We start from the raw sequence: 120,872 nt of genomic DNA, 5'->3' as shown, positions 1-120,872 counted from the left end.
GAATCCTAATTCCTAGTATATACAAAAATGTCTGCAATTAAATGAGTTGTGGAGAGCCCCCGAAAAGGACTTATAGTATTTATCTCAAACAAATGCTTGTTATTAGTTAATGTTTGCGGCGGTGTGTCACGAGGCTCAGTCACAACTAAAGGCAAGTTTGGCCAAAAGAAACTATGATTAATCAAATGCTAAAAAAAAAATAAAACTATCTCAATCAAATGAGAGTCGAATAATTATACCTTCACACCTCATTTTTAGGTGTGGGGATGTGGAAGAAGAGAGAAATAGAAAAAAATGAGAGAGAAAATAAAAGATTTGATAGGTGATTTGATTGATTAAGGAGAGAAAAATAAATAGAAAATAAAGGTAGAAAAGTGGTGGAGGTATGTCAAAACTCAATGAGAGCCACTTAAGTTCGAAGACATTGGTTGATTAATCTACCAAAATCATATGAGTGAAATCTTTGATGATAACTCAATGCGTTGACTAGTTACACGGTAACAATAAGAGTGTTTTTGATTCTCATTTCTCACTCATGAAAACTTACCGGGATGTCATCTATTCAATATTTCTTCAAGAAAAACACACTTAATATTTGAGTTTGTATAAGTTGGACTCCCAAAAAAAGATACATCTTGTTGTGGTGAATAGTATTAATCAAATTTGATAAGCAATCCTCAACTGAGTAGTTCTCATACATATATAGCCTCAAAATGTCTTTTGGTATGAGATCGGTTTCGTCATGTGTTTATTCGCCTAGAAGCTTTGTCAAGGGCCGCTCTTGTTTGTGTCTTCTCATTACACTGACGATCATTCACCCCCCCCCCCCCTTGACCCCAGGTGTCACACTTATTGCCTCGTGAGGATGAAGGGGGAAGAAGAGGATATATGGCGCCAACATGAAGAAGGGCGGAAGAATAGAACGAGGGACTAGGGTTACATAAATCAGATTAGTAAAAGGATGTGAGGGGAGGAGGAAAGGAGGCGAGGGATTGGAAGCTACACACTCTTCAAACTTAGAGGGGTTATGGTTAGGAAAGTTATATTAGTAAAATATGGGGATTGGATTAGGATTAGTTAGGTTAATTTAGGGATGAAGAGTTTTAATTATGTGATGCACGTAAACTCACGTGTAGATAGTTGAAAACTTTAAACTCAAAGCAGAAAGAAAACATATTAAAACTATACTCTCTTAAAAGAAAAACTTAAACCATTTTAATAATATACTCTCTTTTTTTAAGAAAAACTATACTCTTTTCTTGTAATTTTTAGATAGTTGTATTTAATAATACAAATTCTAAATTCGACAATGATAGAATGTTATTATGAGCTCTCAAGTCCTAACTCCAATGGTAACCATCGACATGAATTCTCCAATCCTAACTTAAAGATGTTAGGACACCAGTAACCAATTAGTACAAACCATCATGTCGAGTGATGAACGGTGTATGACACAAGTCGGCCATATATACATAAACATACTAAACCATATACCAAAACAACTTGTATGTTTTACTCTTGTGTAAAAGCAGAATATAAATCTAGAGAGAGAAAGAGAGATAGTAAAAATAGGACACTATTCCAATCTTCTACTCCAATAAAATCCAAATATATTCATTTTAACAAATCAATACAAATCATGCTACAAGCATAGGTAACAAAATGAAGTAAATGCTTACATGCCCTAGTATAGGACTATAGGGCCTTATTATCATGCACTTCTCTGAACAATTAACATTACTCACATCCACCAACATTGCCAAGTGCTATCACAATTCACAACACCAACCAACATTCTTTTGAGTCTCCTCAATTTCAACAATGGTCACAGCCTTTCCCCTCTCTGGAAGAAACTGTTATTTCGAATGCTCGATGTGGTTCTCAACTTCTTCTTAGTAACCTGAATAAATTTTGAAAACCTCTCCGTTTCATTTTCTTCTTTACTGCTCCTGCCACTAGCCTCCTCAACTTGTGCAGGTGCAGAGTTGCTCTGCTCCCAAACATTGTTGGCCATGGTTGTGCTTCTGATTTTTTTCTTAGCGCGTCGAATGTAATCGTTGAAAGTGTCATCATTGTCAAGTGGGGCATTACCAAGACAATGTTTTCCCCTCAAAGGAACTGGGTTGGATATGGCTTTGTCTATGTATTCATCTGATCTGAATGCAGAAAGTTTTGTTCCATGGCCTTGTTCTCTATGCAAAACCATCATCCCTGAGGCAGAGGATTTCCCCTGCCCTTGGACATGTTGTTCAGCTGAAGTTGATGCTTTGCCATGTACCTTTGAATTTGATGATGAGCTTCTGTTTCCCATGGATTTTGACTTGAAAAGTAGTGTGTTTTTGCAAGAAGTAGTGAATTTGAATTGGTGATGAAGGTGTAGGTTCTTTGGGGGATTACTGTTTAAACTCACAAGATTAAGGGTTGAGTGGAACTTAATTGCAAGTTGCTAGAGGTGCATAGGCTTATTTTATAGTGTTTAGGCTTAATTGCACTTTTGGTCCCCCAACTTTGGCCTTCTTGTGAAAATCGTCCCCAAACTTCAAAATTAGCAAAAAACGTCCCTAACGTTTACACCCGGTTGCAAAATAGGTTTTCCGTCTAACTTCCGTCAAAAATCTAACAGATTGCTGACGTGGTATTATTTAATAATATTTTAATTGAAAAATATTAATAATTTAATTAAGAAATATAATTTTTTATTTTTGGGACTAGTGACGGAGATAATCCGTCACAATTCAACCTCAACCCCCTACCGCTCCCTCTCATCCAACTCCAACCGCAACCTAACATTCATCTTCTTGGTTTGGTGCATAAATGCTTTCTGCAATTCTCCTTCCATTGCAGAATGTTGCTTTCTGCAATCATTAAAAAAATAAAAAATACAAGAAGTCAAGAACAGAGGAGGATGGAGATAAGCTAGGGCAGGTTCATGAACAACAGGTAGGTCCTGGGAAAAAAAGACAAGAAATAATTTCCTTCTTACCCATCTCTCTCTCTCTCTCATCTTCTAACTTTGGGGTTTAGATCCGATTTTTGCTTGTCCCTCACAACACCTAAACCAGAACAGATAAGGATGAAGGAGGTAAGGCAAGCCATCCAAATCCAATCCCATCGGACCAGATCTTCCTCTGGGTTTCTTCATCTCAGAATCAGACCGTGTTTCTTCATCTGGTTTCTTCTCCATTGTGGCCTCATCCTCCACTACCAAGCCAAGGGGCCGCCGTCACCACCCACTCCATATCCTCCTTCCCGACCTAAATCACGCGTTACCATCATCGTTTCCCTTGATCTGTGCGCCGCCGCCACCTCCTCTAGGTCTGCGTCGTCGTCGTCGTCGTCTCTCTCTCTCTCTCTCTCTCTCTCTCTCTCTCTCTCTCTCTCTCTCTCTCTCTCTCTCTCTCTCTTTGTTTCTGGAGCTTCTCAATCACATGCGCCGCTCCTCGCGATCGTTTCTCGGACCACCGCGGTCAGCGCCACTGTTATCGCAGTGGTCAGAGTGGTTGGGGAGGGAGCCAGAGGTGGCGGCGTTCCTCAGATTGGTTCTGGTCTGTTAGGGTTTTGGGAGAGGATGGAGAGAGAGGATTATGGCTTAATATTTTAATATTTTAATTTTTTGGTACATGGCTAAATATTTTAATTAAAGAATATTAATAAATTATTTTTTCAGTTAAAATTAATTTAGAAATGTCATGTCACCATTTTCAGTTAGATTTTGGACGGAAGTTGGACAAAAAACCAATTTTGCAACCGGGTGTAAATGTTAGGGACGTTTTTTTGCTAATTTTGAAGTTTGGGGACGATTTTCACAAGAAGGCCAAAGTTGGGGGACCAAAAGTGCAATTAAGCCTAGTGTTTATTAGGGGTGGAAATGGAAAAAAGATTAGGAAACTACAAAAAAGATACAAAACGTGTTTTGAAATTGTGATCCTTGTAGGAACTAGTTACATTGGTGGAAGCTATCTGTTTAAGATTCCTGACAGAAACATGCGAGGGAGCACTTTCTAGATTTTCTACTAACCTATTGAAGGTGTTGATTTAATTAGACTCAAAATAGAAATGTACAATTTTTACATATTATTATGGTTTTGGGGTAGCCAAACTTGGTGGCTGTTTATAGTACTTAAAGAAAAAGCACACAGAAATATACAAGGATTTTTCAAAGTATCGGATTCTAAAAAAGACTTGTAGAATTGAACAAATCAAAACAAAGTTCAGTTGCATATGATCAATCAAATGATACTTTTGCAAATGTTAAAGGCAAGTTTAGCCAAAACAAACTATGATCAATCAAATGATACTTTTGCAATTGTTAAAAAAGAAAAGAAAAGAAAAAACTCAAATGATGAACCAAATGAGAGCCACTTAAGTTCGAAGACATTGGACAATTAATCTTGCAAGATGATATGAGTGAAATCTTTGATGATAAGTCGGTCACACGGTAACAATAAGAGTCTTTTCAGCTGGTTTTATTCTCACATACACGCTCTTTGAGAAAACTTATCGGGAGATCATTCATCTAATATTTCTCCAAGGCAAGCACATTTAGCATTTGAATTTATATGAGTTGGGCTCCCGAAAAAAAAATATGCACTTTGTTGTTGTGAATAACACAAATCAAATCTTTTAAGTCTTCCTCAACTGTATAACCTCAAACCTATATAGCCTTAGAATGCCTCTCATTCTGGTGCGAGATCAGTTCAATCATGTGTCTAGAAGCCTTGCCAAAAGTTGTTCATTGTTCGTGTCTTCTCATTGCACCAGATCACTCCCCACCCTCTACGACCTTGGGTGTCACACTTAGCGCCTCATTGGGATAAAGGGGGTGAACACAAAGATGAGGGAGAAGGGGAAGAATGGGGCGAACGTACGTGAAGAAGGGGGCAAGAATATAATGAAATTAGGTGAGATGAGTAATGATATATACACACCTCATTCTTTAAACACTTCATTTCCACCTCTTTTTATTACTATCTCTCTCCTCTTATTATCTATCACATCTCATACTTTCTCTCTCTTACTTTTCTTTTTCTTCCTATCTCTCTCTTCCTCCACCTCTTTCCACCTCATTTTAGAGGTGTGAAAGAATAATTATCCCTTCACTGGACAATCAACACGCAAGCAACTTAGATTTAGATGAGGATTAAAGTCAGATATTTCTTTAATCATGCGGACCAAAATGCAATTTTACTCTGAAAAATGACTAAAATAGAAACTTTCTACATTTACAAGGACCAAAATGGTATTTAGCAACTCTTAAAATATTTCCACTATAATATATTGATACTTTTATTTTTAATTATTTAAATAATTTCATGTGTAAATATATATAGCTTTTTTTTTTGGTAAGTAAGAAAAAATATATAGCTTTTTTTTAAAAGCAACGTAAACATATATAGCTATGTAAAAGTGAAATATATCACACCGGAATGAAAAACATATAGATATATGTGTTAATAATATGATAAATTTAAATGTACACATTAAAAATATAACACGAGAATAAACATTTTCACATGAAAATCCTTTACCATTTCAATTGGTAGAAGAAAAAGTTTTTTTTTAATTTTTACATAATTGTATTTAATAATAGAAACCGTATACTCAGCGATGGTTGGACGTGATTGTGAGCTCTCGAGTCCAAACTCACCGTACCGCTGGTAACCATCGACATAAATTCTACAATCCTATCTTTAAGATGAGATGATAGGATAGCAACAACCAATTAGTACAAATCATCATGTTGAGTGATGACCGATGTATGACACAAGTCGGCCATATATATAAGCAGAATATAAATCAAATATCAAATATATATATAATAAAAATAGGATACAATCCTAATATATTCCTTTTAACAAAACAATAGAAATCAATCATGCTTAGGTAACAAAGTGACGAAATTAAAGTAAATGCTGACATGCCCTGGTATAAGGCCTTATTATCATGCACTTCTCTCAACAATGAAGATTAGTGATTAGTCACAACCACCAATAGCAAAGTGCTGTGAGAACACCAATTCACATTCTTTCGAGACTATCCCAGGTTCAACTATGGTCACAGTCTTTCCCCTCTGTGGAAGAAACTGTTGTTTCGAATGCTCGATGTGGTCCTCAACTTTTTCTTAGTAATCTGAATAAAATTTGAAAACTTCTCGCTTTCATTTTCTTCTTTACTGCTGGTGCCATTAGCCTCCTCAACTTGTGCAGGTGCAGAGCTGCTCTGCTCCCAAACATTGTTAGACATGGTAGTGCTTCTGATTTTTTTCTTAGCACGCAGAATGTAATCGTTGAAAGTGTGATCATTGTCAAGTGGGGCATTACCAAGACCATGTTTTCCCCTCAAAGGAACTGGGTTGGATATGGGTATGTCTATGTATTCATCTGATCTGAATGCAGAAACTTTGGTTCCATGGCCTTGTTCTCTATGCAAAACCATCATCCCTGAGTCAGAGGATTTCCCCTGCCTTTGGACATGTTGTTCAGTTGAAGTAACCTTTGATGCCTTGCCATGCACCTTTGAACTTGATGATGAGTTTCTATTCCCCATAGTTAATTGGCTTGGAAGTTGAAGTAGTATTTTTTGCAAGAAGTAGTGAATTTGAACTGGTGATGATGGAAGGTGTAGGTTCTTGGGGGAGGAACAAGATTAAGGTTTAGTGGGACTTAATTGCAAGTTGCTAGAGGTGCATGTAAGCTTGTTTTATAGTGTTTGTTAGGGGTCTAAATGGAAAAGATTAGGAAACTAGAAAAAAGAAACGTAACGTGTTTTGAAATTGTGATCCTTGTAGCCTGTAGGAACCAATTTACTATCTGTTTAAGATTCTTGACAGAAACATGTGAGGGAGCTTTTTCAAGATTTTCCATGTAATGTGTGTTGATTGGATTAGACTCGATCGGAATAGGAAAGTACAACTATTACATATTATTATTATGGTTTTGGGTAGCCAAATTTGGTGGCTGTTTATAGTACTTAAAGAAAAAGCACACAGAAATATACAAGGATTTTTCAAAGTATCAGATTCTAAAAAAGACTTGTAGAATTGAAGAAATCAAATAAAGCTCAGCTGCACTGCAATGCTACTTTTAAGAACCTGCAATTATTTGTCTCAAGTGCTTGTTATTGATTTCACACATGACCACCAATGTTATCATTGTCAAGTCAATTAATGTTGTTTAACTTCAATTTTATCAAATGTACTTATTTTAATATTAAAGGGTTAAAAATAAGGATGCTCATCTAGAAATTGTGTGGAATGGTTTCAACTTGTCATGTCTCTTCAAGGGGGAAAAGTAAGTCATAGTTCTCAATGAATATATGATCAAACATTACAGTTTTCTTCCCTTTGTTCTCACGCCAAAAGATTCCCTCTTATACCATCTATTCTATTCCATTCTTCCACCGTTGATCAACCAGTTTTTTTCTAGTCAAATTTAAAAGACCAGAGTTTTAGACAGCATGGCCATTTTGATAATTATTACACCTAAGATTCTATTATAAAGAGAGAATTATGACTATGCATAGTGCTTTGCTAGCGGAAACATGTTAATGTTGGGTTCAGTTTTGTAAATGATCATAACAATTTTATAACTATTACCCCTAAGATTCTCTTTTTGTAACATGTTGGTTTCGTTTTATGAATTAACCTCTCAAATTTCATCTTTGTTCTTGAGGTGTTAAGGAATCCGGAACTACAGTAGCAACAACTTCTTGTCAGAAAATTGCCTCGTTGTCAGTAACATATATAGCCCCACATCGTCTAGAATTGTACTTATAAGTTGGTTTATATAACCAGCGCATGACATGTTTGGTCACGACCTTACTTGAACAGGTCTGTTCTATAGGCTCGTACAACTGTATCCTTGAGTTCTAAGGAGACAGGCTTTTGTTGCATGGGTCTCATCTTGGGCTGTAGAGGATCGTTCTTGGTTAGCCTTGGCTGACTGAGATGGTCTCATGGCAGTCTGACAGACTAATTAATTTTTTTTAATGATATTTTATATTTAATGGAAAATAAACTTCCTAATTTTTTTGTCATTCTACAATTTTGCAAATAAAACACATTCAACTATAAGTGTACAAATGAATTTCAAAAAATAAAAACTTTACAAATGGCAAAAACATGTATACCTTCTCTAGCAATCTTTTTTTTTTCATGCATCGAAAACTACAAGAAAAGACAAACTAAACAACAATAAAGGAGTCTCTCAACATGAGAGTCTTCAATTCAAACGAAGGAACGTCTAAGGCAGAAAAACTCGAATTTGCTGTCAAAGCCTATCCTAGCAAGGTTCAGCAGGATTGTTACATTCATGTGGGATTCTTCTCAAAACAATATTTAAGTCCTTAGCCATCAGCTCTTTTATCTTCCTAATGACCCGGGGTGCCTGATCCATATCCAGTTCATACACAGCCTCTCAATTAGTGTCGACTCACACATGAGGTTTCGCTCTCCCCTATCCCAAGCCATGGTCAACCCGTACTGCTTCGCCATTGCCTCCACCAAGAAAGGGCTCCCGCCAAGCTTTGCACCCGTAAAGCCCGCCACCCAGCTCTCACGATCATCCCTGAAAAGCACTCCTCCACCCATGCAGTTTTCCAAATCCCAAAACTCTCATCAATATTAAGTTTCAGTTGACCAGGTAGAGGAGGAATCCAATAGTTACTCAAAAGGAACTCACCACCTTCTTATGAAGCAATTTGTTTATTAAAAACATTTATGCCTCAGAGCCTACTAAAAATTTGTTTATTTCCTACACATTTATTTTTAGAATTTTCTTATGAATTTTCCTACAATTTGTAAGTTTTTTATATAAATTATAATTCTACAGGGAAATTACAAGAAATATTAATTTTTCTTGGAAACTTTTTCAGGAAACAAATTTGCAACATATATTTGTAGAAAAAAAATTCCTGTGAATTTTTCTTCAAATTTATTGTATGTGGATTTTTCTACAGTTTTTTTATGAACTTTCTTACAAATTAATTAAAATATTCTTTCAACTCATTGAGATTCATTTAGGAATTCAAATTGATGAATCTCTTCTGTTTATTCTCAGCTTAACACACAAAAAAGCAACAATACATGAATCTCTCACTCAGCTCTTGTAGAATGTTTTCACAATCTGCAACCGGAATTAGTTATGTTTTTTTTTCCCTTGTAATGAGAGTGAGAAGTTGATCTCTCTGGTGCTTCTTGATTCATTGAGGCTTGAAAGCTCGAAATTAATCTCTATGGTGCTTCTTGCTTCCGTGAGGTTGAAAATCTATATAGAATCCTAATTTGATTTTTGATACACTAAAGTTGATCTATGTGCTGTTTTTTTATTCCATTACATTTCAACCTGCTTATTCTCTCTTGACATGATCCTAAGAGTGGGTTAAGCTGGATTTTTTCTTTGATTCAATTCCCTCGATTTTTCCTCATATGAAAATAATTCATTGTTACATTTTTGAATATCTGTCGTAGCCCATACATAATTCGTATCAAATTCTTGTTGAATATATTGTGCAACATATGAATCCTCTTCAAAGAAAATAGAAATTGTTTCCACCTTCTTTTTCAGTATTCCATCTTTTTCAGGTTTCTTGCATTTTTTCTTTCACTATGCTCTTTCAATCTCTTGAAGTTCATAGAGTCTTGGATTGGAGGCTTCCTGCCCTACATTTCTCACAAATTTCTTTAGTGCATAATAGTCAATGTCTTGGTTAAAAAATGATGATGATGGTCATGCACAAAACACTTGTACATCACCTAATGTGGGACTAAAAAGTGTTGATCAAATTTTGACTTTCATGTAAAATTTCAATTTTTCTCGTCAACTTTGACATGATTTTTTTTACTACGTAAACATTGAAATTTGGTCACTCTTTCACAAGAATTGTTGGTGGCAACAATTATCATTCAATTGCCACCGACCTCATGTAAAACTAACATCCCCAACTTTGCATATAAGTCATAGAATATACCTCTCGGAACATATTGTAGCAACATCTTGGTTCTGTCTTGTAATGGCAGAAGCCTCGTCTGGTAAACATGAAGGGGAAGAAACCACAAAATAAAAGCTTGATGAAGCTTACCTCAAAGATTGGAAGATGAAGTTTGATGTTTAAAGCACGATGAAGGTGATGAAGGTGAGGATGAAGAGCTTCAAGCTTGAGGCTTGTGAATTGAGGTGTGAGTGAGAGTGAGAAAGAAAGTGAGTGGGGTGAGGTGCGTGGTATGGGAGGGGTTATTTTGAATGAAAAGTATTTGAAAATTGAGTTTGGTGAAAAATTGGGTGAGTCAGGTGAGGAATCGAACACCCTTTGATCAAACTTTGAAAAAATGGATAAAGAAGAACTAAAATCTCATATCAGATCGACACAATTACCCACTAGTTTCAAGTTTAACTCTCACATCTTTATAAGTTGAGGCCTAAGGGTTCGAATTTCCCTACACATAGTAAAATTCTATCTAGTGAGCAACTCTCATCTAACGGATCTTCTGACACTCACTCCTACTTAGGACTGAGTCTCTAAGTGGCATCCTATCATGCCACTAACACCATGACCATAGTTTAGGAATGTTTCTTCTCCATTCTACCATTTTTTGTAAAAAAAATCTAAAATACTAACAAATTGTACTTCTTTTATTTTTTTCCCTACTTAAAATACGTTGCCATGTTTTATTTCTCTCTCATCATGTAAAGAGAGACAAACAAGGAGGAGAAAAAATTGGGCCGCACGGGTCAATGTTGGGCTTCCAATCTAAAACCCTCAATTTCCAATCCAATCAACTCACTCTCTCTTCCCCTAAAACCCTCGTCTCTGCAATTTCAACTTTCTCTTCTTCTTCTTCTTCTTCTTCCTCCACTCTCTGCAATTTCAATCTAGGTCTTCACTCTTCACTTCAGAAATGGCCACAACGCTCGCTCTCAGAAACTCCTCTTCTACCTGTAGGAGACACCTCTCCTATCTCCCATTCTCCTCTCACATCCTCCACTCCTCTCTCTCCTCTTCCCCTCTCTTCAATGACACTCCCTCCTCGTTCTCATCACCTTCTTCCTCCAACCCGTGGTGGAGATCCATGGCCACTTTCACCCGAACGTAACCCTCTCTCTATAACTCTTCGATTTTCTGAATCGCCAGATTTTTTTTGTGATATTTTTTTTTTTGGTTACAGGAAGCCTCATGTTAATGTGGGAACTATTGGGCACGTTGATCACGGGAAGACAACGCTAACTGCCGCAATCACCAAGGTTTACTGCAATTTCAACTCAAAAAATGAACCAGATTTTGAGGCTTTAGGTTATTTTATTTGACATTATTTGTATTTGTACAGGTGCTTGCTGATGAAGGGAAAGCGAAAGCTATTGCCTTTGATGAAATTGACAAGGCCCCTGAAGAGAAGAAGAGAGGAATTACCATTGCTACTGTGAGTACTTGTTTTGCGCTTTTTATTCATTTAATTTGGCATTTCAATGAATTGTGATTTTTTTGTTTTGTTTCTATGTATCGCTGCTTTGTTTGAGAAATGGACTATTTGTCTTGATGATTGGATTTTCAGGCACATGTTGAGTATGAGACTGTGAAACGGCATTATGCACATGTGGACTGCCCTGGACATGCTGATTATGTTAAGGTAAGCTGAAAATTTGGTCTCATTTCCCTAAAAATAGAAAGTTGCTTGTAATTTCTAATTATCTTGCAACAGCTGAGTGGTTAAGTTTAAGAAGTGACTATTGAATTATTAGACCTAGGATTGTTGATGGGTTTAGGTGGTAGAATGAGATTAGGTTAATTTAACTGACAGTTCTCATTTTTGAATGTACATTATTTATTTGTTGAATGTGGAATTCATCATTTTGGGTGCTTGAATATCTTCATCTTCTATTCACAAATGGGATGGAAAAAGCATAATATGTCTTCTGATTACCAAAATGCTTTATTTTAAAAAATGACAATGAAAAAAAATTACACGAAAAACTTGCCACTGTGTAGCTGTATTTCTCAGATAACTTCTATGTCTTCTGAAATTAGTGCATTTAGCATTCCAGCATGGCTTGATGTACCTACAGGTTGTTTGTCTAATGGTTTCTTCACTGTAAATGACAAATTCTTCTTATTCATCTGCTACACTGTTGCATTGGTTATGTTTCTGCAACTGTGCTTGTTTAGTTATACACAATTACACATACCTAATAAATGTTTGTTTCACAGAATATGATTACAGGAGCTGCCCAAATGGATGGTGGTATACTAGTTGTATCTGCACCTGATGGACCGATGCCTCAAACCAAGGAGCACATTCTTCTTGCTCGCCAAGTAGGTATTTTATTAAGTTGGTTTGTAAGTAATTGAAGCATATGTTTAGGTCTCCAGTTGCTTCCTTGCTTCTAGGTTAATGAACTTGTTATCTTTAAATGAATTGTGCAGGTTGGTGTGCCATCTCTTGTGTGCTTCTTAAATAAAGTTGATGCTGTCGATGATCCAGAATTGTTAGAACTTGTAGAAATGGAGCTCCGCGGTAGGGTGTTTCTCAAAGACTTCACCTTCCTTCCTAATTCATACTTTCTAAAAGAATGCATCTGCATTAGTTCCTGTAGTCCCCATCATGTTTAAAACTTCAAGGTGTATTTATGTTCATTATGTATTCGGCAGAGCTTCTGAGCTTCTACAAGTTTCCTGGGGATGAAATCCCTATCATTAGAGGTTCAGCGTTGTCCGCTTTACAGGGTACAAATGACGAGATTGGTAAAAAGGCTATTCTAAAATTAATGGATGCTGTAGATGAATACATTCCTGACCCTGTGCGCCAGCTCGACAGACCTTTTCTAATGCCAATTGAAGATGTATTCTCCATTCAGGTAAATGGGCATGGACTTCTTCTGTTTGTTTTTTTTTTTTTTGAAGAATGCCTACTCATTGAAGTGAAGATGAGTTTGTTAATTTTTTAGTCATATGTTACAGAACCTTGCGTTGACACTGGCATTTATCTAGTTTCAATCACTTGATACTTTAAAAAAACTAAAAAAGTGTTTCCTCTTTTTTTTTTCGCTTCTATTTTTTTTAACTTGTGTATAAAAAATTATGTTCTTCAATGCTGTTATGAGTCCACAAAATCTGCATTGATTTCCTCTGGTTTATAGGAAAGAAACATCATAGTTAAAAGCAATGCTATCCAGAATGACACTTTGGCTGCTTAATATTTGTAATTTGTGTTAAAGGGACGAGGAACAGTAGCTACTGGCCGTGTTGAACAAGGGGTAATCAAAGTTGGTGATGAAGTTGAGGTTTTGGGTCTCATGCAGGTATGCTAGTTCAGTCATTTTCTGGTTTTAGGCTGCCACCTGATTCTCATCATTCCTGGGAATTAGTCTATTGTTCTGTTTCAGAAGTATCGATGAATTCTTTGCATTGTAATAATGGTTATTCCTGACACTGAGCTTTCCTTGGTAGGGTGGTCCTCTAAAAACAACAGTAACTGGAGTGGAGATGTTCAAGAAGATTTTGGATCAAGGACAAGTAAGTTAGTATCTTCACCTATAAGGGCTATTCGTATAGTATTATGAACTAACGATTTCAAAATCTTATGCTATTTGATTGAAGTATGTGAATGGTTTTTATATCCGACACATCCTCTCATCCAAGAGCTTGTTGGGTTTAAAGAGTGAACAATGTACAGATTCTTCTTGTATTGAAATTTAACTTTTTATTTTAGAAGAATGAGGTTGAAAAGGATCTAATGCTAGACCACTTGGTCATGGATACAATGCCATAAACTAATTATGTCTAAAGGTTAAGCTACTAGAGTAGAACATATGAATGGTTTTATGAGCCCGTTTGTATGTGGACCAAAGAGCACTTTTAAGAGCTTATTTAGTGTTTTTTATAGTAGATACTAGATAAGCTCCAATAAGCCTGTCTCCAAACAGCTTCATAATCTAACACTGCATATGCTAAACTAATGTGGATTTTTACATTTCTTAGGCCGGTGATAATGTTGGTCTTCTTCTCCGTGGTCTGAAACGTGAAGATATTCAACGTGGTCAGGTTAGTTGCAGTGATGAAGCTTTTTCTTATTTTTTAGACCTTGTTGCAATTTGCGAGGGAACTGTATCTTATCTGTATTTGTTTCCATAAGAATTGTCGAGTTTAGATTCAAACTACGAGGGTTGAGAAACAACTTTCCTAACACTACGTTGTATTGAAAAGGTCATTGCTAAGCCTGGTTCTGTAAAAACATACAAGAAGTTTGAGGCAGAGATTTATGTGCTCACAAAGGACGAGGGAGGGCGACACACTGCTTTTTTCTCTAACTATAAGCCTCAGTTTTACTTGAGGACTGCTGATATCACTGGATCAGTAGAGTTGCCTGAAAATGTTAAAATGGTTATGCCTGGAGACAACGTTACTGCCACATTTGATTTGATTTCACCAGTTCCACTTGAACCAGGTCAGTATGTCTCAATTTAATGAAAAAAATTGTTTCTACATGATTTTCAACCACCATTCATATGTCATCCATACACTGCAATGTTATCCTCACCATATGCTGTATATTTTGTACACTTCATGCTGGAGTGTCAAAACTGGAAAGTTTAGTTTATGGCTTGCTATTGATTTTACAGGACAACGATTTGCCTTGAGAGAGGGTGGGAGAACAGTTGGTGCCGGTGTGGTGTCAAAAGTAGTGAGCTAATATGCGCCTATTGTCATTCAACTTTTAATCTACACATTTGCAAAAACACAAACTGTGGTGATCAATTAATATATTCAGCGGTTGTTGAGTAAATTTTAGGAGAAGCTCATCTTCATTGTTCATTTTGTAGTTCATAATTTGTCAACATGCTCTTGATAGCTGCAGACTGTTTCTGCTTTATGAAAAATAATGTTAATCATCTATATATGCTTAACCGTCAAGTCCTAGATGTTGGGTTTTTACAAATCTTTCACACTTTTTTGTTTAATATTACCCTTTTGTTTTAAGCTCTATTGTTGTTTACTTCTTTTATATTGTTCTCAGATACTGATAAATTGAGACATGATTTTGTAACGTGTATTTATGAGATAATGGCTGATTGTCTCACTGTCCCATAGCATGAAACTAGTCAGACTGAATTCTAGTGCGCACGTATGTATACCATCTATACTGTTAACCATTTTACTTGAATTGGTTATACTAAAATGAATCGTGGTTGTGAATGTAATTGAGTTAAAATCAACTATATGAGATTTGTTCTCACTGGATGCGATTTATTTACATGGATCATGCTATTACCAATATTGCTTAAACAAATCATTAACCTTCAGAACTCTTAAAAATTATCGTATGTGTTTTCATTAGTCTCATTTTACATTTAAGACTATCATCTATATATTTGAGTAACCTTTCCATTTGGTGCTTCTATGGGTTTTAGCATTATAAGTTCAAAACTCCTATGACCTCATTGTTTATATTAAGAACCGTGGCCCTTGTCTTGACAAATGAAAATCCTATCAATTTTACACGTGAAGTCATCTAAGACAAACATAGTAAATTGTCAACAAGGAGAGTCTAACCATCCTATGTGGAGAGTCATTCATGCTCTCCTTGTTGGCTATGGCTTCATTGGCTATATTAATGGCAATGGTCCTTAACTTATTTTTTCAAGTTTTATTTTTTCTTTACATCGGAAATATTTTACATCCTTTAGGGATCAATCCCAACCAGGACTTTCCCCTCCCCAACCTATTTGCTCCATAATTCGTACCACTTAGCTAGCCAGGACTTTGATGACTTTACTGCTAACATACAAGTTTAACATATCATTATTTTAATTTAAATTTTAAAAGTTAATTAATTACATCCTTAAATTAATTTATTTTGTCCCTCAAGTTGTAAGACAGTAAGAGCTAAAAGACAGTAGGTAGGGTGAGGGAAGTCCAAAGATCAATCACTGAAGGGTGCAATTTATCTTTTCAATGTAAAAAAAATTAATTCATTGTTTTTTTTTAAGAGTAATTCATTGTTGAGAAAACATTTTCTACTTAAAAAAATAAAATGACAATGGAGTGGTAGAATGAGGGGAAATTCAAGATCAAAGTAAATAGGAAGGAAACTTAGTCAAAGCTGATATTAATAGTGAGTATTAATAATATTTTTTTTGGATAAAATATTAATAATATTCTATATATATCTTTTTTTTTGAACGTATATTCTACTATTAAAGAAGTATAAAATTGATTGAAGTAAATGCACATCGATATCTAAATATAAATCTAAATCTAAATACAATATAAAAGAGAAACTATAAGAAGGAAAGAATTGACACTTGGCAAGCATTGAGGGACCTTTCAACCATTTTTCCAAGAATTAAATAAATCAAAAAGAAAATGTTATTACTACTTTAGGAAACTTGGGAATGGCTCACTTGATAATTACAACTTTAGTTAAGGGTAAGCATGTAATAGCCCACTTATTTTATTTTTATTTTGAGTTTTTAAATTCAGTATTATATATCTTCACCCTCCTAAGCTCACGCGCAATATTTTTTGACCAATCATGGTAATTGTTTTCCACTGAATATGTATAACCTTTTTCTCTATATAAGAACTTGATGTTGCATGTTCCCGTTCATTTATCCATGGCAATTATAGTAGGAGTGGAAAATTCAATTGAGAGTGCCCCGACTTAGACGCTGCCGTTGTTCTTTATTTTGTGTCTATTGATTTCTTCTTGCTTCCATTCATGCGTTCTTTCTTGATTTTGATTATTTGGTTGCAGGACTTCTCATTCTCAAGGAATCCAGCAGGGATCAATAACTTTTTTTACTGTCAGCATTGAAGTTGTAAGTATATGTTCTCAGGATATGAATAATTTCATGTGTTTTTTTAATTCTAACTAGATTCAGAGGTTTTTTTCTACCTCTTGCTTTAAAGCTGCTTGGGTGATGACTTAGTAATTAAGTTGCTGTTGGGTTTTTTTGGCGCTGTTGATGTTACAGGGACCAATTTTAGGCCAAATGACCATGCTACTTGGGTGCTAATTTACTGCTCAAGTTGCAAGATCAAAAGCTACATGTAGCACTCTTATTTTATGAAGCACTCCTGAGTAGTATTAGTAATTAATGGATGTAGTATTTTCGGTTTAAAATAGATTAACGAAATGTCTTAACATTTGCTCAAGCCTAATTCTTTAGGAGATATTTCGCTTATACATGTAGTATCTTTCCTCACTGCTGTTGCTTTATTTAGTTCTTATTTCTTAATGTTTGGCTTAATAATATTGTTTAGCATATTTAGTTTCTTCATTTATGTCCAAGATTATGAAGCAAATCCTCCCAAACTTATGAAGTACTGAATTTTATCCAAGTTTCAGCAAGAAAGCTGATTTTGAAATATGGGTTGGAAGATGATGCCATTGAATTTATTGGTTCTGCCTTGGCAATTCATTTTTATGTTAGTTTTGTGTATATGCCTAACAATTTTCAAATTATCCTGACAAGGATGCATCAAATATATCTGATTTTCACTATCAATGTTTGTACTTTGTATGATCATGATATGTAAAATGTTTTGAACTCCTACAGAAATTTGAAGGTGTTGTACTTTATTTGCATTATAGGATTTCCTTTGGATTGATCATCTACAAGAAGTTAGCGGTTAATTGTCTTCTCTTTTGCTTTCAGATTTTGTTGTTGAAAATCTTCCCCTATATTGCAGTATTTCCTTTGGATTAATCATGTGCAAGAAGTAAGTTGTTCAATTGATTACACTAATCTTGATTGTCTGTGACTCCGAATGCAGAGACTGCGGGAAGCAGTTCTATTTGGGAAGTGAAAGCTTAATTTAGATGGCATTGTTTAATTAATTTATTGGTTGGAAGCTACTTCTTTTTTGTTTGTTTGATAACTTTTCCCTGTGTGTTTTGAGGGGATGAATTGGGCTAATATGAGTTCTTAATTCCAACCTGCATGCTTGGAAGGAATTATTATTTTTTCTTGATTTTGTGAAATTGACCTAGATGAAGAGAACATCACTTGAATTGAACCGAGGGTGTCGATGCTACTGATTAGGCAAGTAGCTGAGGTTTTGTTGGAGCATTTTCAAAAGCATATTTTGTTGTCTCATGTTCACTGCTTTGTTTAATGAACACTCTAAGTGAATTTTCCTTTCCTTAGATATTAGGAAGATTTGTCTAAACTGCGCTGCAATGTTCATGAGTGTATTTTTGTTTGTTTTAGAGTTCCTTCTGTTTTCATCTTTATTTTTAAGAATTTTTATTGGAGAAACTATTACTGGGTGTGGAGATGTAAGGTTTTAGGAATTTCTCTTTATTTTGGTGGTTATCTTAATTAGTATTTCTCTTTCATATACTTTCACAATTTCGAATTGGTTTTGTTTGGGCTGATGCAGGTGTTTGTGCTAATGTTGTGTTTGAACTTTGAATGCCAGGAGAAAAAAAGTATGAGTTTGGAGAGATTAAAGCTTGGTTTATTTTTCTGTTGACAACTGCAAGTTGATGTTGAAGGGTCGGAACTGAAATTGTTTTGTTGCCTTTAGAGGATTAGTTGCAAGTAGAGACATTTTCATGTGATGTAGATCAGGCAATTCATTTCGGCAGAACAAAACATTTTACGGATTCACTTTTTAGACTTCTCTTTACTTTATTGGGGCAAAGATTTCGTGTTGTTTGATTCATTGTAAACACTCTTCCTCACCCTGATCTATTTTGTGTACGTTTTAAACATTTGTTATAAGTTCTTGATGTCCCTTATTCGAGAGGGCTTATGTGTACAAGGTAATTTCATTTATGGTTTTGTTTGTTTTTTTAGTATGTAAAGTTTGCAAGTGATAATTGAAGGAGTCAATAATTGGCTGGTATGCTCTGTTTGGATGGGGAGGTGAAATTAAGGGGAATGATTATAAGTGGGAAGAATGTAAGTGAGAAGAATATAAGTGGAAAATGAAGTGATTTTTAGGTTGTTTGGATTGAGATAAAAGTAATGGAAAATAGATGGAAACCGTACAAGAAGATAAATGAAAGTTATTTAATATTACTAATCTACCCTTATATGTTGAAACTAGATTATAATAGAAGATATCTACTAAATATTATAATAGAAGATATCCACTTTATTTTATTTTTAAAATTAAAACTAAATATTGGAGTATAATAGAAGATATCCACTATTTAAATATTAAATTTCTATCATTATCTTGGATTTCCTTCACAAGTTTTGTACTTATGAATTGGCCAGCATACTCTAATTAAATTTTCAACATTCAACTTACGCTATTATGGTGCATTTATATCTTTTGGGGAGCCAAGATATGATATTTTATGAACTTCAAACTTTCTAAGCCATTTATGATTAATTTGATTCTGATCAAGGAATGGAACCTGTGCGTCTTCTCCATATGGTCCCAGGTGAAATTTTTGAATATATAGTGTGATGACGGACATTGATGCATTAAGCTATAAGCTTTCTGATGATTGACAAATATTGATTTTAGTATGTCAATTTTGTTTTGAATTGTTGTATTGGTATATGCATAAATAATAAGAGTAAAATCCACCGTGCACGGGTAACAACATTCTACTTGAAAACACTTTCATGTTAAAGTTAATATAAAATTTAATTTCGAATAATTTTTTTGCTGCATCGAAAAATTATTTTCTAATAATTTAAGTGTACTTTTAGGAGTGATTATATATATATATATATATGTGTGTATTTTGGTTTCACTTTGTAAGTCCCGAACCTAATAGATTAAAATATATGTATTTACATCTTCAAGACAAAATTCATTTATAAGACAAGGTATTTTTGTAACCAAGATTAGAAGACATTAATGCATATACGATCTATATTGTTTATATTTAAATTACAAGGTTAATGATTTCTCATACATTTTGAAAGAAAATACTTTCACATAAAAATTAATATATATATATATATATTTCATAATTTTTTAAATAATTTTAGGAGTAAATATATATAAAAGTTGTGTGAAATTTTGCGGGTTGTGTGATAGTCGTTGTGGTTTTGATTTGTTGAATGCTCTTTTTTTTTAGTCTCTTAATTATAGCAGCTAAAAAATTTGCAAATATTAATTTTAGTATATCAATTTTGTTTTGAATCATTGTATTGGTATATGCTTAAATAAAAATAGTAAAATCCACCGTGCACAGGTAAGATCATTCTACTTGAAATCACTTTCATGTTATAGGTTGATTTTCGAATAATTTTTTTGCTGCATCGAAAAGTTATTTTTGAATAATTTAAGTACACTGTTAATAATTTTATGAGAAATTTAGGAGCAGTTATATATATCTATGTATTTTGGTTTCCCTTTGTAAGTTCCGAACCTAATAGATTGAAATATATGTATTTTCATTTTCTAGGCAAACTTCATTTATACGTCCCATGTGCAGAATTAATGATTTTGACTAACTAATTTCTTTTTTTTTCCAAAATCTTTATATTATTTAAATCGGTGTATGAGTATAAAATATTATATGTGTCGGAATGTATGTTTTTTGAATATCTACATCTTTATTATGATTGTTCTTTCATTCTTTATATCTTAAATTGTTTATAATCAAAATCAAAATATTTATTAATGTGTCAAATATAATAATAAACTTCGCCGTGCAACGCACGGGTAAAAACACTAGTGTTGATAGATTTTATCAGTCTTCAACTATAAATAACACATGAAGTTTAGGGTTCAAAACATCAATCCTTCTTTCTCCAACAATTTGCGTTTTTGGATGCTGAGAATTGTTTTCTATTTCATGTTGCAATGGCAAGATTTCTGACCTCAATCCAATCTGTTGCTGAGAATACTGGTTTGGGTTAATTGATTATATATTTTTTTTTGTTTTAGTAGGTCCAAGTCCATTAGATGTTTTTATCAATTAAAGAGGGCAGAGGTGGAAGAAGAGCAGTTGGAAGGATTAAGTAAGGATAAGTGGGGTTTGTACCGTGTATAAAGAGGATATAGTTATCCAAATAACCTACTAAGAAGGTGGAGTTTGTCTATGGAATATAATATGGTTGTTGTTTATCATCTTCTTTCTAATCCATGTGTTCCATGATGGTTTAGCCTATGGTAGGTTTACTTAATTTATTGTAATTGTCTTTTGTATGAGATGTGAATGTGAATTGATCTTTGTTGGTCTTGAGAGCTTGATTTTAATTTTTTTTTGTACCGATCACTGAATTTTTTTTTCAGATCAAATATGTTCTCATTTTTACAGGACTTTTATATTCAGAGAAAGAAGTGAATTTAATTTTACTGCTTCAAGATGATTGATGGATTTGGGGTCATGTGAGTTTAGAAGAAGTTTCATTCTTCGAAAAAGAAGCTTCAAGGGCTTGCCATCTGAAAGTTTACTGCTGATTTGGTCTTTATGGTAAGAATAGTTACTGCCATGAGTGAGGCTGCAGCCATTCCTCTTGATAAGGGAATTCTTTTTGTGAAATAAAGCCAGTAATGTTTTGTGAAGTTGCTCATCTTGGAGGAGGCACAAACTGTTGTCTCTTGAATTTAAGAAGAGAAGCATGTGCAAGTGAAGGCGGTTTCAAGCTCATAAGATAAAGTTGTGTTCTTGAATGGAAAAGAGTTTTTTAAAGAAGGTTTGAAATAGGTGCGCTGACATGTTTCTTCTTTGTTGAACATACCATGAAGCAGCTAATACTTGATTCGCTGGCTCGCTGCCTTGATTTTTGAGATGTAGATTGCTGCTTCATATATCTCTTCTCAATTGCATGACAGGTTTACTATTTTTAGTGGCTTTTGCTATCACCTTTGGGGGGCATAATTTTCTTTTGAGAATTGTCTACTTGAAAGTGACACAGATAATGCTTTATATTGTTGTTTGGTACTTCCACATTACTTTGAAAATTGTTCCATTCAAATCATATATAATTTTATAAGTAAAATTCAAATGTAACAATAAAACCTAAAACTGGAAATAGAAATTAGAGAAAAGTATCGAAAGTGTTTTTAGGATAAAACTTATATATATCGTAAAGAATTTTTATAATTACTCATTACTATTTTCAAAAAAATTAAAATAGTTTTAGAATGAAATATATTAAAAGTAACATAAATTAGAAGGTAAAACTAGAGCTTCTACGGGGTACTAAAAGATTTTTTTTCTTCATAACTTTAAAACTTAGATTCTTTTGATTGGAATAAATTTACATGTATATTTTTTTATGAATAAATTAACTCCTATTGGGAAGATTAATTTATGTTGTTGCTCGGTACTTCCATATTACTTTGAAAATAGTTATATTTGAATCATATATAAAAAATAGAAAAATAAAAAACAATTATCAAAGTAATATGATTGCCAAATTAGGGATTCCATGCCACGGGGAAGAACATTAATACTAAAATATTTCTGAGTTAAAATAAAAATAAAAAACATTATCAATATTATAGATTTTTTAAATAAGTTTAGAAGTTAATATGTATAAAAATATGCAATTTTGATATTAAAAATTTGTCACACGGGGGAGTGGAATAAATTAACAAATAATATGGTCTATATTTATTTGTGTAAGCTACTTAAAGCTCATATAGGATGAAGATTTTACATGGAAATAGTTTCAAATTGAAATTAATAGAAAATATGTTTTAATTTAATTTTAGTACTTTTCCCAAACTTTTTAAATAATTTAACAGTAGATTTAGAAAAGAATTATAATTTGATTTTGAATATAAGGTTCCCACGGGGAATTAGAGAAGAATAAACATATTTAGTATATATTTATTAATTATATAGTAAAAATCTCCTACATGAGGAACAATTTGCATGAAAATGCTTTCAAGTTTATACTAATAGAGAATGTTTTAATATAATTTTATTAATTTTTCATTTATTTTAAAATAATTTAAGAGTAGGTATACAAAAGCATTATAATTTAATTGTGAATATAGGGCTCCCACGGGGAATTAGAGTAGAATAAACATAATTAGTCTATATTTATTAATTACATAGTAAAAAGCTCCTACATGAAGAACATTTTGCATGAAAATACTTTAAATTGAAACTAATAGAATATGTTATAGTAAAATTTTAGTACTTTTTCCATACTTTTAATTTAATAGTGAAAATGAGGATCTCACAGGGAAGGGCATTTAAATTAAAATATTTCCAAGTTAAAATAAATAAAATAAAATTTTAAGAAGTAAATACATATAAATATATAGTCACACGGGGATTGAAAATATATATTCTATATTTATTGGTGTTTAGGTTACATAGTAAAAAGTTGATACGATGAGGAACATTTTGCATGAAAATACTTTCAATTTGAAACTGATAAAAAATGTTTTAATATAATTTTTATACTTTTTTCTAGACTTTTTAAATATTTTTAGGAGTAGATATACAGAAGTACTACAATTTGATTTTGAAAATAGAATACGATGGGGAAGAACGTTTACATTAAAATATTTCTAATTAAAAATAACAAAAGCAAATTTTATTATAATTTTAAGGATTGAGAGAGAGAGAGAGAGAGAGAGAGAGAGAGAGAGAGAGAGAGAGAGAGAGAGAGAGAGAGAGAGAGAGAGAGAGAGAGAGAGAGAGAGAGAGAGAGAGAGAGAGCAATTCCCAAATTACATGAAAGCTTCTCCATATTTTTCCGTATATCCTCATTCCAAAGCCTATGTTTCAAATGATTCGAATGAGCTATCTGTTGCATTTTTTATAATTTTTTTAAATGTTTGTATACTACTTATTTAGGGATTATAAAATCAAAATTATATAGTGTAAAAAAAATGTAATTTAATGTGATCCATTTTTTCTAAATCACATTTTCCATATGTTATAATTTGGGTATAATTATTTGGAGGTAAGAAAAACGAAATAAAAAACAAAAATCATGTAATTTATTATATTCTTACATCATAAACACATTCATCAAATATAAAATTTATTTTATATTTATTTTTCATTTATATAAAAAAAATTAATCCATATATTAAAAACAGTTTTTAATATTCGGGAAATATGCCCCCGTGCAACGACACGAGTAAATTTAATATGTTATCCATATTTTCTATCATCTTATTTGGAGATATGAAAAATGAAAATAAAAGGATAAAAACAAATATCATACAAATTATTGTATTTTTATATCATAAAAAAATTAAAAACACAATGAATTATATTTAGATTTTTTGTTCATTCATACAAAATAAATAATTCTATATATTAAAAGCAAATTATTATACACTTGGAAATATGTCCCCCGTGCATCGGCACGGGTATACATACTAGTACAATATAAAAGAGAACCTATAAGAAGGAAACTTTTGACACTTGGCATCCATTGCGGTGAGTTTCAGCCTATTTTCCAAGATTAAAAAAATTTAAAAAGAAAATATTATTACCACTTTTGGAAACTTGACAATGGCTCAAAGGCTATTTCATGTATTGTTGAAGGGTAAGCATGTAATAAGCCATGTAAATGATTATATTTTTTATTTTTTAAATCTGGAATAAATCTAGCATTAATCAAAATGCTCAGATTTTTATCCCACTACCTAATTCTAAACCAATCAGGTTTTAGCATATTAATAAATTTTAAAAATCTGATCATGTATAATTGTGCTCTTTAATAGATTTGAGATGCATTCACCTTCCCTACGTGATTTCCTGTGGTTGTTTTTATATCTTCAATTTTTAAAATTCTTTACTATATTTTTTTACATGTATTGCCTACTTATTGTCCAATTATAAAGTGGAAAATTTAATGAAAATCAAGAATCAGTTACTAGCCGTCCACATTGAGCCTACAACCCATTATTGGAAATCATTTATTCTTATACACTCCCAATACTTAATAAATAATTAGAATTCAAATTTTGAAGATATTCTCAACACCATTTACTCATATAAATAGCTACACATTTTCTCCGATAAACACCACTTATTGTTTTCTCTGCAACTTTTCTCACGTTCTGATTTTCTCTGCATATTTTCTCAACGTTTAAAGGTTACCATCTTGCAATGGCTCCTGTGTACGATAAGATCGCCAATCTGAATCCAATTAGAGTTTGCTAGAGTTATAAGGTTATGGAGTGTTCGTGGAGGAGGCAGGTTACTAGAATTGATGAGTTTGATGGATGATGAGGTATTATTTAGAGATTTTACAGTTTTATAATTTATAGAAATTGACATGTATCATGCTGATTACTAATCACCTTTTTTTCAAAATTATAGGGTTCCAGAATCCAAGCTATTGTGCTCTATATAACACTGTTTGATATTATTTTGCAGCATTTGAATTAATATTTTTCATTTTATAGATATCGTATCAGGATAAAAGTAATAGACGAAACTGACTCCACAGTTTTTGTTATATTCGATCGCCCCGCATCAAATCTCCTGGGACGGACGGACATGTTCTGAATTAATCGCAAGCTGTGAGAAGATAACTGTCATGTCTTTTGATGTTTGACGAATTGAAATTAACATGCTAAAATTTGTGGCCCTTTGATGATTTTCATTATATTTTTGCAGACTGTTGCTGGTATTACATGTCCTGAAGAAATTATGAATCTTTTAGACAGGAAATTTCTTTTTAAAGTTGATATCATGAAGGACACTGACGGTTACTTTGAGCCCTCTTATACTGTTAAGAGGGCCACTGATGATATTAAAATCCTTGCTAAGTTCATAGCTGCTGCTCCACTGAAAGAAAATGATACTTCTGATGTATCTGCAAGTCTTTCTAAGTATTCATCTGGTTCTAATTAAGAATGTTTTTATGGTGCAGCCATTGGTAAATTACTAGAACTTAAAATTCTATTCTTTATTATTTGATAAATTGAAAGGTGGTGACACTCATATTTTGGATTTATTTAGGATCTGAATAGCCAATTTTCAGAAACTGAATGTGAGAGTTCAAAGGATAATACAAAGGATGTTGCTCCAACCACTGGTGAAGTTGTGATCGAAAGTCCTGCAGAAGTCCTGTCGCCAACCTTAGAGGAAAATGTAATTGACCTTGATTCTGATGCAGCTGGTGTTGTCAATGGTGGTACAATTTCTACACCACACAAGAGGCTTTCCGATGAATTCCAGATAGAAGGTAATGGTGGAAGTAGCACCACTACTGTGAAGATGATTAAGAAGATTATGGAGAGAGAATGCTTTGATCTCTGTTTCATATATTGATTTGAAATTTTAATGTAATTTACTGCTACAACATTTCAAGCTTCATCTCTGACATGTTTATCTTGGTAAAAAAAAGCTAAATTAAGAGGTGAATTTAGTATAGGACTATTTCTAATCATGAGTTTTCAAGTGGTTACTTATTTTCCTATTCATCAAAGTGAAAGAAAATTTGTGTTATGAGAAAATTTTCCTTTTGGATAGCTTATTTTTCTATTCAATTATTCATCCCAATGAAAAATGCAGGTATTTTTCTTCTGCTGAAAAGTTACATATTTTTTTTTGAGAAGTTGACCAATAAATTTGGAGACGCATTACAACTTCATTATAAAAAAACAGGGCTCCCATGGGGAAAAACATTAACATTGAGATATTTCGAAGTTAAAAATGATAAATAATAAATTTTTAAGTTACTTCATGAGTTTTAACAAATTTCTTTTCAATGTTTATTAATTAGATTACAGTAGAAATTTAAATTGCTTGCAGGGAATGGTGCAGAAGTTAACGTGGATGGCACTGGAAAATATGGCTTGAAGAGAGAGAATTGAGAAACAAAGACAAATAGAAATGTAGCTTTTAAAAAAAAAGTGTTTAATTACTGATTACTCAAGTGTTGACATTTTTAAATATAAGAAGTGGGGGAGTTTTTGTCTAATAGAAAAAATGTTAAGTGTTAACTTACTCCTTCATAAAATTAAGTGGGAATAAGTTAGCAAATCTCAAATATAAAAAAATTGCCACAGAGAATGAAATAAATTAACATAGATGGTCTATATTAATTGCATATTAAAAAACTCATGCGGGGAGGAATATTTGACATGAAAATGCTTTTAAATTGAAACTAATGGAAGTTAAAAACAAAATAGAAACTAATGGAGAATATGTTTAAATATAATATTAGTACATTTTTCATATTTTTTAAATAATTTAAGAGTAGATATACGAAAGCATTATAATTTGATTGTGAATATAGGGCTCCTACGGGGAGTTATAAAAAAATAAACATATTTAGTCTATCTTTATTAATTATATAGTATATACTACATGAGGAATGTTTTGCATGAAAATACTTTTAAGTTGAAACTAATAGAAAATGTTTTAATATAATTTTAATAATTTTCCCATACATTTTAAATAATTTAAGAGTAGATATACATAAGCATTATAATTTGATTGTGAATATAGGGCTCCCAAGGGGATTAGATAAGAATTAACATATTTTGTCTATATTTATTAATTATATAGTACAAACAAAGCTCCTACATGATGAACATTTTGCATGAAAATACTTTAAATTAAAACTAATATAAAATATTTTAATAAAATTTTATTACTTTTTCCATACTTTTAAGTAATTTTAAGAGTAGATATACATACTCATTTTAATTTGATTGTGAAAATATAGATTTCACGGGGTCTTACTATTGAAATATTTTCAAGTTGAAAATAACACATAGTATAATTTTATAATTTCTTTCATATGTTTAAATGTATGTATATATATATAGGAAATTTTGACGACAATTGGAATAAATGAACATATATAGCTTATATTTTTTTATGCTTAAGTTTTTCGATGAGAAAGCAAAATAAATTATTGAGTCGCTAAATTCAAGGTTTCTAAGCATCCAATCAGCATAACAATCTCACAATTCAAGGAGGGAAGGAGAGAGAGAGAGAGAGAGAGAGAGAGAGAGAGAGAGAGAGAGAGAGAGAGAGAGAGAGAGAGAGAGAGAGAGAGAGAGAGAGAGAGAGAGAGAGAGAATTATAAGTTCAAAAACACTGAAATTGGTACACCTAAAAGTTCATGTGGTTTTCTTTATTTATTGATCTATTGATCTATATTTGTTTTACAGGCAATATGATAGTCTATTGATCTTTATTTGGCGTGAATCAGGCTAGAAGATCTACTTGCTTACATTGTTAGGCAAACAACAGCCAAGTTACGAGAAATGAGGTTTTGCTGGTGCAAATAATTGCGGGTAGAAACGACTCTAAAGGAGGAAGATTTTCAATTAAATTATATAAATGAAATATTATTTGTATATGAGCGTATTGATACATTAATCAGCTGGTAAAATATTTATGCTAACCGAAATACTAATAAATATTTATGCTAACTGAAATACATTGTTGGAGTCATGAACGAATTAATTCCGTGAAAAAATTCTCCAACCAGAAGTCAATTATTGAAAATTTGCAGTTGTGTTTTTTTATTTTTTTGGTGGTTAACAATTAGATAGATTTGATTTAAAATCCAGCAATTTTGTATGCTTCACTGGAATGTGATGTTTTTCCACCAGAGATATCTATTGCGATTTTTAGTTAAATGTTCTTGCTTTTTGATAAATATATTATAGTATTTTATATAAGAGAATTATTATTGCATCCTTTAATTTTTTTTATCCATCCGTATTTATTTAGAGTTTAGGAAATCAAAATTATTCATCTTATTTGGAAAAATGAAAAACGAAAATAAAAGGATAAAAAAAAATCTTACAAATTATTGTATTATTATATCATAAACAAATTAAAAAAAATTATTATTAGATTTTTTGTCATTCATATAAAATATATAATTCTATATATTAAAAGAAATTTATTATATACTTGGAAATATGTCACCGTGCCGATGCACGGGTATACATCTATATATATTATAAAGCAAAATCACTCAAAGAAAAAACCTACCACGTGGCATCGCTACAAGAATTCTGCTATAAGAGTGATTTTAGGAGCTTTTATGCCACGTGTCCTTCTATTAAGCAGCGGTTAACTTTTTGGACCATAATGCTACTAGAAAAATAACTTTTAACTCACTTAGTAAATAACTTCTCACCAATTAGAAAATCAACTACCTAATTTCTACCTCCATTATTCACGTGAAATTCATTTTTGATTTCCAAAATGCTTTTAGAAAACAAACCAACTTTCTGAACTCCCACCATGTCTATTTCTATGATAACCATCCACCCGTCTATTTCCTAAGTGAACTTCCTTTTGTTTTTCCAAAGTTCATGCTTTTAAAAAAAAAACAACCATTTACCTCCGAACTCCCACCACGTCCATTTACATTTTATAACCACCCATATTGTATACCATGTATAAAATCACGTCTATTTCCTACTAAACTTCTTTTTTTTTTCCTTCCAAAGTTCATGGTTTAAAAAAAACCAACTTTCACGTTGGTTTACCTCCAAACTCCCACCATCATTTACATTTGATAACCACCCACCATGTATACCATGTATAAAAAATCAACCGCCAAAAAAAGATAAACTACCTTGAGAAACACTTCTATAAATTCCTCATGTGATTTCATAATTCATTCATCACTTTTCCATCTAAAAGTTGTCATGGCTCTTAGTCTAACTGTTGACGATGTTTCTTCCATTTCAAAGGAAAAGGATGTGTGGGGAGTTATTGTGAAGGTGGTGCGGAAGTGGATGACTCCAAGTTTCGATCGTTCAAAACTTCCTAATTCGATGGAGTTGGTTTTAATGGATGCAAAGGTTCGTCTTCTTAGTTGTTTTAAAAATATATATCTATTTGACTCGATGTTAGTTTAAAATTTTAAGTTTTTTCCGTTCACTTACATGTTCTTAATCTACAGGGTGATAGGATCCATGGCACAGTGCAAAGGACTCATGTTTATAAGTTTAATCATTTGTTAGTTGATGGTCGAGTATACATGTTGTCACATTTCAGTGTTGGCGATAGCGCTCTGGATTTTCGTACAACGACACATGCTCACAGGATAATCTTTGGTTTTGATTCGGTTGTTCAAACCCTAACCGACGATCCCATCACTAAGAGTCCTTATTCATTTGTTTCGGTTTCTGATCTCATGTTCAATCATCCAGATCAGACACTGTTAGTCGGTGAGATTTCAAACTAAAACTGTATACATCCGTAAAATTATTTGTGATCTATCATATTTTGTTTGTCTCGCAGATGTGATAGGGATCCTTACCGGCCATAGCGGCGAGCAGGAATTTGAAAAAAATCATCAAGTGAGAAAGAGGATTACCATAGAGATTGAACAAGAAGGGTAATTATTAGTATTTTGAACAAAAACGCAAAATCTATTAAAATTTTGAATTCATTAACGAATTATTGTGAGTAATAATTTTAATCATAATTTTGTTGAAAACAGAGTGAAAGTTGAGTGTGCATTTTTTGGAAGCTACGTCCAAGAGCTACTCTCTGCTTTATCTTCACGCGATCTGAGCGGCGTTGTGGTTTTAATCCAGTTTGCAAAAATCGAGCCTTTTAAAGGTATGTTCGGGAAAAAAAAATTGTTTATATATGGTGTGTTCAATGTTTCTTTTTATAAACATATTAAAATAATTGTGTAGGTCAACAAAGCCTGCAAAATGCATATGTTACAACACGGATCCTCTTTAATCCTGAGATTCCTGAAGCTACTGCTGTGAGGGACAAGTACGACCATATACATTACTTATGCTCATTTGCATATTAACTTTTTAATTTTATGGCTTCATTACAATTGACATAATTATTGATGCAATAGGTTTTTCGAGATGAATGAACCTAGATCTCAGATGCTTACTCAGCTGTCCGACTCTTCAAAACCTTCACTCGGTGAAGAGTTCTTAAAACTCTCAGATATGAAAACTTTCGAGCAAATTAGATTCATGGATGAGGTCTATCAATATTTCTTTTCTAAAAAAATAATTTTTTATTTATGTTTTTTTTCTTTTGTTGTTTTTAAATGTATTTAAGTAACCCGATCATTTTATATAGAAGTCATGCTGTGTTGTGTTAGGGACCATCATACAGATACCTGAGGGGAATAATTGGTGATACAATGCTTGCAAGTGCAACAAAAAAGTTATTTGGGATGAGAAAATGTATTTTTGTGATAACTGTAACCGTCATTATTTTTCCATGATCCCTAGGTATTGAACTACCTATTCCATTTTGTGAAGAAAATTAAATTTCTTGACCATTTAATTTTCCTTTTTTTTTTTGGTGATACTATAGGTTCCGTTTGCAAGTCAAAGTAAAGCAGGGTAATGACATTGCTACATTGGTCATATTTGACAAAGAAGCGAGTGTTCTTCTTGAAACTACTTGTGCTGACTTGGTTGATTCGTCAACAAAGGTATGTGTTTATGAGATCAAAGTGCAATTTTATCAAAAAATGTAATACTACTGGTACTCTCTTTTTTCGCATGTCTTAGTGCTTAAATGTTTAATTGGTGACAGAATCCTGCTGGCTCTGGCTCAACAACTCCTGTTGAATTACTTAAGTTGTTGGAAAAGAACTTTCTCTTTAGGATTGAAGTTAACAACACTTCAAGCTACAGGTGTGAGTCATCATATCGTGTCAACAAAACTTGTGGAGATCCCGGCTCCAGGTTTGAGCCATCATATCGTGTCAAGAAAATATGTGCAGATCCCGACTTAATTGCTCATTTCAAGGAAACTCTCCCTCCTCCTAATGTAACTAGGCTCATTGCGAATCATTTTTTCCTATATTTGTTGAGTTTATTTATTGAAAATGTGTTGTTCACATATTATTGTTATCTTTTGTTTGCTTATAGGACGACACTCCTCCATTACTATTGCTAGAAACACCTACATCTGATGAGAGTGTTGAAAACGCAAGTCCCAGTTTGGCCAAGGTTACATCTACTATCTATTTTACTTAGTATAAATTTTTATTTTTAATAACTATGTTGTTATCTAAGTTTTTACTACATAACAGGATCTTAATGAAGAGTTTGTTGCTGCTGCGAGTGGCGATGTTGTTGATCCTAACATAGAAAAAGAAGAAGTTCCCCAATGCAAGTAGAGCACTTACTCGGAGAATGAAGGAGTTGGTTCAACTAATAACAAGAAGAAGCTGATCAAGAAGATTAATAAGGAGAAAAATTGACAAATCATATTTTGGATGTTAATTTTATGTATTGAACTTTTCATGTTCCTTTTTTAGGCATTATGTTTGTTTCTTAAGTATTTCATGTTTTCATGTATTTGGCTTAGTCGCTATGTTTGTTGTTTAAGTATTTGGCTTATGTTTTTTATGAAGAACTTGATATATTATTTTAATTTAAGATGTTTAAATTTTCGTGCAAATTTAAAGGATCATTTGACCATTTCATTTCAGTTTTTGGTTTAAAAATGAAGCTTTCACATTTCTATCTAAATAAATCAAATTAAAATTAGGAATTGTAGTTAAAAATTGAAAAATCAATGTTTTATCTAAGTAAAGAAATTTAAACTTGGTCATCCAATCATAGGGAATGCGAAATAATTAAAATAACTCGACCAGAAACTAGAAGCATAAAATGGAGGTGCAATGAATTCAAAAGTGTGTTGAGTGATTTCCTTATTCTTTAAAAAAAAAACTGCCGAAACAAATAATACATGAATTAAAAATTTAGAGAAATACATTAATAATTATTTTAAGAAGAGACTACATGAATGTCATTCATGTTATCATTCAATGATCCAAAAATCCTTATCATTTATAAAAGGTTTAAGTTAGCAATATACACTACTCATTACTCATGATTTAAACCTCACCGTCATTATTTTCTTTGATAAATATTTTTTATTAAAATAATATTTTATATTAATTTTATTAATAATAACCACCCCAATAACCCACAACACACATTTCAAACCAAAAAACCACAACCCCACTAACCTCATAAATTGTTTTTTTATAAACCCCCCACAAATTAATATATATTCGAATTATTATTTTTTTTAATAAAAAATGTATTTTTTTTATCGAAATAAATATTAGATATTAATGTTGTTAAAATAACCACCACACTAACCCACTAACACATATTAGATATTAATGGTGTTCTCTCTGCTGATTTGACTTTGATGCATTAATGAAAGTTCATTTTCCCGTAAAAAAAACACATATTCGACCAAATAACCACCACTCCACTAACCTTACAACTTAAAATTCTATGTGAATTCTATTTTTTTTAATAAAATTTATTTTTAAACAAAATAAATGGTATATTTTAATATTGTTAAAATAAACACCCCAATAACTAGCAACACACATTTTGGACTAAATAACTGACACTCACTAACCTCACATCTCTCTTCCCTTGCTGATATTCATCCCACCACGTTGAATATAATGTTTCACTATGGATCCCATGAAACACTACCAAAATGATTGATAAAAAAAATCGGATAGAATATTAAGATAAAACACTAATAAATTTTTAATAAAAATTGAATAACCACCCCACTAATCCACAACACACATTTTTAACCAAATAACCACCACCTCACTAACCTCACAACTTAATATTCTATTAGAATATTTTTAATCAATAATAAATATGACTCCTCATTTTTTTAAAAAAAATACACTACACTCTGACAACACATTTTTTTTTTTTTTTGGTTACATGGAGGGCTATGCCCGGAAAAGAAAAGAAACTATACTAAGATAGTGCGAGGGAAAGTGATTCCCATCCGATCAAAAAACAAAAGATTCAAGCAGCTAGGAGGAGGGGTCTCAGAGCAGTGCAACCCCAAACTGAGGACATGAGATTCATTTGCCAGACAATCTGCAACTTGGTTCGCCTCACGTAGGATATGAACACAAACAACATTCCAATCTCGAGCCAGGAAGACACGAATCTGATTCACAAGGGACGCGTACGGGTGAAGGATAGCACAACCCTCATTTATCAGATTCACAGCAACAAGAGAGTCACTCTCAACCATGATCCTACGCCAACCCCTATCCCAGGCAAGAGTCACCATGGTAAAGATCGCCCAGAGCTCAGTCCAAAGAACGTTAGAAGAGCCCAGATTTCTGCTAAAACCAAACACCCAGTTGCCGTGGTGGTCGCGACACACACCTCCACAACCCGCCGAATTGGTTGGACCACGAACAGAGCCATCAGTATTGCATTTTAGCCAAGCATCCGGCGGGGGCTTCCAACCAATCTGAATCATCTCATAACGACGAGCACTAGCCGCGACTGGATCTTGGAGAACACGCAAGCTATGAGCGTAGTCCAGCTTTGTTTTCATGGCCATAGGTATCATGCACCTTAAATCAAACGGAGTTCCCTGGAAGACAAAATTAGCACGCGACTTCCAGATGGCCCAAAGAAGGAGAGCGAACTCTGGAGGGCCACTCCTGCCCATCGAGTGCAGACAATTCGATTGCAGGTTCCTCATTACCCAAACTTTCAGGTCACCGGCGAAGAACTCACTCATATGCTGCTGATCAATCAAATGCAACCATAGCGGTTTCACCTTAGAGCAATCCCGGAATAGATGAAGAGGAGTTTCATCAGCTTCATCACAAAGCGGGCACGTTGGTGTGGTCGTCAGGTTCGATTGCCAGCGTCTGTAGTTAACCCAAAGCCCATTATGAAGAAGTCTCCACACAAAGTTGCAGACCTTGAATGGGCCCTTCAAACCCCACACATAATTCCACTCCCTCGACTGGGTGCTCACTTGCGAGGTGCTCAAGGCATCATAAGCTGATTTTGATGAGAAGCTACCATCACTCGTAAGGCCCCAAATAACTCTGTCCCTCCCAATGTTTGGCGCCGGCGGTGGCATAGTGAGGATTTCAGAAACAACATGAGCAGGGAGATAGTCAGCAAAATCAGATAGTTTCCAGGCTCCACGCTGTTGATCAAAATAATCTGCCACACTTCTTACTGTATCAATAAAAGGGATTGGAGAAGTCATTACGCTATCAAGAATAGTCCCTGAATGGAGCCACACATCAGACCAGAAATTTATGCTGCTCCCATCCCCAATCCTCCAACGAAGGTGCTGACCAAGATCATCCCACGTACCTCTGATCGCTCTCCAGACATGAGATTCAGAGTGTCGACGTTGGACCACAGGGATTGCTTGGCTCCCGCACGCATACTTCTCGCGGATTACTCTAGCCCAAAGTGCATTTGGGTTCGCGACCAAGCCCCAACCCAACTTCATAACCAAGGCTCGATTAAAGTCATGCATTCGGCGAAAACCTAAGCCACCCTCATGCCTTGGACGACAGAATTTGGACCAAGCAACTGGGTGGGCTGCTCGAGTTCTATCAGAAGTACCCCACACGAAATCTCTTTGAATCTTCTCAAGTTTATTGCAGACCTCTTTGGGGAGGAGGCTAGTCTGCATGCAATAAGTTGGGAGAGCACTGATGACAGACTTAGCAAGGGTTGTCCTTCCCGCAAAGTTCAACACATGAGATCTCCAATTGGAAAGTCGCTGCTGAGTTCGATCTAGGATGTATTGATAGGACCTCGCAGTGACTCGTTGATGAGCAAGGGGAACACCAAGGTAACGACCAAGATCATCAGTTAACTGTATCCCCGCCACTTGAGCCAGCTGCCTAGAGATATTGGAGTTGACATTTGGAGAGACCATCAACCTAGTTTTTGGCAAGCTCACCTTCATACCAGAAGCTTGGCAAAAATCTTCAAGACAAGCCATTGTGGTATCCATTTGAGAGACTGAAGCTTCTCCAAATAACAGGAGGTCATCTGCAAAAAATAGATGAGATAGCGAAGGTCCATTGCGAGAAAGCTTAATAGGTTTCCAATCTCCACGATCAAGCTCATCCTTGATTCTATGAGACAAGCGCTCCATGCATAGCACAAAAAGATAGGGGGAGAGGGGATCGCCCTGGCGAAGTCCCCGTTGAGGCTTGAAAGATGGGGAACGATCACCATTGAAACACACCTGAAATTGGCAAGAGGTTACACAAACCATAATGAGAGAGCACAAATGGTCATCCAAGCCAATCATTTGCAAAGTCTCAAGGAGGAATGACCATTTTAGCCGGTCATACGCCTTCTCAAGGTCCACTTTGATTGCCATCCAACCATCTTTTCTTTTCAAGGTCCTCATAGAATGAAAGACTTCTTGCGCGATCACAATATTATCTGAGCTGTGGCGTCCCGGTACAAAGCTACACTGAGTGGGAGAGACAAGCTCCATCATCACACGTCGAAGCCTATTTGTGATGACTTTGGTGATGGACTTATAGACCACGTTGCAGAGAGATATGGGCCTATACTGGGTGATCCGCTCAGGTGCATCAACCTTCGGGATGAGAACCAAAAGAGTGTCATTCACCTGTTCAATGAAAGAAGGGTTAGTAAAAACATCTGTAACAAATTTTACCACAGATTTGCCCACAACCGGCCACTGGGATTGGAAGAAAATCGGTTGGAGGCCATCAGGCCCTGGGGCCTTAAGAGGACCCATCTCAAAAATCGCATCCTTCACCTCATTCTCTATGAAAGGAGCCTGGAGCTTGACAAGCTTGCCATGGTCAAGAACAGGAAAGGTGTTCGAGCAAAGGAGAGGCGCAATCACTCCATCATCCACATAGCTATGCTGGAAAAAATTCACAGTGAAGGACAAGAGAGCATCATAATCAGTGATAAGCATCCCATTATCATCTAGGAGAGCCTCAATCTTGTTCCTTTTGCGCCTGATGATGGTTGCAGTATGGAAAAAATTAGTGTTACGGTCCCCATATTTCAACCACATACATCTTGACTTTTGAGCCCACAACAGTTCTTCTTGGATCAAAACAGTATTATAATCCTTCCACAGCTGGCGTTGGAGATTATCAAGCCCTCTGTCAAAGGTCATATTGAGTCTACGGTTAATGCCCTCTAGCCGCTTCATCAATCTCCTTTTCCGGTGAAAGATATTTCCAAAAACCTCATCATTCCAGGTAGTCACCTCCCGCCTAAAGATAGTCGAGGAGGTGATCCAATCCGTTTGCTGGATCCAGCTACTCTCAACCACCTTATGGAAATCCTCATGAGTGAGCCAGCTGGCAAGAAAACGGAAAGGACGAGCATACTGACGCTGCTCAACTATGCCATGCAAACCAAGAAGGAGAGGCTTATGGTCGGACTTCAGTTGTGGGAGATGAAGAATGACTGACTCTGGAAAGCTAAGGAGCCACTGGGGATTACACACCCCTCTATCAATACGCTCCTTCACGCCCCTACCTTCCCAAGTGAACGGCGGTCCCTTGAAGCCCATATCGGAGAGGCCACAAGACATCAAACAATCATGAAACCGTTGCATTGAACTGTAATTCAGGTCCGCACCACCTGCTTTGTCCATAGCTGTCAAATAAGCATTAAAATCTCCTATGACGAGCCAAGGGTCAGCAACGTTAGGTCTAACTCCCGGAAGGCTATGCCACAGGTCAGCACGCAAAGCTGCTTGTGGACTGCCATAGACGAAGGTCACAAAGGATTCTTGAGTTCTCCCCACTTCCTTCAACCTTGTGTGGACAAATTGTCTATGGGAACTAAGGACTTGAATATCAAGAACAGAGGTATCCCACAAAACCCAAATTCCACCAGAAAACCCAGATGCGTCCTCAACATGGTAGCCTTGGAAACCCAGCTTGTGGATGATAGATAAAGCTCTCCCACCACTTACCCTGGGTTCAAACAGTGCAATGCAAGAAACATTATGTCTCCTTATTAAATCCTTAACAAGTAAAGGTACGCCCTTTGCCGCAGCACCTCGAATGTTCCAACTCATCAGGTTTATCATCATAACAAACAATTTTGATGGGGGAAAAAGGGGATCTAGCAACATTACGTTGGCCTTCTGTTTGGAGTAGGAGAGCGGCTTCTTTCCCTTCCCGCGTCAACGACATCATGGTGATTCTCATCTGACCCATCATGGGTTTGTCTCTTTGATTTGTGTTGTTTTTTTGCTTTCCCACGGGGGGCTACAAGGTTGTGTGGGTCATGAGGGAGAGTGGGGCCTGGAGAAGCCGCACTCGGTTTAACACGTGCCAATTTCTTAGCTGACGTAACCGAGTGGGACCCACCTGTACCAACACCACCAAAATTTCCTGGAGATACCTGCTTCCCCTCACCTTGCGAGGCACGTTTCAAATTTTGAATTGGAGTAGAATCAACATCAATCATTGGAGATACCAATTCTAACACATGTGGGGCCGACTGCTCAATGATGGGCTCATCATTAACTTGAGATTCCCCACCAACACTAATCCCATCGTTGGTTTTGTCATCACCAACCAAAATATTTTTAATAATCCTTGTCTCTTCCTCAAAATTAGGTAACGGCTTCCCCCCCACTTTAATAGGAATTAAAGTTGGCTCCTTTGACATAACAGAGTCATTAATGGCAATAATTTCATAATCACCTTGATTTCCTATGGGAATATTCCCACTGCCTCTAGCTGCATACGAATTTTCTCCCGCGAGAGCATTAAAGCGTGACCCATGATTTATGCTTCCAGATTCAATTTTCTTAAAACCGCCACCCTGATTTCGCGCTGCCGTTTTGCCTTTCCGGGGATTGCGTTTGACCAGCATCCAATCCCCGAAAGGCTCCGCCTCCTTCGCCGTCTGTTTCCTTGCCTGCACCGCCGTTTGCCCAGATGCCTGAGGAACCTCGCCACCACCGGAGGGATTAATTAACATGGGACAGGAGTCCATGCGGTGCCCAAACCGGCCACAGTGGAAGCAAATTTGGTTTAATCCTTCATACTCAACCTTGTAATTATCCCCATTCATTTCAAACTGAGCTACTAGAGCCTTCCTGAGATCCACCTCCACACAGATTCTGGCGAACCTCCCCCGGTCAGTACCAAAAGGTGCTAGGCCTTCCCTTTCCATCCGCAGCGCTTCCTGCCTCATCTTCAGAGTGTGCTCATCAATGCGCACCATACGCCCTAAGTGCTCACCTATTCTCCATAGGAAGTGATTCTCATAGAGCTCAATTGCTAGTTGAGGGATTCTCACCCACACTGCTACCTTTCCAATTTCTCCCTCGGAAGGAATGAACTTGGGTTTCCACTGCTGGATCACCAGGCAGTGTCCTAGGATGACCCAAGGTCCCCCATCAAACACATGCTGGTAGTCCTTGGAAGCGCTAAACCGAACGATGAAAAAATCATGGTCCAGGTCTATCACCTCCATTTCACCGGTTGGCTGCCAGAGACGTGCCAATCTGCCTCGAAGGAAGTTGAGGCCCACACGTTTTCCCAAGAGTTTCACGATAATGGCCTTTCTCCACGGTTTGTAGGCTTCCCTCATCTCTTTTTTCGTCACTGGGATCACCGGGCAAAGAGGATCTATTTCTCGCGCTTCTTCTTCCATCTCATCATCATCTTCGTCTGCATCCGATCCAGAGTTATCGAGGACATCTTCCTCATCATCTTGATCCCTCCCATTGATACCAGAGCATATGTCTCTGTAAGAGAGGGGTTTCCTTGGAACAGTATTTTCTTTCGCCTTGAAAGTACTCCGACGGACGAGGTCGCTCTCCTCCGGTGACACACCGCCATCCTGAGCACCCAAAGCAGGAGCAGAGGACCCTTTCGCAGCCATCGCACTTCAAATTTGATTAAAAAATCAACAGAATTATTGACAACACATTTTTTCAACAGTTACAACTTTGTATTGCACAATTTAATTTTTTTATCTAAATTTTTTAACATATTTTCTATGTTACTTGAAATTTTTCTTTGTACATTCCTTCATCTACCGATCTCATAAGAGAACTAATGTTTCATTACTAATAACATGCATATAATTCTAGGTCTTCGAATAGAGGATGATGCTCTCATGAACCTCTGCTTAATTGAAATTGAGCTCCACTACAATGGGAGGTCACTTAAAGAATTTCCATGTATGTCGTATCCTAGATATTCTGAAACTACAATTTGAAAACAAGTTTGTTGCTGACGAGTTGAATTACTGTAAACAATAAATGCGCAATACACATGAAGCACTGTTAAAGTCTTTGACTACTGAGCAATCTAAAGTGTATGAACAAATGAGTTCAGTTTTGTCCGACGATGGAGGGTTTTATTTTCTATATGGATTTGGAGGTTCGGGGAAAACATTTGTGTGGAATACATTGTCTTCAGGTTTTAGATCACAATGACTCATTGTTTTGAACATGGCATCAAGTGGTATTGCTTCTTTGTTGTTGCCTGGATGGAGGACTGCTCATTCAAGGTTTTCTATTCCTATATCACTTAATGATATATCAACCTGTAATATCAAACAAGGATCTCAAAAGGCTGAATTACTTCAAAAGGCAAGTTTGATCATATGAGATGAAGCACCAATGTTGAACAAACATTGTTTTGAAGCATTAGATAGAACTTTGAATGACTTCATGAAAACCCGTTTGAACTTTGGTTATGATAAACCATTCGGTGGTAAAATTTTGAACTTTGAATGACCTCAAGGTCAATCGTTATCTCATGTTGGCTTATATCTGCCTAGACCAGATTTCGCTCATGGTCATCTCTATGTTGCTCTTTCAAGAGTGAAGTCAAGAAAAATGCTGAAATTATTAATTTTAGATGATGAAGGAAACCTCTCAAACACAACAAAGAATGTTTTATACGAAGAAGTGCTTGACAACATCTAAAAGGTTCGTTTTCTAATGATCTAAGTTATTTTTTATAACATTATGAATTTAATCTTAAAATTAGTTATTATTTTGTAACAGAAAAGTCAAAAATCAATTTTTACATGTTCATCATTTTACATAGTGGAACCAACATTTAATATGAATTAACTAAAAAAATTGTATTGAAAGTAGCCAATGTTATATTTGAAAGAATTTTTTTTTTTTAATGTTCATTGAAACTAAGTTTTGTTTATTACCATATAAACCTAATTTAATCTACACAAATCTATGTATTTGCAGTTTCATGGTTTGAGAAGACTTGAATTCCCTAGATAGTCAACTTTGAAGATTTTTATGAAGACATTCATCTACTCATTAGACTAATTTATATATTTTAAATAGTAGCTGACTCCAATACTATATCGTTCGTTAATTGGTGTTGTTTGTTTGTTTACCTGTACTTAAATCTTCAATTTATAACATTTTTGTCATCGTTGTATTTCAATCACGAAAATCATATCTTTGTTTTTTTGTGAAACTATTGTTTCTTTTATATCAATCATGATAGGTAAAATCTGAAAATAAAAATCCGCCGTGCAACGCACGGGTGAAACACACCGGTAATAGTATAAATATGAAACCTGATATTCTCCTTGGAGTCAAACAAAATGTCACAACCAGAGATGAAGCCGCCGCCGCCGCCGGTGTTTGATCGGATCAGCGCCTTACCTGACGAGATGCTAATACACATACTCTCATTTCTGCCGACCAAATTCGCATTCACCACCACCGTTCTCTCCAAGCGGTGGACTTCACACTGCCACTCCCTCACCGCCCTCAACTTCGACGATGAAGGCACACAAGACAAAGACGACTACCTTCGTTTCTTTCGCATGGTCGACACAGTTCTGCTCTCCCCGCGCGTCTAGCACCAGCCCATCGAAACACTTTGCCTCATGTTTCGCTCTAAACTCTGCCTCCTTCACGGCTTCAAAGTGGACAAGTGGGGGTTGAAGCCGCGAAACGCCGTGGCGTCGAGAATCTCCACCTGTCCTCACCCACATGGCTCGTGTCCTCTTAGCCCAGCATCTTCACCTCACGAAGTTGTTGTTTTGAAGCTCAGTGGATTGTTTTACGTTCAGAACTTTGAGTCGGTTGATCATCCTCAGTGTCTCTCTCAGTGTGTACGAGAAAGGTTCTATCTGGGTGTCCCAACCTTGTGGATTTGTATGCTAGAGTTAGAATTTTAGAGGAGATTACACTTATGCTACACCATATAAAACAAAGAAAGCATGTATCAAGCATGTATCAATGCATTGATGTTCCTGCCGTCTATAATGTCAAGTTTCTATAGAGCGGGTGGATACATCAACCCCTACTACACAAGAATGCCCGTGTTTCGAAACTTAATCAGCATTGAGCTATGTTTTTATATCTTCCATGGCTGGGATAGGGTAGTGGAAGTGCTCTCTCATTGTCCCAAGCTTCAAGCTCTTGTCATTGAATTTGAAAAGCGTGCTAAATTTGGCAAAGAAAAATGGGCATATACAGAACCTGTTCCAGAATGTGTTTCGTTACATCTCAGAACATGCTCTATTCGAAACTACATGTATCATGATTTTGAATTTGCAGCATATATAATGCAGAATGCGAGGCATTTGCAAGTGATGAGCCTCCACAGGGGCCCCATCATGAAGGAATCTATGAAGGACCAATATTTCAAACAGTTATCCAGGTGTCCGAGGATCTCTCCAACATGTAAATTGTTTTGGATTCAGAGGAAATAAGCCAAGAAGAACATGAAAGGCTAAGTACCACTCAAGGTATATTCTGAGCAGAACAGTGTGCTGTTCTAATAGAGGTCAGTCATAGTGAAGGGAGTTAGAAGGCTTGACCGCATTCTTAGGTATTTAAGTTTTATTTATAATGGTAAAAATAGTCATTTGGATGGTTTAACTATTTAAGTATTGTGCCATATCGCCGTAGGTTTTTGTTTTAGATTCCTTTAGTTGATGACATTTTTGTAGCACTACCTAAGTACTAATTTCAACTTGGTATTAATTTTAACAGTAAAAGTAACAAAAAAAAATCAGTTCATTAATTCCATGACAAAATTGTACTATAAACTAACACCAAGCAATGCTGCCTGGGTTAAATTGAAACTAGGAAATCAACAAAAGTTCTGTTCATCAACTTGGTGCCCTGAAGATTTTATGGTGGAACTTTTCTGAAACTTTGCTTCATCAAAAACCATGTCTCTACACAACCAACCAACCAGATATAACATGATCATACCCAGTTAGCTACATAGCATTAACACTTCTGAAAGATACAAACTTGGAGATGTTACTCAGGCAAGTCTCAGCACCGCCACCGCTAGCAACGCTGCAGCGCTGAAGTAAATATCTCTGATGCTCCTATCCAGTTTCTGAATCATGTCCTCATCTTTAAAACTCAACTTACCTGCATTTTTGCTGATGCTGGTAATTGTGGCCCTGAGCTTAACTACAGCCCAAGAAAGCCAAACCAACCCAAATCCTAACCCAGTGCTGAACACGTTAGATGCACAGAGATGAACCCTTCCACAAGCTAGCTCACAGAATACAGATAGGAGGACAGCGAGGCCAGTCCCGGCGATGGCAGCGGAAAACTGTGTCAGGAGCTCAGAAAGCTCAGGGCCACATTTCTTCAGCAAAGGGATTGCTGTTTTCCGGCGTTGTTTCTTGTCAAACATCATGGACAGAAGAATCTCACATGCTTGTGAATAGTTCTTCTTGTAGAGATCCCTCCCTCTGCTGATTTTCTTGTTCTTTTTTTGTGATGGTTTGAGTTTGACTTTATCAGGACTGCTAAACAAAAGAAAAAGGTTAATTTTATGCATATCTTGAGCAAGATATTACTATAGACATTGCATATTCAGTAGGCTAGACTATCCAGTATCCACAACAACAGGGCAGATAGATATATTCAGCCTAAATGAAGTCAATAAATGCAGCCGAACAGTTGAACATGATATCTCCATTACTCCATATGATTCATCATATCGAAAGTCTTTCTTTTTTTTGAAAGAAATCATCATATCAAATGTTTATCCATAGCTACCATTTCGCATTGGCCTGAGTATGCCAAAAATTAGTTCAGATGGACTCTTCTCATAGGTCATGAGCTCAAGTGTAGACGAAATAAATTGCAAGAGAAAAATGGTGTTGACGTTTGCAAATATTAACCAACCACATGAAGTGTGTGTTCAGAGTGTGTTGCTAGAATTTCTCAACTTTGCAGTTTGCAATATGGTGATGGTTATGTTTGATCTCTCATCAAATGAAAAGATCCGTACAAAAAGACTCCCTTTCAAAAAAACTTTGAACTACAGAAACAGGCTAAAGCTTAACGATTTAGATGCTAAACGTAGGAGAAGTTGAAGATGAACATCTTTTTTTTCATTTTCAAACATCAGAGCAAAACTGAGCCAGAAAACAGGGCAACAATCAAGGAAAGTATTCTTGCGCTCCTTCTTGAAGGAGCAGTTAAGGTAGATTGGAAATTTGAGGTGGAGGAATGACTTTTGCTCCCTGCTTCATTGATATTCACCCTGTCCATAAAAAATCTCATCAAATGTCAGTTTCTTGATACAGAACAAACAATAGACTGTTAAATCTGGAGACTAAAACGTGATGGTGATATCTATTTACTGAAGAACATGATGGTAATATCACAAATTTAGTGAAAAATCAATTGAAGCAAGAAATCACCATGTGAACATCCACAAGTTACAACCACCATGCATAATGACACAATTTAATAAATTTCATTGCACCAAAAATCTTAAAATGAAAACATATACATAAACTCCACAAACAGGAAGAAAATGATAATGGAGGTTTATTGTCCTGTAATCAAGGTTAAAATATTAGAAGGTCCTTATACATTACACTCATCTGTTCTAGGATTTGATTTATTTAGTGTTTCTAAGCTATATAAAGGAGCTTAATGGATGTAATAGGCGATAAATTCAAATGAGTTTTCTATTTTCTCTAGTATTTACTCTAGGATTCTTTACCCTATCTATATGATCCACAATGTTCATGCTTAACCATGCAAAGACTCTGTTATCTAGACACCATGTAAAAGGATAATTCTTTGACATTATAGTAGAGAAGAGACATGATTCACAAACATATTCTGACAAATCTCTTCATTAGATTTTGAAAGTTAATAAATACACAGTGGTTAATGTTAACCAAGGATCAACAGAGTTTACGAAGAAAATTAGATGATCATTTTGTTCTAATTTGAAAAGGTGAATTTTAGTAATCAAAAAGTCTTTTAGATGTCTGGAGTCTGGACAGTAAAAATTTCATTCAACTGGTTGGAGTTTAAGCAGGTAAACATATTTACCTAATGAAGTGAGGGACAAGCACCGAGTGTTTTTCGCCCTTATGTAAGGTTTTTGTCAAGTATGACTCAGCAACTACAGAAAGAAGATCTTTCATCTCAATCCCAGTACCCATAAACGTGATTTGACCATCTGGAAGAACTGTAATCTTTGAACTAAGGGCTGGATCCTGAGCAAAATACAGCAAAGACTTCTGGATGTCGAATTTGCTATATGGGTAGATAAAAGATGCCAATGGTTGCTGAGGATCATCCATGCCTGACAACTGTAATCTCATCAAGTCCGATAATAATGATAAATTTGCTCCACCAATCCCAGTTTCAGCAGTCCCAGACATTAGGAAGTTTAAAACTTGATCATGCTTAGTGCATTTTTCAACAATACCAAAGCCAAAAAGTAATGCTTCAGAGCAAGGGGCTGCATCAAAAGATAGATAATGTTACTCAGAAGTCAGGATAAGAAAATAACATAAGAACAGGATTTAGCAAATACAAATCCTTTTAGGCATTCATCTTCAAAGTAAATGCGTGAGCAAGAGAGAAATTTTTGTCTGTGTGTCATTATTTGTGATTAATTTCCATTCCCTATTTCTGCTAGCTGAATGTGCTAAATTACCACATGACTATTCAATGAGAAAATAAGATTAAATTAAAAAATCCATCAAATAAATTTCAGTCTTCGGCTCTCTGGTTTAATCCATCAATGGAGCAGATTAGTACTAATAAATACATAACATCCCTTTACTGATTACAAGAAATGTTCTACATTCTACTAAAACATTAAACATGGGAATGGCCAAACAACTGTCTAGCCGTATCGAAAAATTCAACCACAAAATGATTAATGGATCAAACATACCTTGGACATCAAGAAGCACAGGCCTTTGAGTTGAGAAGTCAGCATTGACAAACTGATTGCAATCAAAGCAATCACTTCGGATTTTCGTTAACTCCTCACATAGATTTGGCTTAAGACAAGGAGATTGATATCTGATCATGTCTGGTTTAGCTACTGGAGAAGGCAATAATGTTTGACAACCCTGTCTTGAAAAAAAAATATGAAAATAAAAATTTATGCATACAAATTTGTCCACAATAAGACTGTCATAGTAACTACCTAGACAATAAGTAAGTAGCAGAACCAGCTAAACTAATGTTAAGAATGTTAATAAAAACAGTAACGCCATGACTTCATGATGAGTGTTACTATGCCTAATAATCATTTATTTAGACATTTTATAATTGTGTAAATTTAGCAATGAAAAATTAAATCATCCCCTGCTTACCCATTTCCAAAGATGGAGGAATTTGGAAGAGAGAGTTGTTGTTACCTTCATATAGCTGCCAGGCAAGCCCAGTTCTTGATGTAAGAGAAGACCTGAAGGGTAACCATGAGAAGCCATCAAAGACAGTTTCTGCAGCATTTTTGGACAGAAAAACTGGCTGAAGAAACCAGTTTTCACCACCCCATCCAGTTATCGCTCATGGGGACCAAGGATTTTGCATAATTGAGATTTGGGACAAATGAAAAGATTTTTGTGATCCGTTTGTTATGTTAACCAGGAAACAAAACATAGAGATCGATCACATGTTTAATCTAGAATCTTCCGAAATGCTAGAATCAATGGCAGGCGCGAGCGTGAAAGTCCACGTTGGAGTCCCATAAAATACAAATGGAGTTTGTCTGATGTTTCACGTTCTAGCTTTTCCGTTTTCACCTTCATTATTACTCTATCTTTTTTTTTTACGGAAAATGCATTATTACTCATCTTAATTATAAGTTCATCTACATATCTACATGTAATGATATTAACTTTATACAAATTTTTTCGTTCAAAAAAAAACTTTATGCAAATTTTACACATTTACCTTTTTAAACTAATATATTAAGTTTTGGAAAAAAATAATTATTAATAGTAATTATAATTATAGAATTTCAATAAATATAAATATAAGGGGTATACTCGGAAAATGATAAGAAATCTTTTTAAATTATTTTTTTACATGTGAAAATAAAAATATTTCTAGGGTCTAGTATTTAGTCTTATATAAAAAGACATTAAGATACACTTTTTTACTCTATAAAGGTGTATTTTAATGTTTTTTTAATTCAATAAATCCAAGTAAGTTCCACCGAATTGAAAGAGTATTTCAAAAAAGAATTAAAAGAAATTCATATAATATATGATCCCCACGTGAAGAGAATGTTATAAAAAAAAAGTTGCTAGCTTTCTCATGTCAAATTTCTTATTTATAGTGCAACTCCTCCTATTGGTGGGTGTTTCAACTAGAGTTCAAATGACACTTTTAATGACTGACACCAATAGTTACCTGTATTATATACTTTTTGTTATTATTGACTTAATCACAGTTTTAATCCCCTAATATAGTGATTGCTTGGTTTTAGTCCCTTACTCTTTTAGCAATTTTAGTCCTCCTTTAAAATTAAGCATATGACTTCTCATCCAAAACTTAACGTTTCAACTGAGGTGGTGGCGCTCATTTACTTTTTTTTTTTTCAACCGCACCAAAGCATTATAGGTAATTTTTTCCCGGATGTTAATTGATAATTCTTATTCTCAAATGCGTAAAACCTCCTCAACATTGAACTAATACCTTTTTGGATAAAATTAAAAATTAAAAATATATACTCAAATTTAATTTTTACAATATCTAAGAAAGTGAGCCTTGATCGTGTGGATTTTTATACATTACTCAGGAGATTGTATATCTTGTCATTTTCTTCATTATTATATAGTACTAGTACTTTTTACCCGTGCGATGCACAGGGATATTTACTTTTGTTTTTTTATGCGAATTTTTTACATTTTGTGATTTTTTTTAAGGATATTTTATAGATTAAAAGGAACAATATTTAATTTATATATAAGAAATCTTAAATTTGTAAGTTTAATTTTGTAATGAATGTTTGTTTTTATTTTTTTGAGTTGTCATATTGTTATCTTTGTTGTTGTTTTCCTAAATGCTCGATTGATGGTTTTTTTATATCTATTGAATAGTTTATTACAGTGAGTTGAAATAACTTGTATGTGCCAAAAATAAACGCTGAATTATTTTATTTATTTTTTTACAATTGAAATAATTACATTGAGAATAAAACTGAGAATGTATCGTTCCACATTTCCTGTAAAAAAATTTCATCATATGGCATTGCGAAAGACTTCTTTATAAACTACATTTAAAGTACTATGAAAATTGTTACAATCACTATCGGAAATGAAATTTTTTAATAAAGTAACCAACCACATTATTTATACTTTTTTATTTTTATAAAGTAAAAAACAAAACTCATAAAGTAATTTGGATGAGAGAGAAATAATTAATATTTTAAGCTAAGAACTTAAAAAGTAAAACTCTTTATATAAGATCTGAGTTCTTATTTTTAAGAACTAAGAGCTTCATGTCAGCACCTCCAATAATAAAGTTATTAGTTCTTAACTCAAAAATAAGAACTAATAACCTTGCATTGGAGAGGCTCTAATAATAACCTCCTCTCAAAAAAAAATAACCTCCTCTGTTATAAGGTGTCATAATAATAGTTGTAACCGTCATGACAGATTTTAATATGGTAATCAAAGTCATAATTCCATTATTTCACATTCGGACATAAATTGGGGTAAAGTTAATTTAATTTCTCTTTTTAATTAAAATTCTATAACTGCTAAATTACTAATAAAAACTTTTAAAATTTGGTCAAATTTAACTGAAATGAATGGATAATATAATCACTAAATTGCACTATTTTAATTTCTATGCAAACTATTGAAATTCATAATTTTCTTTTGAAACCGTAAATTATTGAAATTCTAAAAACCAACAGTATATCATTAAAGACAATTTTAATAGTTAAACTCTTTTTTTATAGACCTCTGTTAGTTCTTAGAAATGTTAATAAATTAGTCCTCTTTCGATCCCTAGACCCTTCACCCATTTCACCCAAACCCGTATGTCACATAGCTCTTACCACTTGAGCTAACTTCGAGAATCAATAATCAATTTTAATTCAGTCCTTCTCTATATTCTCTTTTAAACTACTGCATTCCAATTATTCTCTAGCTTGGATCAGTTGGATGCTTTAGATTTGTCTATGTTATAGTATAGATGATATCTACTCTTTTAAACTACTACATTCCAGTCATTCTCTAGCTTTGATGCTTTAGATTTGTCTATGCTATAGACGATATCTACTTGCCAGTCTTGTGCAGTGTCTACTTAGATATGTTCCAAGCTTAGTATCTCACTTTGATTCCAAAAAAAGAAACGTTTCAAGCTTTTTTGCAAGAGTAATAACTAATAACTGAACTTCAATTTCAAAAATATAAATGAAATTCGATATGATGATTATCCAATAAGTTTTATACTTCGGATGCTAAAATGTATTTTTTTTTCCCGTGTTATATCTTCATATCTTTGCAATAAACCACTCAACTTGTCATAGACTGATTTTATTTCATCGCTCTACACCATTTCAAAATTACACCAAGTTTCAATTTCAATACACCATTTCAAAATTCCACTCAACTTGTCATAATGCCCTTAAAAATCGAAGATATATATCATCCCTTATTAGTACAAATGGGAACTCAGAATCCTAAGCCCACAAAAGAAAGAAACTTAGAAAGAAAGAAAGTTGAAAAAACATGAAAACTTGATACACTTTATATATTCTTTCTATATCTAGATACACTTACCAACTTTGTGAAGTTTGTTGCACTTGCAATCCATGCAAGATTTCCAGCATTGGAAGCTCAGGAACATGGGCAACATCAACAAACCCAGCCTCCTCAGACCTTTTAGCAGCACCCTCAGCTTGTAAACACAGGAATTTTAAAAGAAGAGATGTAATTATATATACCTGCATAACAACAGTGTCAAAGAAGCATGTTTTTGGAACATAATCAGTAGACCCAACTGCTTGACCATTAGAGATAGATAAAGCAGTTAAGAAGCTAACCTTTCCAAATCAGTAACCTATTAATCAGAGAAGCTATGAGATAACAATTATTGATTACCTTCATAGAAGCCATCATCTTGCAAGGGGGTCACATACAAATGAGAAAAATGACACAGATATTCACATGGGGAGAAATACAATTAGAGAGTTAGAGCTCTTAAAAAAAGAAGGCAATATGAATGATAAAAAAGCAGCATACACTGAATATATAATGAAAACAAAAGTTAACCACATGTATGCAAGTAAGAATTTCAGAAAATAACAATTCACCTCTCCAAATTAGTAACCTATTCAAAAACTATGGTCTTTCCATTTCTCTAGGTACCCTATACAAATAAGTATACCACTGTTTACAAAATAAATCACAAACCATGACAGCTTTCTAAAGTCCTTACCTTCAAGGGACTCAATTTATGTTTCAAGATTTGGATTAGATTGGCTTAATAGAGCAAAAAGAAACAAACATGTTTCCATTCAAACTTCACCTGAAAAGCCCCAAGGTGGTCAGTTACACGAAATACAGGCATGCTCATATTGATCTGCATTATACATGATAAAGATAAAGACATAATAAGAATAACCATTATAACCCAAACCCCAAAACATTACAAATAAGAGGAAATAATGAAACAGAACAACCATCATAAGAAGAAATGAAGTAAACAATACATGCAAAGTAGAAAACAGAACAACCATGATAATGAGAACAAAATTAGCAAACTAATAAAAGAGCTTTTCCAATATCTGGTTTTCCAACGTTGTGGTGAGTTATTAAACGGGTCAGGACTGGGGGGGTTTGTGCTAGAAAGAAGAGCTGAGAGGGAGAAGGTGGGCTATAGAAGCTTGTTTTCCCCTCAGAAGTACCTTCGGGGTTACGATAATTGCTAGGAGGAAAATTGAAATAAATCTTGCAGCTTCAATTTGATATGTGCTCCCCTTGATCGATTTGTCTTTCAGAAACACTTCAATGGAAAACATCTACCAAATCAATACAACTGGAATTTAATAGTAAAATTAATCAATTTATGTCCAAAGATACATTGAAATAGCATAAAAACAGTAAGAAATAAATACATCTTTGCTCTCCTCCTTTGTACATGAATCACCTCTGGTCGATGATGAAAAGCATGAATCTCTGGTAAACAGTTCCTACACCACAAAGCATAAATCAAAATTAGAGCCTATATCATATGGAAGTAAACAAAGAAAAGAACCAAGAGAAGAAGAAACATTAAGGCTCTCTAAATGACATATAGGTAGCATTGTCGTACTTGTTCTGAAGCCTTTGATTGTCACACTCCTTAATTGCTTTGTTAATCTCCTAGTTGACCTATGAGCACAAAATCTGAGCGAAAAAAAAAAACACAAAACAACTCAACACAGAGAAAGCATGAAATTTATTACCTTGGCCAAGAGAAAGAGAAGATGATGCCGTAAATAACATAGTAAGGAGTAAGGATGATTAAGAAGAACAAATGAAAGGTAAAAAGAAGGTTAAACTAAAAGGAAACGGGAAAAGCTTGTAATTTGTTTACATGTGCCTTCTCAATTTCAAATCAGCTTAGAAGTCCTCTATGTCCTAACGCATCCATCCTCCTGAGTAACCATCTATATATCAGTTTGTAACCATGATGAGAACCAACAACAGAAAATTAAATCAATTCTCATAAATTATCCTCCCTTTATTCCACATTCTATCTGATTCTCGTGTCACAAACTTTTCAAACCACACCAAATAGTGGATAAAGACTCCTTTCGATTTTACACCTTGATAAAAAAAAAAAATAGAGTGAAACTCTAAACTGTAAAGGAAAGCACAGGTAACGAAACTGCCTTTGTATATGCAAATCGATTTTCATTCAGAATAGAAATACTGGACAAATAGCATATCACAATAATCTAATAAAATTAAGAAAACTTGGAAAAGGGGTTTGGTATGGAGGTTTAGTTGGGTGCATGAGTTGTTGGTAACAGGACAGTTATCAGGTTTTGATGGGGGAGCTTTGTTTGCATGGGCGGTTGCTTGGGGTTTGCAATGTGATGTGGTTTTTTTTCAAGACCATTGCTTGTTTTTTTGAATTGTGTGGATATACCCAAATATAACTTGAGCACAATTATGTTTTTTTCTCTTATGTTATAAAAAGATTGATCCATGGGCGTGGAATATCTGCAAGCCTTTTCAAGGCAATTTGACCTCAGATACATGCACCCTGTCTAAAACATGTACATATGTGACTTAGGTTTAAATTGTGTATAATCAAAACAATTATTGGTGACACAAAATGCAAGATCACCATGTCAAAAGTTAACATAGAATTTAAGTTAAAAGGGGAAATCTGTGACAATTTATTACTAAGGAAAGGATTAAAGATCTTACTGATTTTTCAGGGTCAATATCTGCCATGTTGAAATCCTTTTCAAACTATTCTTGAAAGAATTTTCATATAAACGACCTTGGAAGCACAATATCAGGACCAACCCTGCAAATGTAATCTTTTATGTGAAATCATCAAAATTAGTGTTTCACATGACTGCAAAATCAGATGCAAAAATGCATTTAAAAGAGAGTTCTTACCATTAATCTAGATAATGATGAGTGGGACTTGCCTGTTGAAGAAACAGGAAGAGAAGATGTGAGATAAAACAATATGTCAAAGTCAGAACATGCAACAACGAGGAAAGATCGCATAAAACAGAAAATTACCCATATCAGACAGCCGTTTTCGAGTATGAGCACATGGGGAGCGGCTGACATCAGAGCTTGTTGTTGTGGTCGCAGAGCTTCATCAGATAAGGTCGCAGTCGCTGGTTCTACATCGTCTCGATCTTTTTGTCTCCATCTCGTACTCGCTTTTTCCATTTTTGCTGGTGTGTGTGCGGCCCCTATTTGTCTAATGAAAAACCGAGCAATTAGTGAATTACAGAGGAAGTGAAGGGAAAACAAAACGGAAGGTTGTGGGAATGGGAAAAAACCAAAACGAAACGTAAGAAAGAAAGGGGAAAGGGCTGAAGGAAAATGTGATTGAGGATGTACGGCTGTGATTGATTCTTCATGAAATAATGTATTCTATTACTAAAATATCCATACTAAAAATTAGATTATAGTGCATTGAATGATTGAATTACAAAATTGCCCTCAAGACTGCAAAAACTCTCCTTTATATAGTTTATAGATAGATAGATAGATATTCTGCTTTAAAAAAAGAAAAAAAGAAAGTGAAGACCTACTGAATGGAAACTTACTAGTAGTTTTTATTTTATTTTAAATAAAGACTTTGTACATTACATAATAATTTGACTATGTCACAAAAAAAAAAATTGACTAACATATCTTCTATCCTTTACAAGTCAAACAGGACAATGAGACAATCCAAACCCAAGTTTACTTGAAGTCTTGAACACGTGGTGGTGGTTCATGGTTGAGAGTTAATTCAATTACGCCTACGCCATGGACAAGGTGATCGGAGAATCCACACCACCACCAATCCCTGAAACCGTGAAGGTTTCTCAGGAATTCCAGATCACGAGTTACTCATCGCTGAACGGGATTGGGAGCGGAAAGTACTTGGCATCCGACCGGTTTGCGGTGGACGGGCACGATTTCGCCGTCTACTTCTACCCGGACGGCAAGAACGCCGACGACGGCGGCGCCTACGTGTCAATCTTCATCGTGCTGGTTAGCGAAGCAAGCAAGAACGTGAAGGCTCTGTTCGAGTTGGGAGTTTTGGATCAGAGTGGAAACCAGAAGCATATAGTGCATAGCCATTTTCACACCATGCCGGAATGTGGACCCTACATGTTGACGTGTAGTGGCAGCATGTGGTAAGTTTGCCTACTTTTTTTACTAAATTGCTCCCGAGTGTGGTAAAAGTTAAATATCTACTTGAAAGGCTTAGGATCAAACTTTCGATGTACTAATTTAAACAATCACTTTTTAATTCGACTCATTGTATTTAATCGTCATTGCCGATAAAATCATCTCAAGACTCGGATATCACATTCGGTAGGTAGATTTTTTTTCGGCTTAATTGCACTTTTGGTCCCCCAACTATTGCCTTCCTGCGAAAATCGTCCCCAAACTTCAAAATTAGCAAAACACGTCCTCCAACTATACACCCGGTTGCAAAATTGGTTTTCCGTTAACTTCCGTAAAAAAACTAACAGAATATTCCGTTAAAAATGAATTAAAAAATAAAAGAAAAATTCTTCTTCTTCCTGTTCCAGCATCACCTTCTTCTTTCTGTTCCAACTTCTTCAATTGGGCCATGCTCTCTTCTTCTTCGTTACACCGCCAAGCTCCTGTTATGCCGGTGATGGCGGCGTTTTCCAAGCTCCTGTTTCGCCGCCATCACTGACCGCTTTCCACCATCAACTCGCCTTCTTCCTTCGATTTCGATCTGAGCTCGCCTTCTCCTTATGGAAGTTGGGGTTTTCGTTCGGTATGGATTTGGGGTTTTTGAGATTCAAACCTCACCCTCATCACCTGCAAAATCTCATATCTGAATCGTTGGGCTGGTAGCGAGATTGGTGCCTTTGTGAGGGGTGGGTTTCAGGGGTGGGTTGCGGGTGAGGTTTCAGGGGTGGGTTGCGGGTGACAGTGGGGATGGGGTTGGGTTGCAGGTGAGGTGCGGTGGGTTGCGATGGGTTTTGGGTGGGGATGGGTTTCATGGGTAGGTTGCAGGTGAAAGAGGGGACGACAGAGACAGAGGGAGGAAAAGGGACAAGGATGGGATAGAATCGATGGTGATTTTTTATTTTATTTTCCAGCAATCTGTTAAGTTTTGGACGGAAGTTAACGGAAAACCAATTTTGCAACCGGGTGTATAGTTGGAGGACGTGTTTTGCTAATTTTGAAGTTTGGGGACGATTTTCTTAGGAAGGCAATAGTTGGGGGACCAAAAGTGCAATTAAGTCATTTTTTTTTCCAATGAATCTTTCTCAACTCAGCTACCTATGGTTGTGCTAGCCCTTCTTCAGTCATGGTGTTAATATTAAGAAGAAATATTGATTTTTGCACATATGTATAGTATTAGACATATACCAGCGGGTTGACTCATGTACATGTTTGATTGTCTTTAAGCAATGTCTCGATGTTGAGTCTTATTGATAGAAAAAATATTGTTGGGGGAGTTAGCCCACTGCGACGTGGATGTTCTTGGTTCGAATATGATTGTTTCCTTTGAAGGATACTTGTAAGCGTAAAAAAAAATATATATCATACTTATTTTGGACGGCTAGAAATGCATTTTCACTTTTTTTAAGAACTTTGCAAGTTGTGACGGTCAAAAATCGCGACATACTTGGTATGTCGATACTTGGTATGTCGATTGTATGTCTATGCATATGTACATATATCGTGATATATAATTTTGATAGTATTGTTTGTGTTATTAGCACATCAAAATTAAACACTCTGTATGTTCTTGTATGCAGGGGCGGAGGCAGGGAGTGGCCTGCCTGTGCCATGGCTACACCCAAGATTTTGTAAATCTCTTATAAAAAAATTAGCTTTTGTATTGTTGAAAACCCACAACTGTTTCTTCTTCTTTGTTGTTCTATTTTCGTTCTTGGCCCCGGTGAGATCAAATTGCTGGCTCCGCCACTGCTGTTAGTTGCAATAAACTGGTCCTCAATGTGGACTAAAATCCACTTTTTACCCCATTTGAAACAAGTGTCTAGTCTCTTTACATTACATGACTTGTGCTGAAAGATTCTTAGTATGTAATGCTTGTCAGAATGTAATTGAATAATCAGTTTGGTGAATTCTATTGACAAATGTTTGACATTTTTCAGGGGTTACAAGCGGTTTCTTAAGAAAACAGATCTGGAGACTTTAGGATACCTCAAAGATGATTGCCTCATTGTGAATTGTAGCGTTGGTGTTGTAAGGAGTGAGGACACGCACCGAGGGACCTGAATGATTTGCAAACTCCTCAGTTGATGAATTGTATATTACCTACAGCAATTTGCATTTGAACTTAATCTTTATATCTACATAGAACTTGTAAGTTGATTTTATCTAGACACATGGAAGCATTGTGAGATATGGTCGGCTTTTCGAATTATAATGAATTTGTACTGCAGATCTTATCATATAAATTGGTATTGAATATTTGAATCTGTATCATATGTCACAAAAACAGAACAAGAGCTATAATTAAAACTTCATATAGTGGATTACCAAGCATGGCTCTTTCTTGTGCCATCATCCTTGTTGCTCTCACTGCTATACTATCTTCTTAACCTTGGCTGTGGAAGAAGATTTCATAGTTTGTGATTACAATGGATGGACAGCTTGGTTTGATTATAAAGCTTGGGCTACAAACAAGGTCTTTCGTGTAGGCGACACACTTAGTAAGCTCGTTCAGTTCAATTCGTTTTCTCCCTTGATCAACAAGTACTACTTAACCATGTTTAATTTGTCTATATATATATATATATATATTTATAATTTTATATGTATAAACTTCAACTCAATTGATTAATTTGCAGCATTCAAATACCCTGCTTGGAAGGACAACGTGATCAGAGTGAATGGAAGTGACTTCATAAACTGCTCTGCAAATCTGGCCAAAAGCTTGTCATCACTGTGCTTCCACCACAAGGAATAGGGTCATGATCTCCAACACCTTCACCCTTTGCTTCACCTTCACCTTCACCTTCACTGTCAGCAATACCCGCTGAAGTAGTACTCACACCTGCACCTGCACCTGCACCATGGTCTGCTAGTGGATGGCAGCCAAAGAAGCTGTTCAAAACATTTCACTAAAATTCAATAGCTGTCTGGGATTGGATCTTAATTAGTTGATGTGTGCTGTTTCCATCACTAAAATTCAATAATTTTCCCCTTGACTTTTGTTTGTGTTGGTGAATGTATTCTTTTTCTTTCTTCTAATGCTCCTAAGCTCCAAATTGATCCCTTTTTTCAATCCCTTCCACATAAATCATCTTGTAAAACTGTTGATATTAGTTACCGACAAACATGTGCCCATCGAAAACCTTGTTACCAACATTATAGATGGTCTTTGGCCGCTGTAATGACGAGAGAAAGATTCAATATTTCACTTGATATTATCACATGACATGATAGGATTCTAATACGTAAATAGCTTTATATGCTTGTAAAAACTCTCTTTATTTTGAAAGCCACGTGTAAAAACTCTCTTATTTAGTTGCAACACTAAAACCTAATTTTATACCATATTTTATTTTTATTCCTAAAATAAAAATAAAAATTATACTTCTTCTATATGCAATATTGAAGATATGATTTTGTGCTATTTAGCCAAATATAATTACTGATTTACTACCTTCCTAATAGAAATTTCTTATGTTTGTTTTAAATTTAGACAAAATTAAGTTTGATAAAGTTAAATTTAAAGAATGAATTTGACTCGAGATGAACAAAAAAGATTTTTTTGGTTCAGGTAAACAAGTTGAATTAGATTCCGAAGAGTGCCCAACCTTTTCAATTTGAGTATTGAGTTCATGGTTTGCAAACCACAATATACGCGAGCTGATATGCTCCAATGATCCATTACTTACTTCAAAAACTTCTTCCCCCTAGGACATTTCCCTCAATCCTTAAACCTAAGCTCCTCACACCATCACACATTCCTCCTTTTATCAACCATCTGACCACCTCTGCAAGTCGTATGTCATCCATCGCCATTCAACCCTCTGACTTTGCCTTTTGTAGTTTCATTGACCCATTTGGGAACACTACTTGCCCTTGTTCCGCGAGATTTCAGTAGCCCATTGCTCTAGTTTTGGAACGACATTCTATCATGGAGACACACATAAGTACATAGACGAGATCTATGAACGACACAAGATCCATCAAACTCTTTCTATCCGGAATGACCACACTAAATCTAGCGACAACATGATGTATGAACTATGCTTCTTTAATTACGAAATGCAACAATCATGGCCAACTAGTTAGCAATTGTCTGGAGCATTGGATGAACATCCAATTTTGAGGCGACACTCGATAGACATAAGTATTAGTGACAATTTTTAAGCCCCAATAATATTTACAGTAGTTAAGAACCGTCACTAATATGTATGTCGTTGAATGTCGGTTAACACCGTATGTCTATCTATCATTTTTCATTTCTATATTACATATTTTTTTCAAATGTCTTTTGAAGTAGATTTAATGGTTCTAATTTTTCTACTGTCTACTAATACAAACATCATTTTCTTTATTGAACAAGGTTAGTCTTGTATTTGGTTTATATAACCTTTATACCCTCAGTAATTAATTTTGGCTTAATAATTAAAAAGTACATCATTTATCTAAACATGACAAACATCATTTTCTTTATTGAACAAGGTTAGTCTTGTTACGTTCAAAAAAAAAAGGTTAGTCTTGTTTTTGAATTATGATACCCTTTATACCCTCTGTAATTATTTTTGGCTTATAAATAGTACTACTATCATTTATCTAAATATACTTTTTAAAATTTACAAACACACTTTTACTTGAAATAAAACAAACAGCCCTTATTTGACTATTTATTTATACACGTCTTTCTAAACGTAAATGAAAGCGAGAAGATCGAGATAGGTAGGTGCCCCTCTCAACAATAATTCCATTTTCTTATTTCTCCGAAAATCATAAATAAACTCTTATTTAAACCCTCTCCTTCTCCATCATCTCATTCATCCCAAGCCTTTATCCGTCATTTCATTCATTCTCTCTCTCTCTCTCTCTCTGAGAAATCGAAATTCGAAACCCTAGAAATTCATCATCCAGAATCTGAACAATTCCCAAATCGAACCTCTAGATTCTCTCATCAAACCCCACTTCGCTCACCTCAATTTCACCCATCGATCCCGATCCTGATACGGTGGCTCGCGCATGGGTAAGATTCTCCGAGAAACCGCGAGGCCATCTTCCTCCAGTTCCGCCCACCCATCATCCTCTTCCGATCCGGCGACGACCTCGTCGACGTCGATAACCGAGACGGTGAGAGGCTCCCACCAGTTCAAGATCACCGGGTACTCGCTCTCCAAGGGAATCGGGATCGGGAAGTACATAGCTTCCGATATTTTCACGGTGGGTGGGTACGATTGGGCGATTTATTTCTACCCTGATGGGAAGAGCCCTGAGGACAATGCCTCCTATGTTTCCCTCTTCATCGCGCTTGCCAGCGACGGCACCGACGTTAGGGCGCTTTTCGAGTTGACCCTTTTGGATCAGAGTGGCAACGAGAGGCATAAGGTGCATAGCCATTTCGAGAGGACTCTTGAAAGCGGGCCTTACACCTTGAAATACCGCGGTAGTATGTGGTAGGTTCTGTTCAGAATTTTTATTTTTATTTTCTTTTCGTCATGCCCTTGTTTTGTTTTTCAGTTTTTCAGCTTGCTTGTTCTTGATTTCGTTGAATTTGGTCTAAAAAAATTAATTTTTAGCTTGGGTGTATTTTGTTAAGTTTAGAATTCGAAATGTTAGCTTGTGGGTAATACTTGTGTCTTGAAGCAGCTATCATGGTTCACCCTTGTAGTTTGCATGTAGAATTTAAGTATTTAGAGTTTAAAATGTGTGTTGGATATGGCTGTTGTATGCCAAGTTGTGGGATAATTTCCTTGTGCAGTGAAATGGTAGGTTTGATGAGGTGCCCTGTTATTTTACTATTTGTCTGATTGAGTAGGAATGATTCAAGGGTGAAATCTTTCGTCTTTTGATCCATCGAATTTGGTTATGGTTGGGGATGTTGTGGTTAAGGGATGATGGGAATGATAATTTGAGAGAGGGGTGGTGGATGGGGAAGGGTTAATGATATTTGATTAGTATCTTTTGAGAGAATTGTTTCTTGAGATATGTGTGAGCGGTCTTGCTTGTACAATTTGTGCACACACTCACAACTGCTTGTCAGAAATGAATCCTTACAGTTTGGTAAATGCTTGATTGTTTGACACTGGGTTTTGCAGGGGTTACAAGCGGTTTTTTAAGAGAACAGCTCTAGAGACATCGGACTACCTTAAAGATGATTGCCTTAATGTGAATTGTAGTGTTGGTGTTGTGAGGTCTTTTACGGAAGGCCCTAAAATCTATTCCATAGCAATACCGCCTTCTAACTTTGGTCAGCAATTTGGGCAATTGCTGGAAAGTAGTAAAGGAAGTGATGTTAGTTTTGAAGTGAATGAGGAAATGTTTGATGCTCATAAATTGGTGCTAGCAGCTCGATCACCTGTTTTCAGAGCCCAGCTTTTTGGTCCTATGAAAGATCACAATACCCACTGTATTAAAGTTGAAGACATGGAGGCTCCAGTTTTTAAGGTTTGATTTAATGTTCTTTGTACTTCGTATTATTCATGTGATATTTGTTTGTAATGTGGTCTCTGAATATATGGTTTTGGTTTTTATTTTAGTCCATATACTAACCAGACACACTGTGCTTCATGATTTTTATTTTTATTTGCATTCCCCCCCCCCCCCCTTGGCTTTTCCTTATAAATCCATCGTTAAGCCTATGTCTTACTTAATACATACCCACTCCTACAATCTGGTTCATAAATTAGTCTGGTGTGTTGTTCTGAAATGGGTATGCAAAAAAAAATTGCATGATGGTCTCGTCTCAATCTCTGACTCTTTTGTGGCTTCTCCCTTTGTGAGTAGAACACACATTTCATTCTAATGCACCGTTTTTCTTATGAAAGGTCATAGTTCATTTGTAAATTAAAAAATTCTATGGTATACACCTCCCCAGATGATGTATTAGGAACCCATGAGTCAGAATTGGCCGAATCTATTGTTATTGAATGTGAGGTGTGATCAGAATAGGAGACAATCTCCTCCAAGAGTTTCCCCTTTACAATTGACACTTCACTGAGATGACATGTATCTTTCAAAAATACCCAGGGTAAAAAAGAAGCAAGGGAGACTGAGGTTCTCATATTTTTTTATGGGCTTGATTTCGTTCTTATTTTGTAGGTTCTCCTTCCATAAGTTTCACCAGCTGGTTCTGATTATTTAATTGATAAAGCTGTAAATATAATATCATCTTGTTGAGTTTGAAACACGAATTCAGGCATTAAAGTAAATTTTGTATTTATCATATTAATGTATGAGCTTGCATCTATATTTGGCTGATCAACATGGCCTTTTTGTCACGGGAAGAAGTTATTTGGCTGATCTTCGTCTTTGAGGTTATAAACATCATCTGATGTATCATGTAACATAATATCCTAATTAATCTTAAATATGTGGATAAAATTGTTTGGTAATGACAATAGAATTGGAAAATTTCCTTCATTGATTTCTTGTGGAGGAAATTTCATTGTTTTTCTTTTTTGTGAATACATTGTTTGAATTACTCCATTTGGTTTCTATTTAGTTGCTACACGCAGGACTTCTGTTTTGTCTAACATGAGACAAATTAGATAGAGCAATGTGCTTATGACTAACAGCTGTGCCTTTCTGTTTTTTCTATATTTTGCAGGCATTGCTTCATTTTATATACTGGGACTCCCTACCTGACATGCAGGAGCTTACTGGGTTGAATACCAAATGGGCAACGACCTTGATGGCTCAGCATCTTCTAGCAGCAGCTGATCGCTATGGCTTAGAGAGACTTAGACTGATGTGTGAAGCAAGTCTCTGTGAAGATGTTGCAATAAATACTGTGGCTACAACTTTAGCCTTGGCAGAGCAGCACCATTGTTTCAAGCTTAAAGCAGTCTGTCTCAAGTTCATTGCTAGCTCCGAAAATCTCAGAGGTTTGTTTTTTTCCCTGAACTTCTACTCCCTACAAGTTAGTGCTATATTTGGAGTAATTGTGACACTAGAATGTCTGAAAACCTGTAGTTAACTATAATTCAAGTTAAATTTGTTACTGAGTGTTGACAATGAAGCTTGTCTGTCAGCCTGTCCCTGTTACATCATCCAGTCTGAACTTAAAAAAATGCTATGCTGTGAAGTGGTTTTGCTTTAATGCCACCATCTTTTCCTTACTCTTCTATATACCACTAATCTCATGCAATTATCCCAAGTTGACCTTGAACCAGTATCCCCTTATTAATACTTTTATTGTACCTCTTAGGGAGGGGTTTCTGCCTCTCTACTTCCTTATGCCTCTTCTAAAACAGTATTGTTATCAGAAATGAAAACAAATATGAGTGCTTAGATTATGGAACAATTAGTGTATAGTGTATACATTCGAGGATATCAGTCTAACTTCCGGGTGAAATATTTGATATTCACATGGCATAGGATAGTTACTGATGGCTATTACCAAAACTCTGTTGTAAATTTATCTGGACTAATTTGGCTTATTGATATTGGTGCCATTTTTCATTTTCATAGAGAAATATAATTATCAACTGAACTATTTCTATCCTTTGATTCTTCAGCTGTGATGCAAACTGATGGATTTGAGTACTTGAAGGAAAGCTGTCCCTCTGTGCTGACTGAGCTGTTGGAGTACGTGGCTAGATTTACTGAGCATTCGGACTTTATGTGCAAACATAGGAATGAAGCAAATCTTGATGGCAGCGACATTAATGGGAGGCGGGTGAAGCAAAGACTTTAGTGTGAACAGCTTTCTGTTTAACCCTCTTCCCCGAGAGCAGCCATAGTTAGCGGGAGATGATAGTCTTTTATAGGATTAGGGGCAATTGTTAATCTTCTTGGCTTATTCATGTGTAACTGTGTAAGAGGTGTAAATGTAATTTGTGCTGGTGCTGTTATGTTTGATTGACGTAGGTTTCTGTAATATCTGAAGTATTTCGTGGAATAACATTTGTCTGAAAATCACTGCTCCTTTGTTTCTGGATTCTTTTACTTTAATATTCTATTCTGTATGGTTCTTCAATCTAGTTCTCATTGCTGTTCTTCTTTTTCATTTTACTGTAAGAGGGGTGAGAAGGTGATGGAGGAAGATACTCAATATAGTGATTCTAAGAACAATGAACGAGCAGTTGGGAAGATAACCTTGTTGGTGAGAAGAATAAGGATACACTTCTTAATTTTCATTTTTCAATTCAATGAATTTAAAAATCAATTTATGATGTAAGATTATAGGGGAGGTTTGTGTAAAAAGTAAAAACCCTCAGTTGAGGGGGGATTTGTTTGCAGTTGTACAGTTTTAACCGGTCTAATGACTTATAATAGCCAATGACTTTTTGTGACTCTTGATTTCCTATCAAATCCTAGAATTCACCTTGTTCTCTTTCCTTGTTTTTATGTATGTTTAGGGGAAATTTGCAATCGCCTCCCCTGAAGTTTTACATTATTGCATTGATCTTTCTTCTAGTTTGCAGAGTGCACTGACCTTCGCTTCTTCATATCTCATTTTGAATAATAGAGGGAGGTCAGTGCAATAATAATAAACCTCGGGGGAGGTTAGAATAATGGTGGTTAGTGTTTTGTTAAATTATAGAGGGGAGGTTAGTGCAATAATGATAAACCTCAAGGGAGGTAAGTGTAATTTTTCCTTATATTCATTACTTAATTAGTCCTCATGATACATCGGGTATGTTTTGAACTTTCGGGATGAGGTTGATTTATAGAATGGACTAAGTTTATATATCAATGTTCAGAAGATTAATTTTTTTTGAATAAAGTGGTATCTATTTCATTCTATTCTGCCCTTATTTTCCTTACCCTAAGATATGAGGAAATGGGATGAAATCATTTACAATTATAAAAATACGGTTTCATCTTTATTATTTTTTATCTTCTCCAACAGTTAGTCACTGACCTGAGCTTTTCTTCACATTGCTCATACTGCCCCAAGTGCCCCAACCCTTTTGTAACATTTTGAATGTTCAATGCAATCACCAAGACTTCACATTTTCTGTTGCGTTCCTACATTTGCAACCAATAAATCGTCATACACTTTTCAGTTAAATAAAATATTCTGAAATTTAATTAATTCTAGCCATTATCACAAAAATCAATGGTTTATAATTGTGCAAGAGCGATCGTAGAAAAACTCTGATAAGTTCAAAGCAACAATATATTTTAAAGATCCATTATATATATATATATATAGTTTTTTTTTTCTTGGAAAACAATCATGAATGGTTTAACAAAAAAAAGTTATTGGTTTTCCAAGTTTTACAAAAAAAAAATGCTACTGAGTTTGATTCAGGGGCAATTTCGGCAAAAGAATACATTTAAAAAATAAACATAATTTAAAAATATTATTTTTTGGGTGTGCAGGGTTAAATTCATTCTTGAACCCTCGTTTGTTTCCCACCACTACTCTTCTTCTCTTTCGTTTCGCTCTCACTCCCTCTTCCTTCTTCGTCTTGCAATCATGGTGAGAATTTCTTCTTCTTCTTCTTCAGTTTTCTTTGGTGTCATCGTTTCGTTGATGGTTGATTTGGTTTTTGTGTGCAGTTGTTCTTCTCGTACTTCAAGGATTTGGTGGGTAGAGAAGTCACGGTGGAGCTCAAGAACGATTTGGCCATCAGAGGAACCTTGCATTCCGTTGACCAGTACCTCAACATCAAGCTCGAAAACACTCGCGTTGTTGATCAAGACAAGTACCCTCACATGGTAAAACCCCTCTCTCGCTCTTTCTTTCTAGGGTTTACAATTTACTACTTTTTCAATTGATTTTCTGGTGTCCGATTTTGTAGGGTTCATGAGGTTTCAAATTTTAATAATTTCCTAGCACCCTTTGAAATTCTATTGTTTTTACAAGTGTAAAGCACAAATCTTGTAGTCATTGGGTATAGAATTACATAGGAGGGAAAGAGGATTGTGAATTTTGTTAGAAACCTAGAGGGATTTTTTGGTGCTGCTTCATCCGCAAGAAGCTGAGAGTAACTAAAACTATTTGGTTAGGGTATTTGTTTACAGTAGTAAGGTACCGTGCTGATTGTGATCACTATTTATGCTGGATTTTTAGCCTTGACCTGCCCATAGCTCTATTAAATTTGTATTGCCAATTTGCTACTATTTCAGTATCTTAACACTTTTAAGCAATGACTTTTTGGGAACATCGAAGATGTTATTGAAATTTTACGTATGGTCTGCATATGTTTGTGTGTAATTGAGAGAGGGAGGATGTGCAGGTTTCTCTTTAACCACATCACGGTTAGGATTATGCTTCCACTCAGCAAGAAACAGTTAAGAAAAACTAAAGAAGAGACAGAGAAATGTGGTTTATATGATTTGATTGTAGGTATGCTTGTTTTGACTTTTGTCCAACTCGATCAAATGTTTGATGGAAGGAATTTTTTTTCCTGCGTTTTAGCCAACTATTGGGATAAGTGCCCTTTTGATTTACAACCATTATATTTGCATGGGATGTTGTGCCACCATGTACGAAATATCAACTGAACAGGCACTGTGATTGTTTGATAAATTAACCCAGGTTTCTGGATTTTATTTGTTTAATCTGTATGACTGTATTTTTTATATTTATCATAGCCCAAAGGATGTTGAAAAATTGTCTTTAGCATTCTTAATAGGAAAATTATTTGATTATAGACTTCTCTGGGTCGTTTTTTGGGTCAATATCAGGTTCCTCATTTTCATGGTTCCTCACTATGCATAGGATTTTGTCTTTTTGTCACCCTTTGTCTACATGCCTGATTGTTCATGTTTCATATGGAATTAATGTACATTGAAGCTGTGTGCGGGTATGTTTGCGTCTGATAAGTTGCTTTCATTACTTAAATTCTAAGCTAAATGTTGGCTTAAAGGATAAGTTATTCTAGGAGGTGATGGTTTTTTTGTTGCTTCATCTAGATGTAAACAGAGTACGACAAACAATTAAGTTACACAATTCTAGAAATAGTAGGAAATTTTGAGGATTTGACTGAGCCTGCTGATGCTCTTCTTTCCTATTTCTATTATGCTGATTATTCATGACTATGGAGAGATTGAAGTGGTTGAATCTTGTAGACTGTTGGAAATTAGGAAGTATGTAGGGAGATGAATAGCTATATATGATTAATAGTTTTTCTTTTAAAGGGGATGCCCCATTATATTTTAACTCAGATGGCCCTAAGCCCCTAAGTTTTGGCTATTCTTGTAGCTAGTTGAAGAAGCCATGAAAATAGTGAGTTTGATGTGTTACATTCTTTACACCATAGGAGATAGTATAAATACCAAGATATGCTGCTATAATAAAATAGATAAATAAGGGATGCTAACATTAAGAATATCATTGCAAAAAGGTTGAATTAACAACTTGTACAAAGCTTTGGGAACAAGGGAACTTACTGAACAGTTGAATTAACAACTCATACAGATTTCTCTAATCCTCACATTTCCTTTTGCACGTAAAAGAATACACCTGATGTTCTTTTTTTGGGTTAATTTTGTTATATTTGGCTCCCTTAATTTGGTATATGTCTTGATTTGCTAATTGTCAGTTTTATTTTGATTCTTCATGTAGTCCTAACATGTTGCTACTTGGTTTCAGCTATCTGTAAGGAATTGCTTCATCAGAGGGTCGGTAGTGAGATACGTGCAGTTGCCTCCTGAAGGAGTGGACATTGAACTATTGCATGATGCCACTAGGAGAGAAGCTCGGGGTGGTTGATTTCATTATTGTGTAATGTATTTTTATATGGGAATTCGATAGGCTGAAATGTCATGGATGTTATCTTCCCTATCAAAGATAGAAACTTCTTACGAATTATGTAACTGCTATTGCATTTCCCTTTATTTCCTTGAGAAGCATTGGCTAGTTTTAACTGTTATTTTTTTGTGCTTTGGAAATTGAAGGGCAAAAACGAAGCAAAGTACTTAGCATGTGATAAGGTCGATAACTTCCTTTGCATCAGACTCATCACAACTCTACCTTCCCTTAAGAAGCTAGAGAATCCCATAATCCATTCATCTCCATCGTTTCTTAGCTCTCCGAATGTACACGCAGTCTTGGAGGGACACCACCACGACTTCCAGCTACATTAAGCTTAATATCATTATGGTGAGGAGTCTTCCCATCTAGCCAGACACATATATGTCAAGTTCTCAAATCCTCCTATTTCTTCAAATTCTCTACATAACCCAAACATAGTAAAAATTCAAACACTTGCATATCCTAGTTTCTTTCACTCATATCTTAAATATGGGTAATCTACTTGCAATGTCAAACCAAAGCAGAGAAAACTTTCAATCGCCAACAGGTAGTCCCACCAGGTTTGGCGGGGCTTCAACAAGAACTAGTGTTGGAGATTATAACAAACAACAACCACAGATTGAGGTCCTTATCAAAGTCTCAAGTTCTGCCATTTTACTCCTAACTCAACTTGGAAAATGTTGCAATTGATGAAGTTAGATGGTCGCACAAATCATAAAATAAGATTTACAATGAAGGATGATACACTTCTAATTCACGCATGGCGTGAAGGATCAAATTATTGGGGTTGATAAAAACATATAGTTTTCTGTCAAGGACAGAAAACTATAAAGAACGTCATTCTCATTTATGAGAGAGGGGAACCAGGCCACTAAAATCTCACAAGTAAAACTGAATTCAAAAGCTTATCAATTGCTACAAACAAGCCTCTAGAAGGAAAAAAAGTGGGAGCTCGGAAACGATGTCATGACATGAAGTATGCACCTAAATTTTTTAATCAAGATGAACAATCATTCAAATTTGAATACGCATGACACATATTGAAAGATAAATAGAATTCGGTTAGGGTACCATTCTTAAAAAAGAACAAGGTTTTTGCTTCAAGAGCGTACACATCATTATCTGGGATGAACACATGAACGAATTGTCAATTCAAGCCGATATCATCTCATTTACTCTATCTAATGGGGAGAAAAATACCAATAAGGATGGCCAAAACTAAATATCTTAAAACATCTTTCCATAAGATTATGAGAATGCAAAAGTTGCAGAAATATAAAATGACTGAGGTAAGGCAGTTGAGACATCTTCAAGAAGATCAAGTCCAAATAAAATAAAAAAGAGTAAAATACACTGACCCCCCTCAAGGTTTGCAAGAATGACACTCCACCCCATTGTTTTTTAAAATCTACACTCCACCCCATTTTTTATAAAGGCAAAATTTAGTGACGAAAACAAATTTGTCACTAATAAAAAATAATTACTAATTAGTTAAAATTTAAATAAATTAAATGCATATACATTATCATACATCAATTTATGAAAATAATTTTACTGAATTAAATTTAAAAAAACCATCCACTCTGCCTGTTAAGTCCACGTCTCATCTATCTCCAAATCATATTTCTCACCACAAACGATCACCACCAAACCTTTGCTCCCTTTAACACGATGACAACCATCCCAGAATGGGAAACCCCATGGCACCACCATGCCTCAAAGTTTTGTTGCGACCTGAACCCCAGAACGTGAATCGCACATCCTCAAAGCCACTTGTTCAACTACTTGTTGTGAACTTCACCCCTTTAAGTTGTGAGCGAACACTTTGTTGGTTTAAGATGTTGTTGGATTTTGTTAAAAGCGGTGCTCCACCGCATCGTTGGGTTCTAATAACCTCTGATCCACTTCATATTTCTTAATTTTGTTTCTCTATTTTCTTCACCACCCATTTGTGTTGCTTTTTGGAACGGGAGGCAGTAGTGGGGAATTTTCCGCAATGGGCGAAAGCCTGACGGAACAATGTCGCGTGGAGGTAGAGGGCCTACGGGTCGTGAACTTCTTTTCCAGGAGAAGAAGCAATGACGATATCCGGGGAATAAGCATCGGCTAACTCTGTGCCAGCAGCCGCGGTAAGACAGAGGATGCAAGCGTTATCCGGATAAAATTAATCCAATTTTAAAAATTGGAGGTATAAATAGATTATTTTGATTAAAATTGAATTATTACCAAATATGAAAACACAAGCATGTTTCACTATGTTCGAGATATGGTTTGTCAACCGGTCATGTGTACTATTGCATAATTTGTATTGTGAATTTACGGAGGAAGAACGTGATTGAGAGAATGAGGAGGACTGTGATGTTTTCATTTTTATATTTATTGGATTATATTGAAAATATTTTTTGAAATTATTGATTAACAATTTAAATAATAACTAATTATTAATGAAGAATATTTTTCGTCACTAAATTTGCCTCTATATAAAATGGGGTGGGGTGTAGATTTTAGATAAGAATGGGGTGGAATGTTATTCTAACAAAACTTGAGGGGGGTGAGTGTACTTTACTCAATAAAAAAAGAGGCAACTTTGAAGGAGACTCAAGTCCAATTTTCTATATTTCAGTAATTATGTAAATTACTATTTATATATTTTATTAACTATGTTTTTTGAATTGATATTTTATTAATTATTATTAACAACTACTCTATATATAGATTTTTATTTTTTGAAAAGCTGTATATTATTTTATTATTTACATATTGAGGGTCAAACATAAACTAGTTTCTTAGTTAGTTTTATAGAATATAATCTTAACATACGTGGATTATAATTATGAGAATCTCATTGATTGTCTTTAATTATTTATTAAAAAACTAAGAAAGTTTCCTTTTATGACAGAAACAATATATATATATATATATAATTTAACATATTTATAATTATAATATTAAAATATTTAATTAATTTTTCATTTTTATTTTCTGTCCGATGAAGACAAATACAACGGGCATGCATTTGCATTGCATTGCATTTCATTTCTCTGATCTCAGTCACTCTCATACTACACTCACTGCTTCATTTTCGCTCTCGTTCATTTGATGGCGATGGCGGTTCCCGCGCGAACCACGGAGGCGGTTGAACGGAGCCCGTGGTGGGACGCGGCGGTGCTACGGCAAACGCAGGACGCTCTGGAGCCGAATGCCGATCCTAACGTTTGGGCGTTCCATGTGACCACGACGCTTCACTCCTCCGGCGTCACTCTCCCTTCCGTCGACCTCGCTCACCTCTTGGTCTCGCACTTGTTTTCCGATGGTAATCTCTCTCCCACCGCGTGGAAGCTTCTCCACACTGCTTCCTCCCTCAACATTATCCCTCCCTTCCTCCTCCTCGCCCTTCTCTCCACAAGGTTCCGATTCGCTCCTCTTTTACCCCTTTCTTCTTCACTGCTTGTGAATTTGTTACATTTCAATTTCTTCATCAAATGCATCTGATTCTGTTGTTTTGCATTCTGATTGTAACTGTATATTCTGTTAGAATCATTCATGGATTAGCCACTGAAAAGTGTCACTGTAACTGTGTTTGTTAGAGCAGTTACTCATACCTCATTGTTCCAATTTTAGGTTTTCTTTTCCTTCATGTTGTTGTTATTCAGTTACTCTGTACTCTATCTGATTGATTGTGTTGTATTCTGTTAGAACTGATAGATTCAGCTGCAGATTAGTCATTGTAACCGTGTTCGAAAAAGCGGTTACTCTAGCTCATTGTATATATCAAATCAGATTTCAATGTAACTGTGTTCGATATATATATTTTTTATAGGCAAATGTTAGTTGTTAGTAATGTTAGTAAATTAGTTCCTCCTCAGGATTCGAACCCTGGAGCATTCACCCTTCATCCCACCTAACCCTTATGTCCCCTAGCTTTTACCACTTGAGCTAACCCTCGAGGAAAACTGTGTTCGATAAAGCGGTTTATTACTCTAGCTCATTGTATATATCATTTTAGCAATGAAATCAGATTTTACTCCTCTTGCTCATTATTTTTGTTGTGTTGCAGGGTTGTTCCAAGCAGACTACTTCAGCCTAAGGCTTACAGGCTTTATCTGGAGCTCCTCAAGCTAAATGCCTTCATGCTTCGATCTCATATCGGTTCTCCCAACTATGAAATGTTAGCTCCAACACTTCAAATTAATCCCTTTTTATTTGAATTTTAACATTTTGTCAACCTGAAGTCACATGTTGATTTTGCTGTTTCTAACACACTGTATGGCTTCATTTGTTGTTTTTTTTTTTACATTGAGACTGGTGTATATTTGTTATTTTTCTATATGGATAGTGAATATGGATGTTTGGGAAATATCTCAAGGATACTAAAATTCCATCTAGTGAATTGTTGGCAAAGTAGGTTTGGAATTTAGACTTTCTTGAGATTTCTGTGCTATCTCATATGACTACATTCTATCATTTGCTACTAGATAATATTTTATACAATTATATTTTACTCCATACATGTTAACCTGCTTCCGTTCTTATAATTAAAATTCTGTGCTTGTGGTACCCTAGAGTGATCGTGAATCTGAAGGAAAATTTTATCATGAAGTCATTAATTTGCTGAAGTTGTTTCTTTCCATTTCTTCGTTTGTATTTTTTTCCATCTATCTCTTTTTTTTTTGGGGGGGGGGGGGGGTGGGGGAACGTTCCTTGTATATTTCTGAATACTAATGATCTCATTTCATATCAATGGTATCACAGGACAATGAAATCAATTGATGATGTTCTTCAGCTGTCCCATACATTCAGCCAAGAGGTGTGTGGACCAGGAGTTGTTCTTGTTGAATTTATCTTTTCAATTGTGTGGCAGTTACTTGAAGCATCATTAGACGATGAAGGGTTACTAGGTCATGGTCCAGAGAACAATCCTAGATGGCTAAGCAGATCATGCGATATGAATATCGATGGACCTGTCTGCTTCAGTGAAAAGAAAACTGAGCCGAAGGAAGGGTTCCAATGGGAAAATACGGCAATGGCTATTGAGATCATTGCAGAGTTTTTTCAAAACAAAATGACTTCAAGGATCCTTTTCTTAGTTCTTCAAAACATGTAAGCACTTAATTCTGATATACTTTGAATATGAGAGGTAAATAGTCTAAATACTCATTTGAGTAAATATCAATTAAGATTTTGGAACCTTCTTTGTAGGCCATCACATTGGGGAATTTTCATTCACCAAATGCAGCTGCTTGCATCGAACTCTACAGTTTTGAGGAATTTGAAACATATTGATTTGATGGAAAATATTCATGGCGTTGTATCTCATGAGTGCAAAACAAACTCTAAGCTGAAGCTTAATGTAGTACCTGCTTGTTATTATATCTCTTCCGCTGATCACTCTTATGGAGATAGTTGGTCTTCACTCTGGCTTCCTTTCGATCTTATCCTGGAAGATGCTTTAGATGGAGGGCAAGTAGCAGCATTTAGTGCTATTGAAATTATTGCTGGTATGTTTTTTTTTGTTTTAATTATAATGTTGGGGAAATTTCTCCACAAAGTAGAAAATCTAATTAAAAACAAAAACAAAACCACAAAAAATTAACATTCAAGAAATACTACAGTTTTGTAAGTTGCCTACAATACATCTCCACAGAAAATTCCTTATTAAAATTCACAGATAGTAACCATCTTCTAAAAAATCTACAGACCCAATCCTAATACCGCAAACACATCAATTTTGTGGCATACCAGGCTTATGTTCCATCCTTTAGACATTGTATTTGGTTTACTTTTCCACATTAGTTTTCTGACATGACCTAGATTACTTTATCATCATTTTCTACTTTTATTTCTTCCACAAGAGATGCCATCCATTGGCTTTCATAGAGATAGATGATAGATTGTGCATTGTGAAATAGTTTGAACACCACTTTTCCTTGTCGATGGAATTTAGGATTAAGACTAGCTTTTACAGTCAGCAGCAGAAAGGGTCTGGACATTAACTGCGGTAAATTCATTCTGCTCTGTCCTTCCTTTTCTTCCAGTTTTGGTTTTATAAGACTGTGTCTAATTTTTCTTTTCATTTCTCATTTTTCAGTTTTGATTACAAAACTGCCATCTGTTTTGAATTTGTTTCCCTTTTCACAAGAAAAGTGAAAATAATAAAGAAGTTGTATACAAAATTTTGTACAAACATGCCCTAACGTTTCTGTTCTTTCTTCTGTTTTTATATGTACAAATATTTTGAGTCTTTAAAGAACTCACTTTCGGGCATCCTTTCTGAAATTAATATGATGCATTCAGATTATAGATCATATTATATTAAAGGCACGGTTTTATAAATAAAGCTTACTAAACCTTCTGATTCAAGTAATGGGAGAGTAGAAACTGATATTCCCATGCCAAGTTACATTTCCCTTTCTAGCTTCACTAATAGATTCTGGAATCATGTCGATCTGCACCCAGCAGCCACAGTCATCTCTGCTCTGGCAGATGAAAATGTGAAAACTCAGAAAAGTGAAGACCAGAAGATGACTTAGAGAGGAAGTGGATATGACACAATCAAACACCTTGTAACATATCTAATTGCTGTTATTAATTTCTAATAAAAAATTGTTAAAACTGGTGGGAAAGAAATGTGAGTAGTGATCTCAAGTTATTCATTTGAGGATAACAACTTGGAAAAATAATACAAATAGCATCTGTTGAGCAGGAGTAGTACTTAATACTTCGAAATATATATTTTTCTTTTTCCCCTTTTTCAAATTGATATTATGTATTTGAAGTTGTGATTGCAGGACTGGTGAAGATTTTACATGCAGTTAATGGCACTATGTGGCACAATACATTTTTGGGTTTATGGGTTGCAGCACTGCGGTTGGTTCAAAGGGTAGGAATTGTTCCAACAGAAGGGGTGGGGGATCTGATGAATACTCCAGGGAAAATTGCTTGATGGATTTATTCTTGTATATGATCTGTTGTGATCTGATGTTGTCAACATAAAAGAGGAAAGACCATGCTGCATGTCATTTACATTCTACTTTGTCTGTGTAGCCACCTGAATACCTGATAGTTTTATATTTAATTGATTAGCTGATTCGTTTTAAGATATCTAGTGACATTGGAGAATTTAATCACATAACAATAATTATAATTGATATTATTCCCTCTGTTATATTAGGAGAGGGATTCAAATGAAGGTCCTGTACCTCGCCTTGATATTTGCATGTGTATGTTATTGAGCATTACAACACTCGTGGTCACTCATATTATTGAAGAAGAGGAAGGTAAATTGATTGAAGAAGCTGAACGAAGCCCTACAAATCAAGGGAAAGATAAACTGGTTGTGGGGAAGCGTCGTGAGGAATTGATGATCAGCTTACAGCTATTGGGTCATTATGAGTGCTTACTTACTCCACCTGTATCTGTAATTGAGGAAGCCAATCAAGCTGCTGGAAAGGCTATTATGTTCTTATCAGGAAAACCTGTTGGTAGTGGGTATTTGGAGTATGATGCGAGCTTCAGTGACTTGCCCATGAAATGTTGTGAGTAATTTCTTTTATTGTCTTAATCTTAGTCTGTAAAAATTTCATGTTGGTTACAGATTTCACACTTGTAATTGAATCAATTGATATGCACCCTTTTATTGGTATGTGATAACTGAGGCAGAGCTAGGAACAAACTATTGGAGTGAACCGAAGTTGAAAAAAATAAAAAATCCAAGGGATCTATCGAAAGAAAATCTGATGGGTCTGAATTCTGATAAGCTGTTTATAAATTTTGGGAACTAAGGGTAGTTAATATTTGCTTATTTTTATCTAATCCCCCCCCCCTCCATTTTTTTCATCAAAATTTTACGTCAATAGTTTTATTGGTTGAAACTTTACCGAGCATCTCCAATTCTTAGTTCTTATTTTTGAGCTAAGAACTAAGAACTGAGTTCTTAACCATTGGAGAGGATGACGTGAAGTTCTTAGTTCTTAAAAATAAGAACTAGGTTCTTATATAAGGAGTTTTACTTTTTGAGTTCTTAGCATAAAAAATTATCTTTTCTCTCTCATGCAAATTACTTTATCACTTCATAAGTTCTGTTTTATTACTTTATGAAAATAAAAAGTATAAATAATGTGATTGGTGGGACCAAATGAATAGTGCTAAGAACTAAGAACTAAGAAATAAGAACTCATGGTTGGAGCAAAATTGCTTGAGAGTTGCTTAAGCACATGTGGCAGTACGGGCCCACATGAATAGTGCTAAGAACTAAAAATTAAGAACTAGCATTGGAGATGCTCTTAGTACAATGGTATTGTTGAAATTAATCATATTTTTGCTGTCAAATGATGCTGTTTTTGCCTTTTTGTTATTGATGGGAACATATCAGATCTATTGGTCCATAAATCAGCTAAGCCTCCTATTTAGAAAGTGTACATGATGAGGCTTAGGAAACAGCAAGAGTAACTGCTGGATGGCCTATGTTTCTCGAAAATAGCTTATGGCAGTTCACCATTTCCGATTTAGGAGTATATTTTATAATAACTGATTAATGGTTGTTATTAAAAAAATAACTGATGGTAGTTCTCTTTTAGGAATATAACTAATTTTAGGGATTAGTTAAAAATTATTGTGATTCATAGATTGCACATGGAGAACACTCTCTCTAGGAGACTTTTGTCTCAGAAAGGCTATTGTTGTATTGTATGTCATGTGTTGAATACACATTTCATTAACTTATCTCCTGCCCTCTATCATTTGTGGTTCAACTTGCTAGATATGAAGGAGGAGAAATGAGTCCCCACCCCTAACTGAAGCATTAACCATGGCTATAGGGGTGTCTGATAGAGTGGATTCCTGGGAGGAAATATTTATGGAGATGAAGACAATATTGATGAGAGAATATCCAATTTGGAGGTGAAAAGAGAAAATTTGAAGGAATATTTCTTGCTTGAAATGAGAAAGGTTTTTGGGCAAGTGGAGTAAAAATGAACTAGAGAGTTGTAATGAAAATGCAAAAAGTTCAATTGATTAGGGGGATTAGATGAATATTGTATGGAGTTAAGAAGGCGGAACTGCTATCCTTTTATGGAGAAGATCCTTTTGGATTTATCACAAGTGCTGAGACATGCTTATTAGTACAAATTGTTTCAATGGAAGTGAAGTTCAAGTTGGCCAAATTAAGTTTAGAAGGGTCTACTATCCATTGGTTCAACTTGTTGAAGGAGATCAATGATCCTCTTATTTGGGAAACACTCAAGAAGGCAATGGTGGCCAGATTTGGTGGAAGAGTGGAAAATCCCTATGAAGAGTTAACTGAGTTGAAGCAAATTAGAAGTGTAGAATTACACATTGCCTGTGTTCTCAAGTAAACAGGTTACCTGAAGAACGGTAGTGAGGTATTTCCTTGAAGGATTGGAAGCAAACATCAAAGGAACGGTTCATACATCTAAACAGAAGACCTTACTTGAAAAGGGAGAAAAAAAGGATCTGAATTTTATCTCCTAATAGAAAAAATTACAGTGAGTGACTAATTTCCTTGTGCTTGTGTAACTAAATTAAACCGATGTGAGTGTGACAGCTAGATAATTAACTGTTTGTTCTTAGCTTCCTATGTCAGTACGGTGGTTAGATAAATAAATCAGAGAATGTTGAACAATGAGGCATCTCATTTGTAAGTTGAGTAGTGGGAGGGGTCTTGGAAGTCTCAAATTCCCCAGGGAAGATACTTGAGTATACAAAATTCTTTTTCTAACCCAAGTGTGCGACCACACTAGTGCAGCTTTGGAACTGGGATTTGCTATGATAAAATTTCTTCTTTGTTTTCTGATTCCAGTTCCTAATCCTATAACACTTAATGGTACAAGTACAACGCACCGTTAATACTAGACAGCCGGGTCATAAGGGACGGAGGAAACTAGTCAAGCAATTAATATGGGAAGGAACGTTAGCTTGAAAAAGACGAAGATACAGTGAACGAAAGAGAGACTATTATTAGTTATGATTAAAACTGAGTAACTCTCTGATAGGTACCAGACATTTCAGAGAGCGAAATAGAGCTAAGTTGCTTTTGTATCGAATAATTCTGGAATCCTGAGATGAACTCAATCGAGATTTATGGAAAATACAAGATAAGTAGAACTGGTACAAGGCAATTCAAGAGTGCCTTTCTCTCCCAATTCCTAACCCCATTTCTGCCTAACTTCCCCCTCTCACTTCACACAGTTATACCCACCCATGCGTTCTCTCTCCTTCACACTCCCTTTGCCAACTCACTCTATTAGCATACTGCCACATCAGCAAGGCAATATTGCCCACTAGTGAGTATCACTCTCAGTATCAATTGGGTCCCCATCACTCAAATATTTATATTTGAGTAATACACTAAAGAAAGCAACAGAAAGTAACTGTAGTTTTTTATTAACTTCAACAAACTACTAACAATCATTACTAACAGAAATACAAACTAACAAATTGTTGCAAACTCCTCTAACAGAATAACCGAAAGCTAAAGCTATACTAACTACTTTACTCTATCATAGCTGAATTTGTATCTTGGGAAGAGGAACATATGTTCAAGAGCCGATTTGAGTTAGGGACAACAAGCTGATTTTTCAGAAGGAGGAAATGATGGGAATTGGAAGATCTATTGTTCCACTTGGAAGGTGTGCACTCTAGGGTGTGTAGGAAACAAAAAGAATAACTACTAGGTGGCAGCTATTTGTGGAAAATAACTGATGGCAGTTAAGTTTTAGGGGTATATTTGATATAGGGTGGTTAATTAGAAGTTGTTATTTGTAGATTGTGGACAGAGAACACTTTCTGTAGGAGACTTTTGTCTCTGGGACAGCGTGCCTATCGCTGTATTGTATGTTATTTGTGTTTAGCAATACACATTTTGTCAACTTATCTGTGGTACTTTATGAGTTATTTGCTTTCATGTTGGGTTATCTTGTAAAATTCTGTTTGTATGTTTGTTTTGGGCCTCTTTGGTGTAAAAGTGACACTTTTTCTCTTTTTTCTGTTCCTAGCAGCTGGCAACTTATGGCATCTAATTGTGGAGGCTTGCATTGCAAGAAATCTACTTGATACATCAGCTTATTCTTGGCCTGGCTATGTGACTGCATACGACAGTCAAATTCCTTGTAGCATTTCTAACGACATGTCTGGCTGGGCTTCATTGATGAAGGGTTCACAACTAACTCCTGAATTGGTGAATGTCTTAGTTGCAACTCCTGCCTGCTGGTATGCTAATGACCTTTAACGTTCATATGCTTGTTTCCCTACTCACTCTCTTATCAATGGTTTTCAGAAGGGCAAGATTTGGGGACGGTGGTGAATGCAAGCAACTAACTTAAATGGAAGGTTTTTAAAAATATATAACTTTATTTTCCATTATTGACTTGAGATATGGCCGAGATAGCCCTTACATATGGGAAGACAATCCTCACCTCTTAAGCTAGTTGTTGGGGTATAGTTAGGTCTCCCAAATTCTAATATCCTTGAATGTTGTTTTTGTGACGTACGAAGCCACATTGACCTAGGATTTTACCTCATCTAGTTGTACTAGCACAACCTTCTAGTTAGGGTCTCATTTCTGACTATATTTCCTACTTTATGGTTTTCTCTTCACCATGAATTGTTTGTCTGGTACTTTCTGGTCATCATGGGATGTGAAGAGGGTTACATGTGTGCTACCTCATCTGCATGAGAGGCTGCTTCCTGCGGCTAGAACCCACTATCACCTAGTCCCAAAGCAGCAATCTTACCAATGCCCCAATGCTCATCCTCGCCATTTTTTTTAATTATATCCAAAAATTGTAAAGAGTACTTGCACATAAGAGATATATTCATCCTTAAATCAGTCCTCCCTCCTCTTCTTTATTTTTTCTAAGAACCTTAGGAGAATTGCACCACAAAAGGTTGTCGTTGTCGTTGGAGAGTCCAAAACCTTATAAACCTCACACTAGGATCCATACACCCACACGTACTGGCTGTACACTGGCTCCTTTGACTTGCTAAGGTCGTTCGTTTACACCTGAGTGACATGGTGGAAACCTTTGATACCAATTAATTAGAACCTTTGGAGAACTACACCACAAAATCTAATCTCAGTAGTTGGAGAGTCCAAAGCCTTATAAACCCCACATTAGAATCTCATGCTTCCAGTATGGGACTCAAATCCCATACCTTCAAATGGATACTAACAATTTGTCACTCACGAATATGCACTCACTAACACACATATGAATGAACATTATGCTTTTAATACAATTTGAATGTGTAGGTATCTTTAAATGTAATGTATAAAAATATTAATGTGGTGGTGAGTGAAACACATAATGTACAATAAATATGGAAATAAGATGTATTGTATAAACTATATAACATGAAAGATTTCTATAGGCTACCTTTCTTTAGTGCAACTTGGCCAGGAAAGTACCTACCTATAGTTCATAGATAAGAAGACTTAACTCATCTGAAAAAGACAAGTAGATTCTTTTTTAAGATGAAATATAGGTTTTTAAGTCTGGTACGATAGTATTGCCAAATATTGTACTACAGAGTACAGATACATCCTTCTTTTCCTGAAGCCAGGTTTATTAGATTCTCTTTTTTGAAAATATACGAGGTAAGGCAACTGAATTTATGCTCATGAATTTGATGGAAGCTTAGCAGAGATTGAAAAAATCTATGAAATTGCAATCAATGGTTCAGATGAAGAAAAGATATCTGCTGCTACCATTCTGTGTGGGGCATCTCTAATACGTGGATGGAATATCCAGGTAATCCTAACACCACTATCAGTGGGACTACTAGCTTAGTTCTTTAGCTTGTTCAGCGTGTCTCATGACCCTTCTCTTTTCTTCTGTTTTCTTTTAGGTTTAATATTATCCTTGTTTGCAGGAGCATGCCATTCTTTTCATCACCAAATTGCTCTCACCAATAGTTCCTCCTGATCACTCTGGGACTGAAAGCCATTTAATCAGCCAAGCTCCATTTTTAAACGTCCTTCTTGTTGGAATTTCATATGTAGCCTGTGTTCGTATTTTCTCCCTGCATGGTTTGGTATGTTCTAGTCTAGTATCCTTGTATTCTGATCCACATATGTCATTGCCAGTTAAACTTTCCCTAGTAAATTTTTCTATTGTGTTTGTTTTTGTAATCTAGGAAGGCTCAATCATAAATTAAGCTTAGTTTTAAAAAATGTAGTTTCAAACCAAATGAAGCAGTGTGATGGTTCATGGTAGAGAACTAATAGATGTTGCATCTTCCTTGTTTCCTGATATATGTTGTGGTTTTGACATTCACTTTCAGGTTCCAGTACTTGCGGCAGGGCTAATGCTAATAACTGAGGTCTTTGGATCATGTGTTCCTGATATCTCATGGACTCTTGCAACCGGAGAAAAACTCTCTCCTCGTGAGGTGTTTTCTAATGCATTTACTCTTTTGCTGAGATTCTGGCGGTTTAATCTTCCACCTGTTGAACAAGTGAGGAGAGGTGCGGCAACTCCACCCTTTGGATCACTACTTAGCCCTGAATGCCTTTTATTGGTCCGAAACTGTAAATTAGCATCATTTGGTAGTTCAGCAAAGGATCGACAAAAGCTCAAAAGACTGTCAAAATTTTTAAGTTTTCCTATAGAATCTGTATATATGGATTCCTTTCCAAAATTAAGCTTTTGGTATCGGCAACATCAAGAATGCATTGCTTCAACCCACTCTAGTCTTGCTCCTGGAGGGCCTGATCATCAGATTGTTGATGCTCTACTAAGCATGATGTCTACGAAGGTTACAAATGGTGCTGAACCTTCGACACCTACAACTTTAGGAAGCAACAGTTCTCCTGGGTCTGCATTGGATGATACTTTAATGAAACTAAAAGTGCCTGCCTGGGATATCCTCGCAGCTATTCCTTTTGTCCTGGATGCTTCTCTGACAGCTTGTGCTCATGGAAGACTCTCTACCTGTGACCTAGCCACAGGTTTGCCTTGTTCTCTATTTGCTTACGTAGTTTTTAATTTATCAAGTATCATCTTCAGTCAGGGTTGTAATGAGGGATTGGTGCTTTAAAATGTAAGAAAAGCACAAAATGTTGATTGAGGATGTCTAGATTGAAGTTGACATAGGAGGACTCTTGGAATAACTTAATTGGCAAAAGGACAGAATGAGAAGTAAAGCTTCAATTGAATTTAGAGATGGAAAAGTGAGGCATGATTGGTCCTTTAAAAGTCCCATACCACTCACCTGCCTTTAAAAGAGTTTTCTTTCACTGAGTAGCCCATACTGATTCTTCAAGGTGATATAGAATTGTCGGGTTACAAATTCTAATTCCTGTAATCATTTGCATAGGTTGTATTTTCTTTGCAATTTGATTTCTGTGCTTTTTATCTCAGGCCTCAAAGCTCTAGCCGATTTTTTTCCAGCATCGTTGGTTACCATCGCAAGCTACTTTTCAGCTGAAGTTACACGGGGCATATGGAAGCCGGCTTTTATGAATGGAAGTGATTGGCCTAGCCCCGCCGCAAATTTATCTCTAGTTGAGCAACAGATTAAAAACATTCTAGCAGCCACAGGTGTTGATGTCCCAAGCCTTGCTGTGGGTAATTGATCTTAGTCTGTACTCTTTTTGCTTAATCATTACTTTATGTTCTACTGAAACATTAACCATTTAATCATCTTGACATTATTTTATATTCCTTGTAAGCAGATGGAGATTCTCCACCTACACTTCCTTTGCCTTTGGCAGCTTTTGTAAGCCTCACATTAACATATAGACTTGAGAAAGCTACTAGGAGATTCCTTGTCCTGATTGCCCCTGCTCTTGAAGCCCTTGCTTCTAGTTGCGCCTGGCCCTGCATGCCCATTGTGGCTTCTTTGTGGATCCAGAAGGCGAAGCGTTGGAACGACTACTTTCTGTTCTCTGCTTCCAGCACTATCTTCCACCACAACAGGGATGCTGTAGTTCAACTTCTAAAATGTTGCTTCACATCCACCCTTGGACTTGACTCTGCCTCTGTTTATAATAACAGTGGTGTTAGTGCCCTCCTAGGTAATGGCCTTGGTGGGACCTCTCCAGTTTCTCCAGGGATTCTTTACTTCAAAGTGTATCGGTATATTGAAGATAACTCATTCCTGACTGAAGAAATTTTGTCGACTTTGATGCTTTCAGTTAGAGACATAGCAAGTAGTGAATGTGAATTACCCAAGCGGGGTGTAAAGAAAGTTAACAAAACCAAGCATGGAAGAAAACATGGGCTAGTTTCTTCTCTTGCTAGATCCATGGCACGTGTGAAGCATGCGGCTCTACTTGGTGCTTCATTGGTTTGGATATCAGGTGGACAAAAGCTGGTTCAGTCCTTGATAATGGAGACTCTTCCTTCATGGTTTTTAACAGCGCAGGAAGGTGGGGAACCTGGAGTTGTAGTTGGCATGCTTAGAGGTCATGTGCTGGCATTTTTTGTTATGCTCAGTGGGGCATTTGCATGGGGCATTGACCAATGTTCACCTCCACCAAAACGAAGGGCAAAGGTTCTTGGGCTGCATTTGGAGTTTCTTGCAAGCACCCTGGAAAAGAACACATCCCTGCGTTGTCATTTCACTACTTGGCGAACCTACGTGTCAGGTTTTGTGAGCTTGATGGTGAATTGTGCTCCGGTTTGGGTCCGGGAAGTCGATGTGATTTTGTTGAAGAGACTGAGCAGGGAATTGAGACGGTTGAATGAACCTGAGTTGGCTCTTCGCCTTTTGGAACTTGGAGGGATAGGTGTCATGGGTGCAGCTGCTGAAATGATAATTGAATTAGAACAATAACATAGACTTTAATTCTATCAGAACTGGCAAATACTATACTGATTCATATGTTTTGTGCTCTAGGGAGGCTGGTATTCGACATTTTCTTCATTCAGCAGAAGTTGGAAAATAGTTACTTCATAGGTATACCTTCCTGTAGGTAGTCTAGAAAGAATGGTTAGCATATATATCAAATGGAACATGAAAAACAAGATCCTGCAATGAATTCCTAGTTATCACTTTGTTCACTTGCATTGATCAATTATAGATCAAATTGGCACGATGAAATATTTTGTTGTACATTCCAATATGCTTCTAGCCAAATGGATTTCACATTGATTATGTTTTATTTTGCAAGTGGCTCTCTATCAATAATGTTTGATTATTATAGGAGTGTGATTTATTTTTGGCTCAATTTATTTTTGTCCGTATAGTTTTACAAATGTGTGATTTCCATCTTTTAATTGTTCTAATCAAGTTTATATACTTTTATAATTGTGTGATTCTACGTTAATTTGTCATTCAAAAGTAATGGAAAAAGTTTGTAGAGATCACAATTTTTGACGTGGCAAGTGATGTAAATGATCTTAACGAACCATTCACATCAAAATTGTGATCCATGTTGGCTTTTTGGTTAAAACTATTAGATTGTAAGTTAATATCAGGATCACACGTTGGCAATTGACTATTGATTTGAGCACACAGTATTCTAGCTGACATTCCCTGGTACTATGTTTTGCCTCAAACAAAGTGCAGCTGAAAGACTTCATTTCATAAGCATTGAAGCCTGATGCCTGCTCAGGAACAAATTCACCATTGGTGGAGAAAAGGCCAGGAAATGGAAGAGCTGTATACCATGACATCCCTTCTGGAAGCCGGGGTAAAACCACAGTTTCTGGTTTATCTTCTGCATTGAAAGCAATAAATAAACCCTCACAAGTTATAGAGCTCCCTGGGAACTCCATTTTTTCAGCATTCAAAGGACTCCAATTGAAAGGTTTTATGTCACCATATGCAGGAGAAGAGAACCACCAGAAGATACACCACACTCATCTCCCATGTTCAGAACATGCACTCCTAATGACACAAACAAGATGAAAATTGCGGATTTGTTTGAGTCGTCTTTCAAGGACAGTGGTGTTATTAATAGTTCCTTCTTATACACAATTTCAACTTAACTCTGCAGCTAGATCACCATTGCTGAAGCTGACCAAGTCCACAAGAGAAAGTCCAAAGTTCCTTGAAATGTAATTAAAAGAGAATGTAGGGCCTCTTCCATCACAAAACATGTCACCACTTCCACAAAGTCTGGTTGCAAGGTTGCTAAGAAGGTTTTCACCCCTCAAGATATTTCTTACATCATCACAATATATTTTATTCGGCAGATTCATCACAATAATAGTTGAATGTAAATGTCAAAATAAATTTCATAATTTTATCCCATTGAAATTAAATAAATAAATAATTTAATAGATAAAGATTAATTAGCCATGTGTCCATTTATCATATATATATATATATAGGGGATGTATCTTATGAGAAAGGTAATCTTATGTGAGAAAATGAGAATAAATCACGACCGTTAGATCTAACAATCAACGGTTAAGATTAAAAGAATTTAATGGTCATGTGATTGTCATATGATCACTTAAAAAAGTCACATGGCTTAATGTTTTAATCTTGACCGTTGATGGTTAAATCTAACGGTCGTGATTTATTCTCATTTTCTCATATAAGATTACCTTTCTTATAAGATACATCTTCTATACGGGGTATATATATATATATATATATATATATATATATATATATATATATATATATATATATATATAATTATCAACAACTAGAAAAATAGGGTTGACGCTTCTCATTCACTTTGTACATCGCTTGGCTTCTTCTCAGTGGAGGTGGTGGCTCTCTCTGAACTCGATCGATCGATCGATCGTTCTCTCTTGCTTAAGGTAAATTTTCTCCTCCTCTTCTTTTACATCAATGATCTGCTCCTCGCTTATTAACATGATGGTGAACTCGATTCTGTTGAATTGGGTGTTTGTAGGTTATTTGATATATTGTGGGTTTTTTTCACAATGTAAGTTGGTTTTCCACCCACAACAATGAAAAATTCTCGTGATGTTTCAATTCTCCCTCCAGAACTCTTGACGGAAATCTTCTCATGGCTACCCGTGAAGACCCTCATGCGATTTGCGTGCGTTTCCAAGTCATGGAAATCACTTATCATTGACGATTCATCATTCGTGAAACTGCACCTCAATAGATCTCCAAAAAACACACATATTCTCCTCAACATAGCAAACGACCCTTACGACTTTGAAAATGATGACACTTGGGTTGTTCCATCCTCTGTGTGTTGCTTGATTGAGGATCTGTCCTCCATGATCGATGCTAAAGGGTGCTATCTTTTGAAGGACGGTCATTTGGTCATTGGCTCCAGCAATGGATTGATTTGTTTCGGCAACTTTTACGATGTTGGCCCAATTGAAGAATTTTGGGTTCAACTTTGGAACCCGGCCACACATTTGAAGTCTAAGAAGTCACCAACATTTAATCTGAGCATGCGAACTTCAGTGGATGCTCCGCCCGGTAAGGTGAATTTGGGGTTCGGCTATGATAATTTGCATGATACATACAAGGTGAGTAAAAATTTAAAGTCCTACCTACCCATTTGAAGATAATTATTTGAGAACTTGTAGCAATATATGATAGCTTAATTTGAAATTAACTTTTCTACCACCAATATTTTAAATTGTAGTTTTTATATTAATGGCTACATCGAGATCCTTCATATTCTAAAAAAAATTGATGATATATATAACCATATAGATTATAATTACACTCATTATGACCATAAATGATCAAAGATTTTAGGTTCCTAAATAGTGTTCATGGTTGAATTTCATTGATGTGATAGAAAATGAGACATCATTTGGAAACATAAGATTGGCCAGAAAACCTTCACATTGTAGACAACAATTTAAAACTAAAATACCACTTTGATTAACTTACTCAAGCAATCTGATTTATTATCCTTTGCATCAAGTAGAATTTTACCAATTAAGTTAGTTTCCACTTCAAATTACCTTAAAGACTAAGTAGATCATGAAAATTATAAGATTACATAATTTTCATTATACATCTAAGAACTATGATCCTTTTGGGTTAATTTTAATTTTTACTCTTTTCTAGGTGGTGCTAGTGCATTGGAATTGTACAAAGCAGAAAATGGAGACAATGGTTTATTGCGTGAATGATATTTTTTGTAGAAAGATTTTGAGTGATCCTTGTTCCCCAATTTTGCTAAACCAAATCAAAGGACAATTTGTGGGTGGTTGTCTTAACTGGTTAGCACTTAAAAATATGAATGATATCAAATATCAATGGGACAATGTTACTCTCGACCAACTGGTTATTGCTTCCTTTGACATGAGTAAGGAGGTGTATAGGTATCTGCCACTTCCTAAGGGTGTAACTGAGGTGCCTCGTTTTGAGCCAAGTCTTAAGGTTCTAGGGAATCACATGTACCTTTTCCATGACCATAACAGTATCCATTTATTTGTGTGGAAAATGGTAAAGTATGGAGCTCTAGAGTCTTGGACTCAGTTGTTGAGTATCAGTTATGAGCGTCTTCATTGTATTGGATTTCCGTATATCCCAGTGCCGATGTTCTTGTTAGAAGATGGTGACATTCTTATGATCGCAATAACAGAGAATTTGGAGTTTATAAAGTATAATATAAGAGATTATAGTATGGAGTATATTCCAAATCCCAACGAAGTATTTTGGATGGATGCCTATGGTTATGTACCAAGTCTAGTTTCTCCTTGTCAAGACTAAGAAGATGGACAAGATTGAGAGAGAAAATGCACTCTTGGATGGCAATTGCAAAGATCACATAAATTCTCAGACAATATTTGATTTGTACCTTATTAGCATAATGAAGTCTCTTAAATTTGGTGAATATTTTAAGTTATGTTGCAATGGTAGTGAATATTATATTTGTCTAGGAAAAGATATTGTCATACTTAGAAATTCTAATATTTTAATACCTAGTTTTGAATTTATGCGTGGAATGAATTAGATAGTAATGTAGGTGTTGGGAGTGGAAATGAATGAGAAATTATTGCAAATAAGCTACTTCTAATTATTAAAAAAGTTGTTACTAGGAGCTAATGAACATACGTTTAGTTGCATGGATCCAACCTTAATAATAGAGGAACCTTTTCTAAAACCTCTACCCAAACCTCCAGACCTAAATTTTCATATTGGGTATACTAATAAGTGAATAAATACTATGGTTTAGGTGTCAAAGATCCAAACAACTAGATTTCCATGTTTTAACTACTATGGTTTTGATTTTGTTTTTCAAATTCCTTTGTTAAGAAAGAGATTCTGCAAAAGCCACTAGACTTATGGACTATCTTTGTTGTGCTACAATACTATAAGTTGTCACTTAATGGTAGACCTCCACCAGACCAGGAGATAGAGGTTTTTTAGAGATCATTTAGAGGCTATAAGTCTCTTCTAATCCTTGTGGTGTTTTACTTTTCCTCCTCTTATATCTCACATTTCCATTTCATTTTAGTTGTTTGGGCTTCACATTGAGGACATCTTTGAGAACAATGTGTGATTCAAGTGTGCGGAGAGAATTTTAGTTGGGTTCTTATGATTGTTTTTAGTTTTTGTGTTTCATTTAGAAAAAAAAGTTATGCACAGTTTTTAGGCCGGTTTTCATGCTTTTTAGGTGAATTGTTCACACTTTTTCATTGAGTATTAAGAATAATAAGTTATATTTAGAATCAAAACTGTATGCTAAAGACTTGATTGGAGGTAGTTCTTGCATTTTGAGTTCATCGAGATTTCTTTGAACATTGATTCATTGGATTATTCGTGGTAGATGCACACCTCCTTAATTTTTGGGTCTTATGTATGAATGAATATATCTTGTCATTTTCTTCATTCTTGTGTGATTTCACTCATGTTTATATGTTATGCAAAAACATGACTTGATTATATTTGAAACGGTTTGTTCATTTTCATGCATTGAGATGATAAAGGCGTTATTTTATTTTCACAAGTTATTGGCCTAAATTTCTAACCTTGCACCACTTGACTTTTGTTTCAACTCATTGGACATACTATTTCCGTCCTTTGTTGTGATAGATCTCATTACAAGCTTAAAAATAAAAACCATGATAATACCCTACCTTGTGGAATATCTTACGAGTGAGTTTTCAACAAGTGTGCCGATGTATGATTTGAATGCATGGTCTATGATGCATATTCTGATGAGCAACCAATAAATACTTCACACAATTAGGAGAGACATGAAACTTATAGAACGCACTAGCTGACATTGCTTTCATCTTAGCTAAGCAATCAATAATTGAATTCCCTCCTCTCAAGATATTTTTTTTAATAATCCAAATGTTTTTAAACAAGCACAAGAAGTGCTTGAAACCCATAAACATAGTCATAATACACGATTCAAAGATGACGAAACAAACAAATAATCTTTCTTTTGACATATGAAGAGTCTAAAGCCATTGGCTATTGATTCCTACATCTGAGAGTTAACCCCCTCAAATATCAGGTATATTTGCAAAAACACAATTTCAAATGACTCTTTTATTAATTGCAACGTTTCAGTAGCAAAATACGGCGAGTGTATCGAAGGGCTTCCTTCAAGAAATTAACTGAGTCGAGTGCCACTTCAAAGATGGTCGAAAACAATGAAAACTCAGCTCGATGACAAACATTCCTCAATTAGCCGACTATTGTCAAGATTCACAAAGCTCAACATATCAAATTTGACTTGGCAGAATGGAAGGCTCCTGTTCCGGCTGACTCATAAAGCTAAAAGGCACAATAGCATCTCAGTCGACCCAAAGAACTTGAGACTAAACAAATACCATAAGAGTGGACTAGATGACATAGTGAAGGAACCCTTCCTTGCTAGAGGCCGAGTGGCCATGCAACAACCAAGAGTATAACATTAAAGCGAGGCTGCCTAGATACGCTCAAAGGACCCTTGATAAAGGCTCTCTGTGAACTTGCGGAGGTAATGACGACGAATCCCAAGCCAATAATTGCAGGTATGATCGTTCATTTACTTAACACACTATTTGTTCTAAAATATCTGAGTTCTTATAAGACCATGATTTTCTCATAAATCTCTCTGACAGAGTATTCTAACAGACATTCCGTGGTACTTATTCTCACCAAATTATTGTTATATCACATTAATTAATTAACAAATCTACAACTGATATGACAATTGTTTACAATGACAAAATTTACAGAGGACCTATTTTTAAGGGGAGTTGGGAAAGTAATTCCTTTTAACTGGTACTGTGTTTTACCTCAAACAATGTGCAACTGTAAGACTTCATTTGATAAACAGTTAAACCTGACGCCTGCTCAGGGACAAATTCACCATTTGTGGAGAAAAAGCCTGGAAATGGAAGAGCTGTATCAACTAAACGGTACCATGACATCCCTTCTGGAAGCAGGGGCAAAACTACAGTTTCTGGTTTATCATCTGCATTGAAAGCAATAAACAAATCCCCTGATCCATCATCACAAATAGTAGAGTTCTCTGGGAACTCCAATTTTTCCGCCTTCAAAGTCATGGCCAAGAACTTGCAGGATGGGTCTTCCCACTTTGGGAGAGCCTGATCACTTCCACTCCATTCAATGTTTTTTTCTTTTAAGAAACACCTACTCTGAAGAACATCACTCCTCCTTATTCTCAGTGAAGTTAAGAATGAAATGAATTGCATGGTTTGTTTACCAAAACCTGTTTTCAAAGCACTCCAATTGAAAGGTTTTATGTCACCATATGCAGGAGAACCACCAGAAGATTGACCACTCTCATCTCCCATGTTCAGAACAGGCACTCCTAATGACACAAACAAGATGAAAAGGAAATTGCGGATTTGTTTGAGTCGTCTTTCAAGGACAGTGGTGTTATTAGTAGGTCCTTCTTCTCCACAATTCCAACTTAACTCTGCAGCTAGATCACCATTGCTGAAGCTGACCAAGTCCACCAGAGAAAGTCGAGAGTTCCTTGAAATGTAATTAAAAGAGAATGCAGGGCCTCTTCCATCAGAAAACATGTCACCACTTCCACAAAGTCTGGTTGCAAGGTTGCTAAGAAGGTTTTCACCCCTCAAAAAATTTCTAACATCATCACAAAATTTTGTATTTATTTCAGCCCATCTCATCCAATGAGGAAACGGATTTTCCTTTGCTACTGCTATGCCATGAGGATCCCAGCAATCTGCAACGATTTTAGTCTTGGAGAGTACAGGGTCAAAAGCAATTGCTTCAACCAATGGCGGCCGAGACAAGTATTCTCCATGAAACCCTTTCAACAGATGTGAAGCATTTATGAAAGAGAAGCCATCAATGTGAAACTCAGTTACCCAATGCCGAAGGCTATCTAGAATCAAATTCTGCACTATAGGAAAGTTACAATTCAAAGCATTGTGCAACTTCAGATTACCAACTCCATTATCATAATAGTAGGATGAGTCGTCAATTCCTTGCAGGGCAGCCATCTCAGCAGTGTTGGAGAAAACAACTTCCATGAGAACCTCTATCCCATTGGCATGCATAGCCTTCACCATCTCTTTCATAGAGGTGATGGTAGATACAGGACCACTAGATGGTCCATAAGCACTCGTCGGAGCAAAAAAATGGCAAGGAAAATATGGTCCTTTCTCCTTATCAAATGTGAAAACTGGCTCCAACAGAACAGCATTCACACCCAGATCCTTAAAATGCTGCAGCTTTTTTGCCAAACCAGAGAAGGTCCCAGCTAAATCACTCGGGAGTTGGCTGGACTCGTGCTCTGTGAATCGCTTCACATTCAACCTATACACCACTAGTTTCTCCATGGGCAAATCCAGATGGTAATCATCACCCCAGTCAAAAGCAGGTTCCTGTCCCAACCTTCCAAGATTCTTCATTGATCCAACACCACTAGGATAAAAATTCTCAATGATCCTAGCATATGGATCCAAAACAACACCCTCATCTTCATAACCACCATCCTTGTTCCTGTGAACAAGAGCTCCTCGGAAGCGATAACCGTATCTCACAAAAGTCCAGGAACTCTCAAACGCGACATGCCAGATGTCGCCTGTCCTATTGACATAAGGATCCAGATCAAGCTCCAAAGCAGGCTTCTCCACACCACTGTCATCATCATACAAACACAAAACCACACCCTCTGCATGTCTTGAGAAAACAGCAAAATTCATAGACCCATCAGGGGAAAATGAGAACCCCAGAGGAGCAGGGTACCCAGGAAGAAAACCAACAGGCACACAGAAATTCCTTTTCAAGTGGCTTCTGATTTCCAACCCGGAATCAAACGAAGATCTCAACAAAAAAGACAAGTACATAGGAACTTGTTCTGCATCAAATTCCAATTCAACAGTAAACTTCCCCTGAGAAATTTTCACCAGGGGGGTCACATTCATCCCTGTTCCTGCATCTACACTCGATGAATCAGCTCTGTACACACCCCAACACAACACAGGTGTTCCTTCCCCTTCACCAAATTCCAAAGAAGAAACTTCAATATACACAAAAGAACTAACCTTTTTCTTTGTGACATAAACCTTAACCAAACCTTCACTGATTCCTGTCCTGAACAAATACGGTACTGCCTTTTTTAGATCTTGAGCTTGGATAAAGGTAGTGACTTTCTGCTCGGTTTCCTCCACAGACAACCGTGATGTGGCGCACAGTTTGGAAATGAGATTCTGGGAAAAGGGGTTGGTGAGATCTTGCAAATTCCTGCTCACAAGTTGCTGCTGCATCCTTTGGATGCAAGGTTTGTGAAAAAAGGACCATTTTGTTCTGTTTTGGTGCTGATTCTGAGGACTCACTGAGAATGAGAATGATGGCAAGAGATTTGCCATAAAGTAGATAATTATAGTAAGGATTCAAGTGATGGAAACTTAGATATTGGAATGAATGAATGAATATTGGAGAAAAATGAGATAAGAGATGGGGTGGGGGTGGATGTGGGTTGTGATGTGTATCATTCCAATTTCCAAGAACCGCACAACTCAGCTAAGCTTGTGTGATTCTGTTTGGGGTTTTGGAGAAGTACACTTTCTTTCCTCCCTCAACTCTCGCTCCTGACCGTTGGCTGTGCATGTCTCTCTATCAAAAATGATTTTCAGTTGAAACAATTCAGAGCAAAACGAAACAAAGAAACATGTCTAGGTGGGTTGCTTTCATGAAGCAACTTGATGTGTGTGTGTTGTCGTGTGTTGTGTACAATGACAATAACCAATGAATGCATATAGAAAAGGTATATACCATTTATATTAGATATCCTTTGGACATACTAATCGGTTGCGGTTCTTAATTGCCGCAAAAGTTTGTTATGTCCAAAGGACATCTTACATTAAATTTACGGTGGTGTAAAAAATTCTAAGAAGATATGTCTGAAGGTCTCCAGCCAACTTTTTGTTAAATTTTTTTCTGGAAAAACAATGATTTTCATTTGGGGGTTGGGGGGGGGGTGAATCAAATGTATATATTTTTCACTGTTTGTCTCTATTGAACACAGTATATTCTATATTAATTACAAGAGAACAAATACTTACAGATATATATACAGTTATACATTTCTCTAAGGCAATTGAGAGGAAAAGAATGTTAAGGGTATGAATAATGTAATTGATTTGGGGCTTTCTGTTTCCTGCATCTATGGTTTCAACTAAAACTGGCTGTTTCGCATGAATGATGTTTGGGGCATTCTGTTTCCTGTATCCTATGGTTTCAACTAAAACTGGCTGATTCTCATTCACTCGAGGAGTTACTCCATTGCATCCTTTGAATCTCAAATGACGGCTGCACCTGAGGAACTGCTAGCACTACCGGCTCCATTATCAGATTGAGGCTTGCTACTCCGACGAGAACTTCTTTTTGTCGGAATAAGTGGATTTTCCTCTTCGTCATCAATGATTACTGGTTTTTCCAACTCGTTGCCCTTGAAAACTGGGTGCACGTAAGCATCCTGAAGATAAAGTCTCAGGTTCAAGTTTGGTTCAACAGCTCGTTCAAGTGTATCCTTCACCATGGCATCCTGTCATCAAATCACATATAAGTCATTCTGCCAATGCACACACCAGCTTGTTTCTTTGCATGTATATGATTTACTCTCAATTTAGCATACACGATATTTAATACAAGTATTTGTATGCATGCTTATTGCTTAACCAACCTCTAGTGGGAATTTTACAAACGCAGATTCGAAGCGCCCTTTGCAATATCTGTGGAACCAGATTGTCAAGACAGGTTGTGCAATAAGCAACAGGGTCGACTTATTGGCGCCTCTTGTACTTAACAACCCCATCAGAAGAAACTGAGATATAATCAAGCCTATGATTACTCGACGGTGGACATCAGGCCAAAAGGATGCTCCACTCTCATATTGCTGGTTATACACATTGATAATCTTGGGAAAAGAAAAAAGAAACAGAATTAATGCTATTTACTCTAATGTTTAGCAGGAAAAAGAGGTGTAATGCAATTTGAGTTGGGAACATCAAAGTGGGGCTAAGCAAGCTCTCTCACTTTGCTCAAGGGAAATTAGACATGTATTATCTGAACCAACCAATAGTTAGTTCGTTTGTTTGGATATGCATTAATTATTAATTATAAGTAACAAAATATGATGGCGAAGTCTATTTCCAGAGCTCACCTGGTGCCGAAAGACCAGGTAGGAAAAAGCAAAGAAGACTACAATGAAGGGGAGGAGTAAAGGTGTGACTGGAGCATAGACATGCCCTAGCATGAAATATAACTGGATACGAGGTTCAGATGTAGCAAATTCCAAGCTACCAGGATCCATAGCACTCTGTCTGTCTTGCTCAGTCTTCACCAAGAATGTGTTCTTCAAGTGGAACGTAATTAACGGAGCTAACCTAAGGATCTCTGCAGCTATTCCAGCCCATCCATCGATCATTATGTATGTGATGAAGAATGTGGCTTTCATGGGGATTGTACTGCCAACCGTTTTTGTGAACCTGAAAATTTTCATACAAATCCCCCCATCAGTTTGTGGCCAATCTCAGTGCCAAAATGAAAGCTATCTAAACTGCACAAGCTCATGGAGTCTACTTTGTAGAGGGCTGATCAATAAACTGCTGAAGTTGCTGAAATGCGGTTCCAGTGATAACGCTTCCAAGGAACACATTGACGAGAACAAACAAGTAATATTTGGAAGCTGACCTCCGTTCCAAAGATGAAAGTGATGAAAAACCTTCTATTTTGGACATTGCCATGAGAATTTTTGGAAGCATTGCAAGAAATATCTTCAGTGCTAGCCCTGGCAGAAATCCTTGAATAACAGACTTGACAGATGGCCTGCAACGAGTAACTCCATGACTCCACAGAATCACACAGGAAAATACTATGCATTCCATCGAAAAAGGAAACAGGTACAGAAAGTTATCCGGCTTCTTAATAATTCTCTTAGTAACATTAAAGAAGATATCAAAAGAAGTATATAATCTTTAAATATAAAAATAAACATTCAATATTTTGTTATTTATCAATTAAAAAAATAGTTCAGAAGGTTATTCAATTAAAAAAATTCTATGTTTTTAAACAATTCTATTAATAAATCTTTCCGACATGATTCCTAGTTGATTAAAATAACAAGTATTACATGAAATAATAAAAGAATTTGATGTGCTGAGAATTTTAAAAATGTTAATAATTTTTGCTGTGTGAATTAAGAAGACTGTGTCTGTATGGCAAGGAGAAGCAGAAAATATAACATTAATCTAGAATGGTGGGTTGTTTACTATGATAAACTTTGCTGATCTTTCAGACTTCAGAAACATTATTCTAGCTCTCTTGATGGATTAAATTAATTTTATGAGTTTCTTCACATTAGATTTCAAAGGCAAAAAGAAAACGTTTGACAAATGGTTCATATAACAAAATATTGGAGAATCAAGGGGGAATTATTAAGCTATTCAGAGTTCAAAATTAGAATACTAATTAACTGGTATAATATTGAAAGCACTTACTTTTCAATTATATGCTTCAAGAAAGGAAGGACCTTCTCAATCGACTCAATGTTGGCTAGAGATTGGACCAATGCTATTGGTATCATGAAGAAGAAAGTAAGGAAAAATAAAGAGACAGACATGAGTAATCTTCGAATATTGAGATCAAAATATGGAATTGCAAGATTTTCCCAGTAGACATCACGAGGCTCAGGAGCCCATTCTGTCAGCCAAATGGTTGGATTACTAGTTTGTTGAGTTTGAGCACAAACAGCTGCACCCCATCGGGTTTTGAATGAAACAAATGCTGCAGGAATAAGAGCATTGGGATCCTTCATAACATTTTCTCTTTCTACAGCTTCCTGCTTGAAATGAACACGATAAAATTTATCCCCAAATGAACAGATTTTTAAGCGGACACACACAAACAAAAGCAAATGGGAAAATTTAACCAAAGGTAACTGTTGCCTTTAATCTGTACTGACTCACAATTAATATGACTGACTATCCTTTACCCTACCCTTTCACTTTTTTTCCACTTACGGCCTTACATATCATGCCCTACCGGTGTAAGATGAACCTTTGTTTTAACATCCAATCCAAGACAACTAGAGTTCAAGTAGTCACCATTTCTTAGATTATAATAAATCAATAAACTAACTCTGTGTTTAGTATGAATCACTGCAAGAGAGAACTGAAGCCATTAGAATGAGGAGCTTACCAACCTAATTAGTAAGACAAACCTAATAACAGTAATCAATAGTGAGACAACATATTTAGCTTGCTAAGTGAGAGCAGAGAATTGGATGAAAAATTCAAAATCTTTTGGACTCCATGACTGAACTTTCAAAAGCATAGCCCCTTATATAGAGTGAAATAACAATGATACCTAACTATTATAATTTGATTAATTTACAATATTATAAGGTTATGTGTGGATTGATAAAATGGAGCAAAATGGAATAGAGTATGTTATTTGCCATTGTTTAGATTGGACTAAAATAAAATGGAATGAAATTAAACCCAATGAAATGTTTTCCTTACAATTCATGCTTAGTTATCCAAATAAAGCCAATAAGTTACAGAGAGTTGTATAAACTACTGTATAATAAAACATGTTCAAAACAGTACTTACTTGTAGGCTCAATTGATCAATTGCTGCAGTATAGTGATCAAGAGCATCAACTTTAGTCCCAATAATACCCATAATACCTGTCTATATACATATGAAATCAAATTGTGACACATAAAAGGATATCAGTTCATATCACCTTATGGTTATTCTCACAAAAAAAATAGGAAAAGCTAAAAGAAGGTTTCTTCTGCTGAAATTTAGGAAAAGCTTATTAATAGTAAATCATGAAGATAAAGCTACCCGAGTAGTTGGTCTCTTTGAAGGATCTCTTTCATATTTGTTCTGGTAGTAAATATACCAGTTTTGCAATTTCTTCTTCTTTGCAACTATTGATGCAAGCTTATTTGCATTATAAACAACCTATCAATAATGCAGAAGAAATTTATCTTTGGTACACCAGAGTATATCACAAAAGTAATCATGTTCAAGAATCATAACAGAAAGCCTTCCATCTGTTAAAGAAAATCTCAGTAAATTACAATTCCTAATTCCAAGATGAAGAGCAAACAGCAATGTATCAAAATGTTGGGTTTGACCCAAATTTTATCTAGGTAATAATTCCTGGTTTCCTATTTTGAAGTTGTTGACATTTTTATAGCATACTAATAGTACCACAATAGCATGGGAGTGGCTGCTTATCAAGCATATTTTTGGTAAGTTAAAACTAATAGTGTCAAGGAGTTGGTAGGACTATTAGAATGAGGGAGAAGAAATTGAGCCTGATGTTGGGCGAGGGTTTCTAGCTTTGTCCATAAAACTGTAATAGTAGTTACTAGCGAGTGAGGATATGTAACATCAATGCAAAGTTACAGAAATAGTGGGAAAATGTTCATAGCTTTGTCGTTTAAAAGTTTTGCACTAATGCTGTTCACAATTGATTTAATCTCTTCTGATACCAGGATGTAGACTTGTTGGAGTAACCCACATTAAATTTTGTGCTTGAAAATTTTGTGCTATTTTTTTCTAATTATGAGTATTTATGTAAGCATGTGAAGAAGGGTGTGATAATTTCCAACTAAAAACAGACTAAATATTTGCCAGACTACTGTAGTCGTAATTAAGCAACATACATGATGCATCAGGTAGTGATCAGGATGATTGACGCAAAAGAAATGTTCAATGTGCTCACTGACTGATTCATCGGGATCTGGGGGAACATTCCTGACTAGCACCTGTGAAAAAAAAAAGTGCCAAAGTTGTTACTAAGAAACAACGTTCAGCTTGCTTCAGAACAGCTAGCTAGAATTGCTGCAGCTATTAGTTCAGTTTTTAAATGACTGGAAGGGAAGCATGCAAATATACAAAAGAGAAATGAAAGCCACCACAACTCACTTCGAAAGTGACCCAAGAAAAGGCATATAAAACTTAGAAGACTAGAATCTGAAAAGATTAGTTTCACTTTCTCGCACAAGTTTGATATAATTGCTAAAATACCAATTGTCTGATACTAACTTGCTAATTGCCAATGTCTCATTAATCAAGCACAAGCTGAAGGAGTTTGTATCTGATAGGAACTAAATGTGGTATTTGTATTACTACAGAAAACTCAGAGACTAGCTCTGAATAGAACAGGGAATTACAGAATGTGTAAAGGAAAACAGTAAGATAAATCAGAAAAAAACTTCTCTGCCCAGGCGGAAGCCAACCCACACTACCCGAATAATTGCCTAATTCCCCTCCGCAGCCCGGACATTACTTAGTCAGCAGTTTGAAGCTAATCGTAGCATTAATCAATACTATATGTTTTTACGTATGAAGAGCAAAAGGTACAGTTAAGAGAAAATGAGACCAACTTACAGTAAATTGGTCTGGTCGACGACGTTCAGACGCCAAAAATCGCAATCTCATTGTTGCTATAATCCTGTACTCCTTGTAAAGACTATAGCATGTCCAAGTTGAGAAGACATATGACATGACAATATGTGCCCAAAATCTGGAAGAAAATAACATGAATTTTCGTAATATAAAATACTAAGCAGCCAGATTACATAACATGAGATTCATGATACAAAACTAAGAGTCTGCAACCCTATAATAACAAAAGGATATGCCAATTCAGTTAATATTGGAACTCTTATTTGGCTTGTTTATAGGACAAAATTCAAATTTGCAATCTACTATGCTCCTAACACAATCAATAATTCTCTCAATTTGTTAAGAATCCATCGCGTGTTAGAGAAAAGAGAGAAGCTTAGGGACAAGACAGCTCTGTCAAGGGAATCTATCTCACCTTTGTGATCCAAATGGAATGTTTGATATTGAAATCTTGTCAATACTGCTAAACGTCAACTCCTTGGCTCCCGGTGCTTCCAAAGTTTTCCCGGTCCAGTTAATAGGAACCAAAACAATAAAAGCAAGAACCGTAATCGGGGCAAATATTTTGATGCTGCATATGATCACTCCCATCAGAGAAAATAATTAAGCATTAAAAAGGAAAACCAAATCAAGTATTCAAATCGAAAATAGTAGTCCGTGGATCACTTTTTTTTATAGGCAAATGTTAGCTGTTAGTAAATTAGTACAAATTATCCCTCCTTAGGGTTCGAACCCTTGCCCTTCACCTACAATGTGATCCGCGGATCACATATGTTGTATCTTTTAAACTATGTCCTTACGCGTCGAATTTAAATGAGAAACTCGGCATACAAACTCACCCGAGAATGTAGATCCGAATATAGATAGCCGAGTCAAGCCCTGCGTGATCAATAACCTCAGGCTCAGGCATATGCAGCGCGGCAGGCATCCAATTCAGAAACCTAATGTAGGTCCTGAAGTCAAGGTTAACAAATTTCTTCACAAGCGAGCTGGAAGATGTGGGGCTGCCTCTTATCCCTTTGAGGTACCATTTCGGGAAGTAGACGCGATCGTTGAAAGGCTGAAGCCGCAACACCGCAAAAGCCACCAGGAATGCAACTGCAGACAACAGATTGATGGCTGCGGAAGTAGCAATGTCCGCAACAGTCGCCATTTTCTTCCTCCTTTTGAAGCACGCTTAACCTGCACAATATCAAAAACAACTGAAATTGAATTCGATTTCGATAACGAAACCCTAGTAATTTGAATTTGATCAATCTATGAATGTATCAGCAGCGTTCACACAATCAATCGTACGCAAGAGCAACGATAATCGAGAATTTCACGGTGCGAGTGTGGGTGATGATGTGGCGATGAATTGCAGAGGTGCAGGCATGTTTGGTTGGCCGATGCGGTGGTTTCCGGTGGTTGTGAGAGGGGAGAGAGAGAGGGGAAGAAGGTGAAGTTTGTTTTGTGTTAATGGTGTTGTGGCGGTTTGTGAAGGCGGCAATGGTAACTGAATTTTTTGGTTTGGGGAGAATGAATGAACGAGTACCGTTGTTTGAGGGAACGGTGGAGAGAGAATTGGCGCCAAAAGGTTCGGAGGCATGTTTGATTGTTACCACTCTTTCTTTCTGGAGTTTGGACTTGCTACTTACCAATGCTTGCTACTTTTCTACTTCCGTTTAATATGGAGAAATTTGGGGGAACAATGTTTTTTAGTTTTTTAATGAAAAATATAGGTCCTTTCAGGATAATTTTTTTTCTATTTAATTCATATTTATAAAGGTGGTTGCTAAACCAATTCACCTTTTTACAGGTATTTTGATTATCAGGAACGATGGTCAGAAGGTGGTGCTTCATGCTTAGGGTGGCTATGTCATTGCGAGGATACTGTCGTGGTGGCACCTGCAAGAATGCTTTGACATCAAAGTCAGTACGCGAGGAATATCTAAGGATGATGATATGTTAGGGTGTGTACCATGAGTTTTTCTTCTCCTTTTATAGGGTTGAGTTTGATTAATATATCCAACCTAAGGTGGTTGTTTCTCGGAGTTTGAGGTACGAAGATAGTCGCAGGATTCGTAATCTGACATAAAGTACATGACGTCGTTGATCAAGTGGTGTGCAAGGGTCATGTTTGCATGCTGCTTTGGGAGGTGGAATGACGTCAAACATGTTAAGTGTTGTGATTGTTTATGGGACAACGGAGTCTCGCATTGGGTTAGGGCAATGGGAGGTGGAATGACGTCAAACATGTTAAGTTACTTCATGCAGATTGCACGTCGGTGGTTGTTTTACCGATGACCAACTAACCAGGAGAACATAACGAATAAGTGTTTGGTCGACAGACGACATGTGGTTAGTCATGATCAATGGTTAGTGGTCAACATATGTGGTATATGGTCGATCGTGGTCGGTAGTTTACCATGTGGTCAGAAGAGGATGTCATATATTTGGTCGTTTATAATCGACAGACATGATGCAATCGATTTTTCCTTTTTAACCTTGCAACAAAAGAAGAAGTAATAGTTACATTGAAATAGAGTCTATTATATAAAATAAGGGAATATTTTTAGATTTAACAACATATAGTAAGTAAAAATTCTCAGGAGAACTAGTAGAAGTTTTTTTTCAAAAGTAGGACTTAAGTGAGATTTCACAACAACATACATTAAATTTTGTATATATTTTTTCTATATAGTAAAAAATAAATGTTATGAACATTTATACATAGATATAACTCATAAGTATCATTAAACATGTATATCTTTTTTTATGAAACTAAACATGTAAATCAATTGACATGTTCTATCAAAATAGAAATATTAGATTTTAATCACAACGCAGTTTGTAAGCAAAGTTTTTGCATTCAGCTTTAATAAGATTTCTCAGTGGATGATTTAAAAAAGAAAGAATAGAATACAAATAACTATTTTAATATAATAATTTTATCATCAAAATCTTCTAATAAGTTGGAAAGAATTGATTGAATGGAGAGGTATTATTTTTTTGTCAATGATGCTTAAATTAAAGTCGTTAATATATATATAGTTTAGTCATCACATATTATTTAGTACGTTGATTGTGTGACGAAAGATTAATCTCAGCTATTGAGTATTCGATTGCTTCATGAATAATAAGAAGTTAATATTATTTTGAGTGATGTTAACGACATAGGGACATAGGATTTTTAACTGAGGGACAAAGAAAAAAACATATGACTTAACGGGGCAACTATGATTGAAAATTAATAAACTATACATTTTTCTTTTTGTTGCTTTCCACCATTCAATTATCTTGTTAATCAAATGTCATAGCACCATATGTCATAGCCATGAAAGCAGTTTGACTTGGCTAACTCCACGTGATTCAACTCCAGCTATATGCTAAATTGAAATTCCATTACCCTATTCACATTTTTTTATATTTAAATTATATGCATAGACTCTGTAAATAATGTTTCACATTTATCTCTTTAATACTTCAGATATAATCATGTTGGAGTCAAGAACATTTACATTATAGTGAGGTTAATTCTTACTGCAATAGTTTTTTTCTATCCTTTAACCCGAGACTTTTGCTTAATGAAAATCAAACATATACCACTTGAACTAGTAATCCGTTGATTTTTACACATTTATCTAATCATATCTCATATTTTTTAAAATATATTTTTAAACTTAAATTTAATTATAATAATATAAGAAATTAATGAATTCTAATCGGATAACTATCTAATTATTTTTAATAGTACTGAAATTTAGGTTTTAGTCATCCACGTGATGCGCCCCAGGTTAAGACAAGCATTGAAAAGGCCGGATTATACTTTATAGTCAACGCATACCGCGCACGTTAGCGGACTTGATGGGATATGTCTTTGACACTACTACTTCCCTGCGCACCATACCGCTCCGCCGCACCGCAACCACCGAACCAGAACCACCTCACCTCTTCAACTCAACTCCCTCCAACTAGGGTTTCGATTTTCTCACTCTTCACCCTCTTCACCTTCCATTTTCCCAATCCCCGGTGAGCTTCAATGCCTGCAAATTTTGGCATCAATTTCCAAACCCGTTTAGTTTTTGATCAAATTCGGCGTATTGGGTGTTCAATTCAGCACACAAAATCGGTTCTTGTTATCATTTGACTGCGGCTTGTGTTGTTAGTTATGGCGCCTAGTCGCAGAAAGGGTGGGAAGAAAGCGGCGGCGGCAGCGGCTTGCCGGGAATGGAAGGTTGGTGATCTTGTGCTTGCGAAAGTCAAAGGGTTCCCTGCTTGGCCTGCCACGGTAGGTTCTGCTTGCTAATTGATTTCTAGTATAACTTTGAAATTTGGGAATTGGTGTTGATTATGCTGTCTAGATTGATAGGCACTGTTATGTTTGGTGTGTAATGTAAAAGGTTTGCATTGCAAGCAATTGAGTTATTGTTCATTTTTGTTTTTCAAATGAAATCACAAGTTGTTGGGTGTGAGTGAACTTGATTATCAAGCTTGAACTATCTTATTTTCTGTGGTCACATATAGGCTATATAGCTTTTATGTTTGTTATGGCTGCTTTTTGTTTCATGATTTTTTTTTTATTGTTTGTATGTTGTGGAGTTTTGATTTGTCTGATTAAGTTCTTTTGCTGGGGGCAGGTAAGTGAGCTGGCGAAGTGGGGTTACTCGACTGATCGGAAGAAAGTGCTTGTTTACTTCTTTGGAACCCAACAGATGTATGTATTCAAATCCACGTCTCATTTGATGATTGATTTTTCATTTGTATGCAGTATGCATATGGGAATAATGTGTTTTATAGCTTCGGGAATTGAATACAATTGCAAAACATAGGTCACACTTAGTCATAACTTTTGGTAGGTATATGATATCGTTAATCTCGTGGTTTGGCACACGCTTAGTACCAAGATTTGAAGGTGGTCTTCTCACTGATATGTCAGTGATTTGGTATGGTTTGTAAAGTTATTAGAGGTTGTGGTGTTTTGGAAAGTTTTTAGGACAACTAAATTAGGCAGGTGTAGATATTATAATAACTTTAGAGGGAAAGTGAGGAGTTATATTATAATTAGCAATAAGAAAATCATGCGCCAATCTAAGCACTTTCATAACTTTGTCATTGTAAAATAACCAATTATCCCAAAAGCTTAAGCTGTTGGGTAAGGGCCAAATGAATGGTTTTATATTATTATTTCTAACACGCCCCCTCATGCAAGAGCCATTTGGGCTTGAAGCATGGATAGTGCATTGACCCACCTACCATGTGCTTTTAATTCAACTTTTTATTAGAAGAATTGGGGGCGGCCAGGACCAAACTCTGGACCGTTTGGTCATACAGGCTCTGATACCATGTCAAATAACCAATTATCCCAAAAGCTTAAGTTGTTGGGTAAGCGCCAAATGAATGATTTTATATTATTATTGATTTATTTCTAACAGTTATACATGTGCATGTATTTTATCATAATCTCAAGTCCCAACCATTGTTTTTTAACTGAGGGTTGTAACTATTAATTTTTCCTGCTAAAGTGAATCCCTCACTTCAAAGGAGCCAGGTCAATGGCTTTAAGATTTTGGGCGCGGGCTTACTCACCCCAAAAACTAGCTCAAGGGGTGAGGGTTGCCCAAGCCTTGACTACTTAGGGTACATCTTTAGTTGATGTGAGATCTCACCACCCTTTTGGCAGTGGTCCAGCTTGAAATGGAGAAGGATAATAAAAGAGCTGTTGTAATTTGAATTTCTATTTGTTCATTGATGATCTGATAGAGTGAATGTGCGTGGTTCAAAGAAATTTAATTTTTATGCTAATTGCATTATGTAAGATATATATAACTGTGTTGCAATGTTGAATCTTTCTCTTAGCATTTAATTGTTCGCCAATTCTGAACGTTATCCATCTTATAAGTTGCCATAGTTAAAAATGGTATTTTGTGCAGAGCTTTCTGCAACCCTGCCGATATTGTTGCATTTACTGAAGAGAAGAAACAGTCTCTTGTCAAATGTCGAGGAAGGGGTGCTGATTTTGTCCGTGCAGTGAAGGAGATCATTGAAAGTTATGAAAAACTAAAGAGAAAGACCCAAGTTGATAATATTAGCTCTGGCGGTGAAGTTACTAACTTAAATGTGTCAAATCCACTTGATCCATCTACCAGCATAGGGTTAAAGGATGAGTTGGATGCTGCTTTGATAATCAATTCACAAATGAAATATTCAAATTCTGCAACTGACAGACCTGAACTAGTTTGTGCAGCTGAGCATGACTCAGCTGTTGCAATGAGAGATGAATCTAATGATAAGGAGGATGTAGAGGAGCCTCCCGATAACTCTGTTGCAACTGCGACTGTAAAATCACCGCTGCCAGTAACACTGAGAAATACACCAGCTCAAAGGTCTAGAAGCCCATCACAGGTCCAAAACTTTGTTGTACCTTGTAGCGATGGTGGAAGTAATGGTGGCAACACATCATCTTATGCAATCCAGAAGGCATCTATAAGAAGGAACAAACATATTAGGAAATCACCTGACCTTTTTGGCTGTAGCGGTAACAATTCTGATGTTAGCATGGAGGAAAATGGTTCTGAAATTATTACAACCAATTCTGATGCCTATAGCTTACACGAGGGAAGTGTAATAGATTCTAATTTAGAACTTGAGGTGGCTGAGACTGTTGAGTGCCCTGATTGTGAAGTCGAGTTAAACAAAGGCCACCATGAAACAAAGTCTGCCATCAATAAGAAGAAAAGAAAACCAAACAAGAGGGAAACTAATGATGCTGGTGCTCAGAATGCCTGTCAAAATTTGCAGAATATGTGTGGAAATTCAAAAGAGAGATGCTCTGACCAAGATGGAGATAAACACTTGCCCCTTTCGAAGCGAGCCAGAGTTAGAATGGGTAAATCATCACCCACAGAGACAGAACAGAATCACATTGTGCAAGTTCAAGGGAAAAGCTGTAAGGAAGATATTAACTCAACACAGCAGATAATCACATCCTCAAATTGTGAAAAAGATAGCCTTCCTATTGAAGATCCAGCAGCATTTAATGGAGCTTTGGTTGATGTCCCTTCTACGTCATTAGCTCCATGTTCTGAATATAGATCTCAAATTTGTGAAGTTAAGAGAGAGCAAATGTTTGGCTGCTCTATGGACGATGAGGCTGCTTTACCCCCATCTAAACGCCTCCACCGTGCTTTAGAAGCTATGTCTGCCAATGCCACTGAAGAAGGTTATGTTTGCATGGAGCCATCATCCTCTATAATGACATCAAGTGGTGGATTCTGCATATCTGCCACAAAAAGATGTCCTTGTACGACCATTAATAATAAAGGAAGTAGTGATCTAGAACTGCAAGGGCTGAATTCTTGGGGCGTTGATTGTTCCAATATCAGTGTGTGTTGTTTCTCAGCTCATTCAAATCCAATGATTTTAACAGAGAAAAAGTTATCTGCGGAAGTGGATAAGCTGTTAACCAAGATACAACAACATGAAACTGGCAAGGATGTCATCCCTGGTGCTAGAGACCAAGTTGGTGAAGAACTTAGTGACTCTATGGTTTTCCAGCCTGCTAAAATAGATTCACAAGTTCCAATACAAGGAAAAGTTTCTCCTAATTTTGATGTGAAATTTTGTAAAGTTGGAAGCAATCAAGATTCACCAGGTCCTTCACTGCCACCAAATAATGATGATAATATCAGGCCTGGGAACCATTCAGATGCATCTGATACATTAGATCATGGTGGAATAAGTCTTGATCCTGTTGCAGGTGCCAATGAAAGTTGTAAGTTATTACCTCAAAATAGTATTAACGCGCATCACAATGTGATAGCTGTTTGTGAGGATGAGAAGCGAGCAGCTGGTGCCTGGAGTAAAATTAATGACATGTAAGCTTAATTTTTTTTGTTACAGTTGCTTGTTTCTGACTTCCTATATCCTTGGAACAAATTTTTTTTACTGCCTGTTTATTTTTTCTTCTGTGAATATTATTTCAGTTTTGCCTAGATTCTAGGGAAGCTAAAATTTTAGCTTATAAGTAAAGCACTGGACAAGCTGTTTTCAGCCTATTCACAAAGCTGAGATTTTGGGTTTTAAAAAATTTCCTTGTACAAATGTGCAACAAATTATATCCTTCACAAAGTTCCTGCTTCCCCTTGTCTGCTCTGCTGAACCTCGTTCCCTATAGAATTTAACAGGATGAATTTATGCTTTTCTGATTTAGATCATACTTGTGCAAGTATTTCTGTTTCCCAACCTAAACCCTAATAGCTACTGGTGTTGATTAATAAAACAGAAATAGAACTTCCTGACAGCACTGAAACTAAGAACAGGAAAGAAGGTAGTCCTCCTTTCACAGGAAAAACAGTATAGAGAATAGTGCACTCACAAAGAATTCAAACCCTCAGGTATTCCACAATCCAATGATTTTCATGCTCTATGTAGTGTCCCGCTTTATCATCCCCTTCCCTCATCATTTCCAAACTTAACCAGAAGTCTCCACATCTCCCTCTCAGCCTCTCCATTTCCACTAACTGCCTTCTCACCTAGCATGACCCTCTTACGTAATTTCTCACCTCTTGTGTTACACATGTTTTATTATGTTCTATCAAATTCAATTTGTGGAGATCAGTTTGGTGGAATTTTATAGGATAAACAAATTTTAAACAATCTTTTAAAGATCAGAAAAATGAAAAGAGGACAGTTGTTTGACAAAAATAATCTATCCTGCCTTTCTTTTAAATTCCAGAAAGCTCACATTTTCTTTCTTTTCAGGCAAGATGCTGTGAAAGTGGTCAATTTTAATGAACAAGAGAAGGATAGGAATTCTGTTTCAATATCCAATGATTGTTCAGATGGAAAGGGTAATTTGGGCAGTCTGTCAAGCCCATCCTTGACTAGTGGGGGAGATTGCCATCTACAAGGTTCACCTCCTAATACATCAGTTTGCTATATTTCTACATCAGACAGTAGTAATATCCTTCAAAATGGAAGTTGTAGCCCTGATGTACACCAGAACAACATTTTCTGTTGTCCTATTGATGACTGGAAAGATGGGACTGTGGCAAATCAACAATCAAGATCTGTAGGCAAGTCAACTGAAGCAGGACATGCTGCTTTGCTGTACTTTGGAGCAATGCTTGGGACATTGACAAGGACAAAAGAAAGTATTGGTCGAGCAACACGCATAGCTATTGATTGTGCGAAGTTTGGTATAGCAACTAAGGTACTTTTTTATTCTTTATTTCCTTTCTCCCTGCCTCTGTAGAAATTGTTCAATCATTAGCTGTAAATGCTTTTCAATTTGAATTAGGATTACTTAGGGTATTAATTGGACAGTGTGCAGGTGCAACTGCAATCTAAATTTAGCAGGTGCATGTATTATTACCAATAAGTAAAAGAAAAGTGCACAATTTCAGAGAGGTATAAAGAGAAAAAAAATCTACATAATAAAATCTACTTTTTGTTCTGGGTGATCACAATGTTCTAAGTCTAATGTCATGGTTGAAAAATTTGAAAAATCTACTTTTTGTTCTGGGTGATCACTGATCACAATGCTCCATCTATGATGGAATGATGGGGTATGGTATGAGTATTGAGCATGAGACAACTTTGATATCTTATTAGCCCCTGTTCTTCAAAGTGAACTTGATTTTCTTTTCTCTTTTTACATTCTATAGTTACATGAAAGTAAATATAAGGGTGATAACTGATAAGAAATTATTTGAGTTGTGCTTGCACATTTTGATTTTGACTTTCGGAAACTGTGTGATATTAGTCATATTGTTTTCCAGGTAGAATTTTGGTTTCTTTAGGAGGGAACTTTTGGTTGTCAAGGCCAACTGTTTGTAGCCAGAATACTGCTTTATTATTATTAAGGAATAAATCATCAACTTGTATTAAGATTAAATGTGGAGTTTTTTTTTAGCCAGTCATTTTTATTATGTGCTTATTGATTTTTTTCACTTTCGAGTATCATTACATTAAGCTTGCTTTTCATGTGGGCATTTGAGTATAATAAGAGTGCACGTGTTCTGTGTCTGTGTAGGAGAGGATAATCAACTAAGTTTTTATAAAATCATTACAATTAGCACTCACAAATACAGGTCGATGATTTTGCTTCTTTACTCTCAAATATGTGCAGTCAAAGTTATATGGTCTGTTAAACAGTGGGGGTATTATGGTTTACATAATGAAAACTCGTCCTGTCAATTAGTGAGAGCAAACTTGACCAAAGGTTCTACCACATCTGTTTGAGCGCTACCTGATAATTCAAACAAATTATCCATACTGTTACTGTAAGAATTGTTGAGAAGTCCCGCATTGACTAGAGATGTTCATTCTTGCATATTCCACGCTCTAGATGTCCAGCCCTAGGCGTGAGGGGTTGTGTTGAGAAGTCTCACGTTGACTAGAAATATGGCCAAGATAGTCCTTATATATGGGAAAACAATCCTTACTTCTTGAGCTAGCTTTTGGGGTAGAGCTAGGCCTCCCAAATTTTAAGAAGAATAAAGCGCCCTTTTTTTAAGGTTACACTTTTTAACTTCCCAAAATGCTCAATATTTATTTTTACTATAACTAAGATAGTGGGGATATTTGTCATCAGCAGAAAGGCTCAAGCCACTACCTATGAAGTATAAATTACTTCTACTTTTATGGTACTTAAGTGTTTTGAACTTTACAATTAAAAATCATTTCTTTTTTTGAAGTGGAACATAAGGATTCAAATTAAGAAGGGGAAACATTGAACATAGAAGCATTTAGAATCTCCAAAGGGTGCTGCTTCTATCCAAGTAGCACTCCTGCTCATATATTAGCTTCTTTAGCTAGGTCCCTAAATGACAGTTTAAAATCAGTTTGCATTCAGTTTTACGGTAAGATAAAAAGAAATGTTACGCCGGATTTTCAATTTACACCCATATCACTGGTGCATCTTCAAGTGTTGAGGAGTACACTAATAAATCATGTAGCTTTTGATGTTATTGTGGAAGTGGGAATAGTAGAGTGCATTGTATGTGCGAATATGGTTAAGAACTTTCTGGCATCCCAGGTTCACCGAGGAACTTGTTTTAATTTGTTTGTCCAAGTATAACTGAGGAGTTTGCACATGCATGTTTCGATTCAATTTTTTTTTTATCTTGATGGCAATTAAGGCCATATACTTTTCGATTATTTCCTTACAAAATTGTTGCACCTTCCTTATTAAAGATTATCATGTCTTTTCTCGTTGACATATACTTTTTTTTCCGGTGGGGCGGGGGTTGGGCTGTGGGGATGTATTCTAGGTGGTGGAAATTCTCGTCCACAATTTGGAAACTGAGTCAAGCCTGCATCGAAGGGTGGATCTGTTTTTTCTTGTTGACTCTATTGTTCAATGCTCTCGAAAACTGAAAGGTAATTGTTTACCACTCGAAAATTCTTGAAGCTGGCTGACTAAGTGAAAAGAAAGAATTTGTGCATCTGTATCTATTGATGATGAAAACATATCAGAAATATGCATATAGTATCTGTTGATCTTTGAAAATTTGATTTTTCAGGAGATGTTGGTGGAGTATATCCATCTGCTCTTCAAGCAGTCCTGCCACGGCTATTGTCTGCTGCTGCTCCTCCTGGAAATATTGCACAAGAAAATCGGAGGCAGTGTCTTAAGGCAAGTTGAAGTTTCCTATTTACTGAATAAACATATATGCTCTTTTATCTTTTTTTACATCTCTTTTTTGGATCATTATTCTTGTTAACCTTTGCTCCCCATTTTTCCCACTATGTAGGTTTTAAAGCTGTGGTTGAAGAGAAGAATCCTACCAGAACCCACTATTCGCCGTCATATCCAGAAACTGGACTCATATAACAGTTTGGCTTTCGCAGGTGCCTTTTCACGACGTTCATTAAGAACAGAGAGAGCTTTTGATGACCCTGTTAGGGAAATGGAGGGTATGCTTGTTGATGAATATGGAAGGTTTGAACTAGTTGGTATAAGAAATTTGCTTATATTATTCTCTCTCATACTTTCCCAAGTGCTTACTTAAATTTGCATTTGATCTTGCAGTAATTCAAGCTTTCAACTACCTGGATTTTATATGCCCCGAATGCTTGAAGAAGAAGGTAGTGATTCTGATGGAGGGAACTTCGAGGCCGTCACGCCTGAGCATGATTCTGAAACACATGAAGTGCAAGAAAAGGTTCATGCAATTGAAAAGCACAAGCATGTGTTGGAAGATGTTGATGGTGAGCTTGAAATGGAAGATGTAGCTCCCTCTTCTGATGTTGAATTTACTACAATTTGTAATGTTGATCAAGGAAATTCCATGCAGTTAGAGAAGAATCTTCCTCTTTCCTGTGTTCCTTCTTTACTACAGGATGTGTCGTCATTTCCCCCTCCTCCATCTTCATCCCTTCCACCACCACCACCACCCCCACCGCCACCAACAGTGCACCCAATGTTAGCTACTTCTAATCAATATCACACTACAGTTGATTCAAAAGTTTTTGCAGATTCACAGGTATGCTTTACATCCCTTGCTTGGGTTATACATTCATTGGTGTCAGTGGCAGGAAGTGTCAACTTATGAACCTTCTTTTTTGGCTTGGGCTCATATTTTGTAGACCGTGAAAGATAACACACTCCATTCTACTCAGCCCCTGGCTGCACCAAGAAATATAGAGATATGTAGAGACATGCTGATGCAGATACCCAAGTCTACTTGCTCTTTCAACACTTACCCTGTACAACCACCAGACAATTCCAGGAGTTCTGATGGCGTTATGCATAATAAAGGTTACTCCTTACAGCCACCTCACCATGTGCCATCCAATCAGTTTTCTTTTGTTCATGTGGAACATCATGTTAAGTCTCAGAGGGAGGTTCCTCCACCCCCTTCATACTCCAATGCAGGCCACTTTACGAAGAACATGAAGAGAGAGAATAACTGCAACAATCACGAGAGACTAAAACCACCTCCCTGTGATTACCAAGAGAGTTGGAATTTTCCTGCACCTTATTCTGGTAAGATTGTGCTGACTGGTGATACATCTGATTGTTTACTCTGGTTGTGTATCAATGTATTAATGTTTATCTTTCTGGGATTTCCGCATGCTGGTCCTTGGTATCATGACAAAAGGTGCGCTGGCCCCTTATGGTTGTCATCCAAGTGAATCAACTAGATTATCAGGTCATGGGTGGAGATTTCCGCCCCCGTCAGTGAATTATAGGGACTCCATGCCTTTCAGACCCCGCTTTGAAGATGCAATTCCAGTGACAAACCGAGGTATGCACCCTCTCTGTTCAACAAAATTTTACCGTGAGGATTTTTTTATTTATTTCGCTTGTATTCTGGAATATCACTTGGAGATATTGAGGTTTAAGATAGTTGTTTCAGGCCCAAGCTTTTGGCAGCCAAGGTGAACATAAATTACCTAGAAATGATGGCTGACATGCTCCTGTCTATGAGTCTATCCGCAGGCCTTGTTAGCTATTCTTCAACAATTAGTATCGTTACTTGCATAGTTACATTTCACTCATTCAATGTTAGACATGACCCACATTGGGCCTTTCCTTTGTTTAGGAAAGATGATTTTTGTTCCATGTTTCTTTATTCTGTACATGCAAGAAAGTATCCTGGGGAGTTCGCAGAGTTTACACAGGATGTTGGAGGTCATAATCTGCTAGATTTGTACATATGTATTGTTTCTTCTGCAGAATGTAGAGCAGGAAGGAGTCATTGTAAAGTTGTTGGAGAGCTGTAATTTAACTAGGTTGTCATTGCCATGTATCAAAATTGGAAGCCCTTGTAGATTTTTGGACCAAAATACGTATAAAAGTTTTTCTGGAGCTGTTTCTTGGAAGGATTAAACTTAATACAGCACTATAGATGTTATTTTTACGTTGTCCAATTTTTTTTTTTAAACAAAAGGAATTGTATTATTAAGAGATAGCGGTACATGAGAACAACCCTCTCATGAAAATAGGAGCTAAGTGAAGGCAAGAATAACACCTGCAATCTTAACAAACCATGAGTTGGAAAAATAGAAGTTAGGGATAGATAACACATTTTTAACAGATTTAAAATGTGGATGACCGAGTTTTTCATTGGGCAACAACACAAACCAGGGCTAAAGGTAAGTTGTCTTTCTTAAAATGACATTTTGTAAGTATACTTCTGGAAAGGATCCAATTTAACCACGGTTCAAAAAGAGTTAAAATTTGTAGGAATTGGTAACACTATTTTTACCAAAAGTGTATCATGTGGGAATAAAATTAACCTTTTATTTGTATGATTTTTTCATATGCCAAAAAAACAAAAACAAAAAATTCTTCTAGCCTCCTAGGCAACTCCAAGCTGAGTTTGTTTTCCTCCCATTAATTATTTGCTTTTATTTATTTATTTACGATGATAACTGATAAGTGCTAACAAGGCTCAGGACTTTAAGGATTTAAAAATACTCTTGTTTGCCATTTTAAAAGATTGTGACAATAAATCTGCATTCTTATATTTTAAGAACATGAGCTCGAAGAAGTTGGCACATAGATATCAAGTTCTTAGTTATAGAGTTCAGAGTGGATTGTCTATATAACAAATATGCATTATTTCACTTATGAATTATGAATTTTTTTCTTCGAATTCTAGTATTCTACCATTAATAATTTTTTATGCGAGAAAAGTTAAAGCGAATAATATACGCATGAAATGAACTATTATGAGAGATTGGGGGGGGGGGGGGGGGTATACTATTGGATTAGATATTTTTTTTGCGAAAATTAAAATATTAGTTAAATTTCTTAATTTTCATAATATTTCTTGTTTCTCCTTATTTGGAGATTGTTTAGTACATTCATCGGAAAATCTTATCTCAGGTGAAGTTCCAATTGGTTCGTCGTGAAGCTAACACCGTTTCTGATTGGTTAGTTAGAAAGACCCATGTGTTAGGATTTAGGGTTTAAGCTTTGGTACTTTTGACAAAGGCTTAAATATGTTGGGAGCCCCTATAAAATAGGGGTCCTTTGGTTTAAGCCCCTACAAAATTTTTTCTTGGGAATAAGCCCCTAATGAGAAAATAATATATAGTGATAAGCCCCTGTCGTCAACTTCCGTTAAAAAATATATGAGTCAGCAAACGGAGCTGACGTGAACCTTTGCCACCTCATCAAGTGGGCCCACAAGATGCTGACGTGGAAATGAGAAGAGAAATATGAAAATGCCAAATGTGGGATTTGAACCCAAGACCTAGAGCATAATGGGCAACATCCTTCCCACTAGGCTACAAGCTGCATCTTTAGTATAAGTGCAAAATTTAATATATATCTTATTTAAATTGAAGCTGCTAATATTTCAACCAAAAATTTAAAAATGTCCTAAGCATGATTTGAACCCAAAACATAGAGGTTCATGGAGGAGGCTCTAACCACTAAGTCAATGCCTAATTTATGCATGTATTTTTAGCGCAAAACTAAATATATATTTAAAAACAAACTGATAATGCTAAATAAATTTGATGTGGTAGTTCTAAAAATTACATTTTTAGGCTCTTATACGCTCTTATATAATGTATCAATTGGAGTTCAAAAAAATATAATGTATCAATTTGAAACAAAATAAAATATTAAATGTAAATAGAAAAACATATTTACAAAACTTTAAAACGTAAAAAAGTTAAATCTTACAAATTTATTAGAGTTCATATATTGACTTCTTTTAAGTACTAATGAGTATATATACTGAAAGAACAAAATAATAGTTTTTTATGATTTAAGTGGGGTTGAATTCTTGTTCTTTTTTTTACATAATATATATATATATATATATATATATATATATTGTTGTGCGCATGAATAACAAAATGAGCTAGTGGCTCAATTGTAAGGACATTGAGTATGATCCTCCATGTATGGTGTTCGAATCCTGATTATGGTGTTTTTAAAAAAAATTGTAAGTTTAAATGAGATATATATCAAATTTTGCACTTGTATTAAAGATGCAGCTTGTAGCCTAGTGGGAAGGATGTTGCCCATTATGCTCTAGGTCTTGGGTTCAAATCCCACATTTGACATTTTCATATTTCTCTTCTCATTTCCACGTCAACAGCTTGTGGGCCCACTTGATGAGGTGGCAAAGGTCCACGTCAGCTCCGTTTGTTGACTCATATATTTTTTAACGGAAGTTGACGGCAGGGGCTTATCACTATATATTATTTTCTCATTAGGGGCTTATTCCCAAGAAAAAATTTTGTAGGGGCTTAAACCAAAGGACCCCTATTTTATAGGGGCCTCCAACATATTTAAGCCTTTGACAAAAAAAAAAGCTTTGGTACTCATGTCTTGCACTTTCCTTTAGCAAAGTGTCGTTATTATTTATTGTATGAGTATGCATTTGAGACTCTTATAACCCTAATGCTTTGTTTGGTAGAGTGAAGTTTGAGTAGAGAGAGATGGGAAAGAGAGAGTTAGGGTGAGGAAGGAGGAAGTATGTGTGTTTGGTAAGTGGGGAGATGGTTTTTTTAGTCTCTCCAAATTGGAGAGAGACGGGGAGAGACGAGTGGTTGTTTGATTTTGAGTCTCTCTCTTCTCTATCTTTCTTCACTTTTTATCATACCAAACAACCTCTAAATCTACTCTATTTCTCACTCTACTCAACTTCTCTCTTCTCTATCTCTCTCTACTCTATCAAACAGAGTGTAAGTGCTCATGCGTCGTAGCTTGTTTGCTCTCATGGGCCTTGCCCCACCATGTCATTTTTTTTAAATAATAAACAACATGAGGTATTACTTAAAAAAAAAACAACATTAGGTATTCAGATTTTTTTATTTACGAGAAATGCATCTTTTTCATACCCTTTGTAATAATAATTTTTTAATTTTTCAAATAATTACTTTTTAATTTCCATTTGTACTATGAAATGCCCTAAATCTAAATGCTTATTTTGAACTTTCCCATTTGTTAAATCCCTACACTGATCTCGTTCGTTCTTCAGTCCCCTCCCCCCTCAGCTCAGTCCTTCCAATTCCAACCGCCGCCGGAAGACGACGACGACGGCGTTTTCAGGTTCCATCGGCTCCGGCGAGTGCGTCATCGGAGGAACCAGTGGATTCATCGCACCTTCGGAATCGCCTCTGGCGGTGCTGGCAGGGGCATGAATTGAGAGTTCAGTAGCATCATCACACCACCAATTTGTGTGAGAGAAGAGAATCGATGGCAGAAAACGATCCGTCGAAGAAAGTAGCCGATAGGTATCTCAAGCGTGAGGTCCTTGGTGAAGGTACCTATGGTGTCGTCTACAAAGCCATTGATACCCAGGTAACTTTTCTCTTTCTTTCTACTCTTAACTTGTTTTGCGTAGTGGTAATTGTGATGTTTTTTCAGTTTCAGTGGATAAAATTAGATTTTCATGTGTATTTTCTAGGTGGGTTGTGAGAATTAGGTCTATAAATTAATTAAATTTGATGAGATAAGTTTCAACATGTTATAGTTTATGATTTGATTTCAAAATGGGTTTGGCAAAGTGTCCTGTTCTTCTTGAGAATTCCAAAAATTCAGCTGGAGATGTGTTGCTTACATGAACTAGATATGTGTCCCCGAAGGTTAGCTCAAGTGGTAAGAGCTAGGGGACATAAGGGTTTGGGAGGGTGGAGGGTGGAGGGTGAAGGGTGAAGGGTCTAGGGTTCGAACCCTGAGGATGACTAATTTACTAACATTACTAACAACTAACATTTGCCTATAAAAAAAAAAAAGAACTAGATATGTTGCTTACATGAACTGGCCTCTATTCAATAATGAAGATGGGGTGCTTTAGTAGTCTAGTGCTATTAGGTCTATAAAATTTTCTGTGATGTGAGAATAGTGTTATCAAATAGCGGCTATAGCGGCCGCGACCCACTATAGCGTAGCGGATTTTAGGGCCACCGCAATCGCTACGCCGCGACATAGCGGCCACCGCGAGAAACGCAATCGTGGCCGCGACGGCCATAGCGGCGCTGGAAGCTGAAGCGGAAATAGCGGATTTTGAGGAATACTGCATGTTTTTTAATTTTTTAGGGTTTTTAAATATGGTAATTCTTGACTATTGGGCCACCGACTGCCCAATTAACTCCCCATTAATTCTTTTTTTCTATATTTATGCTTCATCATGAAGAATAATCACGGCAGAATTGGAAAGGTTTACAAAATCCTAATTCTCCTTCTCTCATCCTCCTTCTACAAGCCCAATTAACTCCCCATTAACTCCCCATTAATTCGTTTTTGTTGGATTTCCTTTTTCTGTTTCTCTGTTTTACTGCCCAATTAACTCCCCATTAATTCGTTTTTGTTGCATTTCCTTTTTCTGTTTCACTGTTTTAAGACTTGTGTTTGGTTTATGTTGCTTTTAGTCTTTGGACATTTGTTTTGAGCTGGTGGCTGCCTTTAATAATTAACATTTGGTTGTTAAAATGATGATTTTATGCAGTTTCTATTATTATGTGATAAGCTGTTGTTTCTTATGCAGTTTTTATTTGTTCATTTCAAATGTTTCTGCTCTAGTATTGCAATAGATGTCTGATAAGCTGCTGTTTTTTATAATATTTTACTTATTTTAACCGCTATGTGGTTTCCGCTATTTGCCCGCGACGCTATCCGCTATATGAAATAGCGGAGTTTGGCCTCGCCGCGATGGTCCGCTATCGCGATTTGATAACACTGTGTGAGAATTAGGTCTATAAATTAATTTGATGAGATGAGTTTCAACATGTTATAGTTTATGATTTAATTTCAAAATGGGTTTGGCAAAGTGTATTGTTCTTCATATCACTTGCAATTGAGAATTCCAAAAGTTCAGCTGGAGATATGTTGCTTACATGAAATGGCCTTCTATTCAATAATGAAGATGGGGTGCTTTAGTAGTTTAATGCTATTATATTTGTTATTTTGTGGTCTTTGTAATGATGTGCTCATTGCATGGACAGACAGGACAAACGGTTGCCATTAAAAAGATTCGGCTTGGCAAGCAGAAAGAAGGGGTGAATTTTACAGCTCTTAGAGAAATTAAACTGCTTAAAGAGCTCAAAGATCCAAACATTATTGAGTTGATTGATGCCTTCCCGCATAAAGGGAATTTACATCTTGTATTTGAGTTCATGGAGACAGACCTCGAAGCTGTCATAAGAGACCGGAATATTTTCCTTTCTCCAGGAGATATTAAATCTTACCTTCAAATGACGCTAAAAGGCCTTGCTGTCTGCCACAGGAAATGGGTTCTGCATAGGTAGGTTTTATTGCTAATTTGCTCATTACAAAATTGTTACCTGCCTTTAGTTCTGAGCTGAATAGTTCGATTATGTATTTTCAGGGATATGAAACCAAACAATTTGTTGATAGGACCTAATGGACAGCTGAAACTTGCAGATTTTGGTTTAGCACGGATATTTGGAAGTCCAGATCGCCGGTTCACTCATCAGGTTGGTTTCGTTATAAGTATCTCATGCATTGCACAAATTTTCTTTAAATTTAAAATCATATTAAAAGAAAATATTTGACAGATAGAGTATTTAAAACTATAAAGGAAATATGTGTGAGTTATGGAGATGAGACATTTTAAATTTTGAGGATTGAGGAAAACTATGAAAAGAAATTGTGTGAATTAAGACATGCCATCATTTTTTAGTTAGGTTTGACTTATATGATGCTTTTGTTTGTATTTATACAAAAACAAAGGGTGTAAGAACTCAATGTTTTCCTCTTAAATCTCCACTATTATTGCCTTCTCTGTCCCAGAACTACAAGAGAAGGAAATGGAGTACTAGGTTTAGGTGCATGTGTTCTATGATTGTGGTTCTCTAGGATAACCATCTCTTGCTGTAACTATGAAGAGTGGAGTACTGTTGAACTAGTAGCTTCGTACTTACTAACTTATATGGGATAAAAATGATTCTCTTGGAACCCTTGCTTCCTTCCAATTTAGTGGTCTCTTCTACATCTTAGCTTCTGTCTAATATTGAACATGGCATGTTTTATTCTTATATTTGTATTTTGCACTTTCTCTTAATGGATCTACAGAGTTGACACTTATGCATGAATAGGTGTTTGCTCGGTGGTATAGAGCACCTGAGCTATTATTTGGTACAAAGCAGTATGGTTCAGGGGTAGATGTTTGGGCTGCAGCTTGTATATTTGCGGAACTCCTCCTTCGTCGTCCTTTTCTTCAGGTAAACCGAGATTGTTCTGAACATTAGGTTGTATATGAAATGTATTTTACGGTAAATCATTAATATTGATGTTCCGGAATGATGGATTTTTTATTGGCCATTTTAACTGTGCAACTTTTTATTGAGGAATGAAGTTGACCATTTAATTTTATCATTCGTCTGAATAAACCCTTCAAAGATGTTTTACTTAACTGCGATTAGTTTCAAAGCTGTTGGCTATGGTATTTATAGACATTATCGACTTTTAATTTTGGCTTTCATCTTTTTCCTGTTTTAATATCTTTTATCTAGCTGTTTTTCTTTTACAATATTTAAGTGATTAGATGTCATGTATTGCATTGGTTGATTTCACTCTTTTATTCCTTTTTGCTTAAGCATCTTTCTTCTAGTAAATTTATGAGTTTGCTTTAACATTTCGTAGGGTTCAAGTGATATTGATCAATTAGGAAAGATTTTCGCAGCGTTTGGAACTCCTTCACCTTCCCAGTGGCCTGATATGGTTTACCTTCCTGATTATGTTGAATACCAATATGTCCCTGCTCCCCCTTTGCGTTCTTTATTTCCGATGGCAAGTGATGATGCTTTGGATTTGTTGTCAAAGATGTTCACATATGATCCAAAGGTTAGAATTTCCGTGCAGCAGGCATTAGAACATAGGTATGTGCCTTAAACATCCCATATAGAAGAAAAAAAGTTTCCTTCCCTTTTCCTAATTTTAATGTCTCTTCTACTGTAGGTACTTTTCTTCTGCTCCTCTGCCTACAATTCCAGATAAGCTTCCTAGACCTGCCCCTAAGAAGGAGTCTAGGGCTTCAGATTTCAATCCTCATGAGGGTCCTACTGTCTTATCACCTCCAAGAAAGTCTAGGAGAGTGATGCCAGGGCGTGATGGGTCTGAAGGAAATTCTTTGCAAGAGGCGGATAAGGTTGATGACAATGTTGGTAATTTCAGACAGACAGCCGGTGATAATACAGGCAAGAGTGAGCCGGCGCCAATGTCTCTAGATTTTTCTATATTTGGAATAAAACCTCCAAATAGACCAACAATTAACAGGTAAGACTGCATTGATCATGCAATCATTTCAAAATGACTTATAATTTGCATTTTGTAATTTCATCTGCGTCAAACATAAAAAAGTAGGTAATATCTTGCATAATGAACCATAAACCTTTCATTATTGTTAGTGAGGTTGGAAGATAAGTATTGCTTTATACTGCACAGTTTTTTACATTTTATTCTTGTCTAATATTGTGAAGGTGATGCTGTCTGCCAAATGGAATATGTCAATCAAAATTTGCTAAATTAAAATGTTGTAGCTATGAAAAAACAATAATACTAATAGATAGTGTACCGGAGTACTGCCTGTGCTGCTTACATGACAATTTACGCCAAACTTTTGAAACCAAGTTGGTTCATAATCTTCATTTTTATGTATAACTGGGATTTTTCTATTGACTATTGGAGTTTAGCATGCTTATTTTCTATGATGGAATTTGTCACTGTACAGTCTGTACTCATAAGAAGCTTTACAGGGGAAGGGAAAATATAATACAATTTCATCTTTTTGATGGTGTTTAATAACGCAAGTGTTTCAAATGTTTGTTGCCTTTTAATTTCTACTCTTAAATGATATTATTTATTTAGTTTCATTTTTTTTGTTCTGCAGTGCTGACAGATCACATTTAAAAAGAAAGTTAGATCTAGAATTCCAGCATGACTAGGCATGAGTGCAAGGGGTTCGATGCAGCTGAGAAAATGCTGTAATTCGGCTTTGCTTCTGTATTATTTCTCATCCCTCTCTCTCAGCATCAAGCTACTATGAATGTGTAATGCCTAAACGACGAAGTAGCAGGGACAGCAATTTAGCACTATTCACCGTTCGGAGTCATAAAGTAACTATCATAGTAAAAAGAAAAATTACAGTAACCATACTCTCTGAATCCCTTTGTTCTTAATTCTTGTTCTTCATGTAGAAGAGAACATGTACAAGTCCACGGAAGGCCTTTGAGTGAGGGCATTTTCTTGAGCCTTTGCTATATCTGACATATCAAAAAGTAATGGTTGAGAAAACTGAATTTTAACATTTATTTTGTTATTGAACATGAAATTATTCTTTACAATTTTGAGTGTATAATATGTATTTTCTCACAATGTGCTGATTGCTTTCACTGCTCGTTTCATTTGTTAGTAGGATGGTATGCTCCTTGTTTTTTGCAATGTGCTTATGTGCAGGGCCTTCAGTTAAATTTGTTTTACAAGCTGATATATTTTTCTTATCCTTTTAGTGTTTGCTAATTGTTACCTTCTATAGCTGCTGTAGTTAAGTGACTCATTTGATCTCTCTTTACTATAAAATTTTGCTAATGTTTTTTTTTTCTTGATAAACAACCTGTGATTTGATGGCCGACAATAAAACCATGCCCTACATATTACGTGGGGCATTTGTAGCCAGTCTAAAGCTTGTTAAAATTTGTTAAGGTTGGTGCAATAATGATTCATAGATATAACTACAGTAAAAACACCCCAAACACCCCTTTTTTATGCGGATTTGACCAAATAATACACTGAACTAACCACCTAAATACACATGACTAACCATAAAACACATAACCTTGTAAAGTTGAAATTCCTAAATTAGGGATTTGGCCAAATAATACACTGAACTAACCACCTAAATACACATGACTAACCATAAAGCACAGAACCGTGTAAAGTTGAAATTCCTAAATTAGGGATTTGGCCAAATAATACACTGAACTAACCACCTAAATACACATGACTAACCATAAAACACAAAACCGTGTAAACTTGAAATTCCTAAATTAGGGATTTGGCCAAATAATACACTGAACTAACCACCTAAATACACATGACTAACCATAAAGAACAGAACCGTGTTTTGTGCTTTATGGTTAGTCATGTGTATTTAGGTGGTTAGTTCAGTGTATTATTTGGCCAAATCCGCACGAAAAAGGGGTGTTTGAGGTGTTTTTACTATTTATATATGTCTATGAATCTTTTTCCAGGTTGGTGAGATGTTCATCCACATTTGGGTTCCATATCATGAAGGGTATAGCATTCTAGTTTTGTTTTGGCAAAGGTTATCATGGATGGGAATATGGGTAGGTGGGTCATACCTGATCCGTCAAAATGTTGATTGGGTTCAGCTGAACTATTTTTGGTATTTGACTTCAAAGTCTCAATTTAACTCACATTTTGGTAGATTGGCGGATTGGAGAGGTAACTCACTTGAAAGAATGTATTGAAATAAAAAAAATAACTTTTAACTTTTGTATGTTATCGCATGTAGAAATTAAATATAGTTTGATTAATATTAAAAGCCACGAATTTAGTTAATCACTCCAAATAAGAATTTAGCAATGTTATTTGAGAAATTAAGAAAGTAAAAAAACTTAAATATGTTTCCTTCACAAATTCCTTCAT

At 35.8% G+C, this 120,872-nt stretch overlaps 12 protein-coding genes, 1 long non-coding RNA gene and 1 pseudogene across 19 annotated transcripts; 11 read left to right on the top strand and 3 right to left on the bottom strand.

Annotated features, from left to right (window-relative positions):
• Positions 1-7,810: 7,810 nt before the first annotated feature.
• On the top strand, positions 7,811-7,971 carry LOC130734970 (small nucleolar RNA U3; annotated as a pseudogene).
• Positions 7,972-10,774: 2,803 nt separating this feature from the next.
• On the top strand, positions 10,775-14,973 carry LOC130730747 (elongation factor Tu, mitochondrial-like). The gene is made up of 12 exons (XM_057582840.1): positions 10,775-11,085; positions 11,162-11,237; positions 11,321-11,413; positions 11,546-11,620; positions 12,199-12,303; positions 12,415-12,505; positions 12,640-12,845; positions 13,206-13,289; positions 13,438-13,503; positions 13,969-14,031; positions 14,194-14,434; positions 14,610-14,973. Exons 1-12 carry the CDS (start codon positions 10,895-10,897, stop codon positions 14,678-14,680), a joined length of 1,362 nt encoding a protein of 453 aa, XP_057438823.1. The 5' UTR covers positions 10,775-10,894; the 3' UTR covers positions 14,681-14,973.
• Positions 14,974-16,600: 1,627 nt separating this feature from the next.
• LOC130732685 (uncharacterized) lies at positions 16,601-18,773 on the top strand. Its single transcript, XR_009017104.1, has 4 exons — positions 16,601-16,663; positions 16,745-16,808; positions 17,649-17,712; positions 18,415-18,773. It is a non-coding gene; the product is annotated as an uncharacterized LOC130732685 (long non-coding RNA).
• Positions 18,774-29,520: 10,747 nt separating this feature from the next.
• Positions 29,521-31,985, top strand: LOC130725497 (uncharacterized). Its single transcript, XM_057576719.1, has 10 exons — positions 29,521-29,676; positions 29,778-30,045; positions 30,119-30,215; positions 30,321-30,442; positions 30,523-30,607; positions 30,699-30,776; positions 31,172-31,292; positions 31,397-31,633; positions 31,735-31,815; positions 31,899-31,985. The coding sequence occupies exons 1-10, from the start codon at positions 29,521-29,523 to the stop codon at positions 31,983-31,985; spliced, it is 1,332 nt and encodes a 443-aa protein (XP_057432702.1).
• Positions 31,986-42,657: 10,672 nt separating this feature from the next.
• On the bottom strand, positions 42,658-46,620 carry LOC130730746 (uncharacterized). The gene is made up of 5 exons (XM_057582839.1): positions 46,306-46,620; positions 45,834-46,014; positions 44,978-45,392; positions 44,100-44,171; positions 42,658-43,434 (listed from the first exon to the last, which is right to left on the bottom strand). The coding sequence occupies exons 1-5, from the start codon at positions 46,396-46,398 to the stop codon at positions 42,930-42,932; spliced, it is 1,266 nt and encodes a 421-aa protein (XP_057438822.1). The 5' UTR covers positions 46,399-46,620; the 3' UTR covers positions 42,658-42,929.
• A 6,603-nt stretch (positions 46,621-53,223) lies between these two features.
• Positions 53,224-56,069, top strand: LOC130730745 (BTB/POZ and MATH domain-containing protein 5-like). Of its 2 annotated transcripts, XM_057582837.1 has the most exons (3): positions 53,224-53,771; positions 55,383-55,433; positions 55,743-56,069. In XM_057582837.1, the coding sequence occupies exons 1-3, from the start codon at positions 53,398-53,400 to the stop codon at positions 55,864-55,866; spliced, it is 549 nt and encodes a 182-aa protein (XP_057438820.1). In that variant the 5' UTR covers positions 53,224-53,397; the 3' UTR covers positions 55,867-56,069. The 2 variants fall into 2 exon arrangements, with proteins under 2 accessions (XP_057438820.1, XP_057438821.1); XM_057582838.1 differs by lacking the exon at positions 55,383-55,433 and having other exon boundaries at positions 53,259-53,771.
• A 2,541-nt stretch (positions 56,070-58,610) lies between these two features.
• LOC130730743 (BTB/POZ and MATH domain-containing protein 2-like) lies at positions 58,611-62,770 on the top strand. Its single transcript, XM_057582835.1, has 4 exons — positions 58,611-59,246; positions 59,889-60,237; positions 61,400-61,676; positions 62,310-62,770. Exons 1-4 carry the CDS (start codon positions 58,816-58,818, stop codon positions 62,486-62,488), a joined length of 1,236 nt encoding a protein of 411 aa, XP_057438818.1. The 5' UTR covers positions 58,611-58,815; the 3' UTR covers positions 62,489-62,770.
• Positions 62,771-64,074: 1,304 nt separating this feature from the next.
• Positions 64,075-66,620, top strand: LOC130730744 (sm-like protein LSM2). Its single transcript, XM_057582836.1, has 3 exons — positions 64,075-64,222; positions 64,303-64,461; positions 66,341-66,620. Exons 1-3 carry the CDS (start codon positions 64,220-64,222, stop codon positions 66,458-66,460), a joined length of 282 nt encoding a protein of 93 aa, XP_057438819.1. The 5' UTR covers positions 64,075-64,219; the 3' UTR covers positions 66,461-66,620.
• Positions 66,621-69,574: 2,954 nt separating this feature from the next.
• LOC130730742 (mediator of RNA polymerase II transcription subunit 33B-like) lies at positions 69,575-82,623 on the top strand. Its single transcript, XM_057582833.1, has 12 exons — positions 69,575-69,909; positions 70,560-70,670; positions 71,255-71,602; positions 71,702-72,000; positions 73,291-73,382; positions 73,674-74,037; positions 77,515-77,728; positions 79,155-79,269; positions 79,391-79,552; positions 79,802-80,468; positions 80,881-81,087; positions 81,195-82,623. Exons 1-12 carry the CDS (start codon positions 69,602-69,604, stop codon positions 82,295-82,297), a joined length of 3,990 nt encoding a protein of 1,329 aa, XP_057438816.1. The 5' UTR covers positions 69,575-69,601; the 3' UTR covers positions 82,298-82,623.
• A 1,502-nt stretch (positions 82,624-84,125) lies between these two features.
• Positions 84,126-86,358, top strand: LOC130730741 (F-box/kelch-repeat protein At3g23880-like). 2 transcript variants are annotated; one of them, XM_057582831.1, is made up of 3 exons: positions 84,126-84,240; positions 84,336-84,930; positions 85,484-86,358. In XM_057582831.1, the coding sequence occupies exons 2-3, from the start codon at positions 84,394-84,396 to the stop codon at positions 86,129-86,131; spliced, it is 1,185 nt and encodes a 394-aa protein (XP_057438814.1). In that variant the 5' UTR covers positions 84,126-84,240; positions 84,336-84,393; the 3' UTR covers positions 86,132-86,358. The 2 variants fall into 2 exon arrangements, with proteins under 2 accessions (XP_057438814.1, XP_057438815.1); XM_057582832.1 differs by having other exon boundaries at positions 84,132-84,240; positions 84,431-84,930.
• Positions 86,359-88,483: 2,125 nt separating this feature from the next.
• On the bottom strand, positions 88,484-91,588 carry LOC130730738 (isoamylase 2, chloroplastic). Its single transcript, XM_057582827.1, has one exon. The coding sequence runs from the start codon at positions 91,225-91,227 to the stop codon at positions 88,636-88,638; it is 2,592 nt and encodes an 863-aa protein (XP_057438810.1). The 5' UTR covers positions 91,228-91,588; the 3' UTR covers positions 88,484-88,635.
• Positions 91,589-91,796: 208 nt separating this feature from the next.
• On the bottom strand, positions 91,797-98,907 carry LOC130730739 (CSC1-like protein At4g02900). 3 transcript variants are annotated; one of them, XM_057582830.1, is made up of 12 exons: positions 98,573-98,907; positions 98,128-98,490; positions 97,704-97,859; positions 97,271-97,406; positions 96,544-96,645; positions 95,714-95,833; positions 95,474-95,554; positions 94,360-94,700; positions 93,443-93,688; positions 93,024-93,348; positions 92,544-92,777; positions 91,797-92,405 (listed from the first exon to the last, which is right to left on the bottom strand). In XM_057582830.1, exons 2-12 carry the CDS (start codon positions 98,439-98,441, stop codon positions 92,160-92,162), a joined length of 2,301 nt encoding a protein of 766 aa, XP_057438813.1. In that variant the 5' UTR covers positions 98,442-98,490; positions 98,573-98,907; the 3' UTR covers positions 91,797-92,159. The 3 variants fall into 3 exon arrangements, with proteins under 3 accessions (XP_057438813.1, XP_057438812.1, XP_057438811.1); XM_057582829.1 differs by having other exon boundaries at positions 98,128-98,470; XM_057582828.1 differs by having other exon boundaries at positions 91,798-92,405; positions 98,128-98,470; positions 98,585-98,906.
• A 2,159-nt stretch (positions 98,908-101,066) lies between these two features.
• On the top strand, positions 101,067-111,100 carry LOC130730735 (protein HUA2-LIKE 3-like). Of its 3 annotated transcripts, XM_057582824.1 has the most exons (12): positions 101,067-101,558; positions 101,908-101,984; positions 103,201-105,144; positions 106,031-106,481; positions 108,544-108,652; positions 108,796-108,908; positions 109,027-109,214; positions 109,305-109,758; positions 109,862-110,033; positions 110,151-110,261; positions 110,377-110,523; positions 110,626-111,100. In XM_057582824.1, the coding sequence occupies exons 1-12, from the start codon at positions 101,439-101,441 to the stop codon at positions 110,658-110,660; spliced, it is 3,921 nt and encodes a 1,306-aa protein (XP_057438807.1). In that variant the 5' UTR covers positions 101,067-101,438; the 3' UTR covers positions 110,661-111,100. The 3 variants fall into 3 exon arrangements, with proteins under 3 accessions (XP_057438807.1, XP_057438806.1, XP_057438805.1); XM_057582823.1 differs by having other exon boundaries at positions 109,862-110,261; positions 110,635-111,100; XM_057582822.1 differs by having other exon boundaries at positions 109,862-110,261.
• Positions 111,101-114,168: 3,068 nt separating this feature from the next.
• Positions 114,169-119,596, top strand: LOC130730736 (cyclin-dependent kinase D-3-like). The gene is made up of 7 exons (XM_057582825.1): positions 114,169-114,545; positions 116,189-116,487; positions 116,572-116,680; positions 117,302-117,427; positions 117,849-118,084; positions 118,164-118,481; positions 119,095-119,596. The coding sequence occupies exons 1-7, from the start codon at positions 114,441-114,443 to the stop codon at positions 119,147-119,149; spliced, it is 1,248 nt and encodes a 415-aa protein (XP_057438808.1). The 5' UTR covers positions 114,169-114,440; the 3' UTR covers positions 119,150-119,596.
• The last annotated feature ends 1,276 nt before the right edge of the window (positions 119,597-120,872 follow it).

This window comes from Lotus japonicus, chromosome 1 (genome assembly GCF_012489685.1).
Source record: "Lotus japonicus ecotype B-129 chromosome 1, LjGifu_v1.2".
Lineage (NCBI taxonomy): Eukaryota > Viridiplantae > Streptophyta > Magnoliopsida > Fabales > Fabaceae > Lotus > Lotus japonicus.
Note: the sequence above shows the minus strand (reverse complement) of the source record. Positions and strands in the feature narration are given on the sequence as shown.

Excerpts from the sequence above, each read along its gene's own strand:
- LOC130725497 (XM_057576719.1), top strand. The coding sequence starts at position 29,521 with ATGGCTCTTAGTCTAACTGTTGACGATGTTTCTTCCATTTCAAAGGAA. Across the intron at positions 30,046-30,118 it reads AGATCAGACACTGTTAGTCG|ATGTGATAGGGATCCTTACC; the intron begins GTGAGATTTCAA and ends TTTGTCTCGCAG. Across the intron at positions 31,816-31,898 it reads CAAGTCCCAGTTTGGCCAAG|GATCTTAATGAAGAGTTTGT; the intron begins GTTACATCTACT and ends ACTACATAACAG.
- LOC130730746 (XM_057582839.1), bottom strand. The coding sequence starts at position 46,398 with ATGCTGCAGAAACTGTCTTTGATGGCTTCTCATGGTTACCCTTCAGGT. Across the intron at positions 45,393-45,833 it reads TGTGCTTCTTGATGTCCAAG|CCCCTTGCTCTGAAGCATTA; the intron begins GTATGTTTGATC and ends CTTTTGATGCAG. Across the intron at positions 43,435-44,099 it reads CAATCTACCTTAACTGCTCC|GTTTAGCAGTCCTGATAAAG; the intron begins TTCAAGAAGGAG and ends CCTTTTTCTTTT.
- LOC130730736 (XM_057582825.1), top strand. The coding sequence starts at position 114,441 with ATGGCAGAAAACGATCCGTCGAAGAAAGTAGCCGATAGGTATCTCAAG. Across the intron at positions 116,488-116,571 it reads AGGAAATGGGTTCTGCATAG|GGATATGAAACCAAACAATT; the intron begins GTAGGTTTTATT and ends ATGTATTTTCAG. Across the intron at positions 118,085-118,163 it reads CAGCAGGCATTAGAACATAG|GTACTTTTCTTCTGCTCCTC; the intron begins GTATGTGCCTTA and ends CTTCTACTGTAG.
- LOC130730747 (XM_057582840.1), top strand. The coding sequence starts at position 10,895 with ATGGCCACAACGCTCGCTCTCAGAAACTCCTCTTCTACCTGTAGGAGA. Across the intron at positions 11,621-12,198 it reads GACATGCTGATTATGTTAAG|AATATGATTACAGGAGCTGC; the intron begins GTAAGCTGAAAA and ends TTTGTTTCACAG. Across the intron at positions 12,304-12,414 it reads ACATTCTTCTTGCTCGCCAA|GTTGGTGTGCCATCTCTTGT; the intron begins GTAGGTATTTTA and ends TGAATTGTGCAG.
- LOC130730742 (XM_057582833.1), top strand. The coding sequence starts at position 69,602 with ATGGCGATGGCGGTTCCCGCGCGAACCACGGAGGCGGTTGAACGGAGC. Across the intron at positions 70,671-71,254 it reads GGTTCTCCCAACTATGAAAT|GACAATGAAATCAATTGATG; the intron begins GTTAGCTCCAAC and ends ATGGTATCACAG. Across the intron at positions 80,469-80,880 it reads TACCTGTGACCTAGCCACAG|GCCTCAAAGCTCTAGCCGAT; the intron begins GTTTGCCTTGTT and ends TTTTTATCTCAG.
- LOC130730741 (XM_057582831.1), top strand. The coding sequence starts at position 84,394 with ATGAAAAATTCTCGTGATGTTTCAATTCTCCCTCCAGAACTCTTGACG. Across the intron at positions 84,931-85,483 it reads ATTTGCATGATACATACAAG|GTGGTGCTAGTGCATTGGAA; the intron begins GTGAGTAAAAAT and ends ACTCTTTTCTAG.
- LOC130730744 (XM_057582836.1), top strand. Across the intron at positions 64,462-66,340 it reads AAGACAAGTACCCTCACATG|CTATCTGTAAGGAATTGCTT; the intron begins GTAAAACCCCTC and ends ACTTGGTTTCAG.
- LOC130730735 (XM_057582822.1), top strand. The coding sequence starts at position 101,439 with ATGGCGCCTAGTCGCAGAAAGGGTGGGAAGAAAGCGGCGGCGGCAGCG. Across the intron at positions 105,145-106,030 it reads TGGAGTAAAATTAATGACAT|GCAAGATGCTGTGAAAGTGG; the intron begins GTAAGCTTAATT and ends CTTTCTTTTCAG. Across the intron at positions 109,215-109,304 it reads CTTGTTGATGAATATGGAAG|TAATTCAAGCTTTCAACTAC; the intron begins GTTTGAACTAGT and ends TTGATCTTGCAG.
- LOC130730738 (XM_057582827.1), bottom strand. The coding sequence starts at position 91,227 with ATGGCAAATCTCTTGCCATCATTCTCATTCTCAGTGAGTCCTCAGAAT.
- LOC130730743 (XM_057582835.1), top strand. The coding sequence starts at position 58,816 with ATGGGTAAGATTCTCCGAGAAACCGCGAGGCCATCTTCCTCCAGTTCC. Across the intron at positions 59,247-59,888 it reads AAATACCGCGGTAGTATGTG|GGGTTACAAGCGGTTTTTTA; the intron begins GTAGGTTCTGTT and ends TGGGTTTTGCAG. Across the intron at positions 61,677-62,309 it reads TAGCTCCGAAAATCTCAGAG|CTGTGATGCAAACTGATGGA; the intron begins GTTTGTTTTTTT and ends TTGATTCTTCAG.
- LOC130730745 (XM_057582837.1), top strand. The coding sequence starts at position 53,398 with ATGGACAAGGTGATCGGAGAATCCACACCACCACCAATCCCTGAAACC. Across the intron at positions 53,772-55,382 it reads ACGTGTAGTGGCAGCATGTG|GGGCGGAGGCAGGGAGTGGC; the intron begins GTAAGTTTGCCT and ends TCTTGTATGCAG. Across the intron at positions 55,434-55,742 it reads ATGGCTACACCCAAGATTTT|GGGTTACAAGCGGTTTCTTA; the intron begins GTAAATCTCTTA and ends GACATTTTTCAG.
- LOC130730739 (XM_057582830.1), bottom strand. The coding sequence starts at position 98,441 with ATGGCGACTGTTGCGGACATTGCTACTTCCGCAGCCATCAATCTGTTG. Across the intron at positions 97,407-97,703 it reads ATTCCATTTGGATCACAAAG|ATTTTGGGCACATATTGTCA; the intron begins GTGAGATAGATT and ends ATTTTCTTCCAG. Across the intron at positions 92,778-93,023 it reads ACCTGGTCTTTCGGCACCAG|ATTATCAATGTGTATAACCA; the intron begins GTGAGCTCTGGA and ends TCTTTTCCCAAG.